The sequence below is a fragment of the Mytilus californianus genome, unplaced genomic scaffold (genome assembly GCF_021869535.1).
Source record: "Mytilus californianus isolate M0D057914Y unplaced genomic scaffold, xbMytCali1.0.p SCAF_18, whole genome shotgun sequence".
In the NCBI taxonomy this organism is placed as follows: domain Eukaryota; kingdom Metazoa; phylum Mollusca; class Bivalvia; order Mytilida; family Mytilidae; genus Mytilus; species Mytilus californianus.
In genome coordinates, this window is record NW_026262666.1 from 4,807,070 (window position 1) to 4,951,248 (window position 144,179).

Genomic DNA, 144,179 nt, shown 5'->3' on the forward strand with positions numbered 1-144,179 from the left:
TTGTGCTCTTCTGCTTTTTAACTCTTGTCTGTCGTTCGTTTAACTTTATTAAGTTTTCTTTTCTGTCATGATTATCACCAAAAGCACACTGTATTTTAATCATTTCAATATTCGAATATAACTTGCTTTCAATGTAATGATAAAAAAGTTGTATTTTTATCATTATATAAAAGTTGTTAGTTTTGTTTTTAATTGCATATAAAATTGGAGATGACATTTTGATAACGAAATAATAAAACATTGGCACATTTTTTTCATTTTTTTGTTTGCTGTACTTATTCGTGTACCCATGATTGTTTTATGTTGTTTCAGATCGGCTTACATGAAATTAACAATGACGTTGTATCTTTTATTTGAATTTTGTCATATTTGATGTTTTAGCTCTTTCAAATATACATAAAAGAAAGCCTTTTATTAAACTATATTTTATAGTTGAAGTTGGCACATGTCATACGCAACACTTTTTCAGCATAAATTGCATCTCAGTAACAGCTAGTACAAATATCATTAAATATACCAGTGTTTCATATTAGCAACATTTGACAAAATGTCATCAAGTTTCGACTTTTTAAGAAAGATTTAGCACATAACATTTATTGTATGAGCAGAATAGTCAAATAACACACAGAAGAAGAAATCAATAAAACTCTGTGAGAGGGCAGAAAGATATGTTCATATAATCATGAATATTGGAATTGTTATAGAATAAAATTGATTAGTAAAACACACTTTAAAACAAAATATAAGAAAGTTTGATCAGACTACCTTTTATCACTAAAGGTTATAACCGACAAGTCTCCTTAATTCATAATTATTTTTCTAATGAGTTCTAATATTTCTTGGTGGAAGGCATCTGTTCCTCGCATCTTTGAACTTTTTGGCGCAATTGTAATAATGTTTGTATGTACCTTTTATTTAGAGTATTTCCTGTTTTAACTAATATACGTTATTTTCCCAATAGTTTTTAATTTTGCCACTTCAACCATAAAGACTACTTTAATTTTCTCCATTTGAAACCATGATGCGATGTATCTGGTTGACAGTCATTGTCGTCAAATATAACCTCGTCTCTCTCTAGCTTCATTTTCGGCTTTACTGTACGCACCTAACTTGACGGTAAGATTCATGACAAAAATTAAAGTTTTTGGTCGCATTTATTTCATTCTAAGTCGCATTTCCGAATCTACGAGCTTGTCAATCAAGTTCTCTTTTGAAAGTTTCGCGTACGTCCAACGGGGAAGCAGAATATGATAAATTAGACAACTAAACTAATTTGGGATGTACTTTGCTTTTTTTTTCCGTCGTACCTTAAACTGAACTCTGTTATAATTCGTCTTGACTAGAAGGCGTGAATCGCTAAATCCAAAAACGTCTGTCTTTTCTTATTTAAATAATCTCCATGTACAGCCCGTGTTTGTCCGACAAAATATTTACAATGCATACATTTCAAAATAGAACAAATAGTCCAACATTTGTGTGTTTCTATCAAATTACGAGGGTTTAATTTAACACCAATTGAAAGTTATCCGTGTGATAAGTATGTCAGTACTTTAATTTCGAAAGGTGTTTTTGTCTTTTTTTCGCTATATGCACTTGCTCATTTCCAACACAACTGTTTTCTTAAGGTAACGGCTAATCTAAATAAATGTAAAACATCTCAAGAATAACTGATTGTTTTTAAAGGATACATGTAGCGATGTTTTTAATGATGTCATGATTTGATAAATGTAAATTAATTGATGCCTTAGAAATAAGTCATTATAAAATTAAAATTCCCAGTAATACTGTTCATGGCTAACATCAGTATGCAAATCGATATCTACATGAACTTCTTCCTTTTTCACAGGTTACACCTGGATCATATTATTTTACAAAAAAAAGCACAAATAATAAATAAATAGATATTATAACTTGTATATAATTGTTTAAATTACCCCTCGCTACGCATATACGAGAAGGGAAAGAAAGGGAATGAGCTGCTTTAGTACGAAATGATAAAGGTACGAGTTGTCATTCACAAGTGGAGTGGGATCTCAAGTTACCAGATATATCGAACACGTGATTATGTACGCCAATAGAAAATTTAGTTTCGTTTTTAGACTGAAAAGTCCAAAATTACACTTGCATGTACACAAAAGGTAGGCAAGCAAATGGTGTGTGTTTTACCAAAAACATGAATGCAGAAATCGTTAACGTTTGCTTTTTGATCTCATGGTAAGTAAGTTTACAGCAAGCAAATGAACTGCTTAAAATTATGATTTATACAATGCAACAGCTGAAAAGTAAACTTCATTTATAGTACAGTTCATGTAATTTGCAGTTGAAAATGAAAATAATATAAACGGCAATGACACCACGAATACGACAGAAACTACTAAGGACATCTGATTTTTTTTTTCAAATGAATAATGTATATTAGATTTAATACAGAAGGTTTCAAACTGTCACCACGTTAATTTCATAAGACTTAAGATGCAAAATAAATTGCATACTTAGTAGATAAACACCTAGCCGCGATATCATTGCAAGGTGTAATTATCCATTAGATGGGGTTTACAGCGTACCTGACCTCTACCTAGTTTCGTGGTTCATTGATCAAGATAGAGTTTTCATAAGATACCATAAGCAGAAGGTCAACTGTATTTTCGTTATGGAATGATTGTAAAGTGAACATATATATAAATACATATGGAGCAGGTGTTGGCCTACACTATGTCAGGTCTACTCGACTGTCTCACTCGATCGACTAAGAAACCGTTATATTAGTTAATATGCTTGCTCAAATTGGCACAAAGGCTCTCACAATATTTCTATACTTTCAATCAAAAACAAATCTAGAAAATCAAAGTTGTTCTACATGTTTGCTCTCAAGTTTGAATTCGTATGTAATAAGTAGCAGATGATTTTTAGAAAAAAAAAAAAAAAATCCTTTGTTGGGTAGATATGAATTTATATAAGACACTTGTTTAGCGATTTGTCATTTATCTTTATATCTATTTCTTATTATTTATACGGCAGGGGATATCGAACTAAATCCAGGTCCAACGTCAGATTCACCATACAACTGCTTGCATAATGATAGTTCAACTGATATGTTGGATTTTTATCGTTATAAAGATCTTTTGTCTTTCTCATGCATAAACATACAAAGTCTTCTCCTAAAAAATCAATAGTTGAAGCTGAGCTGGGGGACTGGGACCTAATCTTACCTACCGAAACATGGCTATAGTCCGATATTGCTGATATCCAATTAAAGTTAGATAATTTTAAGACCCCGTGTCGAAAGGATTGGGATGGAGACAGAATTTTGTGGGGTTCTAGTTTATGTAAAAGAAAATATACCAAGTAAACGACGTCATGATCTTGAAATACCAAATCTTGAGTGTCTTTGGATAGAAATTAACACACAAAAATGTAAATGTGTGTATGGAGTATTTTACGGACCCCCTGATTCTAATGCGCAATACTGGGATATTATAAATTTGTCCATAGAAACTGCTTTCAATTCGGGTATTGATAAAATAGTAGTAACGGGCGATTTCAACGAAAACTTGTTGAATTGTCGTACATGTAACACAAAACTTGCAAATATCATTTTGCAAAACGGTCTGAATCAAGCAATTGAAAAGCCGATATTTTTTTTGCGAAACCAGTTCATGTTTACTGGATTTATTTTAGTAAACGACCCTGACATACTTTTATACACTGAAGTCGGTGGTAACATTTTGGAAGCTAGCGTAAGATATCACTGTCCCGTGAGTGGAATTATAAACATTAAAAAAACACCAAAAAAGTTTTTAGTTAGGAGATTTGGGACTATGATCACGCAGACTTGACTAATTATAAATTTGTTCTAAGTGAAGTCAATTGGGATAATATTATTAATAATAATGAAGTAAATGTTGCCGTGACAAACACTACCAAAACTATATTATTAATAGCTGCAAAACATATACCTTGTAAATTTGTCAAAGTTAAATCTCAAGACCCGCCATGGCTAACTGGTCATATAAAAAAAACTAATTCGGCGCAGAAAAAGACTCCATAAAATGGCAAAAAAGAAAAATACTGCTGATTCTTGGCGGCAATTTCGATATGTTAGGAATCAGTGCATAAATTTAAACAGCTAAACTTGACTTTTTCAACAAACAAGTAAATATATTAGAGAACCCAGAAACAAATGTAAAGAATTGGTGGAAGCTTTTGAGAAATCTTTCCGAGCAGCCTTCGAAAGCGTCAAATTACACCCCCCCCCCCCCCTTTTGTTAGTAAATAATGAAGATAAAGAAGACGATAATGAAAAAGGAAATACATTTAATTTCTTCTTTTGTAAGCAAACGACCGTTGCTGATTCTAAAGCGTCTTTCCCTAATACCCCCTGTCCGATAATATACCAGTCTTAAACAATATTATAATAACCGAAGAGGGAGTGTTTGATCATTTGTCTACGTCAGATGTCACTAAAGCGACGGGCCCTGATGAAATTAGCGGTAGGCTTCTGAAGTATGCTGCTCGAAAGTTAAGTAGGCCCCTGGCTCAGTTTTTCAATACATCTTTAAGTGAAGCTGTTTATCCTGAAAACTGGAAGTTAGCAAGCGTTATACCAGTATTCAAAAGTGGTGATAGGGAACTGGTGTCAAACTATAGGCCGATATTACTTTTGTCTATCATTGGTAAGAGTATGGAACGTTTTGTTTTTAAGCATTTCTTTAACTTTGACAAAACATAATATAATAACAAGTGCCCAGTCAGGTTTCATGCCTGGAGATTCTACAATTAATCAACTTTTACACATAACAGATTTATTTGGCAAAGCTCTTGACTCAGGAGAAGAGATTCGTGTTGTCTTTTTTGATATAAGTCGTGATTTCGATCGAGTCTGGCATGAAGGTCTAATTTATAAACTTAGAAATATTGGTATAAGAGGAAACCTATTAAAGTGGTTTATGAGCTATTTGTCAAATCGGAAACAAAAAAGTTGTTATTCCTGGTCAATCCTCGGATACTTTTGGTGTAAATGCTGGCGTCCCACAAGGATCAATATTAGGCCCCTTACTTTTCTTAGTATATATAAATGACATTGTAAGCGACATAGACTCTAATATAAAACTATATGCCGATACTTCCCTTTTCATAGTAGTTGAAGATGAATATGCAGCAGCGAGCAAACTTAATTCTGATATAGAGACTATCAACAATTGGTCAATCCAATGGCCAGTAAACTTTAATGCAAAAAAGACTGAAGCTATGACTATTTCTAAGAAATCAGTAAAACCCCATCACCCCCCTCTTTATATGAATGATAATATAATTTCGGAAGTAGAAAGCCACAAACACCTTGGTTTAATTTTTCATGAGGATGGTTCGTGGCATTCTCATGTCAATAAAATAATTGAAAAGATAACACCCAGATTAAATTTATTTCGTGCTCTTAAATTCAAATTGAAAAGAAAGTATTTACAAGCTATATATTTAAGTTTTATCCGACCTTTATTTGAATATACAGTTATTATTTGGGACAATATTCCAGACACTTTAAGTGATAAACAAGAAAATATGCAAGTTGAAGCGGCTAGGATAGTTACTGGTGGTATCAAGTTATCATCCTTAAACAAATTATACGTCGAAACGGGATGGGAGTTACTATCAGAAAAACGTAAGAAACACAAAATTCTAAAATTTCATGAAATGTTTCACAATAAGACCCCTGATTATCTAAGCGGTATTATCCCTCAACAATTGTTTAATATTCATAACTATGACACAAGACGAAAGAATGACACGCAACATATAAAGTGTAGAACAGCATTTTATCAGAAATCTTTTCTTCTATCAGTTATTCGATCCTGGAATGCTATTCCAGACGATATCAGCTTAATTCCATCTAAGTTTACACTTAAACGTTACCTTAATCAAAACGTAAGTAAAATACCAAATTATTATTTTTATGGAGACAGGAAGGGACAAATACTTCATGCCAGACTTCGAATGGATTGCAATAATCTAAATGAACATTTATTTAAGAGAAATCTTGTTGAAAGTAAAAACAGAATCGGGAGCAGTAAGCATTTTCTTTTCGAGTGTAATAATTACTCCCTTGTTCGAAAACGTACGATAGAAACAATTCCGTTCCAATACAATATAAAAACACTCGTGTTTAGCAGCGTTATTCTCAGACAAGAGGACAATCTACTCCTCTTTAAACAAGTGCAACAATTTTAGTAGATTCAAAGCGATTTGGAATAAGTGGGTTTGCTATTTTAACATATTTCATCAACAAGTTTATGCGAACTTAAAGACGTGACGTATTTGTTGATAAAAGTATAATTTTATGGTTAGAATCGCGATTTGGGTGAGACAGTCTTGACATAGTCCTGGAAACACATACCGCCGCCGGTACATATATATAGGAAAGATCTGACGAAAAAAAAATTAACCTTTTATTTGCAGTTATTTCCCTTTTTCTTTTTGACAGGGAGACGGATTTATATAAGGGAATTGTTGTTTCCGAATCCCTTTGTATTAATGTATTACTGTATTGATATTTATATGTCATGTACATGATTTTTGAAATAAAATATGTTTAAAGTAAAGTGAACATGTCTTTATAGGAGGTTTTATTTGACATTGACCTATTTTTTCTGGTTCATTTATGAGTGTTTTTTTTTTGTGTTTTCGTTCATTGTCCTGAGACAATAAGCATTATATCAACTATATTTGGTGTATAGAATGATCGTAAGGTATACAATTCTATCTGGCAGAGTTTAACTAACCCTGGCTTCATTTTCATGGTTCAAAAATAAAAGCAACAGTAGTATATTGCTGTTCAATAGTCATAAATCGATTAAGCGAAAACAAATTCGGTTTACAAACTTAAACCGATGGAAGCACACCAACTATAAGAGGAAAACAACGTAACAACAGAAAAACTGAACTGCAACAAACAAACGCCAACATACATAGTAACGGACTATTTGATAACGATTGCTATTGCTAAATGTTCATTTGAAGTCCATTTCTCGGATGCGTTAAGCGATATATCAAACTATATGTGGTTATGGAATGATTGAAGGGTGCACAATGTGCACATATCTGTCTGGTAGAGTTCATCTGACCTTGAACTCTTGTTCATGATACCGTGGTCAAAATTTACTTTTATTGGTTAGTTTTGTTTCTCAGACATTAAGTTTAATGTAATATTATCTCAATTTGGTGAACATAAAAATTAAGGCGTCAATGTCCGTCTGACAGGGTTAGACTGTACTTTACCCTATATACCTGGATCATTAAAAATTTTAATGTTATGTTATACTTGTTGTATAACGTTTTACAAGATTTTCAGCATAAATTCAAGTATGATCAGTAAGGATCACTCGAGAAATGTTAGCGTGTCATTTCTTGTTGAATTTTAAAGGATAATTATTCCATGTTTAATCATGAAACAATGGTTTTCCAAATGGTTGTATAGTTCGTACACGATCGCGAAAATTCATCGAGTATCTGGTTAATGAATGTACAAAAAGGACAACTAAAATGTCGTCGACATGGGTCCCTGATTCAAACGTATCTTCCCCAAAGTCCTACTTTCTTCCTCCTTACTCCTGGCCGAAAATCGGTGAAGCACATTTTCCCAGAAAATCGCATTTTTTTGCCCCCAACCCGTCATTCTAATTACCCAGTTTCCCCCTGACTCAAATTCCCTTCTCCCTGACTCCGGCTTCCCTTCCCTAACATCCACTTCCCGCTCATCGTTCTCATGTTTCCTTACCTCTATCCGACTCCTTTTCTTAAGTGGGTTTGCTATTTTAACATATTTCATCAAAAAGTTTAGGCGAACTTAAAGACGTGACGTATTTGTTGATACAAGTATAATTTCTGGTCTTAGAAGTAACACGTAGAGTTAATAATTTTAAAGCCATGTGTACCTCATTTCCTCCTCATATGTTACGTTGTGACAGCTAAAATGTTCATGCACACTAGATCGAGTATCAATGATGAGTTTATTGACAGGTAAAATTTTTTGTATATGACCAATAGTTGTCTTTGAAGTTTTTTAATTGGTTTGTATCTAAACAATTCCTAAATATGATTTTGTTGATAAAAACAAAACATATTTGAAACGTTTCAGGACGAGTACAATTAGATTTTGAAACGTCTAGCGATTGTTATCAGCTAATAAAAAATACGGATTATTATTAAACCTACAATTTTGGTGTGAGCCAAGGCTTCGTGTTGAAGGTCGTACTTTGATTTATAATGGTTTTCTTTTGCTAATTGTGACTTGGATGGAAGGTTGTCTCATTGGCACCCATACCACATCTTTTTATGTCTAAAAATTATGCAAGAATTAAGAAATTAATGTACAACAAACTATCTAAACTCATTGATACTAGTACTTGAAAAAAGTGCATGGATGTCACATATTCTTTCTGTGTTCCTAGATATATCATTGTTAAATCACCAACGGGTATAAGAAAACATTGTGGTTTTTTAACAAACGAAAGGTTTCTTTTAAAACCGTTACTGCATGGATACAATTGTATAATGTAAAAGGAGTCTTCTGATTTTGTACAATCCACACAATGCACTGGAAATTAGCACAACTATAAATGTATGAGTTTATGGCATTCAAGGAATCCAAATCGAAATTATAAATTAAAGTTATTTTTTTAAATGAATTCTTTTTTATCCAGATACCCAAATTATTCCCTCGATTGTCTTTTTTATACCGTCTAACTAAATAATCTAAAAACGGGATTGAAAAAATGTCCGGCGTAGGTAAATTGATTTTGGAGGCCCCTCACAAGAATACATTAATGCTTTTTTTTTCTTATTCCGTAAATGGAACGTAACTGACCATTGATCATTTAAATATTGACATACGTAGGTTTCAATCTATTTAAAAACTTGAATAGCTTTAAAATTTCTTGTACTTTACATGTTTCTCAATAGAAGTCATATCGGATTTTAAATTTCTATCGCCTTTCATATTTAAGAAAATAGACATAAATAAGATAATTATTTTGGACAACAATTGATTACGTATTATTGTATCAATCATGTTTTGTAGATTTGTACATGTATAGCTGCACTGTCAAAGTGTAAAGTAAAAGAGGAATCTAAATCAACAGCAATGTTATTCAAACTCATGACTTTGGTAAGTCGACTAAGTATAGTTATCTATATTTACAGATCTATGTAAAAGTACAAAACATATTCCTTTTGTTGGTGTTTGTGTTGTTAAAGAACAAAACAACTAACAGTTTATCTTGAATACAAATGACTAATTGGTTGGATAAATAATTTTACTAGCAGTCTAGGATTTTGATACAATAAGCTACGGCAGTAATACATTGATGGGTCTATCAGTCAGTTGCCCTTACATGTACATACTTAGTTAAAATTCTAGTTCTCTGAAACTGCTAAATAGATTGACATCAAAGTTTGTGTGCTTCTCCTGTAGAAGGTCAACCATAACATATGTGATTTTTGTTGTGGTTGATTAACCAATATGGCTGTATATTTTAAAAAAGATGAACATAGGATTAAGCTTAAGTTTTGGCTAATATCCCTAAAACTATAGCAATTAGAAAAAAACTGATGGGATTAAAATTGTAATAGTAACAACAGCTATCTACCATAAAACAAATGAGAAATCTGTTTATTTGATTTTGAGTTATTGCCTTGAATGTTGATTTGTCTACTGTTGTGGCATTTTTGCCAATGTTTCAAAGGCAGCAAGTCATTTCGTACCTTGACTATTTCGTATCTTTGCCATTTAGTACCCAAAATTACCATTTCGTACCCAGCATTTACCATTTCGTACCCCCGATAAAAACCATTTAGTACCCTATGGGTCAATTGCATCTACCATTTCGAACCTCATGGACTAAATACGTGTTTACTTTTTCGTACTATATATTTGTAGAAATTCTCATTTTTTTAAGATATAAAAAATTTGAGATGCTTTTAATTTTTATAATATAACATAAACATCATAAATAAAATGCATCCAGCCGTGGGAATTTTATAAAGACTGATAGTTGGTTTGATTAAGCAGCACTTGGAAACTTTAATAGTTTCAATAACACTTTGTTTGTTTACAGAATTTCTCCTAAATTAATTTTTTCAACTCTAAAAACATGATGTTAAATAGCCATCAAAAGAATAATTATCTGCAAATGTTTTTAGCTATTAACGGTTGTTTTTGTCAGGAAATGCAGTGAAAAGGGACACAAGCTGATTTTCACCCAAGAAAGAAGGCATGACTAAAAATGTTAGCATGATAATTTGAACCTTATGTGACCAATCAAAGACCTTGCTTTGCCTTTTTTAATTTAAGAAAATATAAGTTCATTTATTTTGTATTATTGTATCTGACCTTATAAATTTCAAAAACGTTTGGTAGATATTTTTTCTTTTAATGTTTATTGTATGTTTTCTAAAAGGATTATTTACAAAACATATCTATGCATATCAAATATATATTTAGGTTCAACTAAACCTTACGATAATCAATTGAATATGTCTCAATATTTAGGCACACGTCATAATTTCAAATGGCGCGTGTATTAAAATAAACGTTTTTAAAACAATACGCCAGTACGGCGCGTGTCTTTATAAATCTTCCATGATGTACGAAGTGGCATACAAACAAACCTTCCATGAGGTACGAAATGGTATACATACAAATCTTCCATGAGGTGCGAAATCGTATACATACAAATCTTCCATGAGCTACAAAATGGTATACATACAATTCTGCCATGAAATACGAAATCGTATACATACGAATCGTCCATTAGGTACAAAATGGCATGTATACAAATTTTTCATGAGGTACGAAATGGTATACATATGGTATACGTATAAATCATTCATCATGAAGATACGACATGACACACTTCAATGAGACAGTTTTCACCAAGAAATCAAAAACATATAAATCTTATATGGATACGCAATGGTATACATATCAATATTTCATGAGGTACGAAGTGGTATACATGTAAATACTCCATGATGTCCGAAATGGTCAGGGTACGAAATGTTTTTTCTAGGGTATGAAATGGGAAAGGGGGGTACGAAATGGTTATGGTACATGTTTGACATGACATAATTCGTTTCAAAAACTATGAACGCTAGGTTAAAAGTTTAAGATGCAGAAATATTCAGCGCGTCAAGACGTATCAACCCTATACATTGGCGAACAATTTGATGACTCATTTTGGAGATGTTAATTGCAAAACAATGACTCGCACACCGAAACGTATCTACCCTGAAAATTGGAGAAACAAAATTTCGACCTGTTTTGGAGTAATTGCCAATACAATATCTATATTAATCAGTTGTAAGTTGTTTTATCTTACCTCCTATACATTTTAATGAATATGATTGGTTTCAAGCAACCACGGTGAGACCGTGTATATTACATATATCACATATAGGGTTCTAAGGCGCGGCTTATTTCAATACTAGGTTAGTAGTGGTGTTTTGCCTCTTTATAAAATCAACACGGTGTCGAAAAAAATCTGAAAGGTTTTGACAGACAAAGAAATTGATGACAAACGATTGAAGTAAACTCATAAAACATATAATGGCATTTGTTTTTGTACAGACCAATGGAAGTAGTTTCTTAATACTAACGGTATTGAGGACTTGATCACTTTGATAGGCCACTAGTCTAAATAGCACATGTTAAGATACTCGGTAAAATAGATTCGTCACAGTGTGCTAGTGACCTAAAACGATATATATGGGATCAGTAAAATCCATTTATATCGTTGTTTGGTCTCTGACACACCATGTAACAAATACTCGTAGAATAGGAGTTCGGTCAAAAAGGTTTATTTCAAAAATTCTAATCACGACAAGATCTGTTTTCCATTAAAATGTCCGAAAGTATTTGTCAGTCCGTTTTGAGTTACTCCCCTGAAATAAACATTTTAACCCATTTTCGCCTTTTTTTATGTGTTATTTTGACAAGATCCATCCAATAACCCAAAAATCTTTTAACCTGTGTTTGAGTTATTGTACCTGACATGTTGCTTTTTCTGGGGTTTTTTTTTTGGTCTTTTTTTATGTTATCTAAAAAGGTATAGGACCTAGTTTACATATCTAAATTAAAAAATTATAAGCAACACATAGAACTATTCAAGTATGTGCATGTTAAAGTCCTTATTGACAAACTAGCAACTGTTTCACCAGGTGATTGATACAGGTACATATGTACCTCTTGTTTAAGTCCTTATTGACAAACTAGCAACTGTTTCACCAGGTGATTGATACAGGTACATATGTACCTCTTGTTTGGGTATTTTTTCAGGTTTATAAAAGTTTATTGCTAAAGTACATATTTGAGAACAAATCTTATATGAATGTTTATTAAGGCAGGGTTTCATTATCATCTCATTACTTTGACATATTAGATACAAGATTTGTCTGATTTTGTTTAAGTTTATCATCTACGTCATCTGGTCTGCTAAGTACCGAACGTGACCTATTCCCGAATATGACTATTTTGCCAGGGTGAATTCGCATTGTTATACGAAATGTCTCTGTATTTATACATCCATCACTCATATATTTAGTTATGATGTTTCTGTTAATATAAAAAAGAATGATGTGGTATGATTGCCAATTAGACAACTCTTCACAAGAGATCAAATAACTCAGACATTGACAACTATATGTTACCGTACGTCCATCAACAACGAGCAAAGCCCCTACAGCATTGTCAGCTAAAATTGTCCCCGAAATGACAAATGTAAAACAATTCAAACAAGAACTAGAGGCCTAATTAATGTACAAAAAAATGAACAAAAAACAAATATGTTAGTCCGGTTAGATATTGTGTTATCTCTTATTGTTGTTTGAATTCTGTATATTCGGTACTTTTCACATATTTAGTTTTGTAAGCAAAGTAGGGTTACTCGTTGTTCGTCTACAGTGTTATTGTTTGATGTTGTTGTTTTCAAGTGTGTTTACCTTTTTGTCTTTCATGCATTATATTACAGTTACTTTGTTTATATTTCCTATATGCATGTTAAAGGTAAGATGAAAATCAGCTATTTCATTAAAATCACTTTAAGTTTAAAGCTACTATATATACAGGATTGTTTTGATGATGCAGAATTTTGGGTTAGAAGCAAAACCGACATGGTTAGAAGATAAAAATAATAACACCATTAAAAACAAAATTCAATTTTAATATTCTTGTCATGCTTAAAAAATACATAAAATATCACCATTACCAACTTAATTCCAACTTAAATATATATACATATAATTAGTATTTTTGTACGTATCTATAAACAAAAATCTATTTTATTTAAAGAAATTTATCTGTGATAATATAAACGTCACAAAAAATACATTACTTTTGGTGGCGTTGATTAATTCTTGTAACACGCAGTTTATACTTCGTTTGTGGTGTCCTGGTGTGCTGTCGTAAGTTCATGGCATGTGCCCGTTGTTATTCTGTGGTGTACATGTTGTAATGTACTATTGAAATATTTATTTATGTATTTTTTCTGTGCTGAGAGCTCCTGTGTTTGTTTATACTATATTCCTGTCACATAGTGTTGTCATGTCAGCGGTATCTTTAACATTGGCATATGATCATGAAGTTTGGCTAGCCTTAAAACTAGGTTTAACTCACCATTTTTTCCAGTATTTTTTTCTTAAAATGTCCTGCACGATGTCAGTTGTTATCAAATAGTCCATTTCTATGTATGTTGGCGTTTGTTTTTGTTGCAGTTCAGTAGTTCTGTTTTTGTCCGTTGTTTTCCTCTTATAATTGATGTGTTTCCCGCTGTTGGCGTTTGTAACCCGGATTTGTTTTCGCTTAATCAATTCACGACTATTGAACAGCGGTATACTACTGTTACCTTTAATTAAGTTTTTTTCCTTTATGACGGCTCAGAGGAATGTAGATTATACGTGTCTTACATTAATGTTCCCTGAACTTAACGTTTTTTCATATGATAATGAGCAATCAAGAGGCAATTTTACTGGTTTCGTTTATGATGATGTAGTGCTGAAAGAAAATGTCTTGTGACATCAAATCTGAAATTATATAAATGCTGAGAATTAAATATCTGTTTGATTTTTATGGTTTTGTTCTGTGTATCGATTTTAGCGTGAGATGTAATTACATTTTTCTGAAGCGTTAGAAAGTGATTTTCCGGCAAAATTTGAGCTAACAATTTGAGATACATACTCTCAGAATCCTATCTTAAGTTTGCAATTTTCATGGTATCAAACACTATTTAACAATAACGTTGGTAAACATATTTCGGAAATTATTTTGACAATTCATATTTTAGAATGAAACAATACTTCTGACCTGTAATTCAATATTTTGTAGATAAATTTTTATCATACAATCATTTATCTTTGATAAAACCAATTTAGCTAATAAATTATTGAATGCAAAAAAAAAGGATATGACAACATACTGATGAATCTTTTGTAGATAGCTACATATGTGCAATTCATTTTAATTAGGCGGTAATTGTATATATTTCCTCAATTTCTCTGCTCATATCGTAAAATTGCATATGTCAAATGTCTCGTTTCGACGCAGAGTGTCTAACATATTTGGTTGAATTTTCGGGTACCAATTGAGATTCGTTTTTTTTTTCATAACTTAGCAGACTTCCAAAAGATTTTTGTGATGCGGCTGCTCAAAGTAGAAAATCACTTTTCTCACATAATAAGTTCTTTGCAAATTTAGTCTTTTTCATACATTGAATAACTCCTTAGTTTGTACACCTTTATGATGGTTCTCTGCTCTCGAAATCAGCACAAATGGTTAATGTCAGTTACTTGTTAACAATTGTATCATGTTACATATCACTACACAGATATTGTTTGTTAAGACACTATTTTTGTGTTCCTCAATTTGAGTCGCATTATGGTTATTGACCCAGATGTTACTCTCGGCTGGCTTTCAAATGTTTAAGCCTGGTATCTATGATGAGTTCAGGGTAACCTTTTCATTTTATGATTTTCAATTAAATCATATCTCAGTCTACAACATGCAAATGTATCTCAAAACATACATTACAATTTGAAACGGTATCAACCTCCTATGAAGGAAGAATAAAAGAAAGCAGGCACCATTTTCTTTTTTAGGTACATTTATGTGCAGCATTTCCATTGAAATGCCCTGATCCAGCGCAATGGAGACTCCGTGCGAATAGTCACTGCGCTGATCCATCAAAATATTTGTGTCTACGGAATGATCTCATCAACAGCTATTCTGAAAATTGTACAAGGTCTGACTTTCAACAAGCAGGTAAAAGCATCAGTCAACGCATCAGTCATTTTATTTATTTTTTTCATTTAAAGACTGTACAAAATAATATTCGAAAGGAATATCAAACGTACAAGAACATAATTGAATACATGAATTTCCAACATTGATTATTTGTAAACAATATGTAATAGATTTTACACTAGCCCATAACACCTTTATCAATTGTTGTTTAAAAATACTAATATACATGCAAGTTATTAAATAGCATATCAATTTACTAAAGCATGTTATTTAAAATCGAACCTCAAACATTTAGTATATGTATCAAATTGTGAAAATGTTATCCTGTTTACATTTTAAATTAGATGGTGTAAATTGTAATTTGACAGTAAGAAGCCTCAAACCAAATAAAAAAGTTCCCTTAAAAATGATTCTTTCACATTGTGTGTACTGTGGAAATTTTAGAAACCAGAAACCACATACACTTATTAGTGATAAACACATACTAGAATGATAAAAGATGACAGAAAAGAAGTTATTTTGTCAGATTTGATTTTGAGAAGTGATTGAACACATTGGGAAATTATTCGTTACAGGTAGAAAATCAGTTCTTCGTGGAGGAATAGATGCAGTAGTCTGTTCTAAGGAAAGATATCAGCCATCTCAACACATTTTTTACACAAATGCCAGTACAAACTGTATCTTTTTAAAATCTTTCTGCAATGAGGAGGGTCAAGTTGTAAATAACCAAGGAGATCGTAACACAGATGCTTCCTGCAGATGTGATTACAGACGAGGTTATGATTTTCTGATTAACCCAAACAACCCGTGCTTTTGTAAACCATCACAAGAAGACTGTTCCTGCTTCTTGAAGATTTGCTCCAATAGTAGTCAAATACTTTCATCAGGTAAGAAATGCTCTCTATGTCTTTTATTAAACATTTATCATTTCGAGGCTTTTTATAACTGACTATGCGGTATATGTTTTGATTATTGTTGAAGACCGTAGGGTGACCTATAGTTGTAAACATCTTTGTCATTTAGTCTCTGCTGGAGAGTTGTCTCAGCGGCTATCATACATGTACCACATCTTATCATTCATATATTTCATTATTTTTTACAAAAGGATACTGATTATTTACCATTCAATCCACCTTCTATGTTTGCTTATTGTTATACACATGTTCGCAGCAAAACACGATTTGTAACTATATTATAGGACAATTTGCAGGTTGAGCTTCAACATGTTCAAGAATATTTCTAAGGTGTATCAATATAAACTTCGACTTAAGGTAGATTTATCAAACCCGTGCACATCTATCCGATAATTTACAGCATTCCTACCGGTTTAGCTCACCTGACCTTGAGGTACATTACTTTGTGTCTGTCATTGTCATTCGTTTGTCCGTTCTCCGAAAGTATTCAGAATATTCCTCTACTCTAAAATACTTCCCAGAACGCAGGATTTATATCCATCAGCTAGCATGGTCCCTGTTGCCGCAAATAGGACATAAAAGTAAACTGCAAATTTTGGCCAATATCTCAAAGTTCATTTCGGACATTCCGTAAAAGGGATCAGCAGCCAAGGTTTAACTCTTTCAATAAATCAAACATCATATTTAGTAATTTTTTCCCAGAAATATCCAGTTTTAGATAATGTCGGTGTTTTTGCTTGCAACTAAGGAAATAAAACTGTAGGAGCAAAATTGACAATGGTTTAAATGATTGGTAGATCAAGGTCCATCTTAGAAAAGAAAATATATGGTTCTCAAAAAGACGAACTAATGGAGCGGCAGCCAACAGTTTAAGTGCAGTAATTAATGAACCGTTCAAACAATGATTTTCCAATTTCAATAGTTAGTGAATGATTACAAATTTGTGGTCAAGCCTGATATTGACGGTCTTTAGTTTTACTGTTTAGGTAGAGAACCTCTAATTCTGAATAAACATACAAGAAAGTAGTACATATCTTAGGCATACTGTTACGTAAGTTAAATAATTGGTAATGTTGGTAATAAATGAAAGCTAAAGGACTTGTGATCACTGCAAAACCCTTGCTTAAAGTTCATATTAAGTAATAAAATATATGAAATAAAATTTTGTCTGTTGCTCAGATTAGAAGTAATTGTTTTTGTATTACCAAACTTGCGATCTTATATGAATGTTAAACATTTCCAGCACACGTTTGCGTTTTATATTTCAATGAAGTGAGTTACTGATAAATTATTTAGTCATGGGTTTCTTTACCACAAATTAATTAAAATCATTAAATAATTCCGTAATTGAAATATAGATTTGATAAGAAATAATTGGCTGAAAGAGTATAGCTCTTATCTTCAACGAGACATCACATTCTTATTTTTACGTTTGTGTTGTTTATAAAGCCCGTGAACTTAGAAACAATTCTGTGAACAACATTGATCCTTTGAATAAACTCATTCCTGAAGGTTATCAATTTAACAAAGTAGTAAAATTTTCAAGTATTTTTTTGTTGGTACTTACATCGAGCTGTAAATGTCTTTCTTGCAGTATGCATCTAACAGTGACTTAATTTACATTGACCTTTGATAATGTAAATTTTTTTTCGATACTTGTAGTAAAAAGTAAAATCACAAAAATACTGAACTCAGAGGAAAATTCAAAACGGAAAGTCCCTAATCAAATGGCAAAATCAAAAGCTCAAACACATCAAACGAATTGACAACAACTGTCAAATGCCTGACTTGATACAGGCATTTTCTTAAGTAGAAAATGGTGGAAAAAACCGGGTTTATAGCTAGCTAAACCTCTCACTTGTATGACAGTAACATAAAATTCAATTATATTGACAACGATGTGTGGACAAAACAAACAGACATAATAGATAAAAATGTCAAAATAGGGGTACAACAGTCAGCATTGTGTCATTATCTTAATCACTATAAAAACAAACAAATATGTAAACAAATATGTAAACAAACATTTACCATGGCACAATAACACAATGACGGGATGAATAAGTACAGAGCCACGTCATATGTAACAAAGAAACACAAAAAGGCATATAGACAAAGCATATTAGCAAAAATAAAAGACAAGAATACAAAAATTATCATAGAACAATAACACAATGACGGGATGTATAAGTACAGAGCCACGTCATATGTAAACAATAAACACAAAAAGGCATACAGACAAAGCATATTAGTAAAAATAAAAGACAAGAATACAAAAATTATCTTAGAACAATAACACTATGACGGGATGTATAAGTACAGAGCCACGTCATATGGATACCACCAAAAACAGACTAAACAGTAGTAGTAATATTCATAAAGACAAATAAAAGAATACTATAACACGTTATTAAGATGATAAACAACGTCAGTACCCAGAATCTATACTTCAAAACCATCGTGTATAATTTTGTGAAGTTGACACGGAATATTTATCAACAAGATTTTGATATCTTTCGATGAACTTTTTTAGATAAAGGACGAGACGTTCTTTGACATACCCCTGGTTCATCAACTTTCTGCTCAGACACTGGTGACGTTTTACAAAGTCTGAGTAGTTGCTGCATGCTCTTGAATACCGAATAAGTTGGGAAATGTATATCCCATATGCAGGTGAAATTGGTATATTGCTTCTAAGGTGGAGGAAATTGATAATTTCAAAATTAAAATCGTCTCGTTTGTCATAGATTCTGGTACTGAGATGACCGTGTATGTCAAATTCGAGGTATAAGTCTAAAACGAGGCGGAGACATCTTTGATTTAAAGACTTCTAACATACCTTCAATCGTACTAATTGTGTATGTTGTGTGTACTCTTGTTAGGGTTATTCGTCGTTGTTTTCAATTTAATGTAAATAACCTTTAGTATTTCCTGTCTTGTGCATGTGATTATGTTAGAGAACGACCATTTAGCTTCAAGGGGTGGTTATGGTTTTTTCTTACAAAAATTTACTTAATGTCAATTATATGACACCAGTGCAGATGTAGAAACAGCTATATGATGATATATAATATGATTAAGGGCTGTTCCATAAAAACGTACAGGGAACCCAGACAAAGACTACTTAAATTTGCTCTGTAGGTAAGTGCGATTGCACGTTTAGAATATTTGCTGGTTTTTAAAATTGCGTTAAGGTATTTTTACCCTATGTATATGTTGGGTTTTTTTTTCAACGCACGGGTACCATGTATGTTTTTATGAAACAACCTTGTTATATAAACGCTAAGTACTATATAATTGGACATTTTGCAAATGCATTAACGATATAAAAATAAGTGTAACACATAACTAAACTTTCTTTCTTATTGTAGATTATAAATGCACTTTTAAATCGGACCTTCCTCCTGTAACTCATTGTAGATCAATAACAGATGAACAGTAAGTCATGATATTGAGGTTCATTCATACAGAGTATATTTTGCATAATTCACACTGATATAACCCAAAATACTGTAATATTCTAAGTCGAATGAAACAAGTTTCCTGGTGATTTTGAACTAAGTCAAATGAAACAAATTTCTGGTGATTTTGAAGTTAGTCAAATGAAACAAGTTTCTGGTGATTTTGAACCAATGCGTGCATATATTCTAAACTAAGTCCTTTATGTATGTTTTCTTTTTGATTATGAATCCACTACATAATAGACCATCATTATTCATCCCGTGAGCGTTGATTGAAATCAATGTTTGTTTAGTATTATGAGGCCCAAGTGTAATGGTCGTCATCCTGATAAACAATCAACACAAAATAACATAATTTAATCGCAGTAAATTTCCCGAAGATTTAGATAACATAAGGGGCTCTTGATAAAGAAAATCATCATACGTTTTGTGTAATAACACACGTTATTCAAATTCAAATTATGAAATTAAAAAAGATTAACAACCCATGGCCACCACCCCTAAACTATTCTCCATAGGTCGTAAATACGTCAAGCTTCCAAAGATACATAGGAAATTAAGACATTAATTACAGAAATGCGTGTCAGAATATTGATATAACATTCAAGATCATGCTTATTCTTCTCAATTTCTTGTTAATTTTTTATTGTATTTATAATTTAAAAAAGATACACTGATTATAGAAATGTGTTACAAAAGTGTTCCAAATATTCGATTTTCACAGGGCACAGAACCGACCCTTTTTCCTTAAGTCATGTTCATTTTTTGTGTTTTTTCTTAGTGTCCTGTCCCATATCATAAACCAACCTTTTATGGGTGTCGACCAATATTTTTCGAAAATTTGGCAGGTAAATTGGAGTCCAAATTATTTCGAACACTTAATTAACTTCTATTACCTAATCTAAATGTTTGCTATAAACAGCTTATAACTCATCATTTACGGTAATAATTCATATCAAATGCCCTATATCTTGGTTTAGTTCATTTTTTTTCTAGTTCTACTCCTGAAAACTCTGTTAATTGAAAGGTAACGATTTGTTATTGTATATTGAATGCAGAAATGTTAAAAATGATTTTTTCATTTAAATTTGCTAAACATAATTATAACTAAATTTATTTCACATTGATTGTTTAGCGATAAATCTTTTTCTTAGTTTTGAAATATCCTATTTGAATCCACTTGTGATTACATTAGCAAAAATCAATGTGAATCATACTGATAAAAACAAATAAAAACAGGTTGATAACAAGTTAAAAAGATATTTCTTCACATAGAAGTCGACGATTTAATGCACATATAATTACCACCCTAACACTTAAAATGCTAATTCGTCAAACCATCACTCATGGTCAAATGTAACTTGCTGCCCCCAAGTTTAGGGGGATGGCTGGGGTATAGTATTTTGTGGAACTGCCCTTATTTCGAAATCTATAATAGATAGACAGAAACTATGAACAACAAAAATATAAGCAGTACAATAGCTGCACAAAAGCTTATTCGATTGAAACCATCCATTGACTTTATGTACGAGTAACGTCTTTATTGTTGATTTTTATGAACTTCTGGATCTTTTTAATATTATCTTGAAATCCTTAGAGAGAAACTGTTAAAAGTTTATTTGATATTTATAACGCATGAAAATTATAAACGACATATCATTTCTTTTAGTCTTTGATATTTTTATGACTTCTTAGTGCAGTTGATTTTCTCAGGGTTACACTAGCTTCTAACACCAATTAAAACTGATCTTTTATATAGCCAAGTGTAAGAGAAATGTTGATCAACATCAATTGATAAATTAATATTTGTGGAGGTCAGTCTGAATTAAGGAAGGGTTGGAAAAGCAGATTGTTTTGAAAAAAAACCAATTGATTCTGATTTTGTTTCGAAACAGCTGTTCCAGAACTGATTGTACAGAGGGTCAGAAGGATCTTCCATTATAATTAGAATGATGGTGGTTATTTAAAAAGAGTCTCTGAACAATTGTACATAAAATTCAGTTAGAATTGTATGCATGGCAGGGAAAAATTCAAAAGTGCATTCCTCTCCGAAATGTCATTCATATAGAGAAATCTAACCTAAAGTTATTCACTTATACTTGATCAGTTATTCAGTGGGTTCCTTTTTTATCTTTAACTTGTTCATCATTTATTTTTTTTCAAAAACTTTAGAATCATCCACCTAAAACACCTTGTGGTATTCAAATGTTCAAACTGTCATAATCTGCCTATTTCGAGTTGGTACCAAACTTATCAAACAATTTCTTATAAGAGTTACTAACAATATGATTAAAACTATCAATTGGTTTTTATAAAGCAGTTTTTGTCTTTTAAACAATTGTATGTAACCAATGAAAGCATTTTCCTTTATGTTATTGAAAACTATGAAAGAAACACAAAACCAACTGTATACGGGAAAGATGGCTGGCTATACAAGACATACACAAAACTGTGTGACCGAAACTGAAAAGAGACTTCTTTAAGTCTGAGAAATTGTCCTTTCATGTTGAATATTAACTTTGACTGTGGATTCATTACTTTTGTGAACTCATGCTTTCAGGATATCCTGAATTTAAATGTCCAAAGAAGCAGGACTTTACTTTATTTATGCTTGTATGTAGACTTTGGCAAAACTACGAAATCAAATATATACGGAAAAGGGTACCCACGAAATAAAATAATGCTTCTCTATTACATTTTTCTTCCATTTGTAGAGAGACAATAAACGGGAAACAGCAAAATTAAACAGCATTGCAAGACCCATAATTTTGTTCTATCACGGAAACCGACTATTTTGACCTGAAATGACATTCTTGTACATATCACTTTAAAATAATACATTTTTTTCAAATATTTGTATACTTTTTGAAAAATGAACCATATAATACCAACCTTTACAGTCAAAATTCGTAGTGTGCTGTGATCTTGTGAATAAAATGTTTAATAAAACATATAGCCACATGACAGCCAAGGATGAAAATGAATGACATTTGTAAAATGAAAGTAATACTCTAATATCTCAAAAGCTCTAGTTAATAGGCAAAGTCTGAATAGGAAAAAAACGCTTTAAAAGTAAAGATCAGCAGTCTATCATATCTACCCAATAGTTTTTTTTTTATTGGAGTGGTGTCTTTTACTGAGGATTTTAAAGATTTTTGCATTTTTGTTTGTATTATGATGAAACAATCATGCATTAACATGAAGACACTCTGAGTAGCAAAATATATAGACTAACAGGTAAATAATGGTTATCAGATCATTGGTCATTGATATTTTGGCTTATGATTGAGGAGAGGCAGATATAATTTTGAAATCAGGGGGATTTAAGTGACTTTTAAAATCCAGATTTTCACGTAAATAAATATATATCATTTTTTACCAGATGAATCATTGTCTTTTCAATCTTTATTTATTACACTTTTAAATTGATAGCTATAATATTCTGTTCGGATTTTACTAAAAATAAAGGCATTTGTAGGTTTTATTATACAGATATTATTACCATAGATACCAGGGTTAAAATTTTGTTCGCCAGACGACGCCAGTTTCGTCAACAAAAGACTCGTCAATAACGCTCGAATCAAAAGAACTAAAAGTCCGAATTTGAAAATCTTTCAGAACTGAATGAGCAGAGTTAACGACCATGTAGTTGTTTTTCTTTTTTTTTTCTCTAAGTATCGGAAATATTGTATTTCTAAAAGTTTTAATTATGTTGTATTGCAGTGACAGGAATGGTAGACGTCCTGACGTCACAGAAGCTTTTCCTAAAGAAGACAAATTTTCTGTTTTTGCTATAGATGCTACAGGTATACGCTAATTTGCGAAGTTTAAATTCTAAGTTGTAAAGCAGAATTTCTAAATTGTTTAAACTGAATAGGCGTATTCCCTCTTTTTGATCATTTTACTACACAGTACACTTTTTTTCAAACATCGTTCTACAAGTCATGCGCTACAATATTATAACAGTTGCACAATTTTCGAGCTGAATATAAACTGAAATAAGGTAAAATTCTTTTAGCACATTGGTATTTTGAAAGGACGAACTATTTTGATTCAGCGTCGTATAATGATGATTAAGGAAAAAGTTATTGCCTTGATGATCAAAATTGTACTATCATCGACTGTGTTGAAGGTTTTTAACATAACAATCCGACACTATCTCGCCATCCACATTTAGGTTTAGGCTGTGGTTAACGTGTCAAATCGTCAGGGAAATTTAGGTAATGAAAGCAGTATTCTAAAAATTAACTCTTTGTTTTTCTGTATTTTTCTGATAAAAACGACCTTGTTCTTGTGTTGTTAGAAATTATATACAGTCTGTGTTTAAAGGTTTTTACTCATCAATACCTCTGTTAACATTAGTGGACTTACTGGAAAATTAATAGAGGCTTATTTATAGTTAAAATACATCTGGTATCCAGAGCAAAAATTGAAACAAATATGTTGCAGTTAACATTGAATAACAGTCTTTTATAGCTAAAGCATTTTTTTTTGCAAAACCAGAAATTTTATGAATGATTAATATTATAAGCTTAATGATCAAACTTTTTAAATTTTCCTGCATTTTACTGTTAGGTGAACAACGTTTTGGCAATTAAATATACAACTTTGTAAAATATTTATAAAATGAACACAACTTGCATAGAAATTAACATAACAATAAAAATTAACATAACAAAAAAACGGGTTGAAGTGCTATAAAATTAAACCTGCTTAATAAATACAGGTAGTTCTTGTGAGAAAAAAAAAATACAGATAGAATGAATACTTTATTCAAATGATTATATATGGTGTGATGTATAAATATATAGATAGATGATAATTACATGTACATTTGTACACAGATAGATGATATTTATAAAGATAGATGTTTAATTATTTATAATGGGAGTTTTTTTTTTCTCATTTGCTTTTTCCCCGACAAATGAGACTGTAAAAACCGGGGCCCCCTTAGTTGCTTCCCTGGGAAACTTAAGGTTGATGTAACAGGTGATTATTAATAAAAATATGTTTAAATTTAAAAAAAAAAAAAAAAAAAAAAAAAAAAAAAAACAACACAACCTCTACAACAAACTAGGACATATGTTCATAAAATGGCATTGGATTTAAAAGTATGATATTCTTTACTTTTCCCTATATTACTGATAAATAGTTAGTTTTTGACAACCAACGTTGAATTTTGACACTGATAGTAGCAGATGCAAGCCAGGCACAGGGTATCGCAGCTTGTTTTTTTTATATATTAATAAGATGGTTGTCAACAAAACAGACATGAAGTACATGATTCGTCTTTGTGTTTATATTTAAAGTATATATACAAGCAAACATAACCTACATCAATTATTATTAAACTTATTTGTATAATGTCAAAATGACGATTTTCCATAAAAAAATCGGTATATTATTTTTGAATGTCTTTTCAGTACCATGGAGGAAACGTTCAGCAAAAGCTGTAAGTTCTATTTTTGGTAAGTTATAAACTTTTCCTATTAGAAAAACTAGTCCAAGCCACCTTAGTTTGAATATAATAATTTTCAGGTTAAATATTGTATATCTGATATTACATGTATATTTACATATTCATTAGATTAATTGATACAATTGATAACATATTGTTTGATTTATGTTCAATTAAAGAAAATATGTAGATTCTGTCAGGTGTATCAACCAGAAGGAAAGTCGGCAAATTTGTACTGTCAAAGAAATGAGGATAAACTGGTAAGGGGCAGAAATTTTGCAATGCAACAGGTCAACTTATTGGTCCCTCAAACAGTTTTGGCATTTACTGTATAGAGAGAATGGTATTCAGCCTACAAATCAAAATAATCAAGATCTTAAACACAACCAATATGACTGTGTATTTATACATTCAGAACATACAAAGTTCACCTCTGTGCGGCTGGGGAAATACATGGATGACCATGTTTATATACCATAGTCAAACCTTTAGGTTTTTGATCATCTGAGATCTGTAAAACAATGCACTGTGCTAAAACTGGAACAGAATAATGGAGACTGCACATACTTTATAACACAATAATAAGATTTTATGTTACAGTATGTCCTTCATTTGAATTTGAATATCTTGTCAAATATACCACATCTATACTTTTCATTTGAATGTGTATAGGCAACAAAAAATGTATTAATTGAAGCGACCTAAATGAATTGGTAAAATGCTTGATAATCAAAAGTTATAATTTATTTCTGTTTTGTTTTGCATTCAACGAAAGTCACAACATGTGAGAGATAGGAATGCAAATCCTGCCACTGCAGCTGGAATTATCTATTTACTACCTCACTTTAATGATCTATTGATAAAGCTATGTTTATATATGATACTTGTATAACAAGTTAAGGTGAAATGCATATATGAAATCATTAACCAGAACCTTTACATGTTTAGCTTGTAAATAAATGTCAAAAGGATATGGTAATATCTCAATTGAATGAAAAACAATGAATATTTACATGAAACATATTTGATTCTTGAGGATTTTTATTTTTGTAACGTTTTATTTAGCTTCCCAACACTTAAAGTTTGACGTCATGTAAACTTTATAAAATAAATATTCTCCTGTGGTGCAACAAGGTCAATATCAACAGAGTTGTTTTAGAGTATTTAGTATAACATGTAGTTTTTTGTTCCAACCATTCAACCAACATGGTGACAATTGCCAAAAAGTAAAACGGAAAGGTAAAAGTAATACATTAGGGTTTTTCTTAATAGCAATAAAAGAAATATGACATGGTCATGGTCATGGTGTACTATTTTCTTGTTGCCTCTCAAGGTAACAAATGACTCGCTATAGGAGTGCTTTTATATCAATGATTGTATGCTCCGCCTACGATTCCATCAGTCACAAGCATTCAGATCATACTACAAAATTACTGTTTACTAAATCCACTGTTCGTGGAAATATATATGCCTTCATGCAGTCGAGTGTCGTATTTGTCTAGTTTTACCTTATACCTCGATTTCTGTAATAGATCAACGGAACTTTAAGTAGCAAAGATTGTTCTGAAAGATCTATACATTAGTCATACGATTTAAATTGTTAATTCAATACTTATAGCAGCATCTTCCGGAGCAACTGTGATTACCCCTAATTTTAGTTGGGGTTCATGTTGCACAGTCTTCAGTTTTCTATGTAGTTTTAAGTGTACTGCTGTTTGTCTGTGTGTCTCTTCTTACTTAGCCTTGGCATTGTCAGTTTAATTTGGTCTTATGCGTTGGAATGTCCCTTTGGTATTTTTTGCCTATTTTTTACGTCTAAATAACATTTTTATATAAAAAAAATAGTTTTGCAAACTATTTTGAATCCTATTATAGTTAAATAAGCATTTGGTTCAGCGAAAATGATCATCAATGTCCAATAAAGACAACAGTAGTATACCGCTGTTCAAAAGTCATAAATCGATGGAGAAAAGAAAATCCGGGTTTCAAAGTAAAACCGAGGGAAACACATCACGTTTAAGAGGAAAACAACTTAACAATAGAAACACTGAAGTGCAACTAGAACACGAGCCAGCATACTTAGAAACGGACTATATACTAGATACTGCCAAATCCCTGATTTGGTACAGGACATTTTAAGAAAAAATGGTTGGTTGAACCTGGTTTTTTGGCTAGATAAACCTCCCGCTTATATGGCAATGTTTAAAAATATCACTAAAATGACAACACTACGTGACAGGAATACAGTACACACAAACGCAAGAACACTCAGCACAGAGAAACGCATACATAAATAATATAATAGCACATTTGAGCATGTAAACCACAGAATAACAACGGACATATTATTTTAACACAGCGGCACATTACACCACAAACCACAAACAGTGACGTATTTTTGTGACGTATATATAATCATAAAATTCATACAATTATATGGAACGAGATCCAAAATTTTACAATTACTTTCACAATACTCGTCTAAATAATTTTCATGATTATAACGGTCTTGAAAGGCTATTTTAGATTTATGCTGTGACGACGTCATAATTATTTGGACTAACACAATACTTTATTCTCGAAAATGGAAATCAACTCGACTATACTGACAAGCAAGACATATGTGAAATGTGAAAATACAAGATGCAGACCACAACGATAAGACATAACACAATATCCCACCGAACCCACTAAAGAAACATAACTAAATACATGAATGTTCGATGTATCAATACAGAGGCACGTCAGTTTTCAATCAACACAAATTCATATGAGCACAACAGACTCCATGGAACCACTATTTATTAGTGATCAGTGTATATTATACAAACAGAACAGATAAACAAAACGTTCATATATAGAAAAAGTAAAGGAATGCACATTAATCATAAACATCTGTGAATTATTAAAGAAAATAGATAGATATATGAAATTTCTTGCAAGTGGAAGAAAAAAGTATGCTCTTCATCAATATCAAGTAAAAAAGATGACGTAGTTTTACAAAAAATACTTGAATAATAAAACAGATATTTGAACAATTATTATACATGTTAAATTCTATGTCCATTTCTTTCCAATATGTCTATTTGTTTTAAGATAAGTTTTAGATTGCTGCGCAGACCATCGATATTAATAATACATGATGTATGTGTTCTATTTTATTCAGGTTGTACAATTGTGATGTTACTTGTTTTATGCCTAAAAAGATTACGGGGACACTGTTTAAGAGGTAGGTCAAAATGAGTTCTCTGTCAAATGTTAAATATGTTGAAAGTGATATAGCATTAAAAAAAGAGAGTGCAGTCAAAAACCAAAGATTCAATATAATCGTACAATATATTTGACAGTAATACATTTTATTCACAAAAAGTCCGCAAAAAACTACGCAGAGGAGATTGGGTAACGCGAATTGTTCATAGGATAACTGTTTTTGGTATACGGGAATTGCGAGGTCTACATATAAGCTTGTATGTTTGTCTAGGAACCAGCTGAAACCCGCCTCCCGGTGCGGGATTTTCTCGCTGTGTTGAAGACCCATTGCTGGCTTCAGGCTGTTTTCTGCCCTTTGGTTGGGTTGTTGTCTCTTTGACACATTCCCCATTTCCATTCTAAATTTCATTAGGTCGTACAGGATTCCTATAACCGCAGCTTCGTCATATGAAAAAAACTTGCACATTAAGCATAAGTTACATTTTAACATTAAATGAACTTACAACTTGACAATCACAACTTCCGTATTCAAACTAAAAACAGTAATGGTTCGCAAGACATAAAACATCATTCTGCGGTTAATATATGTAAATATAATTGCCTATCACGTACGTTTTAAACAAACCAAATGTGTTCCGAATTTCTATGGTCAATATTGATAAAATCATTGCAATGTCCAGATATTGCAAGTTGTATATAATGTGCCCCAGCACGAAGACAAATGACGGAACAACTTAAGTAGAAATGTATACTACTTACGTTGGTGAAGTTGGTATATTACTACTAAGGTGGAAAATGTTTTAATTTTAGAATAGAAATCTACTCGTTTGTCACAAATTCTGATATTGAAAATACCACTGTTGTCAAATTCTTAGAAGACTACTCAGTTATACATATTTTACTACTGGCTGAGAAAGATAATGATTGCACTGAGGCACTGCTTTGAGACTTACATCATTGTTTTTTAATGCATTATATACAGCATTTATAGACATGGTCTAATTTGTTTCCTAATATTGAACTTTGATTTGTTTCAGCAATATTTACATCTGAATTTAACCCAATAAGTTGTATCGAAGGGGAAAGGTTACAACTTAAATGCTCAGTGTATTCAAAAGATATTTTTGTGAAATGGATGAAAGACGATATGGAAATTGAACAAAATGAGAATTTATCAATTTATAGTGATGGAAAGGATCACTTCCTGACAGTTCAGCAGGCTAAATTGAGTGATTCTGGTGAATATGTTATGACCGCCGGAAACGTACAGAAACAACAAACAGTAACTGTTAAAGGTAACCTTATTTCTACCATTTTCTATATAAGACGATACCTGTACCAAGTACGGAATATGGTAGTTGTTTTCCACTACTTTGATGCGTTTGCTTTCCATTTTGCCATTAAATGACACAGTTTTTGAATTTTCTTTTGAGTTCGGTAACTGTGTTGTTTTATTTTTTAAAAGTAGATACAAGATTAATAAAACAACTTAAATCACAGAAAACATTGGATAAATCCTTAAGGGGGTACCCAACACTATACCCCCAAAAAACATGTCGTTTAATTTTTCTTGTTTTTATCTCATTCATAAGTTAGAAATTGGAAATACAACTTCAAAAAACTGATGGATTCGGTCGAGGATTATGCCAGGTAATGGGCTAAACGCGAAAAAGAAGACGTAGATACTCTTTCCGAATGGATTAAGGCTGTGAGGTCGTTGATACAAATCCGAATTAAGAAACTAAATGGGCATATCAATACCCACGCTACATCAATTTTTAAAGACCCAAATGTTGCAAAACACTTGACCTACCTCCATGACAAATATGTTGTTGTTCCCGCAGATAAAGCCCCAAACAACATCGTTTTTGTGTGCAAATATCATTACATAAACTGCTTGATAAATGCATTAGGTATTGACAATTCACTTGGAAACTCAACATATACCCTCACGACACTTACCAAAGAGGAAATCCTGAATAATCATAGGCCTGTTCTATGTTTGGAATTTCAACCAAAGATGAAGAACTGGATCTTCCATCACTGTATTGGATACCTAAACTACACTTTGTCCTTACAAACAACGGTATATTGCTGGGTCTTCCAAGTGCTCCACGAAACGTCTATTTAAATTATTTACATCTATTTTATTAGCAATCAAAGCCGGGCTCCAAAGTTATTGTGAAACTGCCTATTCTAGATGTGGCGTGAATCAGATGTGGATACTAAAAAATTCCAAAGATCTTTTAGAGTACAAACAATCTAAGACTCTCTCATCTTGCAATAGTATTAAAACATTCGACTTTTCTACACTTTACACAAGTATTCCCCATTCCAAACTAAAAGACAAATTGAAAGAGTTGGTATTACTTTGTTTCATTAAAAAGAATGGCGAACGTAGATACAAGTATCTTGTCTTGGGGAGGGATAAATCCTACTTTGTAAAGAATCACTCTGATTAAAACAAAAAATTCTCTGAAACTGACATTATCAAGATGCTTGATTTCTTGATTGACAACATATTTGTTACGTTTGGAGGACGTGTTTTTCAACAGACTATCGGAATTCCAATGGGAACCAATTGTGCCCCTCTTCTTGCCGACTTGTTTCTTTATTATTATGAGGCTGACTTTATACAAGAACTTCTTAGGAAGAAAGATAAGAAGTTAGCAATGTCCTTTAACTCTACGTTCCGCTATATAGATGATGTTTTTTCACTAAATAATACAAAATTTGGTGACTATGTTGAACGAATCTATCCCATCGAACTAAAGATAAAGGATACTACAGATACAGTTGAGTCTGCCTCATATCTTGACTTACATATAGAAATTGACAATGAGGGTCGGTTGAAAACAAATCTTTACGACAAAAGAGATGATTTCAGCTTCCCAATTGTGAACTTTCCATTTCTATGTAGCAACATTCCAGCAGCGCCTGCATACGGAGTATATATCTCCCAATTGATACGATATTCCCGGGCTTGTGTTTCCTATCATGATTTCCTTGATAGAGGATTGCTGCTCACAAGGAAGCTATTAAACCAAGAGTTCCAAATGGTGAAGTTGAAATCATCCCTTCGTAAATTTTACGGACGTCATCACGAGTTGGTTGACTGTTATGGAATAACCGTTTCACAGATGATATCGGATATGTTCATTATGTCGTAACTACAATACCCTTCCATTTTCACGAATGTGACTTACCGAATTAGACTATTTACCGGATTTGTAATAACATAAGCAAAACGACGGTTGCCACATGTGGAGCAGGATCTGCTTACCCTTCCGGAGCACCTGAGATCACCCCCAGTTTTTGGTGGGGTTCGTGTTGCTTAGTCTTTAGTTTTCTATGTTGTGTCATCTGTACTATTATTTGTCTGTTTGTCTTTTTATTTTTAGCCATGGCGTTGTCAGTTTGTATTCGATCTATGAGTTTGACTGTCCCTCTGGTATCTTTCGTCCCTCTTTTAGGCCTAGCTGAACATCATGTAAAAATTTTTAAAGATTTGAACCGTTGGTAAAAAAGATATGGCCACCCAAATATGGCATGAGTCACATGCTAATTTTGGTCAATTTTTGAAGTTCCAGAAATATATGTATAGGGGTATACATGTTATTTAATTTTTTTTAAATTAAGCCTCAATTGACAACAGCATAGTTAATAGTGATGAATCAGGCAATTTTTAGTTAATTGATACCCTTTACTTGTAAGTTTGTGTTTCTAAATTTAAATTTTAGTCTAAAATAAAAAGGGGGCTCTTAGATGAAGGAACAAAAAATGACTATGATTGGTCGAATATTTTAAGATAAAAATGTTAATTTAAAAAAATGTGTCGTTTATTTTTTTTTTAAACCATTTGTAGTACTTAATCAGATTGTTATTCTCGCAAAAATTTATAACAATTTAACCGTCAGATTGTTTTCAATTCAAGATAAAAAATTTACCCCCACCCTCAATAAATAAGAGCAAGTTCCGTTCTGATAGTTCATTTTTTTTTCTTTTGATCTAGGCCTTAGATATTTGGCATGTGGTTGTATAGTCATGAGGTTATGTGTCTTGTATCATGATGACCTTCATGTGACCTGCAAATTTGACCTCAAGGTCAACTTAATGTATTTCTTTGCAAGAAACACAACCAGGCAATAAAGTCTTCGTCTTTTGATCTATACCTTACATCATTGGCATGTGGATGTATCATCATGAAGTGGTGTGTCCCTTACAGTTTCGACCTTCAATGTTTTATATAGAGTCAATATTCAGTTAACAAATACATATTACACAAGCTCTTATCGACCATACAACAATATAGACACACATTATGACATATCAACAAATTCCATGCACACGGAATACATAAAGGACATGTAATTACATAAAAAATTAAAAAAAGGTATAGTTTCTAGTGAGGCACAGTGTGCGTACTTAACTACTCCACAGAATGTTTTTTTTAATTTCACATACAGAATTTGCGTGTAAAAGTACATGAGATAATATAATAAAAAATGGAGTAACCGTTTTTCCTTTTTGAGATAAGAGCTGTTGAAATTAACAGCATGAGACGCCAAAAATATACAAAGGATATACAGGGAAATTCTTATGTAGTCTTAGATGCATCATTTTTCTTATTAGTGCTTATTGGCTTTGAACTAGCTGTCAGTAACTATGAGTACTCTCAGATATGTACTTAGTTTCTTTTTGTTGTTGGGATGTACAAGTACCCGGCCACGTTCACTCTGTGTTTTGTTATATATATTTCCATTTGTATCCATCTGATGAACTAAGCCTTTTTCAACTGATTTGTATAGTTCGTTCTTATGTTGTACTGTTACACCACTGTCCTAAGGTTAGGGGGAAAGTTAAGATCCCGCTAACATGTTTAACCCTGCCACATTCTGTATGAATGTGCCTGTCTCAAGTCAGGAGCCTGCAATTCAGTGGTTGTCGTTTGTTACTGTGTTACATATTTGTTTTCGTTCATTTTGTGTACATGAACTATGTTGTTAGTTTTCTCGTTTGAATTGTTTTACATTTAAGATTTCGGGGCCTTTTATACAGACCTTCTAATATTCAAACTGACCAAACGCACGATACACGCACGCACGATACACGCACGGTTAATGCACGATGAATGCACGGTGAATGCACGATACACAAAACACGCACGATGAGCGACGAGCGTTACACGGAGGATTAACGAAAAATGAATGATGAATGATGAACTCACGATACACGCACGATGCACGCTGAATGATGAACACACGATACACGCACGATGAATGGTGAATGATACACGCACGATACACGCACGGTAAATGTTTCATTGACGAATGAACGATAAGCGCTTAATACATGATTCTAAAAGCCATTTTATTTGGATTGCATTTAGAATTGGTGTATAATAATGAAAATATATAAGGGTATACAAATTTTAGATATCTCGCTTTCCGTGTTGATTGGTCGACAATTTTACTTAACACTCCATGTCTTAAGGAGGCTCGAGGGTACAAAAATAAAAATAAACGGTTTCGTTACAAGTTTTTGTTTTTACACTATTAGTTGTTACTTTATGATATGGTACAAAAATCAACTAAAAAAAAAATCGATTCGTTTTGGCCCAAGATGACTTTTAAAATGTTTATATCATTGAAAAAGCTCCAAATTATCTCCCTTTGGTGCAAAAATGCCATTTTATGGCATTACAATTGAAATTTTTTTTTTAACCCATCGGTGACCTTATTATTGTTTTCAAATAAGCTGTACTTAAACTAAACAATTGTAAAATTTAAGCGATTTCTGTAATTTAGTTCTTTTTTTTATTTCGGTATTACCTATGTTTCTCCTATTAGTTCAACAGAAAAAAGTATCTTAACAAAAATGCATGCTTCTTTCAAAGGCAGATTGTGAGCTTAAATGAACGGTGACCTAATTTTTTTAATTTTATTTTTCTATTAAGTATATGATAAAGTTCATTTATAGAAAAAAAATAGCGAAATCGGATTATCCTATGTTAAAAAAAAATGGATTTATACCCTCGAGCCACCTTAAATAAATTAATTGTCGTTTATCGTTAATGTATTTCCAATATCAATGAGCGTTGTCATATTATAATTCCAAATTTTTAATTCCAATTTAAAACCAAACATTAAAAGATATCACAAAAGTTTTTTTTAAAACGAATGTCTAATATGATAAGGAGATTTGAAAAATCGATCTCAAATAAAATTCTAATTATTCAACTAAAAATAAATTGAGTTAAGTTTGTGTACGTATATATGATAACCCGAAGATTTACCATCGCTTCAACTCCAATATTCAAATAGAATCATGTGGTAGTTGAAATTATTCAGTGCAATAAATTTGTATCCGTCGTCGTCTTTCATGTATCCACTATTCAATATTCGTCATCTGTTGTTTATAGCAGTCGGGTCTCGCGATAGGTCTCCAAATTTAAGCCCCCGCTTAGGTAATGATCATTCGTAAGGGGAGGGGCTTTGTGTCTCAGGACAAACCTTTTATTCCTTCCTTAAAAAAACACTGAAGAATTTGCTATATTTTTTCATTTAATTATTAACCGATGAATATTAAATGATTTTTAACACATTGAAAAAATAATTTTAAGGTTAAATAAGCAGACATTAAACTCTTTCTTCTAAAACTTTTAGCATTAAAACCTAATTGCATGAAATTGAATTAGTATGTTATTATCAGTCTTATAACTTTTTTCGGATGACCTTAATAATATTTACCTATACAATGATTTTTTGACAGAATTTTATATATTGTAGAATACGTTCTTTTTATCGACACATTAATTGCTGCCGTAATTGTTATTTTTCGCGACGTCAAACTGTGAAATATCGGGAAAAGATGCTTTTTTCGAGATTTAACCATTAGCTTAAAAACGGGCACATGGGCCCCTCTTTTTAAAATGACGTTTGGCTTGATACTGTATGAAGATTATTCGTTCCAACTTTAATGGAGAAATAACCGACTTTTTTCAACTTGACAAATATACAACAAAAATGACGGTTTTTTTTCTAAAATCAATTTCTTTTAACAAAAATTAAATAATAATAAAGAATTTTTACACAAATGTATAGCCCAATTTTGAATGAAGATATTCCTGATTTCAAATTAGCATATGTTTATCTTTTGAAACAAACAAGTTAAGGATGTCTTTTTAAAGGACAGAAATGTCCAAGAAACATAAATTTTAAGTAAATGTCGAAAAATTTAAACCCATTTATCTTTTAAATTTAGCACATGAAGATATAAACTTATTACATATTCAAATTGATTTTGTAAACATTAGCTTGTATGTGAACTTTCGTGAAAAATCACTGTTGGTTTAAACAGAGACATATAATACAATTTGTATTATATGTCTCTGATTTAAAACTGTATCGTTTGCCAATAATTGCCCTAAAGCTAAATGTCATCGCCAGATTATAAGGGTCTGAATGGGGATTCATTATTTTTGTATTCTATCATTGTATGCAATTTTTTCTATTCGTTATAACTTTTGCCGATTATTCTTTATTCCATATATTCTAGTACCTCATCATTCTCTTTTCTATATATTTGTCTGGTTATTTTCTGTATAATTTTTTTTTTGTCAATAATTTTTTATTCTGTAAACCCCCATCCACACCTTCATGTATAATGGAAGACGATAAACATGTTAGTATACATACCACCCGTTGTCACTTCTCACCTGACATACAAACCACATGTCTCACCTGAATTCATGACTTATATATATATTACGCAATAGAATGTACAATTATCGATATAGTAAATTCAGTAGAATCTAACCTGTATCAACGCACTGGCTTGTTAAATGTATTTTGATCTGACAACAAGAATACATTTGTTTATCATATTTTTAGTTTATTTAAAATTGATAATTTAAATGGGGGATATGTCAAAGAGACAAAAACCCGAAAAGAGCAAATCACAGCCAAAGTCCACCAGTTATATTTGATCACGTTTTAGTTTCGAAAAAGGCAAAAACCATCGTATTTTCAAAAAATCTCTAAAAGGATGATGAAAGTTTTAACGACCTTGACTGGCTATACAGGCTGAGCCCTCGCACGGCCAATCTCTAAAAGTTGCCGAATTTAAGAGCCTATATCATGTATATCAAGAGTTATGCTTTACCTAGCTTTAGGGGTTTTAAAAAATATGCATTTTATTTTAGGAACCAAATTGTGGCTTCTTTATATTTATATCAAAATTGAAATTCAAGGCAGTATTTTGTCGAAGAGAACAATTACCCAGAGTGCAAGGTGCGAGAACAGTTTTGATTTTCCCTTAAATATTTTTATTGAAGTGACTAATCTTTTGAGGTTACGTCACGGAAATATATTTTAAATGAACAGGTGCAACTGGATGCATCCCTAAAATCAAATTAAAAATATATATTTATATAAAATGACGGGTATTCGTCAATCAGACAGCAATCCAACATAAACACGAGTGGGTTACCTGACATCTAGAATAAGAGGTTTAAGCATATCCCGCGCTGGTATCAACTTTCTGAGTTCTGAGTAAAATTCAATATACATGTAGGACTCTGAAACGTGAAATATACGAAAGTTTTGTTTACGTGCGATTGAGAGTGGCATTCCCTAAATACATACGGGTCCACAAACTATTCTTGATATAATATAACGGTAAATGAGGATCTCATTAGAGGAACAAAGTAAAGATACATGTTGAAGCAAGAATAATTTCCACATGTAGAACATCAAAAAGGACGATCTCTCAATTAGTATATGCAACTGTAACAAATACGTCCATAGACAATGACACTAGTAAATGCTTTATATACTGACATTGAAACAAATATACTGCTCATAATAATTGCACATCTGTAGACTTTAATCTAGGTATCCCGCGTTCTTTGAGAACTAGTGAAATAAAATACCGTTTCTTTTCAATGAAATATTGTTGATGTTTTTGGCAACTAAAGCAGCAACATTGTCGTTATTAAATAAAAATATATTTATTATTATTAAATTTTTCGCTATCTGATAATAGATTATAATGTTCATTAAAATGTTTAGCTTGATGTACCATGATTTGTCTTAAATCTACATATAATGGGCATTTTAAAAGGACATGAAGTTCATCTTCAATAGTAGAGCTACAAAACATGTCATCTCGTGGACTTCTTTTCTTTCATACCTTCCAGTTTCTATTTTTAGTGGAGCTACCCCACATCTAAATCTTGCAGAAGCACTTCTGTTTTAAGTGACAGAATATTTTTAACAAGCAACAGTTGTTCAACAAAATTTTGTTCAGCCTACTTCGCTCAGTTGAATATAAAATCCAATTTTAACTGTTCTGTCGTAGAAATGTCATCATGTTATTGTTTGTACGTATCTAACATGTATCATTATATTAAAATGTATCAGTTCCAGCCAAGACTCACTGAATAAACACGAAATATTTACAGACAGATAAATAAATTTTACACAAAAAGTCATAAATCTGAATGAACGTTATGTACGATGAAGTTAATTAAGAGTTCTTAAGAAAAAAAGTAAGAATATAAATTTTATTTAAAAGTCGGAACATATAAACACTATAACAGATAAAATATAAGCTTTGATGAGCTCTATAACCGACTATCATATAAAAACTACAACGAATGAACAATACACGATTAGAGATGAACGATTGACGAATGCACGTTACACGGTTAAACACGATTGATGAACGCATGATACACGGTTAAGAATGAATGATTGATGAGTGCACGTTACACGGTTAAGAATGAATGATTGATGAGCGCACGATACACGGTTAAGAATGAATGAACGATACACGCACGTTTCACGAAAAACACACGGAATGATGAATGATGAGCGCACGATTGGTACACGCACGATACACGCACGCAACACGAACGATACACGATGAACGCACGGAAAAATTGTCAGTTTGAATTTTAGAAGGTATGTAGCTGACTTTGCGGTATAGGCTTTGCTCATTGTTGAAGGCTGTACGGTGTCCTATAACTGTTAATTTCTGTGTCATTTGGTCTCTTGTGGAGAGTTGTCTCATTGACATTGGCAATCATACCACATCTTCTCTTTCATATTTAATTCAAAATTGCATTCACTAATTCGGAAAGATACACACAAGCACAACAAAAGAAAAGAAATTTTGCTATCCCTTCGAAATTAGAATTTGATAAAGCAAAACTCACATACTTTATTTTTATCATACATGTCCAGTTTCAGTTTCAACCATGATTCTAAATTTAGAATTTACTTTCCCCAAAAATTGTGGACGGAATAGAAGACACCAGGTCCTGTTATTTTTTTCTACACCTGCCAGGATAAGGGTCAAAAACAGAGAGTTGAATGATATAGTGTAATGTTTCGTGGACTGAATCTGATGGGTTTTTTTTCTTCTTGTTGTCTTTGTTCCTCAACATGTAAATGAGGCACTAGTGGTTGGTTATCGCCTTGGTATCTTCTGACTTTTTATATGAATATAAATCATGTCCGAAATTTTCAATTGCATAAAAAAAACAACATGTCAGCGTTTTTTTCAACACACAAATACACATGTCATGTATAAACTATTCGTAACCTACAATTTTACACTATGAAGTGTATTTCATTCAAAACTGCGGTTTTCAAAAAAAAAGTAAAGTGGAGTCAATTCTGGTTTGATTTTAATCAATTTGGTACGAATAGAAGCATAATTATCCTTGATTTATTCATTTATTGTTAGGCTTTTCACTTTTTATAATTTTTACTTAATTATATTATATGTAAGGGCTGTTATGATCCTTTCTGGTTCTCTTCATTTGCCACTTTGAAAAAATCTGACCTCCTGGTTTTCTTTTGTAAATTTATTTTACCTTTTACCTTCAATTTTTTTTCTTTTTTGTCTCTTTGAAGATTCATTTATGGAAAACGTGTAACTTTAAATTGATTAAAAGATTAAATAAATAACAATAGGTGAACATCTGCTCTTAGCAACAAAGTAAACATTCTGATCAGGATCTTTTAAATTTTTGCATATTGCATGTGATTTTAAAACGCTGCAATGAAACAGACCATGAATTAGAGATATCTTTCTAATGTGTTGTGTACCCCCTTAAAAGATACATTTCCATTCAACAGAAATTATTTTTTACCAGATTCTAAGATTTACCTATTATTAACAGTAACAGTTATGTAGAAACGTATACCAACAACATCGATCAGCATACACGATATTTTTCTATAATGTAACCGATTGTGCTCTAGGAGCCATTTATTAGTCATCACTTAAATGAATATTATTCAACATTTTCACTTAACCATATATATATATTGTTTGTGGTAGTATTAAAGTATTGATGTGTCGTCGTTATACTCTCAATCTGGCTTTAGCTATTAAGGTTTGATGTTATTTCAAGATCAATATTTTTAAATGTTTTAAAATAATCTTTTTTTCTGTTTTAGCAATGTTCACATCGGAATTGTACCCAATGAAATGTATAGAAGGAGAACACCTACAGTTGAAATGTTCAGTTTATTCGGAAGACGTTTTTGTGGAATGGTCTAAAGGCGGTGCGAGAATCAACGAGTATGAGAATATAGTAATTGAGAGTGACGAAATGCACCACTGTATGACAATTCAACAAGCTAAATTGAGTGATGCTGGTCAATATATTATAGTTGCGGGAAACGTACGAAAACAAGTGACAGTAAATGTTCAAGGTAACATTTAAAAGATAAAGATTAGTATTCTCATTCTGAATATCAAACTCTTGCTTCTTTTTTTTTTTTAAATGTCATAATGTAGAATTTTAAAAAACAAAATGCACCATTTGCGAGTTTGAGCCTTGTATTTCAAAAACTGTAACAGATTGATTAACAAACACAATCAATTCACTAAAGATAATAGATGACTCCTTTAAATAATTTTGCCTTTTGATGGAGAATATTTTGACCACATTCTTAGTTTTACCAATTATAAACGTAATTAGTTATGAAAAAATGTATAGCAACAGAAATGACGAGCAATAGACGATATTTTCCTTTAATGTGACCGATTGCAAATATAATACAAGCCCAAACGAAAAAATATAAACAAGTCTAAATTGAAAACAACGTTCAAACCTATGATTGCGTTCGATAAAAACTGCAATTTTTATACGTGTGCATGCAAAACAAATTTCTTGGTAGAGGGGTCTAAATCAGCACAAACAACATTTTCCAAAAGACAAATTGAGTGAAAAAGTATATTTTAACAAAACGCATTTGACTAGCAGGTCGAACAACTGATGTTCTTAAAACCTGCTGACTGCCATTGGCGATTGCCAAATAAACGGATCACAAGATGTAACAAAATAGATCTTATTATTAATTTATTACCAAACAGAAAACAATAAACTTGCGGAAAAGATGGTATACCGCAAACATGAGGTGCAAAAATTTGTACACCATATCCGGATTTCGACAATTAATGTCCCTTCAGTGATGTTAGGAATCGAAACGGTATTTGGAAGGCTATATATAATTTACCTCAATTTAGATCTATTTTGTTACATCTTGTGATCCGTTTATTTGGCAATCGCCAATGGTAGTCAGCAGGTTTTAAGAACATCAGTTGTTCAACCTGCTGGTCAAATGCGTTTTGTTAAAATATACTTTTTCACTCATTTTGTCTTTGGAAAATGTTGTTTGTGCTGTATATATATATATATATCATTTGCTGTAATTTGATAGTGTTGATGTGTCATCGTCAAAGTCTTAATCTGTGTTTAGCTATACATATTTAATATGGTTTTTTTTCAATATAAATAATTTCAGTTGTTGTCAAATAATGTATTTTTTGTTTTAGCAATGTTTACATCGCAATTCAACCCAATCAAATGTATAGAGGGGGAAAAGCTACAATTAAAATGTTCAGTTTATTCGGAAGACGTTTTTGTGGAATGGTCTAAAGGCGATGTGAGAATCAACGAGTATGAGAATATATTAATTGAGAGTGACGGAATGCACCACTGTATGACAATTCAACAAGCTAAATTGAGTGATGCTGGTCAATATATTATAGTTGCTGGAAACGTACGAAAACAAGTGACAGTAAATGTTCAAGGTAACATTTAAAAGATAATGATTGGTATTCTCATTCTGAATATCAAACTCTTGCTTTTTTTTTTTTAAATGTCATAATGTAGACTTCATATGATGAAGACACAATCTTTCAATCAGTTTCATTGATGTCTGGAGCTGGCATGTCAGTAACTGCTAGTAGTCTGTTGTTATTTATGTATTATTGTCATTTTGTTTATTTTCTTTTGTTTCCTATCCTGACATCGGACTCGGACTTCTCTTATACTGAGTTTTACTGTGCGTACTGTTGTGCGTTTGTTTTTTCTACATTGGCTAGAGGTATAGGGGGAGGGTTGAGATCTCAAAAAACATGTTTAACCCCGCCGCATTTTTGCGCCTGTCCCAAGTCAGGAGCCTCTGGCCTTTGTTAGTCTTGTATCATTGTTAATTTTAGTTTCCTGTGTATAATTTGGAGTTTAGTATGACGTCCATTATCACTGAACTAGTATACTTATTTGTTTAGGGGCCAGCTGAAGGACGCTTCCGGGTGCGGGAGTTTCTCGCTGCATTGAAGACCCATTGGTGGCCTTCGGCTGTTGTCTGCTCTATGGTCGGGTTGTTGTCTCTTTGACACATTCCCCATTTCCATTCTCAATTTTATTTTAAAACAAAATGCACCATTTGCGAGTTTCAACCTTGTATTTCAAAAACTGTAACAGATTGATAGTCAATTTATCAAGCAAAAGCAATAAGCATGAGACAAGATTAACAAAAACAATCAATTCACTTAAGATAATAGATGACTCCTTTAAAGAATTTTGCCTTTTGAGGGAGGATATTTTTTACCACATTCTTAGTTTTACCGATTATAAACATAATTAGTTATGAAGAAATGTATAGCAACAGAAATGATGAGCAATACACGATATTTTCCTTTCATGTGACCGATTTGGCTCGAAGGAGCCATTTATTCGTTATCATCTACTTTTATTTTTGACAGGAACAGAAACATTGTTTTGATTTGTCGGAAATAAAAATATATATGAATTTCATAGAGAGGTTAAAGGATAACTTCGATGTTTTTATTCAGAAAATTAATTGCATGTTTTTCATTCATATTTTATCATTTTATCTTCTTAACAATAATGAAACAACTTTTGAAATGTCATGCAGATGATTCATTGTCTCAGACCTAAAAATGGCATGATCAGGTTTATTGAGAAATGTCATTTTCAAATTAATATATACAGCAGATAAGAGATCTCCATATAATCTACAGCTATATTGATTAAATATACATTTAATGTACAGGGTATATTGTTTGTTCCCTGCGGCTTGATGGCGTTGTAAAATTAAAATTATTGGCTACATTACAAATAATAATCCAACTAGGTTTCTAATTATTTAGTTTTTATTGAAAACTTAAATGAATATTATTCAGCATTTTCACTTGACCATATATATAAATATATTATTTGTCGTAATTTGATACATGTAGTGTTGATGTGTCGTCGTCAAAGTCTAAATCTGCGTCTAGCTATAAATATTTAATATGGTTTTTTTTTCAATATAAATGATTTCATTTGTTGTCAAATAATGTATTTTTTGTTTTAGCAATGTTTACATCGCAATTCAACCCTATCAAATGTATAGAAGGGGAAAAGCTACAATTAACATGTTCAGTTTATTCGGAAGACGTTTTTGTGGAATGGTCTAAAGGCGATGTGAGAATCAACGAGTATGAGAATATATTAATTGAGAGTGACGGAATACACCACTGTATGACAATTCAACAAGCTAAATTGAGTGATGCTGGTCAATATATTATAGTTGCGGGAAACGTACGAAAACAAGTGACAGTAAATGTTCAAGGTAACATATAAAAGATAAAGATTGGTATTCGCATTCTGAATATCAAACTCTTGCTTCTTTTATTTTTAAATGTCTTAATGTAGACTTTTAAAACAAAATGCACCATTTGCAAGTTTCAGCCTTGTGTTTTAAAAACTGTAACAGATTGATAGTCAATTTATCTAGCAAAAGCAATAAGCATGAGACAAGATTAACAAAAAACAATCAATTCACTTAAGATAATAGATGACTCCTTTAAATAATATTGCTTTTTGATGGAGAATATTTTTTTACCACATTCTTAGTTTTACCAATTATTAACATAATTAGTTATTAAGAAATGTATAGCAACAGAAATGATGAGCAATACACGATATTTTTCTTTCATGTGACCGATTGGGCTCTAAGGAGCCATTAATTCGTTATCATCTTCTTTTATTATAGACAGGGACAGAAATATTGTTTTGCTATTGTCGGATATAAGTATACATATGGATTTCATGGACTTGCAAAAAAATAACCTCGATTTTTTATTCAGAAAATTCTGTTTCTGTTGCTTTTTATTTCATTCATATTTTATGTCATATAAAGATAATAATGACACATATTTTAATATCAGCGGAAGATTCATTGTCTCAAAACTACATGGCTTGATCAGGGCCATTGAGAAATGTCCATTTCTAATTAATATATACAGCAGATAAGGGATCTCCATATAATCTACAGCTATATTGATAAATTAAAACAAACATTGCATGTATAGTGTACTTTGTTTGTACCCTGCTGCACAAGTTTTGGCAAAAATAATGGTTCCATTGCAAATAAGAATGCAAAAACATTTATAAGATTTACAGAAAACCTTATTAAATATTATTCAAAAATGGTAATTTACAATATATATATTTGCAGTAGTATCGATGCTTTGTTGTTATAGTTTCGATCTTCTTTTAGCCAATAAGTTTTATAATGTTTTTTTTTATAATGATAATGATAAAGTATCAATCTACCAATTATTATATGTTTTAGAAATGTTTACATCGAAATTCAACCATTCAATAAAATGTATAGAAGGGGGAAAGTTACAGTTGAAATGCTCAGTATATACGGAAGATGTTTTTGTGAAATGGTCTAAAGACGAAGCAAAGATCAAACAGAATGAGAATATATCAATTGAAATTGATGGAAAAGATCACTGTTTGACAATTCAACAGGCTAAATTGAGTGAAGCTGGTCAATACATGATGGTCGCTGGAAACGTACGAAAACAAGTAACAGTAAATGTTATAGGTAACATATAAAAATAAACAAATATTCCAACCTTGAACATCAAACTCTAGCATGTTTTTGTTAATCCATGTTAATGTTTTGTGAATGCTTTTTAAAAAATGCCTAATTTGCAAGTGTTTGCTTATATCTCAAAAATAAATAGAAACTACATAAAGCAAAAAAAAAAAAAAAAAAAAAAATCAGAAATACACAATGTGTAAAACTACTGTGCTCATCGAAAACCTTGGTTGATTCATTTTATGAGTAAATGCCCTTCAATGGATATTTGTTTTCCAATCTTTTAGTTTTGCCCTTAGCCATGACAAGTAGATATGAAGAAACGTTAAACAGCAAAACAAACTAGCAAGATATGCTGTTTCAGGCTCTTATTAGTTAAAAATTTTCCAAATGTTGGACAAGAATAGAACAATATTTTATTAATCATGATGATGTTTGAAAGTATATAACATTTTTTTTTATTTATTGTGCACAAAGTTCTGTTCTGGTTTGATTGGAATAAAGATGGAATCTGTTGGCTGATAACATCAGTGACTTTATTTTCTATAACCGGTGTGCATAATTTTTTTTTTTATTTTAAATTTGTATATTTCATACTTAAGATTTACCAAAAAAGGAATTATCAAACATGTTTTGAAATGTCATGTAGAGGATCAATTGATTTCACACTAAGAAGGCTCGATCAGATTTATTGCGAACTGTCTATTACAAACTGATAGGATCTCCATATCACAGAAAGCTAGGATAATAAATTAAAAACAAATATACACTGCACGTAGTTTTTTGCAAAATTAATGATTCGATGAATAGAAAGATAGGACTGTTTTTTTATTTGAAATAATTGAAAACTTCATGAATATGTTTCAACATTTTTACTTGACCAGTTATATAAATTGCGTAGCTAGCTATAACACAGATTTAGTCCATCATTTTTTACATAAGAAAATGCCTGTACAAAGTCACGAATATGACATTTGTTATCCATTCGTTTGATGTGTTTTTGATTTTGTCATTTGATTGGGGACTTTCCGTTTTTAACCCATTTCTCTGACGTCAGTCTATTGTTCTACTGTCGATTATTTTTCAAGAATCCACTTAACACTGTGTTAACATGTAATTTCAATCGTTTGAAGGAACTGAATTAGATTGAAATTAAGTTCTTCTAGTTGTCTGCCCGTAGATCGTTATTCGTTTTCCCGCGCTTCATGGGATATCACCATTCAGCACGACAGGGAAGACTCGAATAGACGTGTTTCACCGTTTATAGCAAACATGGATTTAGATACAACCTCTGAAGAAATCTTTGCGTACAGTTTTAATCGTCAAAAGCAGGATATTGAAGTTCTTGAGGACACCAAAATCAGCGAAAAGATAAATAGTTTGCGCGACAAAATTCATGACACAAACCAATGTATGAAGTCCCAAGTCAAGAAGTGGAAGTCGGACTCCCAGTATAAATGGCGTTCTGAAGGTAAGAAAATTCAGTTCAATTGTAATACCTAGAATTTACAAGATTTAACCCAAGCTCTTTGGGCTATTGACAATGGCAAAGTTGACTATGCTAGAGGCATTATTGCATCATGACCCGAGAGGTTCAAACATAGAAATAAGTTAATAAAGTTCGCGGATACTTCTGATGAAGGGTGGGATACAGCTCGCCTGTACGAGGCAAACCCAATTACTATCGATTCAAAAGATAAATCCAAGGTTATCAGAGCTGAAAACAGGGCCATTATGAAGAAAAAGTCAAAGAGCAAACCAGCAGCCTAACATCAGCAGATTCCTGCCACCTCTAACACTAACTTCAATCCTCAACAGCCCTTTCAAGGGGATCAGTCGTCTTGGTATGGAGGTTTCCCGTATGCCCTAGACCAGTACGCTTGAAATCTCAACGCGGACCATGCTTCAATTGTGGGTCTTACAACCACTGGAAAGTTAACTGCCCCTTCTAAAACAACAATACAGCAGCATCACACAAAAGAAACTAGTTTTATAAAAGATGAGTATAATTTTGACACAAGTTCTTTAGAAAATTTGTCTGAACCAACTTTTACACATGATTATTTCGAATATGAGCAAGATGGTACTAATATTTTTGTTAAGGGTAGGCTGAAGGAAAATATCCTATTTTGGATAAATATTGGTGCTTATGGTTATATTATTGACACTATAAGAGATGGTTTTAAATACCATTTTATTTTATTCCACCGTCTACGTATTAATATAACAATTTATCAGCTTTAAATAATTCCGATTTTGTACATACAGCTATTCAGGATTTATTACATAGAGGTTTGATAGTTCAGTGTGACAAACGACCTTTTGTTGTTAATCCTCGTACTGTATCAGTGCAATCTAATTCAAAGAAAAGATTGATACTTGATTTGAGAGCGGTTAAGAAACATTTATGGCAACAGAACGTTAAATTTGAGGATATGAGAACTGCTTAACAGCAAATTAAATTGAACTATTCTATGTTTAATTTTGATGTTCACTTAGCTTATAACCATGTTGATATTTTTGAACCACACACAGAGTATTTAGGTTTTCATGGATCATTAATGGGTATCCTACATTTTTCAAATTTCTTGTTTTACCATTTGGATTAGGAACAGCTTGTTTTCTTTTTACTAAACTGACTAGGCCGCTTGTAAAGAATTGGCGATTTGAAGGTAAACAAGTCATTATGTATCTTGATGATAAGTTAGGTATTGAACAAGATCTAGAAATGTGCAAGATTGTGTCAGAACAAGTTAGGCTAGATTAAGTTAAAAGTGGCTTTGTACCGAATGCCGAAAAATCATTGTGGGAACCTACTAAACGTCTGGTTTGGTTTGGTTAGAAACATTTATGGATACAGAGTATGGCTTTTATAAATTACCAGATAATAGAATAAATAAGATGATACATTCTTTTGATGACATTATATCTTGTTTGACTGGGCGCAAAAGCATGTACGTGAAAAAAGTTGCATCTGTTGTGGGTCAGATAATATCTACATATTTAGTTATTGGAAATTTAGTTTATTTAATGGCTAAACATTTAACTATAGACGTGAACACATCTGCGTCTTGGTATTTTATTTTAAACTTTCTGAATCTAGTATTGCACAGTTCTGGAAACTGTATATTAGTGAAGTAATGTAAATAGATATAAGAAGATGTTGTATGCGTGCCAATGAGACAACTCTCCATCCAAGTCATAGTTTGTAAAAGTGAACCATTATAGGGCAAAGTACGGTCGTCAACGCGGAGCCTTGGCTCACACCGAACAGCAAGCTATAAAGGGCCCCACAAATGACTAGTATAAAATCATTCAAACGGGTAAACCAACAGTCTAATCTATATAAAAAAAGAGAAACGAGAAACATTTATGAACCACATCAACAAACGACAACCACTGAACATCAGGTTCCTGACTAAGGACAGGTGCAAACAAACGCAGCGGGTTTAAACGTTTTAATAGGTACCAACCTTCACCCTTACCTGAAACAATAGTGTAACATCACAACATAGAAAGACACACTATAAAATATCAATTGAAATGGCTTAACTCAATCAAAAGACATATGAAAATAAACAAGTGAATATACACTGAACGAATAAATTTGAACTATGACACAATGTAAATACAAAATCAATTTTAGTGTTGATGAATCATGTCATAGTATTATCTATAGCGACGCTAATGATACAGGCTTTAGAGGTTATATTGTAGAAACACCCAAAAACATTGCACGTGGTATGTGGGTTGAATCAGAACGTAGAAATAGTTCAACTTGGAAGGAGCTTTCAGTGGTTAAGAAAGTTTTGTTGTCATTAATACATTTTATATCTGGAAAAAAAGGTCAAATGGTTTACAGATAACCAAAATGTTGTGAGCATTGTACGCATGGCAAGTACGAAAACTATTTCACAAAATTTAGCGTTTGACATATTTAGTTCATGTTTGAAGTACAATGTCAACAATGATATAGTTTGGATACCTAGGACACAAAACGAAAAAGCTGATTTTTTTTAGTCGCATCGTTGATCATGATGATTGGGGAATATCATATTATATGTTTCAATTGGTAGAAGCATTATGGGGACCCCATGAAGTGGATTGGTTTGCTTCTTCCCACAATTTCAAGGTACTGGTATTTTATTCAAGATTTTGGAATGAAAATTCTTCCGGAATTGATGATTTTACAGTAGATTGGTTTGGGGTAAATGGTCTGTTTGTACCGCCGGTATTTCTTTTACCACGTGTTTTAAATTACATGAGACAATGCAACGCTGTAGGGAAATTAATTGTTCCTTGTTGGCCATCCGCAAGTTATTGGCTTATGTTATGCCCAAATGGGGGCGATTTTACAGATCAAGTTATTGCATATGTAGAATTTTTTATACTCCTGGTAAAAACAAGAAGGCCATTTTTAATAATACTGATCTTACATTTAAGATGTTAGCTTTGAGGCTAGATTTCAGAAATATAATACTAATATGTATGAAGGTTGTAAACCTATTTTGTTGATGAAGCTGTTTATGCTAATCTGAATTTTACAGATGATATTTTGAAGGCTATATTCATGATACTAGCGCCTTGTATGTGTACTAACTTTACGATGCATTTCTGAATTGGTTTCAATTCAGATTTTGGCATTTAGGCTATAATTGGCCTTGTTGAGAACTAATATTCTAACAACTACAAATGCTTATGTCCAGTATTTAAGACATTGTACATAGTCTTGTGAGATGTACTAACAAGTATTTGTCTGTTGGTAGTTTATATCTTTTGAGATGATGTTATTATTTAATTATTGTTTATACATGTGTTTTTGCAGGCCTATGAATCTGAAATTAATTTTTTGCCACCGATTCTGCACACCAATGTTGATGTTCTTATGGATTTACTTTGCGGATCTAAAGCTGACAGTACCGTTAAAACTTATCATGCAGGTTTTATCCGTTGGAAAAAGTGGGCCGTTCATAATGGTAGAAATGGTTGCGATATTTTACCAGCAAAACCCTTACACGTTGCATTATATTTATCTTCATTATTTCATAAAAGTCACACTGCTAGTCCGGTTATTTCAGCATTTCCGATCGATTATTTAAAAGACATGGTAGATGGCACTCAAAGACAGCCAAGAACGGTTATATTAAAGACTTTTTAAAAGATAGATTAACTGTTTCTGTAAATTTAGGTTTATAACCTAATATTGACTTTTTGTTTTCAAAGTGAACTAAATTCTATAAGCAAGATAAAAAATCTTATCGCCCGTTCTTTGAAGTTCGGCACATGGCACTGTCGTGTGGGTATTCAATTTGAAATTTAAGTTTGTTTTCCTTAGCGTTATGATGCTGTGGTTATGTGTATAGAGATGGGTAGTCTATGGGCGTTAGTAATAGACGTGTTACGAAAAGGTATATACTTGACGCTGATGTTGACAAATTAGACTTTAAATGTAGGGACTGTGTCAAAACATTGATTATCGATTACACACTCAGGTAAAATTCAATTTGCTTGATGTTAACAAGATATCCTGCACACTTCTTTCGTTCATTTGAAATCATATGAATTTAGAAAGATTATTTTCTGATATCATTGCTTATGCTGAATAGACGGGAAAGGTGTATGTGTGTACGGGGGAGGGGGTTGATGGTAATTCAAATATGCACTTCTAGATTTAAAAAAAAAATATCACATAATAAGCCAGTTTGATTTTTTTTATATTAATTACTGTTCTTCGAGCATAATCATCCATTTGACACTCTACTTCTTAACCTAGTTCTGAAAATGTATGAAATATTTGTCACTGAACGAACAAAAAACAACAATCAATCGATCTCTACTAAACCCACACAAAGCTCCACAGTCTGGTCTTGTTGATTTTGAGTTTAAAAGTTTTTAAGCGTTTAAAAGCGTGTTCAACAAATAACCGAAATCCTGAACGATAATCGCAAGTTCACTTTTTACATTATATTCTTTCTGCTCTTGGTCTACATGTTGCTCTACGTTTACAACGCCTATAGAGGGTAACGAGCTGAGAACGACATGCGGTATATTTCATTACATAAGGGGGAAATCTAATACCGTACCTGATCAATTGAAGGCAGTAAATTAAACTGTTGTTGAACATCATCATGTTGTCCTACGATACTACTGCGTGTGAATTTTACAAAAACAATGTAAAAGATTCCTATGTATCGTCCACAAAAAAACATGCGTATGTATGCAATGACGGTATCTGGAATACAACCGTGCCCGAGGTTCTGTGTGTGTTCTGTAAATGATTGTGATGTTGTTTTTTTTATTTTTGGAAGGGGGGGGGGGGGGGGGGGGGCTAGGATAAAAAGTTCTGTCCTGCATAATTTTTAGTTGTAATCTCTGTCCTGTTTTTTTTTATTTTTCACTCTATTCGGTCCTGCCTTTTTTTTATTAGTTTATCCTGACTTTTTTAACATAAATTGTCATCCTGCCTTTTTTTGGCGAAGTTGCTCATCCTGCCTTTTTTTACTCAAAACTCCTGTCCTGCCTTTTTTTCAAATTTCATCCTAGCACAATCAAATACAAATGGCTTCATCATATATCAGTATGAAGTTATAGCATTTGTCAAAATCCACAACGTTCAACTAACCTTTGAACTCGATTTAAGTTTTAAGATAAAAAGTTCTGTCCTGCATAATTTTTAGTTGTAATCTCTGTCCTGTTTTTTTTTTTATTTTTCACTCTATTCGGTCCTGCCTTTTTTTTATTAGTTTATCCTGACTTTTTTAACATAAATTGTCATCCTGCCTTTTGTTTTTACAAAGTGTCTCATCCTGCCTATTTTTTGTACTCAAAACTCCTGTCCTGCCTTTTTCTTTAAATTTCATCCTAGCCACCCCCTCTCTTTCCCCCCATAAAAAATCAAATGGTAGAATTTTTTTGTAACACGGCAATAAGATCAGACCTCGGGTAAACATCCCTTTAAAATTAAATGGTCAGTCGCTGATGATTTCGAAAACTCAAAAAATAAAAAAATACTAGTAGCAAGTAAATATTGATTTAATTTAATTTAGAAGGGTTGATGGTGGAGCGGGCGGTTGAAGGGGTCGTTTCTCTCATCTATTAATTCTTTTTCTCGGTTTTCTTTCTCTTTTTTCTTCTGAATTTTATATTCTTTCTGCAATACTCTTGCCTCCTTCAGTGTTCCAAATGAGATAAATGTTATGGATTCATCTTGTTTATCCCTCAAGGAATTATTGTTATGGACTTTTTGTTCCATATGTAATGAAATGTCCATCATAAAGAGATTAAAGGGAAGTCAGTTATAAAGAACAAATATACGTGGACATCAGTACTATGCAATCAGAGACGCAGTATAAACTCCAGATTCAATTGGTACACAGGTTATTTAAATCGTGATTTCACTTTTGTGTTTTGATACGATACCCACATTTAAAGTCTAATTTGTCAACCTCAGCGTCGAGTATATATCATTTCGTAACACGTCTTATTGTAGAATAAATGTAATTTCAATCGTTTGAAGGAACTGAATTAGATTGAAATTAATGTCTTCTAGCTGTCTGCCCATAAACCATTATTCGTTTTCCCGCGTTTCATGGGATATAATTATTCAGCACGACAGGGCCAACTCGAATAGACGTGTTTCACCGTTAACATTTTTATCTTGCTTGTGTGAATTTATTTTATGCTATATTTAATGTTTTGATTTCAGAAGTATTCTAAAATTACTGAGCAGACTATGTTTTGTCGACATGATATTATGTATCATAATGTGCAATTAAAATCAACACATGGTACTGTCGTGTGGTTATTCAATTTGAAACTTTAGTTTGGTTTTTATTAGCGTTATGATACTGTGGTTATGTGTTGAGAGTTGAGTAGTCTATGGGCGTTAGTAATTGTAGAAGAATTAACTTATATCATAACTTTAAACTTTTAAATTACGATATTTTATCCTTTCAAAAACGAGTGGCATATGAAGGGTTCGAACTTGCGCGTATTTTCTTCATAATCAGTAGAGTCTCCAGTCTATGCATGATACCACTATACAACGAGTGCTGACATTAATAACTATTTAAATAACACTCTTAAAGCGCATAACTGTCAATACATGTCAAAAACTGTTTTTTTGTCTCATAGATAATTCGCTTTTGTTATTTAATAAAATATATATATTATGTCTGGATTTGTTCATGTTCTTTTCAAATTTATTTAAATTGTTTTATTTTGTGCGTTATTTTTTTAAGGAAGATTATGTTCTTCATTTGAACGTTCTTGAGTATAGTTATATAGCAGTATGGAAATATAAAATGAATACTAGAGAAAAATAAATAAAACATTTTTCTTTAACATCATAAAAAAAAAGTTTACTCTTGATTTTAGGTTTGAACATTGGTCGATTGTCAACATCGTTATAACGAACTGATGATTCTTTATACGATTGTGGCTATTACACACTAGTTCTTAACACTATAGAATCAAGGAACTGTATATATTAGTACAATTCTTTGATAAAAATAAACATTCATATGCCCATTACACTTGTGACTTTTAACGTACAAGGACTTTTCTTTTCATCATATTAAATGCTTACTTATGGTTTTAGTCTTATAATGATATCATGCTCTCAATATTTTTTTCTTTGTATGATTATAAATAGTCCACATATACATCACGTCAACATTGAACGGACCTCTAATTTGAATAAAGTGTGACACATAAGATATGACCGTAAAACTACTTCTTTGACTGTAAAACCAGAAACAAAATCATCGCTTTTATATGAAAATGAAATATATAATACTTCTAAGATTAAAACAATATTTTGTCAAGAAAAAATTACAATGAAAAAAATTTCATTCCGGATACAAGGTTTAAACTTGACATTGTTAATACCACAGTTATGTCTTTCGGTACCACGACTAGACGATCACGGTTATGAAAAGCTTGAATGTAAAACTAAAAAATTGACATAATTATACATTGTACATCAGTAGCAAGAGCAATTCTGCTGGGGATTGAGAATGCGCACCACAAATAATACTAGTTTATTGACTGGTTGACAATGGATGCCAAATGTAATAACGCTTAAATAATCTAAACTCAATGAAAGGGAAACAGTTTAAACAAAATTCATGTATAATTGTTCAAATAAGACCTCATGCAAATAATTTTATTTGTTTCGGAAAGCAACATCGGCTCGAGCATCATTACCTGTTAGTATTGTGGCAACTACGCTTAATTTATGTACATGACTTTGTACGGCTAAATTGTAGCCAATCCTTAATCAGCTGTAAACAATCACAGATTGCTAAATACTATATATGTAAATTTTAAAAGTTTCTAAATTTTAGTTATTAAATTTTTTTAACTTTTCAAAAAAAGATACATAAATTCTGTATATTAATATTTGTCTTTTTGAATAAATACCAAAATCTATATATTTTTAATAATTTGTAATGATTAAACATTAAATGAAATATTTATATACAAATATGAAATCTAGTATTAAAAAGGGGAGCTAGCGACCCATTATAGTTATATTAAACCTATGTTAACTTAAATATAGATATGAACCGTGTGAATATAATCATTTGCAGCTATTACAGAATTAAAAAACACAAAATACGAAATTATTTTTATGAAATCCCATTGATTCATTGTCAGAACGTAAAACAGACAGTCGTTTTACTAGAAATGGGTTAAGCTAGAGAATTGATAAGAAGTAGTGGATTCGGAAACGATAATCAACTTGCGACTAAAAACGCTCGTTGGTTATCGTTTACGAATCCACTACTTCTTATTAATTCTCTACTACTGAATTTTCCTCGGAGTTCGGTATTTTTGTTATTTAACTTTTTGTTGTTGTTTTATAGTATTGATGTTTCGTTGTACCAGTTTACATCTACCTGTAGATATGTCGTTTTAATATGTTATTTTATTAATAATAATATTAAATGTTATCAATGAAAATATGTCTTGTTTCAGCAATGTTTACATCGCAATTCAACCCCATAAAATGTATCGAAGGTGAAATGTTCCAATTGAAATGCTCAGTGTATTCAGAAGATATAAATGTTGAATGGTCTAAAGATGATGCAAAGATCAAACAGAAAGAGAATATATCAATTGAAAACGACGGAATGCACCACTGTATGACAGTTCAACAAGCTAAATTGAGTGATGCTGGTCAATACCTTGTAGTCGCTGGGAACGTACGAAAACAAGTGACAGTAAATGTTCAAGGTAACATTTGAATGGAAACATTATTATTTTTATCTTAAGGTGTCATAGGTTAACAAGTTTAACGACAATGCATAATTCATCACAATTAAACACAATTTATATTCCCAATGTATTCTTCAAAAGTGTATAATTACGAAATCAAATCAATTTCAAAGTATTGTAAATTCTGAAATATTATTATTGAAATTGTACGATAGTTGAACAATGATCATTTAAACAATTTAAGATAAAGAGTGCTTCTTGCATGTCTAGTGACAAAAGAAAGTTGACACTGATTCCAAACAAATATCTGTTTATCTATTTATATAAAATGGAGTGTATGATAAACAATTGCCGATTAATACTGTATTTTCTTAATGCGCAGAAAATAATCCACTTTTGGTTAACTCAAAATAACTTCTGTGTACACTGATTTCGAAAAATAAATGGTTTCATTGTGCTTTGATTAAAAGAAGAAAAACAATTTGATACTTCTGGTTTAAAAAAGTAAGTCTTCCGGTTTAACATGATACGTACCTGAATACTTATCCCAAAAATGTATGGTTTCTATGAAGTTTTAATATTACTTTAAAAAGGCACTTGTTGAGGTTAACTAAATGTCATATCCAGTTGATACTTTTCGAGTTGTATGTTTCACAATCAAATACAAATGGCTTCATCATATATCAGTATGAAGTTATAGCATTTGTCAAAATCCACAACGTTCAACTAACCTTTGAACTCGATTTAAGTTTTAAGATAAAAAGTTCTGTCCTGCATAATTTTTAGTTGTAATCTCTGTCCTGTTTTTTTTTTTATTTTTCACTCTATTCGGTCCTGCCTTTTTTTTATTAGTTTATCCTGACTTTTTTAACATAAATTGTCATCCTGCCTTTTGTTTTTACAAAGTGTCTCATCCTGCCTATTTTTTGTACTCAAAACTCCTGTCCTGCCTTTTTCTTTAAATTTCATCCTAGCCACCCCCTCTCTTTCCCCCCATAAAAAATCAAATGGTAGAATTTTTTTGTAACACGGCAATAAGATTAGACCTCGGGTAAACATCCCTTTAAATTAAATGGTCAGTCGCTGATGATTTCGAAAACTCAAAAAATAAAAAATACTAGTAGAAAGTAAATATTGATTTAATTTAGAAGGGTTGATGATGGAGCGGGCGGTTGAAAGGGTCGTTTCTCTCATCTATTAATTCTTTTTCTCGGTTTTCTTTCTCTTTTTTCTTCTGAATTTTATATTCTTTCTGCAATACTCTTGCCTCCTTCAGTGTTCCAAATGAGATAAATGTTATGGATTCATCTTGTTTATCCCTCAAGGAATTATTGTTATGGACTTTTTGTTCCATATGTAATGAAATGTCCATCATAAAGAGATTAAAGGGAAGTCAGTTATAAAGAACAAATATACGTGGACATCAGTACTATGCAATCAGAGACGCAGTATAAACTCCAGATTCAATTGGTACACAGGTTATTTAAATCGTGATTTCACTTTTGTGTTTTGATACGATACCCACATTTAAAGTCTAATTTGTCAACCTCAGCGTCGAGTATATATCATTTCGTAACACGTCTTATTGTAGAATAAATGTAATTTCAATCGTTTGAAGGAACTGAATTAGATTGAAATTAATTTCTTCTAGCTGTCTGCCCATAAACCATTATTCGTTTTCCCGCGTTTCATGGGATATAATTATTCAGCACGACAGGGCCAACTCGAATAGACGTGTTTCACCGTTAACATTTTTATCTTGCTTGTGTGAATTTATTTTATGCTATATTTAATGTTTTGATTTCAGAAGTATTCTAAAATTACTGAGCAGACTATGTTTTGTCGACATGATATTATGTATCATAATGTGCAATTAAAATCAACACATGGTACTGTCGTGTGGTTATTCAATTTGAAACTTTAGTTTGGTTTTTATTAGCGTTATGATACTGTGGTTATGTGTTGAGAGTTGAGTAGTCTATGGGCGTTAGTAATTGTAGAAGAATTAACTTATATCATAACTTTAAACTTTTAACTTACGATATTTTATCCTTTCAAAAACGAGTGGCATATGAAGGGTTCGAACTTGCGCGTATTTTCTTCATAATCAGTAGAGTCTCCAGTCTATGCATGATACCACTATACAACGAGTGCTGACATTAATAACTATTTAAATAACACTCTTAAAGCGCATAACTGTCAATACATGTCGAAAACTGTTTTTTTGTCTCATAGATAATTCGCTTTTGTTATTTAATAAAATATATATATTATGTCTGGATTTGTTCATGTTCTTTTCAAATTTATTTAAATTGTTTTATTTTGTGCGTTATTTTTTTAAGGAAGATTATGTTCTTCATTTGAACGTTCTTGAGTATAGTTATATAGCAGTATGGAAATATAAAATGAATACTAGAGAAAAATAAATAAAACATTTTTCTTTAACATCATAAAAAAAAAGTTTACTCCTGATTTTAGGTTTGAACATTGGTCGATTGTCAACATCGTTATAACGAACTGATGATTCTTTATACGATTGTGGCTATTACACACTAGTTCTTAACACTATAGAATCAAGGAACTGTATATATTAGTACAATTCTTTGATAAAAATAAACATTCATATGCCCATTACACTTGTGACTTTTAACGTACAAGGACTTTTCTTTTCATCATATTAAATGCTTACTTATGGTTTTAGTCTTATAATGATATCATGCTCTCAATATTTTTTTCTTTGTATGATTATAAATAGTCCACATATACATCACGTCAACATTGAACGGACTCTAATTTGAATAAAGTGTGACACATAAGATATGACCGTAAAACTACTTCTTTGACTGTAAAACCAGAAACAAAATCATCGCTTTTATATGAAAATGAAATATATAATACCTCTAAGATTAAAACAATATTTTGTCAAGAAAAAATTACAATGAAAAAAATTTCATTCCGGATACAAGGTTTAAACTTGACATTGTTAATACCACAGTTATGTCGTTCGGTACCACGACTAGACGATCACGGTTATGAAAAGCTTGAATGTAAAACTAAAAAATTGACATAATTATACATTGTACATCAGTAGCAAGAGCAATTCTGCTGGGGATTGAGAATGCGCACCACAAATAATACTAGTTTATTGACTGGTTGACAATGGATGCCAAATGTAATAACGCTTAAATAATCTAAACTTAATGAAAGGGAAACAGTTTAAACAAAATTCATGTATAATTGTTCAAATAAGACCTCATGCAAATAATTTTATTTGTTTCGGAAAGCAACATCGGCTCGAGCATCATTACCTGTTAGTATTGTGGCAACTACGCTTAATTTATCTACATGATTTTGTACGGCTAAATTGTAGCCAATCCTTAATCAGCTGTAAACAATCACAGATTGCTAAATACTATATATGTAAATTTTAAAAGTTTCTAAATTTTGGTTATTAAATTTTTTTAACTTTTCAAAAAAAGATACAAAAATTCTGTATATTAATAATTGTCTTTTTGAATAAATACCAAAATCTATATATTTTTAATAATTTGTAATGATTAAACATTAAATGAAATATTTATATACAAATATGAAATCTAGTATTAAAAAGGGGAGCTAACGACCCATTATAGTTATATTAAACTTATGTTAACTTAAATATAGATATGAACCGTGTGAATATAATCATTTGCAGCTATTACAGAATTAAAAAACACAAAATACGAAATTATTTTTATGAAATCCCATTGATTCATTGTCAGAACGTAAAACAGACAGTCGTTTTACTAGAAATGGGTTAAGCTAGAGAATTGATAAGAAGAAGTGGATTCGGAAACGATAATCAACTTGCGACTAAAAACGCTCGTTGGTTATCGTTTACGAATCCACTACTTCTTATTAATTTTCTACTACTGAATTTTCCTCGGAGTTCGGTATTTTTGTTATTTAACTTTTTGTTGTTGTTTTATAGTATTGATGTTTCGTTGTACCAGTTTACATCTACCTGTAGATATGTCGTTTTAATATGTTATTTTATTAATAATAATATTAAATGTTATCAATGAAAATATGTCCTGTTTCAGCAATGTTTACATCGCAATTCAACCCCATAAAATGTATCGAAGGTGAAATGTTCCAATTGAAATGCTCAGTGTATTCAGAAGATATAAATGTTGAATGGTCTAAAGATGATGCAAAGATCAAACAGAAAGAGAATATATCAATTGAAAACGACGGAATGCACCACTGTATGACAGTTCAACAAGCTAAATTGAGTGATGCTGGTCAATACCTTGTAGTCGCTGGGAACGTACGAAAACAAGTGACAGTAAATGTTCAAGGTAACATTTGAATGGAAACATTATTATTGTTATCTTAAGGTGTCATAGGTTAACAAGTTTAACGACAATGCATAATTCATCACAAATAAACACAATTTATATTCCCAATGTATTCTTCAAAAGTGTATAATTACGAAATCAAATCAATTTCAAAGTATTGTAAATTCTGAAATATTATTATTGAAATTGTACGATAGTTGAACAATGATCATTTAAACAATTTAAGATAAAGAGTGCTTCTTGCATGTCTAGTGACAAAAGAAAGTTGACACTGATTCCAAACAAATATCTGTTTATCTATTTATATAAAATGGAGTGTATGATAAACAATTGCCGATTAATACTGTATTTTCTTAATGCGCAGAAAATAATCCACTTTTGGTTAACTCAAAATAACTTCTGTGTACACTGATTTCGAAAAATAAATGGTTTCATTGTGCTTTGATTAAAAGAAGAAAAACAATTTGATACTTCTGGTTTAAAAAAGTAAGTCTTCCGGTTTAACATGATACGTACCTGAATACTTATCCCAAAAATGTATGGTTTCTATGAAGTTTTAATATTACTTTAAAAAGGCACTTGTTGAGGTTAACTAAATGTCATATCCAGTTGATACTTTTCGAGTTGTATGTTTCACAATCAAATACAAATGGCTTCATCATATATCAGTATGAAGTTATAGCATTTGTCAAAATCCACAACGTTCAACTAACCTTTGAACTCGATTTAAGTTTTAAGATAAAAAGTTCTGTCCTGCATAATTTTTAGTTGTAATCTCTGTCCTGTTTTTTTTTAATTTTTCACTCTATTCGGTCCTGCCTTTTTTTATTAGTTTATCCTGACTTTTTTAACATAAATTGTCATCCTGCCTTTTGTTTTTACAAATTGTCTCATCCTGCCTATTTTTTGTACTCAAAACTCCTCTCCTGCCTTTTTCTTTAAATTTCATCCTAGCCACCCCCTCTTTTTCCCCCATAAAAAATCAAATGGTAGAATTTTTTTGTAACACGGCAATAAGATCAGACCTCGGGTAAACATCCCTTTAAATTAAATGGTCAGTCGCTGATGATTTCGAAAACTCAAAAAATAAAAAATACTAGTAGAAAGTAAATATTGATTTAATTTAGAAGGGTTGATGGTGGAGCGGGCGGTTGAAGGGGTCGTTTCTCTCATCTATTAATTCTTTTTCTCGGTTTTCTTTCTCTTTTTTCTTCTGAATTTTATATTCTTTCTGCAATACTCTTGCCTCCTTCAGTGTTCCAAATGAGATAAATGTTATGGATTCATCTTGTTTATCCCTCAAGGAATTATTGTTATGGACTTTTTGTTCCATATGTAATGAAATGTCCATCATAAAGAGATTAAAGGGAAGTCAGTTATAAAGAACAAATATACGTGGACATCAGTACTATGCAATCAGAGACGCAGTATAAACTCCAGATTCAATTGGTACACAGGTTATTTAAATCGTGATTTCACTTTTGTGTTTTGATACGATACCCACATTTAAAGTCTAATTTGTCAACCTCAGCGTCGAGTATATATCATTTCGTAACACGTCTTATTGTAGAATAAATGTAATTTCAATCGTTTGAAGGAACTGAATTAGATTGAAATTAATTTCTTCTAGCTGTCTGCCCATAAACCATTATTCGTTTTCCCGCGTTTCATGGGATATAATTGTTCAGCACGACAGGGCCAACTCGAATAGACGTGTTTCACCGTTAACATTTTTATCTTGCTTGTGTGAATTTATTTTATGCTATATTTAATGTTTTGATTTCAGAAGTATTCTAAAATTACTGAGCAGACTATGTTTTGTCGACATGATATTATGTATCATAATGTGCAATTAAAATCAACACATGGTACTGTCGTGTGGTTATTCAATTTGAAACTTTAGTTTGGTTTTTATTAGCGTTATGATACTGTGGTTATGTGTTGAGAGTTGAGTAGTCTATGGGCGTTAGTAATTGTAGAAGAATTAACTTATATCATAACTTTAAACTTTTAACTTACGATATTTTATCCTTTCAAAAACGAGTGGCATATGAAGGGTTCGAACTTGCGCGTATTTTCTTCATAATCAGTAGAGTCTCCAGTCTAAACATGATACCACTATACAACGAGTGCTGACATTAATAACTATTTAAATAACACTCTTAAAGCGCATAACTGTCAATACATGTCAAAAACTGTTTTTTTGTCTCATAGATAATTCGCTTTTGTTATTTAATAAAATATATATATTATGTCTGGATTTGTTCATGTTCTTTTCAAATTTATTTAAATTGTTTTATTTTGTGCGTTATTTTTTTAAGGAAGATTATGTTCTTCATTTGAACGTTCTTGAGTATAGTTATATAGCAGTATGGAAATATAAAATGAATACTAGAGAAAAATAAATAAAACATTTTTCTTTAACATCATAAAAAAAAAGTTTACTCCTGATTTTAGGTTTGAACATTGGTCGATTGTCAACATCGTTATAACGAACTGATGATTCTTTATACGATTGTGGCTATTACACACTAGTTCTTAACACTATAGAATCAAGGAACTGTATATATTAGTACAATTCTTTGATAAAAATAAACATTCATATGCCCATTACACTTGTGACTTTTAACGTACAAGGACTTTTCTTTTCATCATATTAAATGCTTACTTATGGTTTTAGTCTTATAATGATATCATGCTCTCAATATTTTTTTCTTTGTATGATTATAAATAGTCCACATATACATCACGTCAACATTGAACGGACTCTAATTTGAATAAAGTGTGACACATAAGATATGACCGTAAAACTACTTCTTTGACTGTAAAACCAGAAACAAAATCATCGCTTTTATATGAAAATGAAATATATAATACCTCTAAGATTAAAACAATATTTTGTCAAGAAAAAATTACAATGAAAAAAATTTCATTCCGGATACAAGGTTTAAACTTGACATTGTTAATACCACAGTTATGTCTTTCGGTACCACGACTAGACGATCACGGTTATGAAAAGCTTGAATGTAAAACTAAAAAATTGACATAATTATACATTGTACATCAGTAGCAAGAGCAATTCTGCTGGGGATTGAGAATGCGCACCACAAATAATACTAGTTTATTGACTGGTTGACAATGGATGCCAAATGTAATAACGCTTAAATAATCTAAACTTAATGAAAGGGAAACAGTTTAAACAAAATTCATGTATAATTGTTCAAATAAGACCTCATGCAAATAATGTTATTTGTTTCGGAAAGCAACATCGGCTCGAGCATCATTACCTGTTAGTATTGTGGCAACTACGCTTAATTTATCTACATGACTTTGTACGGCTAAATTGTAGCCAATCCTTAATCAGCTGTAAACAATCACAGATTGCTAAATACTATATATGTAAATTTTAAAAGTTTCTAAATTTTGGTTATTAAATTTTTTTAACTTTTCAAAAAAAGATACATAAATTCTGTATATTAATATTTGTCTTTTTGAATAAATACCAAAATCTATATATTTTTAATAATTTGTAATGATTAAACATTAAATGAAATATTTATATACAAATATGAAATCTAGTATTAAAAAGGGGAGCTAACGACCCATTATAGTTATATTAAACTTATGTTAACTTAAATATAGATATGAACCGTGTGAATATAATCATTTGCAGCTATTACAGAATTAAAAAACACAAAATACGAAATTATTTTTATGAAATCCCATTGATTCATTGTCAGAACGTAAAACAGACAGTCGTTTCACTAGAAATGGGTTAAGCTAGAGAATTGATAAGAAGTAGTGGATTCGGAAACGATAATCAACTTGCGACTAAAAACGCTCGTTGGTTATCGTTTACGAATCCACTACTTCTTATTAATTCTCTACTACTGAATTTTCCTCGGAGTTCGGTATTTTTGTTATTTAACTTTTTGTTGTTGTTTTATAGTATTGATGTTTCGTTGTACCAGTTTACATCTACCTGTAGATATGTCGTTTTAATATGTTATTTTATTAATAATAATATTAAATGTTATCAATGAAAATATGTCCTGTTTCAGCAATGTTTATATCGCAATTCAACCCCATAAAATGTATCGAAGGTGAAATGTTCCAATTGAAATGCTCAGTGTATTCAGAAGATATAAATGTTGAATGGTCTAAAGATGATGCAAAGATCAAACAGAAAGAGAATATATCAATTGAAAACGACGGAATGCACCACTGTATGACAGTTCAACAAGCTAAAATGAGTGATGCTGGTCAATACCTTGTAGTCGCTGGGAACGTACGAAAACAAGTGACAGTAAATGTTCAAGGTAACATTTGAATGGAAACATTATTATTTTTATCTTAAGGGGTCATAGGTTAACAAGTTTAACGACAATGCATAATTCATCACAATTAAACACAATTTATATTCCCAGTGTATTCTTCAAAAGTGTATAATTACGAAATCAAATCAATTTCAAAGTATTGTAAATTCTGAAATATAATTATTGAAATTGTACGATAGTTGAACAATGATCATTTAAACAATTTAAGATAAAGAGTGCTTCTTGCATGTCTAGTGACAAAAGAAAGTTGACACTGATTCCAAACAAATATCTGTTTATCTATTTATATAAAATGGAGTGTATGATAAACAATTGCCGATTAATACTGTATTTTCTTAATGCGCAGATAATAATCCACTTTTGGTTAACTCAAAATAACTTCTGTGTACACTGATTTCGAAAAATAAATGGTTTCATTGTGCTTTGATTAAAAGAAGAAAAACAATTTGATACTTCTGGTTTAAAAAAGTAAGTCTTCCGGTTTAACATGATACGTACCTGAATACTTATCCCAAAAATGTATGGTTTCTATGAAGTTTTAATATTACTTTAAAAAGGCACTTGTTGAGGTTAACTAAATGTCATATCCAGTTGATACTTTTCGAGTTGTATGTTTCACAATCAAATACAAATGGCTTCATCATATATCAGTATGAAGTTATAGCATTTGTCAAAATCCACAACGTTCAACTAACCTTTGAACTCGATTTAAGTTTTAAGATAAAAAGTTCTGTCCTGCATAATTTTTAGTTGTAATCTCTGTCCTGTTTTTTTTTATTTTTCACTCTATTCGGTCCTGCCTTTTTTTATTAGTTTATCCTGACATTTTTAACATAAATTGTCATCCTGCCTTTTGTTTTTACAAAGTGTCTCATCCTGCCTATTTTTTGTACTCAAAACTCCTGTCCTGCCTTTTTCTTTAAATTTCATCCTAGCCACCCCCTCTCTTTCCCCCCATAAAAAATCAAATGGTAGAATTTTTTTGTAACACGGCAATAAGATCAGACCTCGGGTAAACATCCCTTTAAATTAAATGGTCAGTCGCTGATGATTTCGAAAACTCAAAAAATAAAAAATACTAGTAGCAAGTAAATATTGATTTAATTTAGAAGGGTTGATGGTGGAGCGGGCGGTTGAAGGGGTCGTTTCTCTCATCTATTAATTCTTTTTCTCGGTTTTCTTTCTCTTTTTTCTTCTGAATTTTATATTCTTTCTGCAATACTCTTGCCTCCTTCAGTGTTCCAAATGAGATAAATGTTATGGATTCATCTTGTTTATCCCTCAAGGAATTATTGTTATGGACTTTTTGTTCCATATGTAATGAAATGTCCATCATAAAGAGATTAAAGGGAAGTCAGTTATAAAGAACAAATATACGTGGACATCAGTACTATGCAATCAGAGACGCAGTATAAACTCCAGATTCAATTGGTACACAGGTTATTTAAATCGTGATTTCACTTTTGTGTTTTGATACGATACCCACATTTAAAGTCTAATTTGTCAACCTCAGCGTCGAGTATATATCATTTCGTAACACGTCTTATTGTAGAATAAATGTAATTTCAATCGTTTGAAGGAACTGAATTAGATTGAAATTAATTTCTTCTAGCTGTCTGCCCATAAACCATTATTCGTTTTCCCGCGTTTCATGGGATATAATTGTTCAGCACGACAGGGCCAACTCGAATAGACGTGTTTCACCGTTAACATTTTTATCTTGCTTGTGTGAATTTATTTTATGCTATATTTAATGTTTTGATTTCAGAAGTATTCTAAAATTACTGAGCAGACTATGTTTTGTCGACATGATATTATGTATCATAATGTGCAATTAAAATCAACACATGGTACTGTCGTGTGGTTATTCAATTTGAAACTTTAGTTTGGTTTTTATTAGCGTTATGATACTGTGGTTATGTGTTGAGAGTTGAGTAGTCTATGGGCGTTAGTAATTGTAGAAGAATTAACTTATATCATAACTTTAAACTTTTAACTTACGATATTTTATCCTTTCAAAAACGAGTGGCATATGAAGGGTTCGAACTTGCGCGTATTTTCTTCATAATCAGTAGAGTCTCCAGTCTATGCATGATACCACTATACAACGAGTGCTGACATTAATAACTATTTAAATAACACTCTTAAAGCGCATAACTGTCAATACATGTCAAAAACTGTTTTTTTTGTCTCATAGATAATTCGCTTTTGTTATTTAATAAAATATATATATTATGTCTGGATTTGTTCATGTTCTTTTCAAATTTATTTAAATTGTTTTATTTTGTGCGTTATTTTTTTAAGGAAGATTATGTTTTTCATTTGAACGTTCTTGAGTATAGTTATATAGCAGTATGGAAATATAAAATGAATACTAGAGAAAAATAAATAAAACATTTTTCTTTAACATCATAAAAAAAAAGTTTACTCCTGATTTTAGGTTTGAACATTGGTCGATTGTCAACATCGTTATAACGAACTGATGATTCTTTATACGATTGTGGCTATTACACACTAGTTCTTAACACTATAGAATCAAGGAACTGTATATATTAGTACAATTCTTTGATAAAAATAAACATTCATATGCCCATTACACTTGTGACTTTTAACGTACAAGGACTTTTCTTTTCATCATATTAAATGCTTACTTATGGTTTTAGTCTTATAATGATATCATGCTCTCAATATTTTTTTCTTTGTATGATTATAAACAGTCCACATATACATCACGTCAACATTGAACGGACTCTAATTTGAATAAAGTGTGACACATAAGATATGACCGTAAAACTACTTCTTTGACTGTAAAACCAGAAACAAAATCATCGCTTTTATATGAAAATGAAATATATAATACCTCTAAGATTAAAACAATATTTTGTCAAGAAAAAATTACAATGAAAAAAATTTCATTCCGGATACAAGGTTTAAACTTGACATTGTTAATACCACAGTTATGTCTTTCGGTACCACGACTAGACGATCACGGTTATGAAAAGCTTGAATGTAAAACTAAAAAATTGACATAATTATACATTGTACATCAGTAGCAAGAGCAATTCTGCTGGGGATTGAGAATGCGCACCACAAATAATACTAGTTTATTGACTGGTTGACAATGGATGCCAAATGTAATAACGCTTAAATAATCTAAACTTAATGAAAGGGAAACAGTTTAAACAAAATTCATGTATAATTGTTCAAATAAGACCTCATGCAAATAATTTTATTTGTTTCGGAAAGCAACATCGGCTCGAGCATCATTACCTGTTATTATTGTGGCAACTACGCTTAATTTATCTACATGACTTTGTACGGCTAAATTGTAGCCAATCCTTAATCAGCTGTAAACAATCACAGATTGCTAAATACTATATATGTAAATTTTAAAAGTTTCTAAATTTTGGTTATTAAATTTTTTTAACTTTTCAAAAAAAGATACATAAATTCTCTATATTAATATTTGTCTTTTTGAATAAATACCAAAATCTATATATTTTTAATAATTTGTAATGATTAAACATTAAATGAAATATTTATATACAAATATGAAATCTAGTATTAAAAAGGGGAGCTAACGACCCATTATAGTTATATTAAACTTATGTTAACTTAAATATAGATATGAACCGTGTGAATATAATCATTTGCAGCTATTACAGAATTAAAAAACACAAAATACGAAATTATTTTTATGAAATCCCATTGATTCATTGTCAGAACGTAAAACAGACAGTCGTTTTACTAGAAATGGGTTAAGCTAGAGAATTGATAAGAAGTAGTGGATTCGGAAACGATAATCAACTTGCGACTAAAAACGCTCGTTGGTTATCGTTTACGAATCCACTACTTCTTATTAATTCTCTACTACTGAATTTTCCTCGGAGTTCGGTATTTTTGTTATTTAACTTTTTGTTGTTGTTTTATAGTATTGATGTTTCGTTGTACCAGTTTACATCTACCTGTAGATATGTCGTTTTAATATGTTATTTTATTAATAATAATATTAAATGTTATCAATGAAAATATGTCCTGTTTCAGCAATGTTTACATCGCAATTCAACCCCATAAAATGTATCGAAGGTGAAATGTTCCAATTGAAATGCTCAGTGTATTCAGAAGATATAAATGTTGAATGGTCTAAAGATGATGCAAAGATCAAACAGAAAGAGAATATATCAATTGAAAACGACGGAATGCACCACTGTATGACAGTTCAACAAGCTAAATTGAGTGATGCTGGTCAATACCTTGTAGTCGCTGGGAACGTACGAAAACAAGTGACAGTAAATGTTCAAGGTAACATTTGAATGGAAACATTATTATTTTTATCTTAAGGTGTCATAGGTTAACAAGTTTAACGACAATGCATAATTCATCACAATTAAACACAATTTATATTCCCAATGTATTCTTCAAAAGTGTATAATTACGAAATCAAATCAATTTCAAAGTATTTTAAATTCTGAAATATTATTATTGAAATTGTACGATAGTTGAACAATGATCATTTAAACAATTTAAGATAAAGAGTGCTTCTTGCATGTCTAGTGACAAAAGAAAGTTGACACTGATTCCAAACAAATATCTGTTTATCTATTTATATAAAATGGAGTGTATGATAAACAATTGCCGATTAATACTGTATTTTCTTAATGCGCAGAAAATAATCCACTTTTGGTTAACTCAAAATAACTTCTGTGTACACTGATTTCGAAAAATAAATGGTTTCATTGTGCTTTGATTAAAAGAAGAAAAACAATTTGATACTTCTGGTTTAAAAAAAGTAAGTCTTCCGGTTTAACATGATACGTACCTGAATACTTATCCCAAAAATGTATGGTTTCTATGAAGTTTTAATATTACTTTAAAAAGGCACTTGTTGAGGTTAACTAAATGTCATATCCAGTTGATACTTTTCGAGTTGTATGTTTCACAATCAAATACAAATGGCTTCATCATATATCAGTATGAAGTTATAGCATTTGTCAAAATCCACAACGTTCAACTAACCTTTGAACTCGATTTAAGTTTTAAGATTTATAGGTCTTTTTGGTCGTATAGCTCTTCAACTGTTTCGGTTCTTTTACATCCTTGGCTTTCAAATATTTGGCTTTGAGCGTTCCTAATGAAGTTATATCCAGAAAAGCTCTTCGGACGCATGAAATTTACAACGTGTTTATTGTTGTATGAGCAAGAAATTCGAATCATGAGACGTGACCGTTCTTGTTTATAAAGGTTATGAGGTATATGATCATCAAAATAATTTTAAACATTCCAGAAGCCTGAACAGTTTGGGCAAGTATGGACGCTTCGATCAAACTTGATACAGCTCTAAATTTGAACTGTGATTAAATAGTTGACACATCGGAGATTTCTGACACAGAATAAATGTGGCCAAAGAACTGAAAATTTGAAAATTTTGACTTTTACCTTTTATGGTCCAATATCCAAAATCTAAATACACGGTTAGATTCAGCATATCATAGAACCCAAAGAATTTTAATTTTTGATGAAATATAACAAGTTTAATTTTGACCCTTAGCAATTTTTTGTTATTCCCTCGCCGGGATTCAAACTCATGCTATTGGGATATCGTGACAACACCGCCTGCACTGTGTCCATCGCTCTAGACCACTCGGCTACCTATATATATATATATATATATATATATATGTTTTGCATGCACACGTATAAAAATTGCGGTTTTAACCAACGCAATCATAGGTTTGAACGTTGTTTTCAATTTCAACGTCTGGATATTAGTCAACGATCTGTCTTACGAGGGTCCTGGATCGTAACGAGTAACGATACATGTACACAATAAATGAATTATATAAACGCCTAAAAAGTGTACAAAACAACACCAATAATATAAAAAAAAGGAAAAATTAAATGTAATTATCTATAAATATTTCGGATAACAGATATCCTTCATCAGTACAAACCAACACCAATATATCATTCTGACAATTAATGTATATAGAATAAAAAACAAATCTACCACGGAGTTATCAAAAAGTTAACAAAATAAAAATGAGAAAAAAAAAACATTTCCAAAATAACATTTCTTATTAATACAGTCTACAAATTTTTCAAAAGACATCACATCAAAATGATGATTGATTGAAAATCAGTTTTTCAGCCGATTTACAGCTGCACTTAATCATTTTATAATTGAGAGAAGATATTGTTGTCCTAAAACAAAACATAAATGTTTGTTTTTGGCCCATAGTTCCTAAACAGCTAGGACAATAAACTCAAAAATCAATCCCAACCCTCCCAACCTTCCTTTTGTAGTACGAAACCTTGTGCAACAAGTTAATAGTTATCCATACATTCATGCTTAAGTTGTTGTCTGGAAACCAAAATGTCTTCGGACGACGACGCAGACATCGCCATAACTGAATATGAACGCAAGAAAATTGCGTTTTTGTGGAGATACCTCTAATGAAAAAGTGTTCGGTTAAACCGTGTCGACTTTAATGTGTATAAAATGTACTTATTGATATCTTGTATATGAAAAACGCCCGGCAACAAATATAAGTGGCAGAAAAAACTTACATTTTTTAGAGATTAATTGAAGATCTTTCCTCCCAAATAACCTTTGATACAATTTGGATTACAGATATGAGCTAACGTGTAAGAAGATAGCTTATCAGAATAAATAACAAAATACAAATTCAAGGAACTTTTTTCTGTAATAAGGGCTATAATAAGTATTTACTTTTAAGTGGACCAAGGACCCCAAAGGAGGATAATGTACTAGTATCTCTTTCAGTTACAGTTAACAAGTTACAATTACATTTTACTCATTTCGAAATAAATCTTGATATATTGGGTCCCTGGTTTGCTTCAGTCTGAATTATTTTCGACATCCTGAGTATAAAACAGTCAATTTTGGAAAGAAATACTGAAGTTTATTTGATGGTTGAAAAGGTGTAGTAATTTTAAAAAAACTAGAAAAACAATGATCGGTAAAATAACTCTTACATAGAAAGTGTTGGACATAGGTTTCAAAGTATATGAATTACTTTTTGTTATAAACAAAATATGTCAAAGATATATATCTTGTCAAAAAAAATTATTTCACAAGAAATAAAAGAAGCTGAAGACAAATCAAACAAGTAAAAACCATTTGTTCACATTTGAAGGTATTTCCATCTTATAAATAAATATGTTGATATAAAATGACAAAAACATTAATTTACAGTTTACTTACAGTTAACAAGCACTAAAAACTCCTCAGAGTCTGAAAAGACCATATTTTACTCGACATAATCTCGACAGTGCTTAACTGTACTTAACAGTACTCGACGTTGGTCTCGACTTTACTTAATAAATCTGATTGAGTACTTGATAATTTTGGTTTAGTCTGAATATGGTCTCAACAAGTCTCGACTCAGTCTTGACTCAGTCTTGATCTTTGAATTTAGTCTAGACTGGTCTGAATCAGCCCATCTAAATCTAAATGTAAAGTTTTATGAAAATCCAAGTTAATTTGAAAAAGTCATAGAAATAATTAAAGGTGACTATCTTGATTTAATCAGAACTGAAAATTCTAGCTTTTTATTTCCTAATATTAATTAAATCTTTTAATTTGAACGCAATGAACCAAACTACCAAATAACCTGGAATTTCGTAAGATCAATATATAATTGAGTTTAATGGGCTGATTCAGACCAGTAGAGACTGGTCGAGACTGGTCAAGTCCATATTCAGACTTTATGACACGGGTTATGTTCTTCTCATATATTTTATGCCGGTATAATACTAAACCCCTAACAGGAGGGAGTGTGCCTGATATTCATATGATGAAGACATAATCTTTTAATCAGTTTAATTGATTACTGGAGCTGGCATGTCAGTAACTGCTATTAGTCTGTTGTTATTTATGTATTATTGTCATTTTGTTTATTTTCTTTTGTTTCCTATTCTGCTTCGGACTCGGACTTCTCTTAAACTGAGTTTTACTGTGCGTACTGTTGTGCGTTTGTTTTTTCTACATTGGCTAGAGGTATAGGGAGAGGGTTGAGATCTCATAAAAACATGTTTAACGCCGCCGCATTTTTGCGCCTATCCCAAGTCAGGAGCCTCTGGCCTTTGTTAGTCTTGTATCATTTTTAATTTTAGTTTCCTGTGTATAATGTGGAGTTTAGTATGACGTCCATTATCACTGAACTAGTATACATATTTGTTTAGGGGCCAGCCGAAGGACGCCTTCGGGTGCGGTAGTTTCTCGCTGCATTGAAGACCCATTGGTGGCTTTCGGCTGTTGTCTGCTCTATGGTCGGGTTGTTGTCTCTTTGACACATTCCCCATTTCCATTCTCAATTTTATTTACCAAAATGATCAAGTACTCAATCAGAATTATTAAGTAAAGTCGAGACCAAAGTCGAGTACAGTTAAATACAGTTAAGTACTGTCGAGATTATGTCGAGTCTTGTCAAGTAAAATATGTGCTTGCCCTTACTTGTCGAGCACAAAATATGATCTTTTCAGACTCTAAGCAGTTTGTAGTGAAGGTCACTTCTGTTGTTAAAAGATACTAAGCTTACACTGATTCAAAATAATACATAGGTTTAAGTTATTATTGCAATATATAGACAATATCTTATGAACTTAAATTTCAATACAAAACAGGTCATCAACATGAAGATACAATGTCATACAAAGACTTGAAGAGTTCTGAAGAAATATGTTTGCCTGCGATGAAGAATGCAGATGAGGTTAGTTTCAGAAAAGTATGTCCCAGGCACGTGGCGCATTAGTGGTATAGGGTAATGGTTCTTCATCTCGTCCTTCCGTCTGTCTGCTTTAACCATTTCAATGTTCAGAGACCGTTGGACAAAAAGCTTTCATACTTGGTGGGATTATATTTCATCGTGCGTATTTGACCATATATGACCATCATTTTGACCTGAACATTTTTGAGTCATGCGACTTAACAATTTTTTGGGATTATATTGAACGCAACTCATTGCAGCTTCGCTGATACCATTTGATAGAAAGCTTTAATGATTGGTTGTATTGCCATCGTTTGTAGTTGACCACAATAAATAATAAATTTTGATTTGAACATTATTTAAAAAGAGTTATCTGACTATTCAATGTTTTACTATCAAACCGCAGTAACACATTTTGAAATTCAATTTAATTTGTCATGCAGATCAAACTTGCTTTGCCTGGTATCTTTCTTGAGATGTTTTGTTACAGACAGCTTGGATGATATTTTGCGTAGCTGCTTTTTTAATTTTATCCTTTGTATGAAGTATTAAATTGTTATTGAATGACTGTTACCTTTTATATAACTGTTTTATTAAACATACTGATGGTGGAAATACCTTATTCCTCGGGGTCAAATACTTTACAAGATTGATTAACGAGAATTAAACATTAGTCACTTTTGTCATGTTTGTTGTCTGTAGTTTGAAATCTTACTATTGTTACGTCAAAGACAATTGTTAAAAAATAAACAATACAGAATAAGAGACAACCCCTGATACGGTGCTTTCGGTCCGGAATTTGCTTTTTGTCCGCTTTTGATTTATGTCCGATAATTTTGCTTTTCGTCCGACACTTTTACTGTTTGTCCGTTGCTTCCGGTCCGTTTTGTTTTTTGTCCGATTATTTTGCTTTTAGACCGACACTCTTGCTTTTTGTCCGCGACTTTCGGTCCGTTTAGCTTTTTGTCCGACACTTTTGCTTTTTGTCCGTTGCTTTTTTTCCGAAAATTTTGCTTTTTTGTCCGTTGCTTTTTGTCTAATTTGCTGTTTGTCCGCTGATTCTGCTTAATGTCCATTTTAAAATGCGCATTTTTTTTTGTAGGTTCCATTTGAACTTCAAACTAAATGACAAAATTTTATAAAACTTTCTTATATTCACACCTACTCATAGTTTTTTTAAGTTAAATTTATTCAGAGAGGTCCACTTCATCTTAAGTAAAAGTATAAAAAAACGTTTAATTTAAAATGATAATAGCCCAAAAATTGGTAAAAATTGATGAAAAATTGGAAAATCATCAAAATTGGGTACTTTCAAATGTCTGTAGCAAAAAAAAAGAAGTGCACCACCATATGATTTTTTCTTCACCAATTACTTTTTTACAGTCATATAAACTCAAAAATCAGGTTAAGAAAAAAGTTTAATTCTAGAAATTTTTGGCTCCTCAGAGGTGTACATCCTTAAGTCCTTTTAAACCAATTTTTCCTGAAATGTTGAAGTACAGAGGAAGATTAACAACAGTTTCCATCTAAGACCAATGAACCAGTCAACGGTTTTTTTTTAATCTACAAACGTTGTTACAGACGACAAATTGGAGGTTCAGTTTGTTATGTTTGTTTTTCGTTTTACCCTTCAGTCTTTCAAAGATGAAATATTGTACTTGTTTCAACCAATGCATTACAAATTGTTATTTGATTTTAACAATGACAAATTGGAGGCCAATATCTAAATTGAGGATTAGCTATTGCCGTCCATGAATTATGGTACTTGAATGATTTGAAAATTGCACTTTATTCGGTTTTCGTGCAATAACTCTTGAACCGTTCGGCCGATACTTTTCAAAACATTTTATTTTTTAAATGTTGTAACTGATAAAGTAATTGATTTCAATTTCGGTATTGACTATTTTCCCTTCTGCTGTTCAAGAGTTATATTCGTGAATAGAGAGGGAATGGCACTTTCTTTTCCTATAGACACATTTAGAATAGATGAAGTCAAATAAATAAAAAATATCAATACATTAGAATAGATCAATTCCATTTGTACTAGTTGTCCTCTTAAGTTCAACGATGGTTATCTTCAAAATACAGAAAAAATCTATTTGTTGTGAATTTGACAGTTTATTCCTTGTATTGAATTGGAATGAATTATCAGCGCAAAGTTTTGCTTACAGTTTTACTGTATATTACTCTAATGCAAAATACTGGTAAATGTTCATCTTTGACAAGAAAAAGATGTATCTATAATTAAAAGACAAAATGACAGAGAGGTGACAAAAATTTAAAATATTTAAATGCTTTGTTGGTTTGTTTTCTACTTGTGGGTTTAAATGTCCCTCTGGTTTCTATTTTAAGGATACATAGACTGGAAAATATAATTGCCCTACTGCAGTAGATGAACCTGGGCTAGGCATAGAAATACCAATAGTTTTTGGTTCGTGTTGCTCAGTATTTATTTCTCTTTTTTCTGTATTGTATGCTATTGTTTTTTCTGTTGGTCTTTTCCTTTTTTAGCCAACTAAAAATCAACTTTTTATTAGTGGATAATATTTAAGTCATATCAAGACATGAACATGTTAATGCGATATGAATTGGTTCTGCTTTGTGTAAGACTGACACTTTGGGCCCAATTTTATACATGCTAAAGTTCATAAGGTAATAGGCTGCAGAAAGACATTCTATATAGATATATTATTATTGAATAAGATCGAACCTACAACCTCCATCGCAAAAGGCGAGTATTCTATTACATGACCACTGGTGTACTTCTAGTGAATTTAATTACAAGTGAAATAGGCTAAGCACAAGGCCATTTAATCTTAAGACAAACAGAAATTAATAAGACAAAAAGTCACTAATTCCGGACACAAAGGTTATAGTACCAATTGTCAAGATTCAGCCTTGAAAATTTTTTTTCTTCATTTATAAATGATTTATTCTTAAAAAAATTATGATTTTTTTTATTTATTCTATAGATGATTTCGAAACTTTGGAAGCAAAATTTATAATGAAAATTAGAAATTAAGAAAAAAATTGTCAATCTAAGAATATATTAATTATTATATCCTTATACATCAAGAAACCTTAGCTTAAAAATCAAATTACAGGCGTCTCATTTGCGTTAACCTTACCTCTGGCTGACAGATGTGATAGGTTGATTACTATAACAACATGTCCAAATTGAATATTGATACAAATAAAAAAAGAGAACTGCTTTTTGCAGATTTCGTCAAAGAATAAATAACTTCCGTACTATTCAATTGTGCGATAAGGGTCTTGTAGATGCATTAAAATGGTACATTAGAAGGACCTTTACTCTCGTGACTTCTGTATTTTTCTCTTCACTTAATATCTTATAGAAATTAAGCATTGTCTATCAATGTTTCCGTGTACTATTTAAAACAATATCAGAAATAATAACGTATGACTGTCTATTTATACTTGAACGAAACACTTTTATGGTAACCAATATTTGACAAGGAAAAAACTGATTTTGTAACGTCAAGCAACCAGTATTTATCATCATGTGCCCATGTAGAATTTCGATCAATTTAAGAAATGAGAATATTTAAAATGTAAAAAAACGATGATTTTGGTACGATTGCTATACATGTTCACCTGAGACCAAATGACGTAGACATCATGATATAAACCCACGTTAACGCTGTGTGCACATATTTTGTTTGCTTGCTCCAATTTACACTTTTTTCTAGCAAGCTTTCGTTTACTATAATTACGTGAACACCCTCAAAATGGAAACTTTTAATGACCACCAGAGTACTGTATGTGAACAGTAATCCATGTAGTAATGTCGGAATAAACGAGGTCTAATATTACACATACAGTTGCATAAAAGTTCAAACTTAGATCCACATTATAAAAGTTATATATTACTTAAAACACAACTAATGTTTCAGAGTTTATGAACTACGCAAAAATTAAAGGTCCTTAGAATAGAATATGTCTCTTCCTCCCTAGAAACATAATTCAATAAGATATGATGTATAGTTCGACTAAGTAACACATTTTTACAAACGAGATAACAAGATGGCGAGTCAAACGCGGAAACCACTATATAGGTATAAATCCTTGTTTTGGGGATCTAAAAGATTTGTAATGCACTGTCATAAACTGTCAACATTAGCACAGACAACGGAATATTCCCCAAATTATTATCTTCAGTATCAATCTCCGATAGGTTCCTTTGATGGTTAATTGGAGAGGAAAAGTGACAAAAAAGGTGCATCAGTTCAAAGATCAATTTTGTTTACTTCATTCGCTGTGTTAATAAGATGCATCAATAGTAACTTGTGAGGGACCAATGGCCCCTGAAGGTATTGAATGGTGAATATATTGTTTGTTTACTCCGTCGTCATAAACTTTACGGGTTTCATATGGTCTATCTTCCTGACCAAAAGTGCGCGCTTGAGGCAGATGCACTTGCCTGATGTTAAAAGTCTCTCTGATGGATAAATTGCCATCAGTAATTTCATTTACCGGTTCAACGTCGCTTAGAAAAGACCCTTTCCTGTCTTTTCTTGACGCCCATTATCATTGAAAATGTTTTCAACGCATCATGGACCACTGTTTACGATACTTACTAGTACAATCACAAAATAGTCATCAGGTGGTGGTGTGACCTTCTATAAACATACATGAATTAAAAACATGTGTATTCAAAAGAGCTTCTAACAGAGACTGAACTCTTCCTCCTTTAAGTTGTGAAGGAATTAATTTTCCGTTTATACAAACGGTCAAGCACACCAAGTCTACCACTGCGCTCAATGCATTTAGAAACTTCAGTCCGATGATTGTATCGATCATTTTTAAATACACACACATATAAATGCACAGTGTGGTGTCCTATAGAAATTACAGTGTTTGTGACAAAGTTGCCAGTAACTGGTTGATGTCCAATTCCCATGAAGAGTACATGTTTACAGTTTTCTGGAAAGATTAAAATCCATGATCTGCTTAGTACAGTTGTAGAAGCAGTGTCGATTGTAGTTTTGGCGGATATATAATTTACAACTGAAAATATCAATAAACTTATACTTACAGCCTTAATAACGAGCTCATTTAGGCTCTCTTCCTCGAGGGTCGGTGGCCTGATCCTGTCTTGTTTGAATATTGGTCTTTTGATGTATTTGAAGACAAGGTCCTCTGAGAAGATGGTGATATGGCCATTTTTACTGGGATGTTGTGCTATTCTTCATACGATTTTGGACTTCTTTATGGTGACGGGAAACGTGAACTATTAGAACTCGAGAATTTTGATTGTGACATTGGTGGGGTTGGTGGTCTGACATTGTAGCTCTGAAGGCGTCTGGAGTTTTCATATTTTTGGTGTACCTCTGGAGCAAGTGACGTGTTACTCCTTCCATCTTTTAATAACTAACCAACTAGAGACACCAAGTTTTCAATATCAGTATTTAAAGAGCTATCTACTTTTTCAAACCTCTGATTGTTTTGCAAGGCCGAGGGCCTCTGCGAAGAATGATCAGAATTACCAATATCAGAAAAGGTAACTTGTCGTTGTGCATACAACTGATAAAAGACTTCTTGTCTGCATAAATAGCTTTCTAGTCAGCTAAGACTTTCTCATATTCTTTATTTCCAATGACTTAATCATATGAAACAAATGATAAATAGATAAGGCATGGCTTAAAAAAATAAATTAAAAGAAAATGACATACTGCATGTGTGTAAAATTGGATACATATAGCTGTCAATTTAAATGACAATAAACTATTCATCAAGAGGTACAAAAAGAACTTGCTGATGCATGATTTTAAAGAAAAAAATAATAAATATATCAATTCTCTATAAGGACCATACTATTTGAATAGGAGCTTGGAAATGCGTGTTCTTAGAATTCAGTCATACTTTGTCAAATTATTCATCTCATCATAAAACATAACTGGAAGAAAAAAAAATTTGGAAAAACTTTGTGCGTTACCATGGTTACCGGAACAAATCAATTTTAGCTCTGTTGTATGCCTTTTTTAATTGAAATAGACCATTATCCAGTCTCAAATAAAACAAGGAAATGTATTCTCATTCATGCATTATATACTTTATTGGTAGAATTTTTACTACATCCCATTCATTCTCAAGAAAAAAATTGCACGAACATGTGCTTATTTCAGAAAATCTACAATTTGAGAATTTCGCAATTTTTGTATAATTTAATCTAACTTTACTAAAAGTTGTCAACACAAATTGGAAGTGATATTTTGTTCACTAAGTAGGTATATCATGAATAAATTAAGAAACAAATATAAAAAGTGGGTCTCGATGGATGACCCATTAAAAATCATGCTTAAAATACCATGAATTGGTATTTGGTCAAATTAAGCCAATACAACCAAGATCTTTATTTTTATTTTCATTTTATAAATTTCTCATACAAACGATCAGTAGTTATATGAAAATAAAATCGAAATGAAAGGAATGCCTTTTTTTTTGTCACTAGCAACAAATTGTTACCATCAGACCATAGTAACATATATATTAATGAAGAACTACAAAAATGCATGAAGATCTTTAAAGAAACTGAGTTTAACTACTTTTTCGTGGGATATGGTTGCTAATCTATATTTTGATAGTTTTTTTTTTGTGTAGTGCCTACCATTGAGTATTACTTGTTTTTAAATGACTAATTTGCTAATGTTTTTTTAAAGAAAAAAATATGGTGACTGTATAAACAGAAATGATATACAATCACTTACCATATGATGCCTTCAACAGTATGATTATTTGATTTCATTTGCAAAAAGTAAACATTGTCCAATTCACAAATTTCGTCCAATTTTTTATACATGTATATTCTGCGAAGATTTTAGTTTTGCAATTAGAGATCAGAGACTTAGATGATACCTTTCATGGTTTTACCTGATACGATTTTGATGCTCACCAGAATCAATGGCCATTCACTGATGTTTTGGGATTTGCATATCATGGATGATAATCCCCGTGTGAATTTATTTATACTCATACAACATGATAGAAATGCTTGGCAACCTCATATTTCTAACTGCCTTTTTACATTATATACATACACTTTGTATGAAACATTGTACAGTTATTCTATATTATATTCTTGTCTGTTTCTGTTCGTTTCTATGTCCTAGATCAACAACGTTTGAATTATATAGCAATACGAAGATAAATTACGATTGCCAATTAGACAAATCAACATCCAAGACCAAATGTCGTTGATGTAAGCAATTTAAGATTACCCTATGATCTTCAACATGGAGCATACATATTCAGGTTTCTTTCTTTTTCTTACATTAATGATATTATTCCTTTAATTATCTTTGGAAGTTACATTATACTTCCTGTATAAAAAAAATTGTAAAGAAGACCAAGTTCAGCCAAAACTGACAGCTTTACTCAATCTTTTTAAAGTGCAAAGTAAATCATTGACGAATAACAGATAAGATAATACATAGCATTGAATGTTAGTTAAATGAGGTTATTTAGGAAGTTGCTGCAAATTTTAATTTTCAGTTCGTGTTTGCTGTCTTCTTCTTCAGCAGATTTTGAATCCCCAGGTTTAGAATTCCCGTCTTTCATAGCAAGTCTTGAAAAATACGAGGAAATTTGTTGACCAGTCAAATATTCATTCCTTTTGAATAGATACTGATCTTCTCCCTTCATATTTCTCATTTCCTCTGCAGCTCAAAAAGGATCTACCTGACTGCCAGTTCTTTTCCCTGCGTAGAACCTGTCGTGTATATATTTCCTCTGAGCCTCACTGAAAATTACTCTTTTTTTCTTGGTTTTCAGTGCCCATCACTGAGGGTGGTAAAAGGTTATTTTCGTGCTACGTTTTCGGCCTTTTTATTCCACGTGTTTTCGGGTTTTGAAATTTTATTTCACGTTTTCTCGTGATTGGTTCGATGTGCGTGCTTCGTGTTTTCCCTTATTTATTCCCCGTGTTTCGTGTCGGTACGCTTAATTTCTCATGCTTGACCTTCTCAATAGCAGACCCGATTGTCTTTCATTCACGCTTGGTTTTCTTTCTAGAAGTAGTAGATGCATAAGGGTCTCCTCAAAATTTGATTGAATTTGAGGATTATTGTTACCTTGTAAGGCTTTCAATTGGCTGTGATCAAGTTTTGTGCTGGCTTTTACTTAGTACAAGGTCCCCTCGGGCATATTTCGGCCAACTATTAGTGCACAAATATAATACCCAAAGATGTGCAATCAAATGATTAGTGGTTTCTTCCGAATATGCGAAGGTATCGTTCTACTTTTTCAATTCTATTGTATATGTATGGTAAGTAATAAATTCCATCAAATAACTATGAATAATATTTTATTTCAAATCAAATGCAACTAGCTGACGTTAAAAGGTGACCTTAGGGTCTTTATGTTCAATTATAATGACTGCATGATCTCCAAGAACGGCTGAGTAAAAACTTCTTGTACTTTTTTCCTTAATATTTACGATTTTATTTCTCGTGCTTCATTTTTCCCGATCTACATTTTACGTGCAACGTTTTTGCGATTTTAATTTCACGTTTTTCCGTATTCAGACCACCCCATCCCCTTCCCCTTTACCATCCTCATCCCTGATGCAGCCCACTTTCTCCTTTTATCGAGTCTGATGGTATCGTCACTGACTGGGTGTTAATGAAAAGGCTATTCACTTTTTTGTGCCATACATAATCTAAGCCTTGTCATGCACAGACATGACTTGTTCATAGTTAGTCTCCCAGCAGAAGGTGGCTTTCCAAAGTCTCATTTGAGCATAAGGATTTTACACAGCCATCTTTTGGGCAATCAAATGGCAACTTCCTTCTTTTTGGTTTTGAGTGAGTTCTTCATCTTTAAAAAAAATATCAAATTGTCAAACATATTATTCAAGCATTGACTGCAAGGCAATTAATTTCAATGAGGGGTATCACATGCTGAGCAGGAAATACCTACCCTTCTAGGAGCATTATCACTGCAGATTTTTTATGTTTACATTGTCAAAGCTTTAGTTTCATTGCTGTGTATATGTGTGCATGTCTTTATGTGTTCCTATGTGCTTGTATCTGTCTTTTTCTTTAGGTTGTTTAAGTCTTGAACATTTTGAAAGCTGACTCAAAGTAGTTTGAGCAGCTTTGTCTCCTTGAAGCATAAACCTTTATGAAAAACATTAACAAGTCATCCGTGAACTGACCAACTATCTTTCCTCTATGCTTAGTTCTTAGCTCACCTGACGTCTAGGGTCATGTTACAAATTTCATAAAGCAGGTGCATGCCCTGACGTTTGAATTTCAATCATGACATCTATTATAAATTTAGCCGATGACATTCAGCATAATAACCACAATATTAGGGCAATGTTAATCTCATCCAGTAGGAAATATTTTCCTTGTCTGATTTAATATTTTCCTAACATACTGCCAGCTGACTGCAACATTATTATTTAGTGTTCCTTACCTTCAGTATTCAAAGATCTGCTGACTGTTTTCTCATTTGTACAGTTCATTTTCAAAAGAAGTTCAGTTGCCTTTTGTGGAAACCCAAGTGATTTCCATGGAATAACTTGATAAAAATAAAATATTTTTTTTCTACAAATAGGAACAAAATAAACATGTACCTTAGATATGAAACACTTAATAAAGTCATTAGGTCATTCATGCATAAAATATTGGTCACACTTATAGCTATCATTTTCATGACTTGTAATGGCTTAGTAAAGGACAGATGGATAGACAAGCAAAACCTAACAATATATTGCTTCCAAAGCTTGAATTGTTTCAAGGTTAAATGGATCAAATCCTTGGGCTGAGATATAAATACTTCTGAAAACATCTACTGATAAGGCATGATATATCATGTCCTTAAGGCCATACTTTGACCTATAATTGTTAACTTTTTATACATTGTGACTTGGATGGAGGGTTGTCTCATTGGTAATCATACCACATCTTCTTATTTATACTGGTATATGAGAAAGTATGTTTTATGTAATTCACCAAACCTTAACCTTTTCCTATTGTATAAGCTTTCCATACTCTCAATCCATCAGACTCAAACTGGAAGGTATGAAGTTGGGTAATTCCTGGAATTGATTTAGTATTGTTCTTTTCACCATCAATAACAGTTACTGTGTCCACGACTTTTACTATAAATTGCCCATTTTGTCTTGCAACTATGGTCTAAAAAATATACAGTGTTAATACATGTATTATAATGTATATGTCTGAAAACACATTTATATTTGACACAAACAATTTCTATGTGCATGCATTGTCCCTTTACATGTACATGTATATTCACAACATTCAAATATTTGAATGCATTTAACCATTATGTAGTATGCGTGGTGTCTGTGTCTAATCCAAAAATATTGTCATCTGATTACAAAAGAAAAAAGTAGACTTGCACAAATTTTGACTCAACAAATGTATTTTAAAATACATGTATTGCACAAACAACAAACATCCTTCCCTGGGTAGAAGATGTTTCTTCTAGTTCTCCTGTTGTACACATTGTTCACAATAAACAGAAAACAGCTTACGGTATGCACAGTAAAGGGAAGTAAAGTATTAAACAGGTTTCCATACTTTGATAACATTCATATAAAACAGTGAACTTTGAATACAACTTATGGCTTGCATTGACAGTCATGTTTTTTTCAAGAAACCAGAAGTCTTTTTACATTTGTTTATTTTTAAAGTATTTTGATTATTCACAATTAATGTATCTGTTTTAGTACTATATTTATCTTTTTTTCTTCATGTCAAGGAAAAACATTACTGGATCCCCCTTTCTTTTTCCCAGACTACAATTTTTTTTCCTTCAAATATAGGGCACAGAAAAAAAACAATTCAGGGGAAATGGAGTCCTACTGCAACCCTCCCTCTTCTTATGAAATAAAAAAAAATAGCCCCTAATACAAAAATTAAAGGAATTGTAAAATTTTTAAATTTTAAATTTTAACTATAAATTAATATGTTCTTGAAATGAAGTATAGGTTATAAAAGTACTTACGTGCACCAATAGGCACTATAAGGCCATTTGTATGAAGAATTTTACACATCATATCCTTCGTAATTTTTCTATCTCCTTTTGCTAAACCTTTGTTTGCTGATGTTACCGCTCCTCCTAAGGCTAATAACTATCACTTCCGAAATTTATAAAATGTTCACAGACATAATGAATTATTAATGATGCTTTAAAAAGTAGTGTTCCAGATTTTGTCTGCCAGACACTTACACTACTTTTTAATTTTTACACTGACGTGCTCTGCAAGGGGAAATAACTCTTGTTTAAAATGATGAAAAATGGGGGAGTTAAATATGATAATGTTTCTAAATAAGCATAGACCCCATCAAATTTTGTTTTGAAATATATAGTTTTATATTTTTTCTTTCAAATGGGTAGAAAAATTAATTCATCTGAATTTGATAAAATTATGTTCTTTTTTTTTTCTTTTTTTTTTTGGTTCAAAAATTAGTGAGCTGGACCGAATCTAGGTCATTTTACTATGTTTATCTACATAAAGTTTTCCACCTAATTTAATAATTATTTGGATATCACTCTGTTGTATGGGAGCAGTAATGGAGATCTATTTTGCAGAAAAAGCTTCATAATACGTTTTCATATATTTTTGCTATATTTTCAAAAGAAATGTGTGGAAAAATTTACATGTCGTTTCCATGGTAACCAAAGCATTTAAATAAAATCAAAGTTATGTTTTTCAATATATATTAGGAGGTCCTTCAATATCTATATTTTAAAAAATCTGTAACCAAGTATTTCCAGTTAATTTTGTTTTCTTCAAATAATTGGTTTTAAAAACAATATCTTCTCATTAAAAAAACAAGATTATGTGGCATGATTGTTAATTAGACAACTATCCACTATAAACCAAATATCGTTGAATTCAGCAATTTAAGGTCACCGTACGGCCTTCAATAATTATATTAGTCAATTTGTTGAACAAAATAATTTTCATTTTTGGAAAACAAGTCTGTTACCATCTATATATAGCTATGAGAAACATACATAAATATATGAAAACATATTTCGCAGAAAGTAGTGTAATTAATCAAACCTTGTAGGTAGTAACAGCAAGGTAATCAGAGTTGTTTATCTATAATTGGCTAAGTGAAAAGAAAAGTAACTAGTATAAAAACATTCTGTTTTCTATAATACAGTCGTGATAATAAGATAAAACACATAGTTTTCTCCATTGAACCACAAAGTATTACATTCCTTTTCATATTCTATTAAAGATATAGATCGATTATGATTTGCTATTTTACAATCCTAGACGGCGGAAGACCCTAAATTTACATTAATTTGTTTTAAAAAAATTAGTCTAGTTCTCCAATAACAGTGTGCATAACCTAAAGTTGATAAACAGTACTTAATTTATATAACCATCTTGGTCAAAATCATACTCGGTATTTGTAAGACTGCTGCCACTGTGTCTAAGTCACCGACCGTTCATATTTTTTGGTTGGGCATGTTTTATTTTGTCTTTTATATAAAACATTTTTTTCTTTCATTTTTTTTTTTCGCGAAACGTATTTTTTTGTTTTCATTCAAAGTATCTAATGTGTTAACCATTTCCCCACCTTACAAGGAAAACGTGCATTTTCCATTTCGCTTCGGAAATCTTTTTTTCAATTTTTTCAATTATGTTTAAATAATTTAATATTCTTCACAGATGAAAATTGCGTTCAATGTTAAACGATTTATAGATTAATCATTTATTCCGCTTTAGTGCAATAACTTTTAACCAATAATTTTCACACCAAGAATTATGAAGTCAACCAAACCAGAACGATAAATACATCAGAATAGATACTGAATATTAGGTTCTTTTTTCTCTGGTAGTAAGACTTATCATATCATGTTATAAAGGTAGTCATCTGATATACTTATCTATTTTAAAAACAAAATATTCGAAAATGAAAACATACCACATAAGAAAGGGTGTTTAATATACACAGAATACATGAAACCGCACAACAATAATGGAAAGTTAAAAACTAAAAGTTAAAAAAAAGATTGATTCTTTTTTATTTTACCTGTTGTCTTAATTAAGATTTTTCAGAATATTAATTACGAATAGAAAGAAATGGAGAGACACTTTTACATTTTAATGAGAAAACTCTAAAAAGAAATGTCTTCTGAAAAACACTTATGCATAAGCAAAGCTTGCGTACTTAAGTTTATTTTATAATAAAAAGTATCTCACAAATTATGAAATTAAAAGTACCTTTACATAAAAGATGTAAAAACAAATATTTAAAAGTATAATATTTAAGCATAACATGCATACACAAATTGTTATTCTAATTAGAAATTATATTAATGTTTCCCATAAAACAGCGTTTATTTTTAAAATTTGTTTTTGACAACGAAGTGAATTCACACATTATCGAACCGGTCATTAAAAAATTCGTTTCATTTAGTTTGAAAACAAATCCGAAATAAGACGCTTAAGTTAAAATTCATACAGTATCAACAGCCAAGTATTTGAGACATCGATACCAATATCAAGAAACAGTTTGTGTTTGATTTTTTGTTACAAAAAATGTTGTCAAAACTTCTTGGAATTTTATAACACATGCACAGGAGCTTATTCTTTTTCCTTTCTGATTTGAAAGTATACTTTCTTTATATTGCAGTATTATCTAAACTATGACTGAATTAATCAAATATTGTGGAAATTATTGCAGGATGTGTTTGAAGGTAAGGTTGGTGGAACAGTTGATAGTCATACAAATACTGTAATTGAAACTTGGAATGAAAAAATTGCGTGTCAGAATAATCATGAAAAGATCGATAAACTATTATTGGACAACAAGGCAGACAATAATCCGTGCAGAGATAATGAAGTATCTCCTTTGAATGTTGCTTGTTTCTTGAATCGTATAGAGATAGTAAAGACGTTATTGGACACCAAGGTAGACATCAATAAGTGTGATGTTAACGGGGGATCTCCTTTATATTTTGCTTGTCAGAATAATCATAAAGAGGTAGTCAAACTATTACTAGATAACAAGGCAGACATCAATAAATGTGCAACTAATGGAGCATCACCTTTGAATGTTGCTTGTTTTTATAATCATATAGAGACAATAAAGATATTACTTGACAACAAGGCAGACATTAATAAGTTTGATGATAATGGAGCAACTGCTTTGAATATTGCATGTCAGAACAATCATAAAGAGTTAGTCAAACTATTACTCGACAACAAGGCAGACATTAATGCAAATAATGATGACGGGGGTCCTTTGTATATTGCTTGTCAGAACAATCATATAAAGTTAGTTAAGTTGTTACTGGACAACAAGGCAGACATCAATAAGTGTAGAGCTAATGGAGCATCTCCTTTGAATGTTGCTTGTCAGAATAATCATATAGAGACAGTAAAGATATTACTGGACAACAAGGCAGACATTAATATGATTGATGGTAATGGAGCAACTGCTTTGTATATGGCATGTCAGAATAATCACAAAGAGGTAGTCAAACTATTACTCGACAACAAAGCAGACATTAATATTTGTGGTGGAAACGGAGGTCCTTTGTATATTGCTTGTCAGAACAATCATATAGAGTTAGTTAAGGTTTTACTGGACAAAAAGGCAGACATCAATAAATGTAGAGCTAATGGGGCATCTCCTTTGCATATTGCTTGTCAGAATAATCATATAGAGACAGTAAAGATATTACTGAAGAACAAGGCAGACATTAATATGATTGAGGGTAATGGAGCAACTGCTTTGTATATGGCATGTCAGAATAATCACAAAGAGGTAGTCAAACTATTACTCGACAACAAGGTAGACATTAATAAGTGTGTTGATAGCTGGGGATCTCTTCTATATTTTGCTTGTCAATATAATCACAAAGAGGTAGTCAAACTATTACTGGATAACAAGGCAGACATCAATAAATGTGCAACTAATGGAGCATCTCCTTTGAATGTTGCTTGTTTTTGTAATCATATAGAGGTAGTCAAACTATTACTGGACAACAAGGCAGACATTAATATGATTGATGGTAATGGAGCAAATGCTTTGTGTATGGCATGTCAGAATAATCATAAAGAGGTAGTCAAACTATTACTCGACAACAAGGCAGATATTAATAAATATGATGGTAATGGAGTAACTGCTTTGTATATGGCATGTCAGAATAATCATAAAGAGTTAGTCAAACTATTACTCGACAACAAGACAGACATTAATGCATGTGATGATGACGGGGGTCCTTTGTATATTGCTTGTCAGAACAATCATATAGAGTTAGTTAAGTTGTTACTGGCCAACAAGGCAGACATCAATAAGTGTAGAGCTAATGGAGCATCTCCTTTGAATGTTGCTTGTCAGAATAATCATATAGAGACAGTAAAGATATTACTGGACAACAAGGCAGACATTAATATGATTGATGGTAATGGAGCAACTGCTTTGTATATGGCATGTCAAAATAATCACAAAGAGGTAGTCAAACTATTACTCGACAACAAAGCAGACATTAATATTTGTGGTGGAAACGGAGGTCCTTTGTATATTGCTTGTCAGAACAATCATTTAGAGGTAGTTAAGGTTTTACTGGACAATAATGCAGACATCAATAAATGTAGAGCTAATGGGACATCTCCTCTGCATATTGCTTGTCAGAATAATCATAAAGAGACAGTAAAGATATTACTTGACAACAAGGCAGACATTAATAAGTTTGATGATAATGGAGCAACTGCTTTGTATATGGCATGTCAGAATAATCATGAAGAGGTAGTCAAACTATTACTCGACAACAAGGCAGACATAAATGGGTGTGAAGATGACGGGGATCCTTTGTATATTGCTTGTCAGAACAATCATATAGAATAAGTTAAGGTTTTACAGGACAATAATGCAGACATCAATAAGTGTAGAGCTAATGGGGCATCTCCTTTGAATGTTGCTTGTCAGAATAATCATATAGAGTTAGTCAAACTATTGCTGGACAACAAGGCAAACATCAATAAATGTGCAAAAAATTGAGCATCTCTTTTGAATGTTGCTTGTTTTTGTAATTATAAAGAGCTAGTAAAAGTGTTGTTGGACAACACGGAAGGCATTTATACAAGTGATGATAACTGAGGCACTCCTTTGTATACTGTTTGTCACAGAACATTCATATAAAGTTAGTTAAGGTATTACTGGACAACAATGACAATATTGTTATTTCTGAACAAAAAGACGTTGAAAGATGGCTATGTAATGACATTTTCGTATGCATATTGCTAGTCATCAAAATATACAGATTGTATAACAAAAAGGCATGCCTTAATTAGTGAACAGAAAAGGGAGCGTATATCGGTATGACATAGATAAGTTGATTTTGTTTCGTTTGTGCTTGGCTTATATATTGCTTTTCAGTTTCAGTTTGGTTCCTGGATTTGTCTCTTTCAAATCGATTTGAAAGTATTTACATCGGTGAACTACTGTCTCTTTAATTTCAGACAATAATTATATAATTGAAATAAGGAATAAGATTAGAAAAAGAAGTAGATCACAACACACATGCATATGTTGGTATGTGATCCATTGTGGTATCCAGAAGAAAAAAATATAGAAATATTCTATCTAAATGAAAGGTCATAGCAGTGATATTGTTCTACTTCATTCATTAAATACGATGGCACGGAACAGTTTCCCAGCATTGTATCAACTATATGCATACAGCGAATGATTATTGATTGATTTACAGGTAAATTGATTGTGTAAGAAAATAAATATGAAAATACTAAGACAGATTTCACTCCAGACACTATAATCACTGATATTTGATTGAAATACAAAGATACTGTATTGTTATATTGTTGTTCCATAGGTTACATTCCTATGATTAAATGTCGTTTTATCGTAGCATAGTGTATAAACCAATGAACAGAACTTGCAATTTTAGGTGTTACTTTTAGGCGATCCGTCGGTAGCCCTTAATTCTGCACCGCAACAGCAATCCGGCAGTCTTATATAATTAATATTCTGACTTCACGGAAGGACATGCAAGTCGACATTTTGTATGTTCACATCTACTTTAGTGAAATGGCTGCTCGAGGACGTACATTTTCAGTAAAATTGCAAGATATGTTTGTAAGATGTGAAATTGAAATACCATTATTTATGTTGTTGAATTATTCCGATTGTCCTAAATTTGAAAAAAAGCAATGATATTTGGTAAACCGTATTTGATACAAGGAAAAAACCCAAACTGTCGACTTTCCTACCGTCATTAAGCGAGTTTTTTGTGAGAATGTCAATATTAAATTATCGATTTACATTTGTTTAAAAATCAATGAAAAGAAAAAGCAATTGCAAAGCCATATAACCCTAGAATGACTAAGATGATAGATAAACAGTACTTTGCTTGATTTATAAACATATCAGTTACTTAATTGCATCGTAAACGTGTCAATTAAATGCCAGTTGAATGATGTCATAATCGTTTGGGACTTGAATGATTTTGATACGGTTTGGGCTTTAATGCAATATATTTTACCACAGGCGAGGGGCAAAACATCGACATAAAGGGTCAACCCGTTGTAAAATCAAAACAAATTCCAGTCCTAATGAATTATTTCTATTCTTATATAGCAAAGACGACAATTATTTTGAATCGAACTTATCTAGGTGAAGGTTTTTTCCGTAATTAAACACAATATTACTTTTGAAGTAAAAGACGAATAATCATTGACATACATAAGCGATTTACTATAACATATCAGTGTAACATATTTGTTTTGCGTTTATTATTTTGTACATAAAACTTGTCATTATATTTTTCTCGTTCGAATTGTTTTTCATCTGTCATTTCGGGGGTCTTTTATAGCTTACTGTACGGTTTGGGTTTGCTCATTGTTTTGGGCCATATGATGACCTATAGTTGTAAACTTTTATATCATTGAATCTCTGGTGAGGAGATATCTGATTGACCATCATACCACATCTTCTTATCTATATAACTAAACATGTTAGAATGAAGACAAACATTTGATATATGCTTGAATTTTAGCAGTGTGATTATTTGATTTATTAAAAACTCCAAACTTATTAACAAATCACAACACACCTTCGTAATTAATATAATATTACGGTTATGTTTATATATTTAACTCATTTATATCGTATTATTGTTTCTTAGTTATTGTATACCATCAGCCATTTAGGGTAAAAATCTGCATTTGAAACAAATTGATAATAGATTAAAACTTAATGTTTGACGATAGTATTTTACTATTATTTTCAAAGGACTAGGGGTTATAAGGGCCATTTTTGGCCCCATCCCCAAATTTAGTTTAATTTGTCATGTTGTAACTCTATACCAAAGACCTTCTGAAAATAGTTTTATTTTGGGTCTATCTCATATATCCTGTTGCCTAGCAACCAGTATAGTGAGGGGAATAAACTCATTAAAAATGCTAATTAAACAGCTTAAATCGATCTAAATTTAGAATCAAACCTGTTTTTATATGCTGTGAATTTTACATGTATACACTAATTGAATGTAACACAATGAAATGCACATTTCTTGGCAAAATCATTGTATTTTCTCCCCAGCAACAAATCTTTGTCCATAGCAACGGCAATTTGTTTTCTATTTTACAAGATTAAACTTTTAATATTTTGCAACAAAAAATTAAATCAAGATGCAAATTGTATAAAAGAAAAAACTCCAAAGAAAATCAATAAAAACCAATGTTGAAATATCAACAAAAAAACTACAGACAAACAAAAGTAAATATAAAAAAAAAGAAGATGTGGTATGATTGCCAATGAAACAACTCTCCACAAGAGACTTTAAATCTTTAAAAAAACGTGGTAATGAAATTCACTTCTAGAGTCCATCTATGGTGTAAAATATTGAATAACTGCCCTTACGGTGAAATTGCTGGTAATTACATTTTTTCATGAATCAATATGCGTACACCTTACATATTCTTTTAATCATATTAGATTAACAGATTTTGTCTCTAGTGCTAGATGGAGTCCTTTCAGTCCTTAATGCTTCCGCCGTGGGGTTTCACTTATTAGCGACGAAAGGAATAATTTAGCGACAAGAAGAAAATCTTATTATCAATTATAATTATCTAAAATGAAGAAATATAGAAACATGCATTAAAGGGTGTTTTTCTTTATATAAGTGTATCTTCATTATAGTACTTATGTAGATTCGGGAGGGTTGACACGTAAAAGGAAATGAACGTGAATGGAAGTGAGCATGATTTTTGGCGAATGGACCCGGATTCATTACGGTTTACCCTTGTCCATCCGTACATTTCGAATTGGTTTCAATTCTCTAACTTTACCTTGCCACAAACAAATGTCCTGAAACTTATACACAATCCTTTTTATCCCAAACACAGATCAATTTAGAATTAAGGTGGCGTTACTTTCACTGTTCTAGAGTAATGTCCCTTTATAAGTGGAAAAATCAGCATTTTTTCGGTTTCCGTTCACTTACATGACTTACTTTACTTTGCCTCAACCAAATGTTATGAAACTTGTACTCTTTATACTTTTTGCCACCAAAGACATATCTAATTCTACATGTTCTAATTAGGGTTGTATCATTTGAAAAAAAAATGTCATGTTTCTCACCAATAAGCATAGAATCTTTTAAATCTCTTTTCGGTATATTTTGTTTTATGGAATTAAACCCTCCTCCCCTCCTCCCTCTCCCTCTTTCATATATCATGGATCCAATCATTATACAAAAGAAGATTGTCCCATTTCTATTCTATTTCAGTTGAGATTAGAAGAAACATAAGAAATTATCAGATTTAGTTACATTGTATGTCTATCTAAAATTTCATATTTTCAAAGTTATCGTTGATTCCTTACAATATGTTGTTCATTACTTTTGGGTTTTTGAAAAGTTAAAACTAGGTATACTTGTGAAGAAAAAAAACAACAGAAATACATGTTGCTGATTCATAAGCGAAAAGTTAAATTCATAAATGCATAATAATGTATAAATTAAACTTTATCATACGAACATGTATCATCTTAAAGACACATTTCAGCTATTTATTGCTCTGCTTGGCTATGAAAAAATTTAAAATAAACTATCGCACCAACCTTGCACCAAAAAGATTTTTTATCTGAAGTTTGATATGTATTAACTTGTCAAAATGTGAACATTTCAAATTGGTGCAAGCATGGTGCGGTGGTCAAAATGTAAATAAACCTTCTCAATTTCTGTATTTTTGCCTTTTTTTTCGATTATGACGTCATTAAAAACTACCATTGTGACGTCATTAAGCATTTGTTTGTTAGATTAAATCAGTTTTTTTAAATCATTGACTCATATTCTATCAATTTTTGTAGAAAAATTATCTGAGTTTAAATTTTTATTATTTTGTAAATCTGGGGCCATTTTAGGCCATTATAGTCCCTACTCCTTTAGGCCATTTATTATGCAGCTCATTTTTTGAATGATAGAATTTTAACAAGCATGTGGTTAGTATTTGAATTGCCTGGCTTACATACCAGTCATAGTTATTGTATTTTTTACATTCTTGCCAAAAACAAGAAGATCAAAGAAGCCACATTAATTTCACATTCAGATATATTGATGATGGTTTTTCCATAAACAATCCACATTTTCCGATTGGGTTTCATTAATATATTCTTTAGAACTAGACATCAAAGAAACAACAGAAACGGCTTCCTCTGCCTCGTTTTTAGACTTATACCTCGAATTTTACATAAGAGGTCATCTCAGTGCCATAATCTATGACAAACAAGACGGTTCTTATTTTAAAATTATCAATGTCCCCCACCTCAATAGCAATATACCAACTTCACCTGCATATGGGATATCAATTTCCCAACTCATTCGGTATTCAAGAGCTTGTAGCTTCTACTCAGACTTTACAAAACGTCAACAATATCTGAGCAGAAAGTTGATGAACAAGAGTCATATAAAAGAACATGTATTCTTTGGAAGATACCAAGACCTTGTTTGAAAATTTGACTGGAGTAAATCAAAAAACTAATCTGCCAACTTATGTTTCAATATCTAAATGTAGAAAGAAAAAAAAAAGAAAACAAGAAGGAATAGTGGTGGTATAATTGTATTATACAGAAAAGCATTATCTAAAGGTATAACATATATAGAAAAAAGGAACCACATCTGAAAATAGACTTTGGTTAAAACTTGATAGAAAAAGTTTTGGTTTTGAAAAAGATTTATATTTATGTACAGTTTATATACATGTACCCTCATCATATTCAAACCATTATGAAAATGATTTCGCATCTTTAGAAAATGAAATAAGTATTTTTTGCAAATAGAGGGAAAATTCTCCTCATTGGTGATTTTAACTCCCGAACAAGTCTAAATCTTGATTACATCACAATTGATTCTATAGATTTAAATGATTTTTGTGAGGGAATTGAATTACCACAAAATTATCTTATAGATGAAGTCCTGTTTAGAATTATTCAAGACAAAAATTTTAATAACCATGGTAAAAATTTATTAGATATGAGTGTGCCTTCTAGACACAGAATACTAAATGCCAGGTATTTAGAAAAGAGGGACGAAAGATACCAGAGGGACAGTCAAACTCAAAGATCAAAAACAAACTGACAACGCCATGGCCAAAAATAAAAAAACAAACAGACAAATAATAGTACAGATGACACAACATAGAAAACCAAAGACTAAGCAACATAAACCCCACCAAAAACTGGGGGTGATCTCAGGTGCTCCGGAAGGGTAAGCAGATCCTGCTCCACATGTGGCACCCGTCGTGTTTAGGTGACTCATTAAGATTGTTGATTATGCCATAATAAGTGGAAGTCTTCTCTCCTCAGTTCTTTATGTTATTACTCAAGATTTTAACTATTTGTCAAACAAGGGATAGTAAAGTGCAATTTCAAACAAGACAATTTTACACTTTATTCAACTTTACTGGCTGAAATGCCACTAAAGGTTACAAATGGTCATATGAATCAATTATTGATGCACTTTCTAGTGAAAATGTGCAAACTGAAATTATTGATTTTGAAAATAAATCGTTTTCTGAAAATCAAAAAGGAGTCAACGAAGCTACAGAAGATCTTAATTCATTGTTTTGTGATATAACGGATGAGTCTTGTAAAATGGTAAGACCTTAAAGAAATAGAAAAATCAAAGAGCTGAAAGCTCTGAGGAAAAATGGCGCCATTGTCTCTAATATTGGGATATTTTTGATGCAAGTCTTGATTTTCACATAATTTACCTACTGAATCTTAAGAGACTTTTCAGTTCATGGTAGGTAGGCTGACTGACAATAGAATAGAGATGAATTGTTTTCAATGTCTATGGCTTTTTTATTTGTTTGTCAAGATATATATATATATATATATATATATGTGTGTGTGTGTGTGAAGTGAATATAAAAAAGAAGATGTTGTATGATTGCCAATGAGACAACTCTCCACAAGAGACCAAATGACAAAGAAATTAACAACTAAAGGTCACCGTACGGTCTTCAACAATGAGCAAAGCCCATACCACATAGTCAGCTATAAAAGGCCCCGAAAAGACAAATGTAAAAGAAGTCAAACGAGAAAACTAACGGCCTAATTTACGTACAAAAAAATGAACGAAAAACAAATATGTAACACATCAACAAACGACAACCACTGAATTACAGGCTCCTGACTTGGGACAGGCACATACATACAGAATGTGGTGGGGTTAAACATGTTAGCGGGATTCTAATCCCTAACCTGGACAGTGGTGGAACATGACTATATTTATGTACTGGTTGTTTTTTTTGTATAAAGAAATAGATCAAGTCTACCTGAACGATCTACAATATTCAAAGTTATATGTGAATTTGTTTCTTGCAATTTCATTATTCTTAGTCAAGGATACATTGACAGACTATCCCTTTTGTAGAATTATTTAACAAAATCATGATGAAGAGCCTGCAGTAAGCAAGCTCTGATACCCCACATAGTCCTTATTTAAGAGATAAGTTATAAGTGTCTTAGTGACATTGTTATTTCTGTTACTTAAAGGATGATCAAATTATGTAGATTTAGACAATAGTATTGTTATACTAGTTTTACAATTACAAATATAGTGACACCATTAATACAACCAAATTTCATTGTTGATATTTATATATATATAAACAAAAATCTTTAAATGACAACATAAATTATTGTAGAATTATCTTTTTTCAAATGATTTAATGTTTGTGAGTCATTTATTTCAAATAATTAACCCGTCCTAAAATAAGGAGATGTGGTTACATGATTGCCAATGAGATAACAGCCTGATAACTATCCACCAGAGTGTCTAAATAATGTGGCTGTTGGCAGTTATAAGTCACTTTACATCATTATAGCCTCATTTTTTTAAAATGACCTAGCTAGACCTTTTCTAAGGCAAGGTGTATTATATAACTCTGAAAGCAATACAATCCAGTGTTCTCCCCAGGATTTTATTATAGCGCTGTGGTATTAGCGCCCGATTTAAGATTGATTCACCTTAAGTTTCATGTTTGTGACTTGGTAATACATTTATTCATAACTCCCATGTTAGTTTCATTATATTGAATAGACAAAGACCTGGATTTTTATACATGTGCCATGTGTATTAACTGAAATGCAAATAAGTGACATTTCAATTATTAATTAAAATTTAAAAATTAAAACGCCTAGATAACTTAGATAATTTAGATTTTATTACCACCCGTCCCCAAAGGTAGCATAGTAGGTATATCTTTTTTTTTCTCACTTTCGGTTGTTTGACTTATAAACTAGTTATATATCTTTTACAGCTTCATAATTTACTTACACATATTTAAGAAGGTTTTCAATGACAAAATTGGAATTTCTGCATTAATTTTTATTTACATTTATCAAATTACAATTTTGCAATTAAAATTGATATATCCTTTTATATCAAAGGAAGAAATGAAATAACTCTTTCCATAAGTACTGAAATGTTAGTAAAGGCATGTTTAAAATATGATAACATATTTGATCATATTCCAAGATGAATATGATAGAAATCTTTTTTTTAAAGAAGTATTTTTTTTTTATTATTAAAGGTGGATTATCAATAAATAAATGTTTGCCAATTGAAACATTACAACCACCTTTAAAAGTTGTGTTTGGTTATTTTATGAATATGTGAATTATCGCCACCAGAAATATTTTACAAGATTTGACAATACTTGTTTAGCACTTTAAATTGTGCCCAATGAAATTGTCTCCTTTCACAACTTCCTGTTTACACATTTTGTTGCATCTCTAGGAATCATTAAATGCCATTCCTTATCCAAGTCATCCACAGTTAACATTGATTTTAAATTAATATTTAATTAATAGTTATTGAAAAGTGGATGGCAAATCTCAATATTTGTTTCCTAATTTCAAGAAATTTTTGTATCCGATTTTGAAAATAGCGCTGCAAGTAAATCTTACAAAACGGGCTTGTAATGAACACCTGGTCAACGGGAATGCTTTTCTCAAATTAAAATACAGGTTTAAGGAATGCTTTTCTCAAAACAATACAAGTTCAATAGTTTAATTGTTAACTCGAAAAAGTAATGTAATAATCGTGATGTTTCAAAAATGGACGTGACCACGTTGTCAGAGAAAGGGTAAAACTTTCCTTCATTGAGCACTGCCAACTCCTTTCATAAAGTTTCTGCATGTTATAATTCTTTTAAAGTGAAGAAATCCAGAAAGAATTAAAGTATTTTTGATAGAAAAACTTCTGCAATTATCGCCAGTTTATTCTTTAATAGAACTGGCCCCTGTGATATTTGACCTATATTATGTCTGCAGCAGTAACTTTGTAAACAAATCCATACGCACCGCTTGGATATAACCATATCATTCTTAAAAACTTCTTAAATCTTAATTAAGACCAATCAATATCTTTCGTATGATTTCAAGATGATTCCGATTACTATTTTTTTTAATAGTTTCAAAATTCAGCTGACAAGAAACAGTCTTTCAAGAACAATTTTCTAGCGATAGCGATTTGTTATCATTGGCATGTAAAAAGTCTAAAACCATAACAATACGGATCTATTTATATTCTGATTTTTTTACGGATTGTAAAGTCATGCACATAAAAGCCAAAGCTCATATAAATATGAAAAATATACAAAAGGGATAGCTCAAAATACCATTTAATAACAATAAACATATGGATAGGTTAAGAATGAAATTCTGTACAGGACATAGGTATGTAAAATACGGAACCGAACTCGGAAGGCGGCTTGTAAGCGACCGGAAGCGATCAAATGAAATCTGGTCAATAGTATAGTAAAATTGACGCTTTCACAGCGTCATTTTCCAAAAAATAAAAGGAAAATTGTCAAACAAAAATGGTTTAATTGTTCTATTTATGGACAAAAGAACGTTCTTAACTCACTTTCAAGCCAAATAAGGAAAGATCCATTTAAAAAAATCTAAATCAGAGATACTTGTATTACTTAAAGTCTTTTAAAAAATGTTAAACAGAAAAAGAAGGAATATAAAGAACAGTTGTATGTTAAATTTTCAAATACTCCAGAGAGCAATTCCTCAGAGTTTCCGAACGTTTTAAGATATTTTGAAGATAAATATGAAGACCAAGAGGACGGTATAAAAGAATTACTTAAAGATATTGATAAAACTAAATAACGTGTTCAAGATTAAGGAATTTGTGTTGATGAAAATAGAACAAATTAAACTACTATAAATGATAGAATAAAGTCTCTCATACAATTCTGAGACGGATAAACATATAACAATAAAGGAAATTAAACTTGTAGCGAATGAATTAATGAAATGGAAAACCAGTGGACCAGATGGCATCATAAATGAAATAATTAAACACAGCTGTCTTGTTACATTGACTTCTATTTCAAAATTATTTAACTTGATATTGAAAACTGAAATTTATCCAGCACAGTGGAATAAATCTTATTTAACCCTTCTTCATAAATCTGGGAGTAAGTCTGACCCATCTAATTATAGAGGAATACCACTTGTGAATTGTATTTCAAAAATGTAAAGTGCTGTCCTTAATGAGAGGCTTATACCTATAATGAAAGATAAATATTCAAACACTCACTTTGGATTCAGAAAAAATCACAGAACCTCTGACAGTTTATTTATTTTGAAAACTATCATTAATAAATATTTACTTCATCAGAATAAAAGAAAACTATTTTATATGCTTTATAGATATTCAAAAAGCATTCGATTCTGTTTGGAAAAATGGATTGCTTTTTAAATAAGCAAAAATTTGAGTTGGTAAAAAAAATTATTTAATGTAATAAAAAATCAATTTGCTAGAACTGAAACTGAATAATCTTTGTTCAAGCTCCTTTGAAACATTCAGGGGAGTTAAACAGGGGTACTCTATCATTTCCACTCTTTTCAATATTTTTATTAATGATTTCGTGGAAGTGCAAATGAAGACTACAAGCCACCAAAATTAGTTGATTCAAACGTTGGATCCCTTTTATTTGCTGATGATTTAATTTTACTCTCAGAGAGTAAAGAAGGTCGTCAAAACAGCGTAAATAACATGAGTGTTTTTGTGATAACTGGAAGCCCACTCTCAATATTAAAAAAAAACAAGAGTATGGTTTTTCAACATTACAGTAATAGTAATGTGGAATAATTTATTAATTACAAAAATAATTTAAAATAATTTTGTACAAATTTTAACTGAATACAAGATTTTAGGTTCGCTACTTAAAAGTAATGGTAACCTGAATCATAGCTTAGAGGATTTTGCTAGAAAAGCAAAAAAAAATATGTTTTCTATAAAGCTAAATCTTCTTCCCTGGGAAATCTTCATATACATGTGTCAAATAATCTTTTTGAAATATTAGTACGCCCAATGTTGACTTACAACTCAGAAATTTCTTTTATGGATAGTTATTTGACTTATCATAGGGCTAAAATAAGGGCTGAAAAAAGTGGGAAAAGTTTGGATCCATTCTATTTTATAGACAAAACTCCCTCTGAAAAAAAGTCATTTAACTTTTGTAAATTTATATTGGTAATTTTTAAAAAAGCTGCTTCAAATAGCAGGGCACGATCTGAATTGGGAAAATTGCCAGTAGAACATTTCATCTCAGTTCAATCTTTGATCTATCTAGCAACACTTTACACTGAAAATATAAACCCCCTTCTAAGAGAGGCTTTTAGGTTGCCAACTTCAATTGACAACAACGGTACATATTCTTATTCTATATAAATATGTCAAGAATATTGTACCCGGTAGCGATATCTTACATAAAAGAGAATATTGTGAAAATTTGAAAGAAGTTAAACCTCTCAAGATTCTTATCAAGAAAGAAGTAGAGAACAAATATAAAATTTTAATCAAATATAAATTTAATAGTTATGATGAAAAAAGTAAGTTATTTTTATACAAAAACATTAAACTTGGCCAAGATAAAGAATTTTACTTATGGTACAACGATTTTATTATAAGAAAGTGTTTCACCAAACTCCACATAAGTGACCACAATCTTGAAAATTGAAAAACGATAGATATTTATAAATTCCTAGAAAGGATATACTTTGCAAGATATGCAATGTTCTTGAAAACGAGAAAATGACGAGGAACATTTCCTCTTAGAGTGTGGTATGAATTATAAATTAAGTTTGGATCTGTTTTAAAAAACATTTAAAATGGGAAGACGAATTTATGTCACTTAAAAAAGACCAAAAGATTATTGAAATAGTTAACCCTATATCTACAGAACATGTGAAACTAATCGACTATTTTTTTAAACAGTCATTAGAATTGAGGAAAGAGGCAGCTTAATTTTTCATGTTATATACATATATATATACGTGTGCATGTAAAACAAATTTCTTGGTAGATGGGTCTAAATACAGCACAAACAACATTTTCCAAAAGACCAAAAAAGTGAAAAAGTATATTTTAAAAAAACGCATTTAAGGTAACACTACAGTCTAACAATGATTTTTTGAAGATATTTTTTTTTATCACATAATAAAGTATTATTCTGCACAGTTTGTAAAAATCCCAAAGTCATTATCATATCACAACAGGGAGTAAATTGATAATGAACTTATATAAATAAAAGCACATGGTAATTAATCTAAATACATAGGCATTTGGGAGGGGCTAATATGTCAGTCATCTGTTGATACAACTGTCCAGCTGTTAATCCCTTACCACAAGATAAATATTGTGGTCTTATCTCATTGTATTGCAACAAAAGTAATTTACATAACATGTTTATAAAAAGAGAAAAAGTAAAAGATATGAAAAGGAAAAAATCTAAAGGGAAGAAATCTACCAAAAATGAAAAAAAAATATGGAAAAAAGTGTGAAAGTATCTTTGAAAGTCTCTGACTGCCTGTATAAATTTCTTCTATTTGGTCTTCTACATTTAAATATAGTTTTAGGCATTTTAACCAAATTTAAGTTTCTTTGAAATTTTTTTGTTCCATAAAACTCAAAAATCATGTGGGATTGTCTTTTTTTAAAGAGGGGGATGGTCTTGGATCTTTTTATGAACATGTCTTTTGATGCAGAATTTTAATGTTCTAGCTAATTTCAGTAATTGTTTATTTCTTTTTAAAACTCAAATGAAAATTATTCTTTATAGTGAGAATAATGATGTTAAATATTTATTATATGCAGCTGGTCAATCCTGTTATTCTTTTATCTTAGACTGTCTGGACAGAGGCGGAGCTTTGTCTATATTTATTTACTACATCACAGATGTTGGTCAAATCTGTGACGTAAAACTCCCGCCAAATGCCAAGTTAGTGTTGCACAGTGCCACACATTATGGATAATTTACAGCATCAGAACATCAAAGACACAAAGTGTGTGGTTCTATTGATAAAGTGATGGTGTCAGAACACTCCTGGGGTGTTCCCAGTGGATTTTTTGTATTTATGTTGCATTTATAGGGGTTCTAAGGGGGAAATTCTGTTTTTAGGTCATTTCTCAGAATAATTTTTCATGAGATTTGTCAGGAACAAATGAAAATATAAACTTTATGGGTACCCCTTTGGCTTGACATTGAAATATGTGATTAAAGGGAGTATTTTCTACAATACGGTGTCCCAATTTTTGGATAATCTGTTTCTAAATGAATTTATAGGTCTCCAAAGATGAAAGGTGAAATGAGGTTTGGCATCCAGCAGTTAAATCAATATATCTTCTTAGTGGAGGCATATATCAAAAATCTGAGACGCAGTTTTGTAGCTTGTATATGGTCCGAGTACACAGTTATCGTCCTTTGATTTTCGTTGTCCACGAATATAGTCCCTAGTGTGGACAGTGTGTTACTGCCAATTTTTTGTATACCCCTTCCAAATGTATTTCTTCATGTTTTATGCCTCAAATAGCAAGTAGGGGGATAAAATTACACTGTAAACAAATTTGATTCATGAATTTTAAAATAAAGTAGTGATTTGGTCAAGCTGGAAAAGGTTAAAAATTAGCATTTCGAAAGCTGTCAAAAGATTTCCGACCCCCTTAACATAAAATTATCCATATTTTGAGTTAGAGCCGATGAAGTTTTCTATAATTTTTATATAATTTGTCACAAAAGTAGTACAACACACTGTAAAATTATTATTGAGAAAGCGCAGGTAGGATTTTTTTTATTTCCATTTATTGTCTAAAAGAAATGCACTACGAAATAACTGTGTACTCGGACCTAAGAGGTGAAATCAGTAGATATAGAATCTGTACTTTGGCAACTTCCCTGAATGATTTAATGGTGTCAATTTGTCATATAGCATGAAACTAAAGGATTTCAACTTTTATTTGATAGAAATTCTGCAAAAAATGACCAATTTTGGCATTATATGGTCAAAATAAGCATTTCATGGCTTTTTCAATTTTGATGCTAAAGTGGCATTCTGACTTTCTACCTGACAGGTTTTCATGTGTCAATATTTGTGTTGCTATGCTTTAATCCAGTTGTTTTACTCATTTTTGGACTCTGAATTTACAGAAAAGAAGATTATCTCAGACAATATGTGCAAAATGTGTTGTATAAATGACCCTCGTCAAACGCCCTGTTTGGATCAAGTTAAATGTGAGGAGCTTGGTACAGTTGATGTCCATAATAAAGACCTCACTAAATTTGTATAAAAATCACTTAACAATGTCTTTTGTACCTGTTTCATTTCACATAATATCTTTCTTTTCTTCTGTTGGATAGAACAGGTTCAAATATAAGCCTGTTGAGACTAAAATTGCATGCAAGTTTTTCACTAAAAAGTGAAAAATCTTTGTATCAGACCATACTGTCTGCAAAAAAGTTGAATGCAAGAGTCTTTTTGTGCTCAGATTTATTGTATCATGTCACCTGAGTATAGAAATGATGAAAAAGACACAAATATTAATTTTCTAGCTTCAGTATGCATTTTTTAATGTAAATATGTGCTACGACCTAAATTGACCCTTAATTATTTTCAGTCTTACTTGGCCTAAGACCCTTTTAAACTAATATAATAAGCTATTTGTAATTTTTCTTTCCATTTAAAGTACATTGAATACATATGTAAGGATTATTTATAACCAAAAAACTTCACAAATTTAAAAATGCTGGAAAATATTACACCTTCATGTAAAGATAGATATTATGTGAAATGAAACAGGTACAAAAGACATTGTTAAGTGATTTTTATACAAATTTAGGCCTTCCAAATACCGTTTCGATTCTTAACATTACTGAAGAGACATTAATTGTCGAAATCCGGATATGGTGTACAAATTTTTGCACCTCATTTTTGCGGTATACCATCTTTTCCGCAAGCTTATTGTTTTCAGTTTGGTATTAAATTAATATAATTAAGATCCATTGTGTTACATCTGTGATCCGTTTATTTGGCAATCGCCATGTCAGTCAGCAGGGTTTAACATTCGTTGTTAGACCTGCTAGTTAAATGCGTTTTGTTAACATATACTTTTTCACTTTTTGGTCTTTTTGAAAATGTTGTTTGTGCTGTATTTAGACCCCTCTACCAAGTAATTTGTTTTGCATGCACACGTATAAAAATTGCTGTTTTTATCCAACGCAATCATAGGTTTGAACGTTGTTTTCAATTTCAATTTGTTTATATTTTTTCGTTTGGGCTTGTATTATATTTGCTTTCGGGTTTATATGATCCGTTCATCCTATTTTGACTCCTCAAAATTCAAGAGTTTAAATTGAGTTTAAATTGTATTTCTTTCCAAATACCGTATCGATTCCTAACATCACTGAAGAGACATTAATTGTCGAAAACGGATATGGTGTACAAAAACATCTGCACCTTTTGTTTACGGTATACCATCTTTTCCGCAAGTTTATTGTTTTCTGTTTAGTATTAAATTGATAATTAGGATTCATTTATTACATCGATTCGGTGATCCGTTTATTTTGCAATCGCCAATGGCAGTCTGCAGGGTTAAAGAACATCCGTTGTTCGACCTGTTAGTCAAATACGTTTTGTTGAAATATACTTTTTCACTTTTATTGGTCTTTTGGAAAATGTTGTTTGTGCTGTATTTAGACCCCTGTACAACGAAATTTGTTTTCCAAGCACACGTATAAAAATTGCGGTTTTTATCCAACGCAATCATAGGTTTGAACGTTGTTTTATATTTAGTCTTACTTATATATATGTATTTCCACGCTATAGTTATTGTAACATCTTAACGGTCGTCACCTGTGAAATTTTAGAATTGTACCAACTCATATCATACATTTCTATTTTTATTTGAAGCATATCTTTGCAGTCTCTGTTGTAAATAGCTATATAATCTAAGTCATTTTTGACTTAGAATCAGAATAGATTGATATGATTCATTTTATATCATAATCATACTGATAAAGGATATCTGTTATCCGATATATTTATAGATAATTACATTTAATATTTCACTTTTTTTGGTATTGGTGCTGTTTTGTACACTTTTAGGCGTTTATATAATTTATTTATTGTGTACATGTTTCGTTACTCATAACGATCCAGCGCCCTCGTGGGAAAAATCGTTGACTAATATTCAGACGTTATATATATATATATATATATATATATATATATATATTTAAGCAATTTTTATACGTGTGCATGCAAAATAAATTTCTTGTTTGAGGGGTCTAAATACAGCACGAACAACATTTTCAAAAAGACCAAAAAAGTGAAAAGGTATATTTTGACAAAACGCATTTGACTAACAGGTCGAACAATTAATGTTCTTAAACCCTACTGACTGTCATTGGCGATTGCCAAATAAACGGATCACCAGATGTAACAAATTGGATCTTATGATAATTTATTACCAAACAGAAAACAATAAACTTGCGGAAAAGATGGAATACCGCAAACAAAAGGTGCAGAGGTTTTTGTACACCATATCCGGATTTCGACAATTAATGTCTCTTCAGTGATGTTAGGAATCGAAACGGTATTTGGAAAGCCATACAATTTTACCTCAATTTAGGATAGACTCTTGAATTTTGAGGAGTCAAAATAGGATGAACGGATCATATAAACCCGAAGGCAAATGTAATACAAGCCCAAACGAAAAAGTATAAATAAGTCTAAATTGAAAACAACGTTCAAACCTATGATTGCGTTGGATAAAAACCGCAATTTTTATACGTGTGCATGCAAAACAAATTTCTTGTTGGAGGGGTCTAAATACAGCACAAACAACATTTTCAAAAAGACCAAAAAAGTGAAAAGGTATATTTTGACAAAACGCATTTGACTAACAGGTCGAACAACTGATGTTCTTAAACCCTACTGACTGCCATTGGCGATTGCCAAATAAACGGATCACCAGATGTAACAAAATGGATCTTATAATAATTTATTACCAAACAGAAAACAATAAACTTGCGGAAAAGATGGTATACCGCAAACATGATGTGCAAAAAATCCGGATTTCGACAATTAATGTCTCTTCAGTGATGTTAGGAATCGAAACGGTATTTGGAAGGCCATATAATTTACCTCAATTTAGGATACACTCTTGAATTTTGTAAAGGATCCTACAAATGAATGCAAGATACAGTCACAGAAATTGTTGTAGAGTTGTCACGGAATCAGACGTACTTATATATATAATTATTTCTGTGACTGTATCTTGCATTCATTTGTAGGATCCTTTACAATAGATATTTCAGCTGATCTGTAAAAATTCCATCTTCATTACTAATATATCATGTTCTGTATTACGACGCTAGATTAAAACTGACGAGGAAGGGTAACACCCTACCTCCGAAAGCTTTTTTTTTAAGCCTAGGTGTTCGTGTGGTCTAGCGCGTCGGATACAGTGCAGGCGATTTGGTGTCACGATATCTCAGTAGCATGAGATCGAATCTCGGCGAGGGAAGAACAAAAACTTTGCGAAAGCAAATTTACAGATCTAACATTGTTGGGCTGATGCTTAGAAAAGTTGTATATACAGAATGTACACAGCCATGTATCACCATCACTGCTGGTGATCCGATGGATAAATCTGACTTTTCTGTAAGTAATCAAAGAGATAATCAAAATTCATTGTTTTTGATTGCTATCATGGTTATGTTTCCTATTATTGAGAGTTTTCTACTTTAACTTCTCTGTAAAGATTACTTCATAATTAGTTACATTACTTGGTGCTTATATAAATCTTTTTTTGTAATATATCAAATGGTATCTTAACAGAAATAATAAGTTATAACAACGTCAACAGGTATGTTTGACAAATAAAATATTCTTTACAATATACGTTTCACCGATATAAAAGACGTCGCTTTGTAAACTTGTCAAGGATATAGACCTCACATGATATATATAATATACATATATATATATATATATATACTTTTTTGTAGAGTTTTACAAACTTATTTCCATATTTGCACCTTATTCTATTGAATTGTCGTTTATATATAGAATAACCGGGTTATTTGACAAAAACATTATTGTATTTTAACTGAAGACTTTAATTTTAATTTTCGTATCAAATATCATTTCCCCAAGAACTATTCGAAATAAGACGACCTAATCGGAATAATACTCCAATCATCCACATTTTGTTTTTGTTTTTTTTCCTACTATAATGACTTTTATCATACCATACAGTATGACAAATCTTTTTGTCAGATAATCAATTGCATTTAAATTTTAACTTCCAAAAATTTTTCTGATCTAAACCCTTCATTTAATAGTCAGTTTACTATGTAGATAACTAAAGTCTAAAATGTCTCACGAAATTATATTAGTTTACAGAGCAGCTTTTATTTTACTATCAGGAAAATCCTAAAAGCAATAGTCACTCCCAATATATACAAGCTGTTAAAGATCGTTATAATGGTTGTGGGTTATACAAGTAATATATATAAAACTGATACTTTCGTTTGCAGGTTTTATTTATAGATGTCATGTATTCAGAGCAAGTTGTAGTTCAAAAAACTTTTTTCAAGTTCATATTAAATCATTTTTCTTCTAGGTTATATATTTCATCAAAAGGTGACATCAAATATATGCATGAATACGACAGCAAAGTAACAGCAGAACACAATAAAGCAAAATGCAACAATTATTCTTAAATGACTATACAAGAGCAGTAGCAGTAAAGCTACATATGTTATTGTTGACATTTGAATCTTCATATTCCTACAGTTTCGGTTATGGTAATGTAAGTTAATTGGATAAATGGGGGTAATAGAATTCTAATAAACCTGCGAGAAAAAGGAAAGCTACAAAACTACATTCTATTTACAATGCTTTGACAATATTTGCCATTCAAAACTAAAAGACAAATTGAGAGAATTGATCCTGCTTTATATCATACAAAAAATGGCCAACGTATGTAGACGTATCTTGTCTTATGGAAGGATACATCGTACTTTGTAAAAAAAACATTCTGATTTAAAGAAAAAATATTCTTAAACTGACATTTTCAATATCCCTTATTTCTGCGATGACCACATATTTGCTACGTCTGGAGGACTTAAAGGGAACCTTCTGTGCTTTTCTCCTTGTCGAATGGTTATTTTAGTAATATCAGGATAACCTCATGCATGAGATTCTTAATGAAGAATAAAAAGAAGCTATCAATATCCTCTAATTTCAAATTCAGCTTTATAGAATGATGTCCTTTCACAAAAAAAAAATCTAAGTTTGAGGACTATGTGGAACGCATTTTTCCCATCAATATTGAAAAAAGGATACAACAGATACGGTTAAATCTGCCTCATATCTTGTCTTACACATGTACATCTAAAAATTGACAATTGAAAATTGTAAACAACTGTCTAACATGTCTATTTTATTCAATTCGCTTGTCATTTCAAGAATTACAATGTAGGTGTTGATGGAATATCTACCATAGTCATGATAGTATATCTTGAATTAATTCATAATTTTTTTTTAACTTCAGCTCTAGATTTAGAGCTTGACTTATTGTGAAGGCATTAATCACATATTGAAAGCCTAATCGAATTAAATTTTTTTTTTGTGTCGTCAGATTGCTTTATATTCAACATCTTTAAGTATTTTAATATCATTAACGCATTTTACGTCTGCCCTATTTAAAACTTTGCATTATAACATCAATAAAATAAGAAATTTGATCTATATCTCAAGTGGAGATAATTAAAAATTAAATTGATAATATTCATCTGACTTTTCTGTAAGTAATCAAAGAGATAATCAAAATTCATTGTTTTTGATTGCTATCATGGTTATGTTTCCTATTATTGAGAGTGTTCTACTTTAACTTCTCTGTAAAGATTACTTCATAATTAGTTACATTACTTGGTGCTTATATAAATTTTATTTTTTTAATATATCAATTGGTATCTTAACAGAAATAATAAGTTATAACAACGTCAACAGGTATGTTTGACAAATAAAATATTCTTTACAATATATGTTTCAGCGATATAAAAGACGTCGCTTTGTAAACTTGTCAAGGATATAGACCTCCCATGATATATATATATATATATTTATTTGTAGAATTCTACAAACTAATATCCATATTTGCACCTCATTCTGTTGAATTGTCGTTTATATATAGAATAATCGGGTTATTTGACAAAGACATTATTGTAATTTAACTGAAGCTTTTTTTTTTTAATTTTCGTATCAAATATTATTTTCCCCCAAGATCTATTCGAAATTAGACGAACTAATCGGAGTAATACTCCAATCATTCACATCTTTTTTTTTCCCTACTAATATGACTTTTATCATACCATACTTTTATGGCTTTTGTTTTACTATCAGGAAAATCCTAAAAGCAAAAGTCACTCCCAATATATACAAGCTGTTAAAGATCGTTATAATGGTTATGTGTTATACAAGTAATATATATAAAACTTATTACTTTCGTTTGCAGGTTTTATTTATAGATGTCATGTATTCAGAGCAAGTTGTAGTTCAAAAAACTTTTTTCAAGTTCATATTAAATCATTTTTCTTCTAGGTTATATATTTCATCAAAACTGAACAATAAAGCAAAATGCAACAATTATTCTTAAATGACTATACAAGAGCAGTAGCAGTAAAGCTACATATGTTATTGTTGACATTTGAATCTTCATATTCCTACAGTTTCGGTTATGGTAATGTAAGTTAATTGGATAAATGGGGGTAATAGAATTCTAATAAACCAGCGAGAAAAAGGAAAGCTACAAAACTACATTCTATTTACAATGCATTGACAATATTTGCCATTCAAAACTAAAAGACAAATTGAAAGAATTGATCCTGCTTTATATCATACAAAAAATGGCCAACGTATGTAGACGTATCTTGTCTTATGGAAGGATACATCGTACTTTGTAAAAAAATAATTCTGATTTAAAGAAAAAATATTCTTAAACTGACATTGTTAATATCCCTTATTTCTGCGATGACCACATATTTGCTACGTCTGGAGGACTTAACGGGAACCTTCTGTGCTTTTCTCCTTGTCGAATAGTTATTTTAGTAATATCAGGATAACCTCATGCATGAGATTCTTATGCAGAATAAAAAGAAGCTATCAGTATCCTCTAATTTCAAATTCCGCTTTATAGAACAATGTCCTTTCACAAAAAAAAATCTAAGTTTGAGGACTATGTGGAACGCATTTTTCCCATCAATATTGAAAGAAGGATACAACAGATACTGTTAAATCTGCCTCATAACTTGTCTTACACATGTACATCTAAAAATTGACAATTGAAAATTGTAAACAACTGTCTTACATGTCTATTTTATTCAATTTGCTTGTCATTTCAAGAATTACAATGTAGGTGTAGATGGATTATCTACCATAGTCATGATAGTATCTCTTGAATTAATTCATAATTTTTTTCTCACTTCAGCTCTAGATTTAGAGCTTGACTTATTGTGAAGGCATAAATCACATATTGAAAACCTAATCGAATTAGATTTTTTTTGTGTCGTCAGATTGCTTTATATTCAACATCTTTAAGTATTTTAATATCATAAACGCATTTTACGTCTGCCCTATTTAAAACTTTGCATAATAACATCAATAAAATAAGAAATTTGATCTACATCTCAAGTGGAGATAATTAAAAATTAAATTAATAATATTCATCTGACTTTTCTATAAGTAATCAAAGAGATAATCAAAGTTCATTGTGTTTGATTGCTATCATGGTTATGTTTCCTATTATTGAGAGTTTTCTACTTTAACTTCTCTGTAAAGATTACTTCATAATAAGTTACATTACTTGGTGCTTATATAATTTTTTTTTTTTAATATATCAAATGGTATCTTAACAGAAGTAATAAGTTATAACAACATCAACATCAACAGGTATGTTTGACAAATAAAATATTCTTTACAATATATGTTTCACCGATATAAAAGACGTCGCTTCGTAACCTTGTCAGTATATAGACCTCCCATGATATATATATATATATATATATATATATATATATTTATTTGTAGAATTCTACAAACTAATATCCATATTTGCACCTCATTCTGTTGAATTGTCGTTTATATATAGAATAATCGGGTTATTTGACAAAGACATTATTGTAATTTAACTGAAGACTTTATTTTTAATTTTCGTATCAAATATTATTTTCCCCAAAAACTATTCGAAATTAGACGACCTAATCGGAATAATACTCCAATCATTCACATCTTTTTTTTTCTTTTTTTCCCCCTACTAATATGACTTTTATCATACCATACAGTATGACAAATCATTTTGTCAGATTATCAATTGCATTTAAAAAATTTAAACATCAAAAAATTTGTCTGATCTAAACTCTTCATTTATTAGTCAGTTAACTATATATAACTAAAGTCTTACATTCTTCATGTATTAGTCATTTTATTATGTAGATAACTAAAGTCTAAAATGTCTCACGGAATTATATTAGTTCACAGAGCAGTTTCTATTTTACTATCAGAAAATCCTAAAAGCAATAGTCACTCCCAATATATACAAGCTGTTAAAGATCGTTATAATGGTTGTGTGTTATACAAGTAAGATATACAAAACTGATACTTTCATTTGCAGGTTTTTTTATAGATGTCATGTATTCAGAGGAAGTTGTAGTTCAAATAACTTTTTTCAAGTTCATATTAAATCATTTTTCGTCTAGGTTATATATTTCATCAAAAGGTGACATCAAATATATGCATGAATACGACAGCAAAGTAACAGCAGAACATAATAAAGCAAAATGCAATAATCATTCTTAAATGACTATACAAGAGCAGTAGCAGTAAAGCTACATATGTTATTGTTGACATTTGACTCTACATATTCTTACAGTTTCGATTATGGTAATGTAAGTTAATTGGATGAATGGCGGTAATAAAATTCTAATAAACCAGCGAGAAAAAGGAAAGCTACAAAACTACATTCTATTTACAATGCATTGACAATATTTGCTATTCCAAACTAAAAGACAAATTAAAAGAATTTATTCGGCTTTGTATCCTACAAAAAATGGCCAACGTAGGTAGACGTATCTTGTCTTATGGAGGGATACATCGTACTTTGTAAAAAATCATTCTGTTTTAAAGAAAAAATATTCTTAAACTGACATTGTCAATATCCCTTATTTCTGCGATGACCACATGATTTTTACGTCTGGAAGACTGAAAGGGAACCTTCTGTGCTTTTATCCTTGTCGAATGGTTCCTTTAGTAATATCAGGATAACCTCATGCATGAGATTTTTATGAAGAATAGAAAGAAGCTATCAGTATCCTCTAATTTTAAATTCCGTTTTATAGAATGATGTCCTTTCACTAAAAGATCAAAAAGTTTGAGGACTATGTGGAACGCATTTTTCCCATCAATATTGAAAAAAGGATACAACAGATACGGTTAAATCTGCCTCATATCTTATTTTACACATGTACATCTAAAAATTGACAATTAAAAATTGTAAACAATTGTCTACCATGTCTATTTTATTTAATTTGCTTGTCATTTCAAGAATTACAATGTAGGTGTAGATGGATTATCTACCATAGTCATGATAGTATCTTTTGAATTAATTCATATTTTTTTTCTAACTTCAGCTCTAGATTTAGAGCTTGACTTATTGTGAAGGCATTAATTACATATTGAAACCCTAATCAAATTAGATTTTTTTGTTTGTGTCGTCGGGTTGCTTTATATTCAACATCTTTAATACCACTAACACATTTTACGTTTGCAACAGGTATGTTTGACAAATGAAATAGTCTTTGCAATATATGTTTCACTGATATAAAACACGTCGCTGTGTGAACATGTCAAGGATATAGACCTCACATAATACATATATGTATTAATATATATATAAGTGCCTATAAATAGCAACACATAACATACGAATCTATTTGAGTGTGGATTAATCTGTACAAATATTAATTCAAATACACAAATGAAATTATAAATTGCCTAAAACGTACGTATATATATACGTATGCTTTTGTCACAAACATGTTTCATTTGTTTATATGACAATAAAGATTATTTTACTTATTATGATAGATGTAAATAGCTTTAAACATAGTTGTATTTCGTCCTGAACATGCATGAAATATTTGCCAAGGACGTTAAGCAACCAACTAAAAATTAATCACATAGAGGTACATGTATATGATATTTTACAGTTAAGAAACACACTATTTATCAACCATACCTTTCTTCTATAAATTGATTTAATTATGATTATGCTCAATTATTATTTTTTTTTCAGTAGTCAGGCTTTTACAATCCCTGTACATCACCACCTGACTATGGTGTTAAGGGGTTTGATGTATAAAAGTATAAAAAAAAAAAAAAATTGGAATAATTGACTACATTTTGTTTTCTACTACTGTAAAAATATATTAATATATGAATATCGACACTATAATAAAAAAAGGAAAAGAAACAATCACATACACACATACACACACTCTTGCACTTGCGTTAACATAACATATCTCAACTTGTGTATTGCAAAGAAAAATGTTATCTTTGTAAAGATCTGCTCTTTATAAACTGTAAGTTTCATTTTTTTTTATATGATTTAAATTAAAAGTAACTGTTACTAATCAGTAAAAATGTAATCTACTGGGCCCAGAATTTTTGAAAATAATGTGTGGTACCATTTTTCTTTGCTATATAATGTTCATTTTCCTGATATTTTCTTACTTTTGCTATTAGCCCTATAATACTCGGTTTCTTTTCATACAATTTACATTTGTATATAGTTCTTTGCAATAATAATCATCAAATTCAACAATTAACTCTCATCTTGAAGGCCAAGAAAATTGGTTTCTTAGATAATGTAAAGTTCACAAAATATTGTTTCAATTTTTGTGAAAAAGATTGCCAAATACAAATGTGTTATTGGACATTCATAGAACAAATGCTCCATGGTTTCATCAGAAACCTTACAAAATGTACAAAGCTTTGAATCTTTAAGTTTAACTTTATACAAGAAAGTATTCGTTGCAATTATTCTATGTAAAAATTGTATTGAAAAGTTCTTAAATAAGTGTCTTTACATGATTTTCTTAAAATAATATAATATTCTAACCAATCTGCAATTTCAATAACTAGTAATTCCTTCCCATTGTAAGAACTTTTCTGTTGGCACTTGCACATTTCTGTCAACAAGATCTTTGTATACAAACTTGGCCTTTTTGTTACACAATAATCTTTCCAAAAAATTATCAGTACAGTTAAAAGTTTCAAAATTTACATGAGCAATATTCTCTTTAATATGTTCTCTCATATATTTTGGAATTTTGGCAATGAGACCATAATACTTCAAGAAAATTATTTGTTTAAAATCTTGGTCTCATCTGATCAAAATTACAAAAAACCTTAGTCTCTAGGTTATGCTCAATTATTGTTAAATGGACGTGTAACTGGCTTATAAATAACTCTAAATAAACTGTAATTTGTCAAACCTGTCTTTGTTTATGTATACATTTAAAGTGTTCAGCACTGCTTGATTTTTTATTTAGCTGCTGTATTCTTTCTGTTGTATTCATACATGGATGGATATATAAAGATGTATGGCTGTTTAACGTCTAGTGCCAAAATTGAATGCATGTTTAAGAGGTGAATATGATAATGTGATATGAATTTAAATATTGCTTAGCACGAGATCGACTGTCGGATTTTTAACGTGCTAGTTCATAAGGTACAAGTCCGCAGGGAACATGTCAATCGACTCGGATAAATTAATAGGACCAAGAGCCGACCAGTCTCCTAAACGCTACAAACTTTTAGCAGAGGCACAGCAAATACCAATTTTCCTGTGTTTTGCTTGACCCGGTCAAGGTTCAAATCTCCGACCTCCCGCACACAAGGCGTTCAAGCTTCCACGAAACTATGAACTGAAGCGGTGTTTGAATAGTCGTTGCATATCAAGTGTTCGGCAGGTAGGGGTTAATAAAACTATGTTGCTTTTACATTTATTATATCCCAATTCCAAAGTATATATATTTATACTTTTTTGTTTGCACTTACAGTCATTTTAATCTTTTTATCCTTCCGTCTGAATGTTCGTCCATACGTTTGTCCAACAATCATTTCCATCATATATTTCGCAGTTACTAATGAACAGAATGACTTTATATTTAGTCAGCCGATTGATTTTGGTGATTTGAAATGTGGCGGCTTTTTTAAGATTTGTCATATACCTTCTTCCTGTTTGTCGATACTGTACTTTTCAAATATTATAGCGACTCCTTGAGTCAGTCCGTTCATCCTTCTGTCCGTAAGACCTTGGTAGAAAATTTTCATAAATTGTTCGTGGCTTCTAAGAAAAAACTCATTCTATAATTCCTCTGAATTTTGATAATGTTGAGTTGTTGCTTGTCAGAAATGTTTAGTTCCGCTGTGCAACCACTTCTTGTTTGTCGATAGTTTTAAATTTTAAAACAATCATTGGTCGAGGAAAGTTTTATTCAAATCTTTGTTTGATATCATTGCAATTGATTTTATATTTTGTCTGCAATTTCATTATGTTGCATTTGAACATGTAGCATCTGCCATGCAGCCCGTTTTTTTTCTTTTTACCGGTAGTTTCAAATTTTAGTACAACTAACATTTTCTTCAAAGACTCTTGTCTTAATTAAGTACTTAAGAAAATGATCGGCTATACTGCTGTAAACATGTTATCTCAATCAATTACATATAGTGACACAGATCCAGACATAGTTTTGGTATTGATCAATATGTAGAATGAATTTTAAAAATCTCGTCACACATTTCTTCGGCACTACTGAATTTATATTTCACTAACTTTTGGCAATAATTATAGATTATCGTTGATCATCTCAACGAGATTGATTTTCTCGCTTGAGCCGGTACGGCGAAAGCCAGAAAAGCAATCGAGTTGAGATGACCAATGATGATCTGTTTATCGCTATTTTACCTATGACGACGTTGTCAATTTCATGACAATTTCATTAGCAACGGCACGTGATCCCTTAGTTTCTAGCGATAATTTTCATATCATTCGACTCCGCTGAGAAAGGAAATTATCAGTCAGTAAGATCAAAGGAAATTTTCGTAAAAAAGCGATAATGAGTTGTAATATATAAGCTGTTTTCAGATCTGTTAGACACATACTTAATGTGTCCGTTACTTTGAATTTATCAATATGTTCAATAATTTTATCTTTTTTGTCACATTTTGCTCGATAAGTATTAAACAGGGTGACTTTATATTTAGTTTGTCTGCAGATTGGAAGTGATATTTTGTAACGTGTCAGCGATTTTCATGTCTGTCAGACATCTACTTTTCTGTTAACCTATATTTGATTTCTACAATCATTACTTATAGGGAAAGCAATAGGGAACCAATCGAATCCGTTAGATTTTCCGTTGGTCCGTCTGACTAAAATACTTGGAATAGATATTTCTGTCACAATTTTATGTGGCTTCTATCAAAGCAAATTATATTTGGTCTGCAGGTTGATAATGTTGAATCGAAACGTGTAAGCAAATTGTACATCCGCCGTGCAGCCATATCTTGTTTGTCCCCATTTAACAGAGGATATACATACACAAAGACAAACTAACGTTTCGTCCCCGAGGGTATCACCAGCCCAGTAGTCAGCACTTCGGTGTTGACATGAATATCATTTGTATGGTCATTATTATAAATTTGCTGTTTGCAAAAGTTTGAATTATTCGAAATACTAAGGATTTTCTTATCCCAGGCAAAGATTACCTAAGCCGTATTTGGCACAACGTTTTTTTTTTGGGGGAATTTTGGCTCCTCAATGCTCTTCAACTTTATACTAGTTTGGCTTTTTAACTATTTTGATCTGAGCGTCACTGATGATATTTATGTAGACGAAACGAGCGTCTGGCGTATCAAATTATAAGCCTGGTACCTTTGATAACAGCTAAACACGAATAGCGCACACACATCGTGACGATTCCTGTTCACAAAACAGAATGCATGTTGTATTTAGCCTAATTCAAATTATAAGAACACTAATTTCATATTATGGAACAGCGCAAAATACTTGTCATCACTAAATCCAATAGTGTTGACAACTGAATAAATGCATAGAGGGTTGCACATGCCCCATACGAGGCATCGGATATAACGTCTAATGCGTATACAATAAGATGTGGTTTGATTGCCAGTAAGGCAACTATCCAATAGAGTCGAAATGGCGTGGGTGTAAGCAAATATAGTTATCCTACGATCTACAACAATGAGCAAAACCTATACCATGTAGTTAGTTCATAAAAGGCATAGACATGAATAAAGGTGAAACAAATCAAACAAGAAAACAAACAACCTTGAATTTGCCTGTAGGTGGTCATCATTTAGTATGAGTCACTTAAAGTATTGCAGTCCATTGAGGAAGGTATAACAATACGGCCAAGGTCAAACATATTTTTTTTTTTTGTAGTACAATGTTTTAAGTCAGACAGGTACAATCGTTGCGGATTTTAGTGAGCAGCTTTCTTTTCAATAAGTCAACCATTTTGATGTATAATGTGTTTAGATGTGTAAAGATGTTGACATGCTGACTATAGCTCAACATACCCTTCCTTCTATTCATCTTTATAAAGGGATGCATATAACAGAGGTCATTAATTAGAAACCAAAAATCGATGAAAACAACAACAACATGGCCGAAAGAAAAACGACTAAGAGTCAATAAAACACTACACAGAAAATTAAAGACGGATAAAAAACAAACAGAAAAGAATGAGCGTAATCCAAGTATTCCGAACAATTCAAAACTTTTTGGTCTACTTTTGATGCACGTGGTGATGCTGGTCGTGTATATTTGCGTCCATTAGGTTAATCGTTTTAAAAAAAAAAAGCAAAGAAAAGGGTTTCTCGTTTTTTCGTGTTTGGTATCTTACAACAATAAATGAAAAACGGAAGTGATTTCGTTTTCGTTATTGTAATCTTAAAACAATAAATGAAAAACGAAAGTGATTTTTTTTAAATGTTTGTGATATCACAATACAAAACAACTTTTTGATTAAATTTCTGTATATAGTTCAAAATATTTGTTATACAAAATAAACAATGCTTTCCTTTTCTTTTTTGTTTCATAGTCACCGAAATTGAAATATGCCAATGTTTTCATTCGAGCAAACCACAAATGGATTAAAATGTAATGTAGACTGCTGTTTTTATGTTTTAATGTTTTAATGACACAAAGTCTCCATTTTTTTTTTATCTATAATGACTGTTAAGAGTTTGTTGTTTATGAAATATCCGTTTCACAGATGATATCGGATATGTTCTTATTATGTCTCAACTACAATCCCGTTCCCTTTTCACAAATATGACCTACCGAATTAAGACTATTTACCGGGTTTGTAATAACATGAGCAACACGACGGGTGCCGCACGAGAAACAGGGTCTGATTACCCTTCTGGAGCACCTGAGATCAACCCGAGTTTTTGGTGGGGTTAGTGTTGCTAAGTCTTTAGTTTTCTATGTTGTGTCTTGTGTACTTTTATTTATCTGTTTGTCTTTTTTTCTTTTTTAGCCATGGCGTTGTCCGTTTATTTTCGATCTATGAGTTTGAATGTCCCTCTGATATCTTTCGCCCCTCCTTTCATGACGTCTTTACACTAAATCTATTGGATAATGGATGTGTACCGATTGCAATTTTAGTCATAGATGCATGTTTTTACTAATGGTTATTCTAGCTGTCAGTAATTGTGAGTACCGGTACTACATGTAGCTCTCAGATTTATACTTAGTGACATTTTTGTTTTGCGGATGTATAAATACCCTACCACGTACGGGAGCGTCGTTTTACCACAGAACACCACAGAATACCACAGAAAACCAAAAATATACCACAGAACTCTGAAATATAAATACTTCAGACATTTTATTATTGTTATTGTTAATTTTTTTTTATAATTTGCCATTTATTATTCAAATAAATTTAATTTTTCTATTTAGGGTCGACTCACTATCGCTACGCCCCTAACTGAATTGGCTTATTATTGGGTCTATACCAAAAACACCTACCGATATTAAAACCATAATATACAAAAAATATTTAAAGTCACAACAGTTGTAATTCTGGGGTATATTAATTTGTAACATTTACCTTTTTTTAAACATGTTAAATACATTTTAATTTTTTCTTGTTATTTTTTTTCTTCCATTTTTTAGAATGTTTAGATGCATAACGTAATTATATCTTAAATCTATTTTGTATATACCAGAATTTATCGTTTTTGTAGTTGTCATTTTTGTTTAATTTTATATTAAGAGTTGTTACAATAAGTACATGTATATTAAATTTTGAATAATATATAAAGCAGTCTTTTAAGGGCTACCAAATACTTTCAAAAAGATATTTGAAGTTGTTGTTGGACAGTTATTTGAGTTGACTAACAAAATATTATAAGTGTGTCTTTATAATAGTCAAAAATTTCAAATTTGATGATTTGGGACTTTTCTTTTGATGTGTGTGTATCTTCTCCAATTTATGTATAGAATTAATGCAGGGCCTTAAATTGTGTAGAGGCATGTTGGTAGTTGTTTCCAGGTCTCCAGCATTGTCCAGAGAAAACGTTCTCTGACAACACTAGCGGCAACTCATATGGACATCACAAACTAGTACATTAGCTTGGCTTTTGAAACACTGAATACATTATTGATACACTTGATGCAGTTCAAAACCAAATACTGTTGGCAAGTCAGATGAAACATTGTATACACATACTTTACTTGAGATGAAATAAAAGTCATTGGACAATATTTCAGATTTTTACAAAATTTTTTATGCATTTAGAAATAGTTGAACTGCATCTAAATAATTAAAAACTAGCATAAAAAAAGTATGTAGCATTACTATATAGATTCTATATTTTGAGTCCAAAATGATGATCTGAGCGAGTTCACTTTCATCATTTTGGACTCAAGTAGCATTATGTTTTGACAATCTAATCTGATGAATCCCTTGTTTATTCAACTATTCCTTCTATTCCTACATGGATTTCTTACAAATGACATACAAGATTGTAGGAGGAATAAACCATTTAATTGAATTATACCTTCATAATCAGATGGAAATTAGAATTCAATCAATTGACAATTTTAATAGTTGATTATTTCAAAATTTATTAACAGAATTGGGAGAACAAAATTAATCTTAATAGTGTAATTGGCGCCGGTAAAATTCATCATGTCAACTTTATAGTGAAAAGGCATTTTTTTTTATAGAAAAACATTTTTTTATAGAAAAACATTTTTTTTTATAGAAAAAGCATTTTTTTTTATAGAAAAAGCATTTTTTTATAGAAAAACTTTTTTTTTATAGAAAAACATTTATATATAGAAAATCATCTTTTTTTTAATTTTTAATAGAAAAACATTTATTTATAGAAAATCATTTTTTTTTTAATTTTGAATAGAAAAACATTTATCTATAGAAAAATCATTTTTCTTTATAGAAAAACTTTTTTTCTACCATAAATTGTTTTTAAAAGATTTTTATAAAATAAAGTTTAGTATAAATATAAAAAAAATCTACCAAATAACAAAAAAATTTATGATCATTAAAGAAATTTATATTTCATCCGGTCTATCGTTCTGTCATTAGTGTAGCCCGAATTATAAAAATAATATAATTCTGAATTATTAGTTTTGCATTTTGTAAAGTAATTTAATGTTCTGGCGTATATTTTAGTCGTTTTATTGTATTTTGTGTAGTTCTGTGGTATATTTAATGTGTTCTGTGGTATTCTGTGGTGTTCTGTGGTATTCTGTGGTGTTCTGTGGTAAAAAGACGCTCCGACCACGTACGGTGTGTATTTCTGTTAGATGTTTTTCTACTTTGTATCAATCTGATGAGTTAAGCCTTTTCAACTGATTTTTATACTTTGTTCTTAATATGTTGAACTGTTACACCACTGTCCATGTAAGGGGATGGTTAGTTGCCTGCGAAATGTTTAACCATGCCACATTCTGTATGTGTCTATCCCAAGTCATGAACCTGTTATTCAGTGGTTGTCGTTTGTTGCTGTATATCATATTTGCTTTTTGTTCATGTTTTGTACATAAATCAGGCTGTTCGTTTTCTCGTTTGAATTGTTTAACATGTACTTTATATAGGACTTATACTATAGCTGACTAAGCGGTATGTGTTTTGCTCATTGTCAAAGGCCGTAGGGCTACCTATAATCGTTAACTTCTATGTCAGTTGGTCTCAGTGGCAATCATATCACATCTTCTTAATTTCATATTCAACGATCTTAACAATTAGGTCGCATGATCTATACCATTGACTGTTGAAAGGTAATAAAGCTAAAGCATAGATATAATGTAGAGAAAGATCTGTCAACCCTTAACCAGAGCGCATAAGATTACCCCCAGTGTTTGGTAGGGTTCATATTTCACAGTCTTTAGTAGGGTTTTTTTTTTGCGTGCAGTCTTTGTGCACCAATTCAATGGAATAGACTTAGACTGAAAGTGTTTGTGTATGTTTGTGTGTGTATGTCATGAGGCAAGTGTCACATAAGTATAGAGTTATAGTCACTTAAACTTTCCAGTGATTCGTATTTGAGAAGGGTGTCTGTTTTATACACAATCACGTTTGTTCCAAATGCAAACATTAATTGAATACATTATCAAGTCTTAAGAAAGTGCAAAACACATGCGACTTTATTCAGTTGTTTCTTTCAGCTGTGCCTTCTGTTCCCACATAACCAAGGAAATTTCAAAGCGGAAAGTCCCTAATCAAATGGCAAAATCAAAAGCTCAAACAAATGGATAACAACTGTCATATTCCTGAATTGGTACAGGCATTTTCTTATGTTTGTTCAACAATCATAATGTCGTGTATAGTTGATGTTTATCAACACCTTCGCTCATTGCCAATGAGATCAATTATGTCTATGAACGAATTAAGAATCAAACCAAGAAAATTTGTTAACGATGAAATAAAAAAATCATTAAAAGCATATTACAAAAATTATCTTAATAGATAAGGACTGAACCTTATCAGACATCATCAAATGAGAAAATGAAATACATACACCTTAAAGTATTTGTTACTTTCATTAGTTATATATAATTAAACAATTTCAGACCAACAGACTGTCAGATTCTTACAGATTATTTCAAACTCAGTTCTGTATGATCACTTTAAAAACATAAGCGTATTATTCATAAAGTGCATTCTCCTACATTATTGATGCATATGAATTGGAATATATAAAAAAAACATCTTCCACCTTAACATGCAAAATTGATAATTAAATGAACAATATTTAATCAGGAAGACAATATAAAATCATGCCTTTGAACGACTTATAGACATAACTTATGTATAACGTCGTAGACAAAGTACTTAGTATATTACCATCTATGCATCTTAAGCTTACCTTTGAAATATCAGTGGCACTAGATGTGATTTTCTATGACGTATATGATATTTGCTGACATCCTCCTAATTTTTAAAGATAAGATATATATTATTGGACAGTCGACTTTCTGTTAAAATTATGCAAAGCTGCAGAAGCACTTCTTAAACCATGTTTGGACTGATGTTTATTTTGTAAAAATAGACCAAGGGAAAGTTACGCCCTTTTGAACATAACAAAATAAGGAAATCATTGGAAACAAACAGTGACTGACTTGGATGTAAAATCGCAAACTTTGTCATGTACTATTATGTTACATTAAATAGTCACTGTCTATATGTCATAAACTTTTATAAAGCTTCTTCTGGACATAGCATCATAATGGTAGCTCTTTAGTCCTTATGGTATTTTATGACAATTTGCGGACCATTGAGCTCTGGATTTTTCTTATTTCAAAACCTTCTGAATTGTGACCCAGATTCAGGTCAAGAGATATGGAACAATAGCTAGACACAAATCTTATTTGTTATGAAACACAACCTATTTGTTATAACATAAGCAACACGACGGGTGCCACATGTGGAGCAGGATTTGCTTACCCTTCCGGAGCACCTGAGATCACCCCCAGTTTTTAGTGGGGTTCGTGTTGCTTAGTCTTTAGTTTTCTATGTTGTGTCATCTGTACTATTATTTGTCTGTTTGTCTTTTTATTTTTGGCCATGGCGTTCTCAGTTTGTTTTCGATCTATGAGTTTGACTGACCCTCTGGTATCTTTCGTCCCTCTTTTATTGTTTGTTGTTTTGTTGGTGTTTAATTGACAATACTTTCCATCTCTTTTCATTCATTTTTATTTAGAATAATGATTTCCCTTTAATTTGAAATAAGGTTTATTCTATCACATTTTTATTTCAATTGCCATAAAAATGTACAAAATATTTGTATAAATAAATTGCAACAAAAAATATATTTTATCTGAAACATTAAATATTTAAACATAATATGCTATAATTACAAGTATATCAGAAAAATTCATTTGCAACAGAGAAATTAATTTATAGATAACTCATTTCTTTAAATAAATGGGGAATGTGTCCAAGGGACACAGATGATGCCCCCGCTTGCATATCTAATAAAGTTATAAAGGGATTTAACAGAAGAACGGTAAACGTGACGCTACCCTAATTTGTACTTAATCTGAGTTTTGTGGTAATAAGTATTGTATATAAGTTTCATAACATTTGGTTGAGGCAAACTAAAGTTAGAGACGGAAACGAAGAACAGTAAAGAAACACCACCCAATTTCATACTTGATTTGTATTATGTGGTAATGAGCATTGTGTATAAGTTTCATAACATTTAGTTGAGGCAAACTAAAGTTAGAGACGGAAACGAAAATTCAGCAATTTTTATGTTTATAAAGGGGTATAACTCAAAAACGATAGGAGTGACGCCACCCAATTTCAAACTTAACTTGTATTATGTGGTAATAAGAATTTTGTTTATGTTTCATAACATTTAGTTGAGGCAAACTAAAGTTAGAGAACGGAAACAAAAAAATCAGCAATTCTTATGATTATAAAGGGCATAACTCAAGAATGGTACAAGTGACGCCACCCATTTTCAAACTCGATCTGTGTTTTGTGGTAATAAGCATTGTGTATCAGTTTTATTACATTTGGTTGAGGCAAACTACAGTTACAGAACGGAAACCAGCTTTGGGACGTAAGTACGAACGTACGTACTTGAATTCCTAGTGAACCTTTATGCACAAAAAACACAAAAAATGGTAATCAATAAAGTAATAATGAATCAATGGAATTCATGTCTGACTAAGCAATAACCTACCACAAGAAGCAAATCAAATCTTTACAAGACACTCTTATATATATTCACATAATATTCATTTGAGAAATTGTTAAACATAAAGTATCATTCAACCAAAAAGCTAAAGAACAGTACATGTCTGCTGTATAAAAATTTGTGAAAAGAATAATAACAAATCAAAGATTTAACCTTGTGTTTGGAAATGTAGGCAACATAGATACTTGTTATTCTTTTTTTTTTTTTGAAAACAGAGAAAGAGGATACTAGAGAGGCATTCGAAAATCTTCATGAATTAAATAGGGAATGTGTCCATGGGACACAGATGATGCCCCCACTTGCATATCATATAAAGTTATAAAGGGACATAACTGAAGAACGGTAAAAGTGATGCTACCCAAATTTGTACTTGATCTGAGTTTTGTGGTAATAACAATTGGGTATAAGTTTCATAACATTTGGTTGAGGCAAACATAAGTTAGAGAACGGAAACGAAAAATTCAACAATTTTTCCATTTGTAAAGGGACATAAGTCTAGAACAATAAAAGTGACATCCCCAAAATTCAAACTTAATCTGTATTTTGTGGTAATAAGCATTGTGTGTAACTTTCATAACATTTGGTTGAGGCTAACTTAAATTGAGAACGGAAACGAAAAATTCAGCAATTTTTCCATTTCAAAAGGAGCATAACTCTAGAACGCTTCAAGTGACACCCCCACATTCACACTTGACCTTTGTTTTGTGGTAATAAGCATTGTGTATAAGTTTCATAGCATTTGGTTGAGGCAAACTAAAGTTAAAGAACAGAAACGAACAATTCGGTTATTTTTTCCATTTGTAAAGGGGCATAATTCTAGAACGGTTAAAGTGACGACACAAAAATTTAAAAGTGATCTGTATTTTGTGGTAAAAAGCATTGTGTATATGTTTCATAACATTTGGTTGAGGCAATCTAAAGTTAGAGAACGGAAACCATTTTTGGGACGTACGGACAGATAAAGGTAAAACTTAATGCCCCCTCCGATACGGCGGGGGCATAAAAAGGGCAACAACATGGCCTAAAATAAATACAAATAAAGAACAAACAACAATAAACAATGACACATTACATTGTAAACTAAAGACTGAGCAACAAAATTAGACGATTCTATGCAGACTACAATCTAAATATCTGATCTATCAATTCTTATCTTCCATATATGTATCTAATAGATTTTTTCCTATCCAAAAATAGCACTTCCAATGGACCATTACTGATCTTTAATAATTTGGAAATAATTGTCAATAAAATGCTCCGGGCGCAGCTTGAAACGACCGCAGAGGAAGAATCCTGAACAGTTGGGGCAAGTATGGACACAACATTCAAGCTTGATACAGCTCTGAATTTGGATTGTGATTAAATATTTGACACATCATAGGTTTCTAACACAGAATGAATGTGGTCTAAGAACTTATAAATTTTAAATTGGACATTCACCTATTATGGTCCAATATCCAAAATCTAAATACATGGTTAGATTCAGCATATCAAAGAACCCCAAGAATTCAATTTTTGATGAAATCAAACAAAGTTTAATTTTGGACCCTTTTGACCTCAATGTGGACAAAGTTGATAACGGGGCCCAAAAATCAAAAATCTAAATACATGGTTAGATTCAGCATATCAAAGAACCCCATGTATTCAATTTTTGTTGAAATCAAACAAAGTTTAATTTTGGAACCCGATTTGGACCAACTTGAAAACTGGGCCCATAATCAAAAATCTAAATACATGTTTAGATTCAGCATATCAAAGAACCCTAAGAATTCAGTTTTTGTTAAAATCAAACTAAGTTTAATTTTGGACCCTTTGGACCTTAATGTAGACCAATTTGAAAACGGAACCAAAAATTAAGAATATAAATACACAGTTAGATTCGGCATATCAAAGAACCCCAATAATTCAATTTTTGATGAAATCAAACAAAGTTTAATTTTGGACCCTTTGGACCTCAATATGGACCAATTTAAAAACGGAGCCCAAGTTCCAAAAACTTAATACACGGTTAGATTCAGCATATTAAAGAACCCTAAGAATTCAAGAATAAAACCCCATTGAAATTGGTCAAGAAATAAGCAATTTATACGAAGTATCTTCTTTTGCACAATACTGTGCAATCGAATATTTCTTGCTATTGCGCAATACTGTACAATTGACAATTTCTTGCTATTGCGCAACATTGTGCTATTGGATATTTCTTGCTATTGCGCAATACTGTACTGTGCAATTGAAGATTTCTTGCTATTGTGCAATACTGTGCAATTGAAAATTTCTTGCTATTGCACAATACTTATTATTTAATAATTTACACATCCTGTTTGGTGTGTATCTCCTACCATATCATTATTATTTGCTTTTAAATATAAATCAGAAATAACCAACTTAAAATGGAAAATATTAAAAGAAAAAAAAAGGAAAAAAAGAAAAAAAAGGAAAAAAAGAAAAATTCCCCCCCCAAATTTTTTGAACCCCCTTATGATTCATCACCCCCAAACTCAATCCCAGCCTTCCCTTTGTAGTGTGGTACCTTGCAGTACAATTTCAGAGAGATCCATACACTTGAACAAAAGTAATTGTCTGGAAACTAGAAAAATGTGTTTTTTGGCCCCTTTTTGGCCCCAAATTCCTAAACATTTACGGCAATTACCCCCAAACTCAAACCCAGCTTTCCCTTTGTGATATGGAACCTTGTAGTACAATTTCAGAAAGATCCATACACTTACACACAAGTTATTGTCCTGAAACTAAAAAAATGCTTGTTTTTTGCCCCTTTTTGGCCCTTAATTCCTAAAATATTGAGGCAATTACCCCCATCATCAATCCCAGCCTTCCCTTTGTGGTATGATACCTTGCAGTACAATTTCAGAGAGATCCATACACTTGAACACAAGTTATTGTCTGGAAACTAGAAAAATGCTTATTGTTGGCCCCTTTTTGGCCCCCAATTCCTAAACGTTTCGGGCAATTACCCCCAAACTCAATTCCAGCTTTCCCTTTGTGATATGGAACCTTGTAGTACAATTTCAGAAATATCCAAACACTTACACACAAGTTATTGTCATGAAACTAGAAAAATGCTTGTTTTTTGCCCCTTTTTTGGCCCCTAATTCCAAAAATTTTGAGGCAATTACCCCCAAAATCAATTCCAACCTTCCCTTTGTGATATGGAACCTTGTGGTACAATGTCAGAGAGATCCATACACTTACACACAAGTTATTGTCTGGAAGTTACAAAAATGCTTATTTTTGGCCCCTAATTCCTTAACTGTTGGTACCATAACCCCCAAAATCAATCCCAACCTTCCTTTTGTGGTATTGAACCTTATGGTAAAATTTCATAGAGATCCATTCACTTAAACTAAAGTTAGAGTGTGAAAACCAATGTGTCTTCCGACGACGACGCCAACGTCATACCAATATACAACTGCAAAATTTTTGCGGTCGTATAAAAACCCAATAATAAGTCAAACATTGTCATTTAATCAGTTAGTTGGGGTGGTTAAAGTTCCATACAACAACTTCATGTGCCATTATGTTAATGCAATAACTCCTGTAAGTAGTCATCTATTGGTTTTGGTCATATTAACACTATTGTAGATCTAATAGCTAATAATTTTTTTAGTTTCAAAGTTATCTATTACAGTTTTTTGAGAAAATAATCAAAAACACACGAATTAGTAAAAAATCATCATTTAAAGGCAATAACTTCTACAAGAAGTCATTCAAAGGTTTTGTCAGAAGAATTGTGTAGATTTTGTATTGCTAATCACTTTTGCATATTGCCAATATTTCCTAGGTATGACAATGTGTTATACAAAAGAAAAACATGAAAAGTAGTCAAAAATCATCAATTAAGGACAATAATTTTTATGATGAGTCATTAGATTTATTATGTTAGGTATGATAGTTGTGGTGAAATAAGGAAGTAAGACTATTGTCACATTCCAAGCATTTCAGTCTCTTTCTTATTTTCTCTATCTAAATTGTTCTCAAGATGTAGAACAATAATGTATAGAATTATAGTCATTTTGTACCCTAACCATTTCGTACCCTTGCAAAAACCATTTCGTACCCTGACCATTTCGTACCTTGACAATTTCATACCTGATGGAAAATTATATATTTAAGCCATTTCGTACCTCATGAAAGATTTATATGTTTTTGATTTCTTGGTAAAATCTGTGTCATTGATGTGCACCATTTCGTACTTTATGGAAGACTATATGTATACCATTTCGTATCTCTCCGAAGATTTGTATGTATACCATGTCGTACCTCAGATAAAATTAATTAAGGATAAATCCTGCAAAAGTGCATCTTAATCAAACAAATCATCGGTCTTTATAAAATTTCTACAGCTGGATGCATTTAATTTATGTTATATTTAAACAAAAACTCTCTTATAATGTTTAATATCTTTAAAAGATGATGACTTTTACAAATATATGATACCAAATAGTAAACATGTATTTAGTCCATAAGGTATGAAATGGTAAATATTGGGTAAGAAATGGTATTTTTGGGTACAAAATGGCAGAGATACGAAATGGTCAAGGTACGAAAGACTTGCTACCATGCATATGACCTTTGTTCTATTTTTTGACATGTTGTTTGAAGGACAAGAAAAAAAACCCTTCATACTAGATTTTCTAAGGATCATTTACCCCAAGTTTGGTTAAAATTTGTCAGCACGTTACAGAGGAAGCAATTTTTTGTTTATTTAAAGTTAAAAATGACAGAGTCCAAGTGATGGCAGTAACTCACTGTAGAGCCAGGTGATAAAAAAATAATCACATTGTACAAAATTATTATTCAAAAAAAAGAAAAAAAGAGAGCTTACTATTAATTCTGACTTATAATTCAAACAACTTTGGTCAAACTCTTTAGACATCATTAAAATGTTAGTCATTATATGATGGTTACAAAATTATCACAGCAAGTTATCAGATGAAACAACTATCAAAATAGGAAATTAAATAAATAAAAAAATGAATAATATTAACAAATATCAATTCAATAAAAACAGAACTTAGAACAAAACAATATATTAGTACATTAACAAATGGTTCACTTATATTAACATAATATTTGCTATCCTTTTTGGTAAATACACATATATTTAGATAGCTGTTACTCTTACAAATAAAAAAAAATGTTCTCTTTTAATGACTAGTGTTACCAATATTCAGCATTATCCTATTCTATACTATTCCATAGTAGTTGTAAAATCTACCAATTATTATCAATAGATGAAATATTAAGTAACTTTTTTTACATGAAAACAGGATATAACATGACTATGTTTCCATGTGACACGATGTCTTGCTTGCACTATTCTCTGTTTATGTGAAATCAGTGTCAGTGTTATTTGTCATTTCATGCAGTTCACCTCACAATTAATGAACAAGTGGACTAAGTTTCAAGCTGATGTTTCCAAAGATTCCTGTTAAACTACCTTAAACAAAACATTTATCCTGAGAATGTATTTATTTTCCACAATCACATTTCTAGGTTCAGTGAACTGTGTAATTGGGGTCAGAACCATAATTTGGCACGTAATCTTAAAAGTTCACAATAAAATGAACATGTGTACTACGTTATATTCTACTGAAGTATCAGAACCTGGATATTGTGCAAGCTTTTAGTTTTCGATGTTTCATCTCGCATTCAGTTGATGACTCAATCTGTGATAAAACATTTTCCTTAACATAAAATTGGTTCTCCATTACAAACAGTAAATGTGTTAAAGGATTTATCAAACAGATCTCCTTAACTCAAATGACTACGCCATTTCAGTATTATTTGAAAAAAGGAACATTTTAAGTAGTTATTCAAACAGTTCAAGATGTCGTAATTAAGAGGTTTTCAAAGGGACAACTTTACTTAAAAAAATATTTAGTACTATTGGATTTTTTGTTTGAAATCAGACACCTTTGAATGCAATTGAATATGTTAAATATCACAGTAGGCCTTATCATGAATAACTTAATATTAAAAAAGGGGCTAAAATCTTTATGGTCACTTGATTTACTCAAATTTTAATTGACTTTTACAAAAATTAGAAAATACCCATTGAAGAACAACATGATACAGAAAAATGAATGGTTTGTATCAACCCATGTACAATGTAATATTTTTTCGAATTCATGCTTTTAGAACAGAAATACATTTGAACTGTAATTTTTTAAGAGTTTCTGTATCACCTTTTCAAAACATATGAAGTAACAATACATTTTATATAGAACACTAGCAGATCATTTTTTTTCAGATAAGGCCTATTCCTTTTGTTTTACAGTATATCATATATTCTACAGTAGAGAAGGGATATATGGGAAGGTTACTGTGAAAGATTTCATTACTATTTGTTTACTAAATATGCTATTTCATAGCATTTATATATTCTCTAAATTTGTTTTTTGATCATTATGTACTATTTATTCATATTCTTCCACAAGCAAATTCCGTCTAGAACTTGTTTTTACTGCCAATCCAAAAATTAATTGCACTTCCTGTTCATGCAAAAGCATAACCTTGGTTACCACACTGTAAGGCAACCATCAGTCTGTTGTGCAATTCTGTCTTTGATTTATATTCTGGCATCTTGACCATGTTGATACTACAAAATCAAAACAGATTTTCTCTTATGCAATGCAGTTGTGTATTTACTTATCACATATTAGTTAAAGATATCAGATAAATGTGTGTGAAAGAAATTTATCTGAAGGATGCCATGCAACGCCACATATTAATGCTTTAAAATCACATCATTATGCTATATTAGTTGAATTTTTTTCCCCCGATGAATCTAAGAGTGTCTATGACCTTGGCTACCCAGAACAAATAAATATGAAGCTGTCTATGCTTCATGTGTTTCTCAAACTGTTTGTGATGTTTTTAATCTAAATCTGTTAGATGTGTAATGATTGATACTTTGCCTAGGAGGATATGATTTATTCATAAGTTGTAATTGGCTTTGAACAAAGATTTCAGTAACTGTGAGTACCCTTATTTCAGTGCTATGTGTCTATTTTTTAATTTTAGTTATGTTTGTGCCTGATACCTATCTTTTGAGTTAAAACTAACAATGTTGTTTTGTAACACTGCTATCCTGAGTTAGGAGGAGTGTTGAGTGCTCACAAACTTTTTTACCCTCCCCTCAATTTTCTTCATGTGCCTGTTCAAATTTAGGAGCAAATTGTTTGGTTATAAAACCAATAGTTTTCTTAATTTAATTGTTTTACATTTTTCAGGCCTTTATAGGAGACTATACATCAAGGGTTTTACTCATTTTTGAAGGTTGTACTATTCCTATAATTGCTGACATCAACTTCATTTGAACTTTGGTGGATAGTTGTCTCATTGGCAATCATACAACACCTCATTTATATGTACAAAAGAGGAGTGTAATTTCTTACCAAGTACTAGCTGTAGGTAAAGTATGTTCTTTATATGGAACTATAGCTATGGTAAAATGTTGTGGATCTCCTCCATCTACAAACTTACCAATTACTGGCTGTAGGTAATGTATATTCTTTATAAGGAACTATAGTTATGGTAAAATGTTGTGGCCCTCCTCCATCTACAAACTAACCAAGTACTAGCTGTAGGTAATGTATGTTCTTTATAAGGAACTATAGTTATGGTAAAATGTTGTGGCCCTCCTCCATCTACAAACTTACCAAGTACTAGCTGTAGGTAATGTATGTTCTTTATAAGGAACTATAGTTATGGTAAAATGTTGTGGACCTCCTCCACCAACAAACTTACCAAGTACTGGGTGTAGGTAATGTATGTTCTTTATAAGGAACTATATCTATGGTAAAATGTTGTGGACCTCCTCCATCTACAAACTTACCAATTACTGGCTGTAGGTAATATATGTTCTTTATAAGGAACTATAGTTATGGTAAAATGTTGTGGCCCTCCTCCATCTACAAACTTACAAAGTACTGGCTGTAGGTAATGTATGTTCTTTATAAGGAACTATAGCTATGGTAAAATGTTGTGGACCTCCTCCACCAACAAACTTACCAAGTACTGGGTGTAGGTAATGTATGTTCTTTATAAGGAACTGTAGCTATGGTAAAATGTTGTGGACCTCCTCCACCAACAAACTTACCAAGTACTGGGTGTAGGTAATGCATGTTCTTTGTAAGAAACTATAGTTATAGTAAAATGTTGTGGACCTCCTCCACCAACAAACTTACCAAGTACTGGCTGTAGGTAATGTATGTTCTTTATAAGGAACTGTAGCTATGGTAAAATGTTGTGGACCTCCTCCACCAACAAACTTACCAAGTACTGGGTGTAGGTAATGCATGTTCTTTATAAGAAACTATAGTTATGGTAAAATGTTGTGGACCTCCTCCACCAACAAACTTACCAAGTACTGGCTGTAGGTAATGTATGTTCTTTATAAGGAACTATAGCTATGGTAAAATGTTGTGGACCTCCTCCACCTACAAACTTACCAAGTACTGGCTGAAGGTAATGTATGTTCTTTATAAGGAACTATAATTATGGTAAAATGTTGTGGACCTCCTCCACCAACAAACTTACCAAGTACTGGCTGTAGGTAATGTATGTTCTTTATAAGGAACTATAGCTATGGTAAAATATTGTGGACCTCCTCCACCAACAAACTTACCAAGTACTGGGTGTAGGTAATGTATGTTCTTTAAAAGGAACTATAGCTATGGTAAAATGTTGTGGACCTCCTCCACCAACAAACTTACCAAGTACTGGCTGTAGGTAATGTATGTTCTTTATAAGGAACTATAGCTATGGTAAAATGTTGTGGACCTCCTCCACCAACAAACTTACCAAGTACTGGCTGTAGGTAATGTATGTTCTTTATAAGAAACTATAGCTATGGTAAAAATGTTGTGGACCTCCTCCACCAACAACATTACCAAGTACTGGCTGTAGGTAATGTATGTTCTTTATAAGGAACTATAGCTATGGTAAAATGTTGTCGACCTCCTCTAACCAACAAACCTACCAAGTACTGGGTGTAGGTAATGTATGTTCTTTATAAGGAACTATAGTTATGGTAAAATGTTGTGGACCTCCTCTACCTACAAACCTACCCAGTACTGGCTGTAGGTAATGTATGTTCTTTATAAGGAACTATAGCTATGGTAAAATGTTGTGGGCCTCCTCCATCTACAAACTTACCAAGTACTAGCTGTAGGTAATGCATGTTCTTAATAAGGGACTATAGCTATGGTAAAGTGTTGTGGACCTCCTCTACCTACAAACTTACCAAGTACTGGCTGTAGGTAATGCCTGTTTTTTATAAGGAACTATAGCTATGGTAAAATGTTGTGGACCTCCTCCACCAACAAACTTACCAAGTACTGGCTGTAGGTAATGTATGTTCTTTATAAGAAACTATAGCTATGGTAAAAATGTTGTGGACCTCCTCCACCAACAACATTACCAAGTACTGGCTGTAGGTAATGTATGTTCTTTATAAGGAACTATAGCTATGGTAAAATGTTGTCGACCTCCTCTAACCAACAAACCTACCAAGTACTGGGTGTAGGTAATGTATGTTCTTTATAAGGAACTATAGTTATGGTAAAATGTTGTGGACCTCCTCTACCTACAAACCTACCCAGTACTGGCTGTAGGTAATGTATGTTCTTTATAAGGAACTATAGCTATGGTAAAATGTTGTGGGCCTCCTCCATCTACAAACTTACCAAGTACTAGCTGTAGGTAATGCATGTTCTTAATAAGGGACTATAGCTATGGTAAAGTGTTGTGGACCTCCTCTACCTACAAACTTACCAAGTACTGGCTGTAGGTAATGCCTGTTTTTTATAAGGAACTATAGCTATGGTAAAATGTTGTGGACCTCCTGCACCAACCAACTTACCAAGTACTGGCTGTAGGTAATGTATATAGAAATAAGAAGATGTGGCATGAGTGCCAATGAGACAACTCTCCATCCAAGTCAAAATTTATAAAAGTAAACCATTATAGGTCAAAGTACGGTCTTCAACACGGAGCCTTGGCTCACACCAAACAGTAAGCTATAAAGGGCCCCCAAAATTACTAGTGTAAAACCATTCAAACGGGAAAACCAACGGCCTATTATATATAAAACACGAGAAGCGAGAAACACTTATGAACCACATCAACGAATGACAACTACTGAACATCAGATTCCTGACTAATGACAGGTGCAAACAATTGCAGCAGGTTTAAACGTTTTAATGGAACCAAACCTTCACCCTTATCTGAAACAATAGTGTAATATCACAACATAGAAAGACACACTATAAAATATCAATTATGTTCTTTAATTTTTTTAAAAATGTTGTGGACCTCCACTAACCAACAAACTTACCAAGTACTGGGTGTAGGTAATGTATGTTCTTTATAAGGAACTATAGTTATGGTAAAATGTTGTGGACCTCCTCCACCAACAAACTTACCAAGTACTGGCTGTAGGTAATGTATGTTCTTTATAAGGAACTGTAGTTATGGTAAAATGTTGTGGACCTCCTCCACCTACAAACTTACCAAGTACTAGCTGTAGGTAATGTATGTTCTTTATAAGGTACTATAGCTATGGTAAAGTGTTGTGGCCCTCCTCCACCAACAAACTTACCAAGTACTGGCTGTAGGTAATGCATGTTCTTTATAAGGGACTATAGCTATAGTAAAGTGTTGTGGACCTTCTCCACCTACAAACCTACCAAGTACTGGCTGTAGGTAATGTATGTTCTTTATAAGGAACTATAGCTATGGTAAAGTGTTGTGGCCCTCCTCCACCAACAAACTTACCAAGTACTAGCTGTAGGTAAAGTGTGTTCTTTATAATGGACTATAGCTATGGCAAAGTCTTGTGGACCTCCTCCACCTACAAACTTACCAAGTACTAGCTGTAGGTAATGTATGTTCTTTATAAGGAACTATAGCTATGGTAAAATGTTGTGGACCTCCTCTACCTACAAACTTACCAAGTACTAGCTGTAGGTAATGTATGTTCTTTATAAGGAACTATAGCTATGGTAAAATGTTGTGGACCTCCTCCACCAACAAACTTACCAAGTACTAGCTGTAGGTAATGTATGTTCTTTATAAGGAACTATAGCTATGGTAAAATATTGTGGACCTCCTCCACCTACAAACTTACCAAGTACTAGCTGTAGGTAATGTATGTTCTTTATAAGGAACTATATTTATGGTAAAATGTTGTGGACCTCCTCCACCAACAAACTTAGCAAAACCTCCAAAAGGTACTCTGGAACTGTATTTGAAAATAACAATCAATATTTATCTTTATTGTCTTAATCCTACAAAGAATTGCTTGTGATAAACAAAATACAATTTCATAAAACATATAAACAACAGTCAGTAAATCAAGCCTCTTCTCATCTCCATTGACTGTTTTAAAAGGGAACCTTGACTTTGTACCGGTTGAAAACTGGTTGGATTTAGCAAATACTGTAGCTTTTTTTTTTGTAAGTGAAATTAAAAATTCAGTATTTGGAGAGACAATTTCTGAGACATAATTGTTTCTTTTATATTGACTTCTTTTGCAATGAAAGAAGAAATGGATTTCATCATCTATATAATTACTAGAGCTAAAAGTACATAGTCTAAGAGTTCGAGAATAAAACCATGTAAATCAAATATGAGTTCTAGGTTAAGATATTGATTTACATTTCATTTGTCAATAACTTTAAGATATAATGGGTATCACATATCACTTGTATGTGTTATAGAATGACTAATTCACTTATTCAAAAATGATGAATTTGTGACCTAACAATTTTTAATTCATGATTGTGCATTGAAAACAATAAATTTATCATTTTTTTATCTACATTACCTGCCAGTAGTAAACTGAAGCAGCAATACTCTGTTTTCTTGACTGAAATCTTCAACAATTTCCCAAAACCACTAAAAGTATGAAATATTTATTCAAAAATTAGAATTTATACACATCTGTTATTTATATAAAGAAAAAAAATATCATTTACATCACATCAATTGTCTATAGCTAAAAATAGATATTTTGTCTGTTTACCTTGACAATCTTTTTTTTAATATCAGTGAAAGAATAAGGACATTGTACCATTTAACCCCATAACCATAAAAAGACAAGGTTGTAAAAACAAAATTTGGGTCCATAGTTACCAAAGGTACCAGGCTTATAATTTTATACGCCAGACGCGCGTTTCCTCTACATAAGACTCATCAGTGACGCTCAGATAAAAAAAGTCAACTGAATTTCCTTGGCAAACTTTAGAACCATATATAATAAGTGGTGTTGAAAACTGTATACATGAATGAATAGTGCTAAATTGTATAATATTTTTGATACTCAATATATTAAATATTTAATCTTACTACCATATTTTTTTATTTTGATATGGGTGCAATAATCCATTTGTTATTCCTATAATTCTTCAAGTTTTTCAGTGAACTACTTCAGTGAACTACTTCCATTTAATATACAAAATGTGTTAACAAATTTATTTGTTCAATGTATGTTCGCTTGTTTTAATATGTCTTTTGATTGAGTTAAGTCATTTCAATTGATATTTTATAGTGCGTCTATTTATGTTGTGATATCTCACTATTGTTTCAGATAAGAGTGAAGGTTTGGTACCATTATAAAGTTTAAACCCGCTGCAATTGTTTGCACCTATCAGAAATTTTGACTTGGATGGAGAGTTGTCTCATTGGCACTCATACCACATCTTCTTATATCTACTAGCTAACTTTCCAAAGAGCACCTGATTATTTCACACTAACCTGGATAACAGGAGATTGTCTATCATAGCCATTGTATTCTGTATGTTTCTCCCAGTCACTAATATCTATCTCTGGAATACCTGACAGCATCAACTCCTAAAATAGTACATAAATACAGTAAATCATATTTTTCAAAATAGAATTTCGTTGCAATTGAAACCAAACTCATTTATATTATTTTTGTTAAGCAATATTAAAAATTATAAAGTACATCTCTTGTGTGACATACAGAAAATCAGAGTACCTCTGTTACAATGATTTATTTACTGAAATGTATTAAATTAATTAAAAGTTTGCACTAATTATCTCCCTTTAAAAGTTAAAAGGGTAAATAATTTATTGCATTAAATATTTTCCTAGTTAAATTGGCTGCGAGTAAATAACTGAATCTTTAAATCTACATCTGTCTTGCAAGTCATAATAAATAAAACATAATCGCTGTGTTGTAAAACTCATGACTATATTTTTTTTTCAAATAGAATTTCATGGCAATTGGAACTCAGTGTTGAAAACATGTATGTCATTGGCCTTTTTCTGTAATAACTGATACTAACCAATTCATACTCATCAAACATCTGTATCAGTGATTGTGGAATGTTTTGGTGGAAACCAGATAGAAAGCTATTTATCTGTGGCTGTATAGCTCTTGTCATTCTTAATTCTGTTACTAACTGAGCATACTCTGTCTGTAATTAAACATAATAATTCTGTATTGATGATGTTAAATTTAGAACCTGTTTATCATTTGAATTTCTGAAACAAAGTGTACTAAACAAATATTAATGGCATCAATCATGTTCTGCATAAAACTCTCTACCTACTTGTTTGTGCTTTTGTCTGTAAGTGTTTCTTTTCAAATATGATAAATTTCTTTGAAAGAAAAGATTAATTAACAAGTGTAAATTAACTAACTGATATCTTCATCATAAGTTACATGGCAGATAGGGCAATTAAACTAATTGTTTTACCAAAAATGCAGTCATAAGCATTGCAAACAAGTAAAACTGCGAGCTACTGCTCACTGGTGATACCCCTGCCGAAATATTTCGGTAAACAGGAAGTTGTTGAGTGATGAATTTGAAAACGCATCACACGGTATAGCTGACTTATATAAACCCTGAAACTAAATTTCAGAAATCCTTGTCTTGTAGTTCCTGAGAAAATTGTGACGAAAATTTTCAACTTGGCTATCATGTGTAAAATGATACAAGTGTTCGGTAAACAGAAAGTTGTTGAGTGATGAATCTGAAAACGCATCACACGGTATAACTGACTTATATAAACCCTGAAACCAAATTTCAGAAATCCTTGTCAAGTAGTTCCTGAACAAAATGCAACGAAAATATTGATGGGACGGATGGACTGACAGATGGACTGACAGATGGACTGACGGAGGGATGGATTGATGGACTGACGAATGAACAGACAGAGGTAAAACAGTATACCCCCCTTTTTTAAAGCGGGGGTATAATGAAATTATATGCAGAAATATGCAACCTATGCAGTGAATCACTACATGCATTTATATAATTCCATAGCTCTTACAAGTTCTAGCAGGTTATTTTCAGTTATACCTTAACATATGCAGTCACAGTGATATGACAACCTCTTATTTTAATTTAAGTGAGTCATACCTTATTATTCTCGTTTAAAGGGTTTGAATTACTTCAAAGTTTCAATATGAATGCACTTATAATCCTTTCAAAGATACTTTTCACTCAATCAATTTAATCAGTCAAACTGAATACTGCTAAAGGAAAGGGCCAATTTTGGCCTCAAACCTTTGGTTCATCTGATGAAAGATTTTGAACACTTTTTAAACACTTTAGTGTCTACTTCAGTCGATTCAATAAGTGTATGTGAAAGATTTGAACTGATTTGGTCATTAAAGACTCTCAAATTCAAGCTTAAATATGAAAAATCTATCAAATATGCCGTAATATGTCACTTTTCAGATGGTTTTTGTCAAAAATGAAAGTGGCCGCATCAGTGTTCACTCTCAACCTTTATATATGTTATGTATTATCATCAAATACAACTTACATTTAAATATTAAGAATAAACACAAATGCGGCCACTTCCATTTAAGACGGAAACCGTCTAAAATTTAACTCAAATGCTAAAATTGTGAAGATTTCAGTAATTGAGCATGACTTAATGATGCTAGTACCCGATACATGTGCATTGTATTGTCAAAAACAGCCCATATTTATGTAACATAAGTATTCTATTTTCCAATAAAAAGCTAAAAGTTTACATTTTAACAATATTGTAAAACTGCTATATTTTGGGGCCAAAAAGGGGTCTTACTGGACCTACTCCTTTTTCATGTATATCAATCTGTATCATTCCAAATAAAAGTGATTTGACTTGCCTCAATGTTTTAATTCTTTATCTTGTACAACAGTCCTTTCACATATATAGTCATACTTTAATTATTACATAAACGCATAGTAAAATATCAATGACTAAGTTTCATTGTAAATCTATAATACCCTACTACCTCTCCACATTTAATTTTCAATCTGGTATATACCCAAAAACATATGACTTCCTCCCGGTTTTAGTTTTATCTCTACCATACCTTATTTTCTTCTGTCACTGTAATATGACTTACTCCCGGTTTTAGTTTTATCTCTATCATACCTTATTTTCTTCTGTCACTGTAATATGACTTCCTCCCGGTTTTAGTTTTATCTCTATCATACCTTATTTTCTTCTGTCACTGTTATATGACTTCCTCCAGGTTTTAATTCTACTTCCTGCATCACACCAAACACATCAGTCTCAACAGAAAATGTTAGGTCCAATCCTAAATTGTCAATGTCATGGTCAAGTATCCACTGTAATATAAAGTCATCTTTGGTCAAAAGTCAACAACCTTTACCTGCTCCAGGAAATTACACTGCTATTTGAAAATCTCAGTTGAATGTAACAAATGCCATTTCAAAACAATTGTGTGCCTTATTTTAAAACACCTTTAAAAAGTTTACCCTATAAAAATCAACTCTTAATCTATTGATGCCGATTTTTGTTGTTGAAAACAAACTAAGGTTTAAAAAAAGAACTCATCTGAATGCATATAATTTGTAAAGGTTATGCGTGTACACATGAAATGGATGGGCATTTTTCACCACAATTGTCTTCCTTAACGAAATGAAAAAGAAATACAAAATACGAAACATTTTATTAAAGAAAGCTCAATTATAAACATAAGTCAATAATAGCATGGATACAACAAAGGATAACATTTAAACAATCTCACTAAAATTAAAAATAAACAAGTATCAAAATATTGTGTGTTCCAAGGGGAGTAACTCTAGTATATATAGAAATAATTAATCACTGTAGGCCCGAGAACACAGTTATTTCGTAGTGCATTTCTTTTAGACAATAAATTCAAATTAAAAAAATCGCACCTGCTCTATCTCAAAAAGATTTTTACAGTGTAGTGTACGACTATTGATACAAATAATATCAAAATTATAGAAACTTCTACCAGCTCTAACTCAAAAATTTGACCTCTTTTAACTGGACCAAATCACTACTTAACATAAAGATTCAGCACTCAAATTTTTTTTAACATGTAATTGCATCCCCTTACTTAATATTTCATGCATAAAATATCTAAGAAATAAATTGGAAAAGTGTATAAAATAATGCAAGTTATACACTGTTCACACTAGGGACTATATTTGTAGACAACGAAAACCTAAGGACGATAACTGTGTCCTTGGACCTGTAGATAACAAAGTCAAGATTAGAAGTATTTTAGATGGTCATATTTTTAATAACAGATTTATCCTGAAAATATGAGTGTTTTGAAACCAATATAGAAGTTATCCATTATTACATAAGGAATATTCAACCATAGTATGTACATTTGTTTCACTTTATAAATAAAATAGTAAAATTATTGTAGTCTTCTGTATTCTCATAGAATTTATAGTGCAAGTATATCGTGGTTCATAAGCTAAAATAAGGGCAAAATTATATTTAAAACCAGATTTGCTGAGTGGAATAAATATAGAATGGAATTTCAAAATTTAAACATTATAGAGACTGAATCATTTTTTCACTTATTCTTTTGATAAGTGTATTAAACTTTGCAAGACAAAAAACAAAATTCCCATACTGTTCACTCTTTACTGTTATACTTTTTTATTAGCAAATTTTGCAAGAAATAAAATATGGTATGTGTAAATTATAGCACATTCTTGAGGGGTCAAAGGGTAAGAAGATATAAATGAATAAGACGTAATTACCTGCAGATTTTTAGCGTAGTCGGGATCAATAGATGCCACATCTGTATAATTCACTGGGATACTTTCAAATTAAAGGTCATATTATATATATGTAATCATTTCTTTTCTCTTTTGAATGCTATTAAAATATTCTGTCTTTAATAGTCAGATATCCTGAGTATATATATATATATATATATTTATAGAGTTTCAATCTATTGTTATATCAAATTAGACAGTGCAAAACATATTCAATGGTATGTGAACTTAGGATGCTTGCTTTGCATGATGCGTAATCACTAGATATAAGGTATCAAATTCTTTATGAGTAACACCATGGGCGTCGCTTGTGGACCAAAACCTACTTACTCTTTTGGAGCACCTGAGATCAATCCCTGGTTTTTTAGGGGAGGGGGGGGGGGGGGTGTGTTGCTCAATCTTTAGTTTTCTATGTTTTGTTTTTTTAAATGTACTGTTGTTTGTCTTTTCATTGTTTTTTTTTTTTGCCATGGCATTGTCAGTTTGTTTTTGACTTATGAGTTTGAATATCCCCCTCTATTTAAAAAGCAAATTAAGCAATAAAAAGTATTCTATACCAAACTGTATTTGGAACAACTTTACAGAAATTTTGATTTTTAAAGCACTACAACTTTGTACCTTGTTTTGGTCTTCCAACTATTTTCATTCGAGCTTGACTGATGAATCTTATGTAGCATTTTCTGGCATTCAAAATTATAAGTCTGATATCTGTGTTGAGGGGCGTAAAGGGGGGGGGGGGGTATCTGCACAGACGAATGCGAAATAAAATTGCCATTTCACGATGAACGAACAATTAAAAATTTCTTGCACATTGAACTTTTTACCTATTTCACGAAACACGGTGAATAACGAACCTTTTTCACGGCTGCACGTGAAATAAAAATGGCAAAACACGTTGCACGAAAATAACCCTTTACCACCCTCTGTGATGAGTATTTACTTGCATTTAATCAAACTTACCTAGGATATGTTTATAAAATGATCTGGTAAAGTAAACATTGATTAGCTGCTTGTGATAGAGACAAAGTCCTACGATTTGTCCTGCAAATCTAAAGTAGTTAAGATGGTCTGGATTTATGGCAGAGTTACTGTTTGGCTGGAATGTACTCCCTAAAAAGATATATTCCCATAAAAGGGTAAAAATGTACTCCTTAAAAAGATAATCTTGCAATAATAGGATGAGAATGTAATTTTGTGCCAAAAAGTACATCTTGAATAAAGTCTAAGACGTACATAATATATGTTGCCAGTTATTATAATAAACCATTATTATTCATAGAGTATCGTTTAGATAAAAAAAAATATTCCTGGTCCCACCAATGTTCCTTTTCAAGTGTACACTAGTCCAATTCTAACATTTTTGTCTCCCAATAAAACTTGGGAAATGTATTTCTATACCAAGATCCAAATTTGGCGACAGAAGGTTTGGTGTTAAAAATGGTTCCATCTTTGAAATTCTTGTGCTTCTTTTGCAACATTAGATTTATAGATCTGACATTTGATATTTCTGTGAACTTCAAAATTTATTGTCTCCCTGAACAGTTGGGGCAAATCTGGCACAATATTCAAGTTTGATACTGTCTTAATTTGGATTGTTATCAAATTTTTGACATAATATAGGTTTCTGACACAAAATAAATGTGGTCAAATATCTTAAAAATCTATTGCACAATACTTTGTATTTGAAGACTTCTTCTTGAAACTTTACAAAAAATTTGAAATTTGAAAAATTTTGAAAAAAAAAAAAATATGAACCACTTAAATAAATTGGAAAAAAATCCCCCCCCATAAACTTTTTGAACCCTCCCCATTGGAGCAACTATCGGGTACCCCCAAACTCAATCACAGCCTTCCTTTGTAGAATGGAACCTTATAGTACAATTTAAAGAGATCCATACACTTAAACACAAGTTATTGTCTGGAAACTAGAAAAATTCTTGTTTTTGGCCCTTTTTTGCCCCTGATTCCTGCATGTTTGGGACAATTACCCCAAAAATTCAATCACAGCCTTCCCTTTGTGATGTGGAACTTTGTGGTACAATGTCAGAGAGATCCATACACTTACACACAAGTTATTGTCCAGAAACTAAAAAAAATCCTGATTTTTGGCCCCTTTTTGCCTCCTTATTCCTAAACTGTTGGTACCATAACCTCAAAATCAATCCCAACCCTCCTATTGTGGTATTGAACCTTCTTGTAAAATTTCAGAGAGATCCATTCACTTAAACTAAAGTTATTGTCCGGAGACCAAATGTGTCTTTGGACGACAACGCAGACGATGACATCATAGCATTATAAAAAACCAAAAAAAATTTTGTGGTCATATAAAAAAGATCTTTGGACATTTCAAATATATAAAGTGTTATTTCAATCTTTTTTTTTTCAAACCTTCTACCTACAACTTCCAACATCTGACATATTTTACATAACATCTGCTGACTGGGTAAACAAGGCATAATCTGGATTTAGGATTTCTTTAGATAAAACATCAAACCATTCTCTCATTACTCCCTGTCTCTACAATTAATCAAGTAAAATATGTTCAATCTCACATTTTTTTGTGCATAGAAAACACTTTCATTAATGTAAACATGACAGATAAACACATGAACTCGACACAACTACTGATAATAGAATTCCATTATTCCCTAGTGTCTCCTGAAAGGAGAAGTAATTTTTCCCTCTCCAAATAGATTAGGCCCTGTTACGGTCAAAGAAAAAAAGAAAGAGTACAGGAGAGCATTCACATTCATAAATGAATTTGGTTCCTTTCTTGGGAGAAGAAGAAGAGAGAAAATGTTCAAGTCTAATCCATAACAAATACCTTGCCTTCTTGATTTTGGATCTATGTGGGAAACAATTTACGAGGAATTGAATTAATGTTCAGATTTTCTTCTTCATTCATTTTCTTTATGTCAAACAAGAATGTGTCCATAGTACACGAATGCCTCCCTCACACTATCATTTTCTATGTTCAAAGGACCGTGAAATAGGGGTCAAAACTCTAACTTGGCATTAAATTAGAAAGCTCATATCATAGGGAACATGTGTACTAAGTTTCAAGTTGATTGGACTTCGACTTCATCAAAAACTATCTCTACCAAAAACTTAAAACTAAAGTGGGACAGACGGACGAACAGACGGATGGATGAACAAACTAACGAACAGACGCAAAAACCAAAAACATAATGCCCCTAGATGGGGCATAAAAAATAGCACACATAAGACTGAATTTCTTGAAAACATTGAATATATGTATGACATTTAAAGATTTAAGATTTAACATTGAACAAGAATATATGTTTGTAATTTTAAAAGTTACCATAAGCATGATTACTCATCTGATGTAAATATTTATAAACAAATTTAATATCTACAAAATATTTAAAAGAGAAGCACTCAAGATGGATTACAAATAGTGCAAATAATATAAATACCATGCCCTCTTCACCATCAAACTTTAATGCTAGTCCTTTCTTCAATTTATCAGGATTTTCTTTAAGCACCCTCTCACAGCTACTATCAAATATTCTTTCTGTTCATAAAAAAAAGGAAACCCTGGGACCATGTGATTATTATGTTTTATTCACAATTCTTACTTTCATTTATTTCAATAAATTTTGTATAAGAAACATGCATTTCCTCATCCTTTAGTTTCGTTCATTCAGAAATTTTTGGACAATTTTTATTATTGCAAAAATTGTAAAAAGATAGGTTTAGCAAAAATAATAACTTAAATTCTAATAAAATTATTTGTATGCATCATTAATAAATCTCACATTTCA

The 144,179-nt window shown here is 31.5% G+C and overlaps 2 protein-coding genes across 2 annotated transcripts; one reads left to right on the forward strand and one right to left on the reverse strand.

The window, feature by feature from the left end:
- Positions 1 to 2,099: 2,099 nt before the first annotated feature.
- On the forward strand, positions 2,100 to 88,024 carry LOC127726788 (uncharacterized). The gene is made up of 19 exons (XM_052234243.1): positions 2,100 to 2,214; positions 9,071 to 9,157; positions 15,139 to 15,301; positions 15,859 to 16,170; positions 19,569 to 19,635; positions 23,382 to 23,464; positions 25,082 to 25,126; positions 28,283 to 28,345; positions 29,364 to 29,621; positions 39,798 to 40,055; positions 41,182 to 41,439; positions 43,011 to 43,268; positions 44,274 to 44,534; positions 54,513 to 54,770; positions 58,835 to 59,092; positions 67,474 to 67,731; positions 72,076 to 72,161; positions 85,856 to 87,139; positions 87,533 to 88,024. The coding sequence occupies exons 1-19, from the start codon at positions 2,212 to 2,214 to the stop codon at positions 88,022 to 88,024; spliced, it is 4,752 nt and encodes a 1,583-aa protein (XP_052090203.1). The 5' UTR covers positions 2,100 to 2,211.
- A 46,455-nt stretch (positions 88,025 to 134,479) lies between these two features.
- On the reverse strand, positions 134,480 to 143,329 carry LOC127726789 (E3 ubiquitin-protein ligase HACE1-like). Its single transcript, XM_052234245.1, has 6 exons — positions 143,260 to 143,329; positions 138,820 to 138,971; positions 136,666 to 136,797; positions 136,112 to 136,207; positions 135,183 to 135,253; positions 134,480 to 134,597 (listed from the first exon to the last, which is right to left on the reverse strand). Exons 1-6 carry the CDS (start codon positions 143,327 to 143,329, stop codon positions 134,480 to 134,482), a joined length of 639 nt encoding a protein of 212 aa, XP_052090205.1.
- Between the last annotated feature and the right edge of the window lie 850 nt (positions 143,330 to 144,179).

Excerpts from the sequence above, each read along its gene's own strand:
- LOC127726788 (XM_052234243.1), top strand. Across the intron at positions 16,171-19,568 it reads TAGTCAAATACTTTCATCAG|ATTATAAATGCACTTTTAAA; the intron begins GTAAGAAATGCT and ends TTCTTATTGTAG. Across the intron at positions 54,771-58,834 it reads AGTGACAGTAAATGTTCAAG|CAATGTTTACATCGCAATTC; the intron begins GTAACATTTGAA and ends GTCCTGTTTCAG.
- LOC127726789 (XM_052234245.1), bottom strand. The coding sequence starts at position 143,329 with ATGGACACATTCTTGTTTGACATAAAGAAAATGAATGAAGAAGAAAAT. Across the intron at positions 136,208-136,665 it reads TGTTTGATGAGTATGAATTG|GAGTTGATGCTGTCAGGTAT; the intron begins GTTAGTATCAGT and ends GTACTATTTTAG. Across the intron at positions 134,598-135,182 it reads CTTCAGTTTACTACTGGCAG|TTCCAGAGTACCTTTTGGAG; the intron begins GTAATGTAGATA and ends TTTCAAATACAG.